General features: G+C 44.7%; 3 protein-coding genes across 4 annotated transcripts; 1 reads left to right on the top strand and 2 right to left on the bottom strand.

Moving 5' to 3' along the window:
• Nucleotides 1-37,832: 37,832 nt before the first annotated feature.
• Nucleotides 37,833-42,783, bottom strand: efhb (EF-hand domain family, member B). Its single transcript, XM_056444691.1, has 9 exons — nt 42,775-42,783; nt 42,246-42,389; nt 40,679-40,790; nt 40,484-40,602; nt 39,611-39,836; nt 39,326-39,468; nt 38,692-38,866; nt 38,407-38,549; nt 37,833-37,952 (listed from the first exon to the last, which is right to left on the bottom strand). Exons 1-9 carry the CDS (start codon nt 42,781-42,783, stop codon nt 37,833-37,835), a joined length of 1,191 nt encoding a protein of 396 aa, XP_056300666.1.
• Nucleotides 42,784-43,277: 494 nt separating this feature from the next.
• LOC130212924 (ras-related protein Rab-5A-like) lies at nt 43,278-51,539 on the top strand. 2 transcript variants are annotated; one of them, XM_056444230.1, is made up of 7 exons: nt 43,278-43,462; nt 44,655-44,872; nt 46,797-46,948; nt 47,686-47,808; nt 48,211-48,304; nt 48,906-49,013; nt 51,298-51,539. In XM_056444230.1, the coding sequence occupies exons 2-7, from the start codon at nt 44,707-44,709 to the stop codon at nt 51,396-51,398; spliced, it is 744 nt and encodes a 247-aa protein (XP_056300205.1). In that variant the 5' UTR covers nt 43,278-43,462; nt 44,655-44,706; the 3' UTR covers nt 51,399-51,539. The 2 variants fall into 2 exon arrangements, with proteins under 2 accessions (XP_056300205.1, XP_056300206.1); XM_056444231.1 differs by lacking the exon at nt 51,298-51,539 and having other exon boundaries at nt 43,281-43,462; nt 48,906-50,424.
• Nucleotides 51,540-63,286: 11,747 nt separating this feature from the next.
• Nucleotides 63,287-134,853, bottom strand: znf385d (zinc finger protein 385D). The gene is made up of 8 exons (XM_056444215.1): nt 134,638-134,853; nt 128,066-128,211; nt 100,473-100,586; nt 90,123-90,291; nt 75,061-75,405; nt 73,673-73,857; nt 68,454-68,555; nt 63,287-64,530 (listed from the first exon to the last, which is right to left on the bottom strand). Exons 1-8 carry the CDS (start codon nt 134,645-134,647, stop codon nt 64,186-64,188), a joined length of 1,416 nt encoding a protein of 471 aa, XP_056300190.1. The 5' UTR covers nt 134,648-134,853; the 3' UTR covers nt 63,287-64,185.
• Nucleotides 134,854-144,179: the final 9,326 nt, after the last annotated feature.

The following is a 144,179-nucleotide window of genomic DNA, read 5'->3' as shown; positions in this document are numbered from 1 at the left end:
AAATGTGCTTTCTGCATCATTATAAATTCATGCTAAGTTTTTTTGGGGGATGTTTTCATCATTACGGACAACAGCTGGTGATTTCAGTGCAGCCTGTGTTTTATTCAACATTTCATGTTGCTGCCTCCGAGAGCCCCCCCCCCCTTTTGCATGCACGTGCTGCAGTTGTCGCCTCGACCACAAGGGGGACCGGTGAGTCTCATCTTAAAAAGAGCTGAGGAGTGAGAGGAGAGGAGAGGGCAGCTAATGATGATCCCGCCACCTCTCTCTCTATGCATAACACACCTTTCACACGTTTGGGTTCTTACAAGCTGCTCGTGACGATATTTAAAAATCATCTCGACTTTAAAAAAAAGGCGAACTCTGATCCCCCGCATTCAAAACGAAGAGATGATTATTAGCGTGTTTGGGAGCTGTGGACGCGTTCCAAAACGCTAATGCAAAATTGATAATGTGCATCTATGTCGCTGTGGCAGAGAGGGCACACACACACACACACACACAGATAAAATGTGTGTGTGAAGCGAAAACAAATCAAAGCAGACCTTGAGCGGAGACGTTTCAAATCGTCGACACTTTTTTCCTTTTTCTCTGAAAACAATAAACAGCACTTGGAAAATTACAAGGGTTGTACACCCCAGAATTAATCTTTCCAACCCATAACTAAATAGAGAGACACTGTTGCCTCTCCATCAAGTGGGTATATTTTAATTACAGGCTATTGACTACTGAAAGTAATTTGTCTCAGAAAGATGCCCGAGAGCTAAAAGACAGACGTCTCGTCTAAATCTGGAATGCTCAGCCACTTTTCTTTAATTCTCCCCCCCCCCCCCCCTTCCCCTGCTCTGGTTTTGCGGTTAGCCTTTGCAACTTTCTTCAGTAGCTCTTTTATATAATTGCTAACCTTTTAAAGATTAACAAGGATTCCCGAGGAGACTAACACTCGTCTCCTGGCTTTATCCGGGGCTAACTACGGCCCCCCCCACCCCCCCTCTCTGATCACCTCAGCAAAGAAATAAAAATTAAAAGAGTGGATTTCTCGGTCATTTCCCTCCTCGCTACTCTACCCTTTGAGTACAGACGTACTCAAAACGCTATTAATCCTCGTTTGCTCCGAGGAGAGACGAGAGCCAATCGGAAACGATGCGAGCTGACCCGCGGTGGCGCCTCCAGATGTTAATGGGGTGTCAGTCAGCTCGGGCGAAAGAGAAGAATAATTTTTTTTTAAACGCCCAGGAGCGTAATTACTGTCTGGTGTGAACTCTCCCGTCAGCGGAGGCAGCTTCAGAGTCACTTAGCACACTACGGCATGTGGAGCGCATCCACCACCCAGATGTGACGGAGGACTCCGGGAGAGGAAAGGCTGCCGGTTTCCTTCTTCAGGTGTTTCCTGAAAGCTCCCAGAGATCAACCTGTCAATCAGATCCGTACATTGGGACTATAAAGCTCAGGCGGGATCATCCCTGAAGCGTACCGGAGTTTGGTCGAATATAAAAAAAGTTATGTATCGACGGCAGTCCCTCAAATTAAATTGGAAGGGACTGGTCTCCATTGGCTCATTCTGCGGGACGTCTCAGATGAATAATGATATCAAGGATTACTCCGACGCCTCAGCTGACGTCACGCGTCTGAAGTTTATTTCCGAACCAAACTGCTTCGGCTAAAACATAAAAGGGGAGCGACCAGACAACAGGTGTTGAGAACCACTAAGCTGAAGGGGTTCGTGAAGTGACAATATGTCCAACCGTTAAAAGCAGACGTTTCCTTTTATGCGCACAGATTATTTACTTTAAACGCGATGCTCCCTGCATGCGAGAGACGTTTCGAGTCTCGGATGCTCTGTAGCGTCCACGAGGCGGGAAGAGTGTTCGCGAGGGGGGAAGAGCGTCCACGAGGCGGGAAGAGGGTCCACGAGGCGGGAAGAGCTTCCACGAGGTAGGAAGAGCGTCCACGAGGCAGGAAGAGCGTCCACGAGGCGGGAAGAGCTTCCACGAGGTAGGAAGAGTGTCCACGAGGCGGGAAGAGCGTCCACGAGGCGGGAAGAGGGTCCACGAGGCGGGAAGAGCTTCCACGAGGCGGGAAGAGCGTCCACGAGGCGGGAAGAGCGTTCGCGAGGGGGGAAGAGCGTCCACGAGGGGGGAAGAGTGTTCGCGAGGCGGGAAGAGCGTCCACGAGGCGAGAAGAGCGTCCACGAGGCGGGAAGAGCGTCCACGAGGCGGGAAGAGCTTCCACGAGGCGGGAAGAGCGTCCACGAGGCGGGAAGAGCGTCCACGAGGTGGGAAGAACTTCCACGAGGTAGGAAGAGCGTCCACGAGGCAGGAAGAGCGTCCAGGAGGCGGGAAGAGCGTCCACGAGGCGGGAAGAGCTTCCACGAGGCGGGAAGAGCGTCCACGAGGCGGGAAGAGCGTCCACGAGGTGGGAAGAACTTCCACGAGGTAGGAAGAGCGTCCACGAGGCAGGAAGAGCGTCCAGGAGGCGGGAAGAGCGTCCACGAGGCAGGAAGAGCGTCCACGAGGCGGGATGAGCGTCCACGAGGCGGGAAGAGCGTCCACGAGGCGGGAAGAACGTCCACGAGGCGGGAAGAGTGTTCGCGAGGCAGGAAGAGCGTCCACGAGGCAGGAAGAGCGTCCACGAGGTAGGAAGAGCGTCCACGAGGCGGGATGAGCGTCCACGAGGCGGGAAGAACGTCCACGAGGCGGGAAGAACGTCCACGAGGCGGGAAGAGGGTCCACGAGGCGGGAAGAGCGTCCACGAGGCGGGAAGAACGTCCACGAGGCGGGAAGAGTGTTCGCGAGGGGGGAAGAGCGTCCACGAGGCGGGATGAGCGTCCACGAGGCGGGAAGAGCGTCCACAAGGCGGGAAGAGCATCCACGAGGCGGGAAGAGCGTCCACGAGGCGGGAAGAGCGTCCATAAGTTAGGAAGAGCGTCCACGAGGTAGGAAGAGCGTCCACGAGGCGGGAAGAGCGTCCACGAGGCGGGAAGAGCGTGCATAAGTTAGGAAGAGCGTCCACGAGGCGGGAGGAGCGTCCACAAGGTAGGAAGAGCGTCCACGAGGTAGGAAGAGTGTCCACGAGGCGGGAAGAACGTCCACGAGGTGGGGAGAGCGTCCATAAGTTAGGAAGAGCGTCCACGAGGCGGGAAGAGTGTCCACGAGGTAGGAAGAGCGTCCACGAGGTAGGAAGAGTGTCCACGAGGCGGGAAGAGTGTCCACGAGGCGGGAAGAGCGTCCATAAGTTAGGAAGAGCGTCCACGAGGCGGGAAGAGTGTCCACGAGGCGGGAAGAGCGTCCACGAGGTAGGAAGAGCGTCCACGAGGCGGGAAGAGTATTCGCGAGGCGGGAAGAGCGGCCACGAGGCGGGAAGAGCGTCCACGAGGCGGGAAGAGCTTCCACGAGGTAGGAAGAGCGTCCACGAGGCGGGAAGAGTGTTCGCGAGGGGGGAAGAGCGTCCACGAGGCGGGAAGAGGGTCCACGAGGCGGGAAGAGCGTCCACGAGGCGGGAAGAGTGTTCGCGAGGGGGGAAGAGCGTCCACGAGGCGGGAAGAGGGTCCACGAGGCGGGAAGAGCGTCCACGAGGCGGGAAGAGTGTTCACGAGGGGGGAAGAGCATCCACGAGGCGGGAAGAACGTCCACGAGGTGGGAAGAGCGTCCACGAGGCGGGATGAGCGTCCACGAGGCGGGATGAGCGTCCACGAGGCGGGAAGAACGTCCACGAGGCGGGAAGAACGTCCACGAGGCGGGAAGAACGTCCACGAGGCGGGAAGAGTGTTCGCGAGGGGGGAAGAGCGTCCACGAGGCGGGAAGAGGGTCCACGAGGCGGGAAGAGCGTCCACGAGGCGGGAAGAGTGTTCACGAGGGGGGAAGAGCATCCACGAGGCGGGAAGAGCGTCCACGAGGCGGGATGAGCGTCCACGAGGCGGGATGAGCGTCCACGAGGCGGGAAGAACGTCCACGAGGCGGGAAGAACGTCCACGAGGTAGGAAGAGCGTCCACGAGGCGGGAAGAGCGTCCACGAGGCGGGAAGAGCGTCCACGAGGTGGGAAGAGCGTCCACGAGGTAGGAAGAGCGTCCGCCCGGCGGGAAGAGCGTCCGCGAGGCAGTAAAAGCGTCCGTGAGGCCGCGAGGCGCCGCAAGAATCTAATGCACGTCACTGCAACGGAAAATCACCCGACCTTTCCAGCCTCTGCAACCTTCCGCGGTTAACCTCCAGCGTGTTCGTGTCAGGCTGGATGTCGCGGGTGGTCACGTCGTCAACCGCCGCGCACAGAGCCGTGGGAGCGCTGCCGGGCCTCCCTCCCGTGTTCGACATGCATCTCTGGTGCAGCGGCGCTGTCACAGCGAGACACCCTATCTCCTGGAAGAGTCTATTAGCCGTGCTTAATTAAACAAATGTGATGAGACTGATCCCAACTCACACAACTGAATCCCCGGTTAAGGAGTCAGCCGTGAGAGGAAGTCGAGTCACGCATGGCTCGGCTTTATTAATAGCGCCTATTACACACTAAACGTACACCTCGGCGAGCGGCGGAGTTTAATGCGTGAGTAATGTGTGCGGGGCAGCGGCGTTTTCAGGTCCACTCCAGTAGTTTGTCAATCACAGTTTAGTGCCGACCGCCGGAGCTCGTGAGGATCGGGATGAAGGCGATAACAAATAACAGATTGATTACTGGTAATTTAGTGCGAGATGTGTGTGGGCGGGATTTAGCCACGGCTGTCAGTTGTAACCAGGTGGAAAGCAACAGGGACATTTTCACTAACTTGTAAAAGATGAATCAGACAGAGAGAGAGAGAGAGAGAGAGAGGGAGAGAGAGAGAGACCAAAGAAACTAATATTTCAGGGGGATTTTGAACTCAGTCATTTCAATTTACCATCACGTATGAACCATTTCTGTCAGAAAAATATACCTCGCTGCTCAGAAGTACTTAGTCGAGGGGAGAAGTTGTAGAAATGCGCCGAATCTCGGACATTCGGTTATAGTTTAAACTTCCCGTGACCCTCTCGGCGTTCCCCTGAATTTGATTGCGCGCTCATTACTCAGTGACGGTCGAGCGGCGGACGTCCAAGGCGAGCGGCGCTCCAAACAACGGCCCGTCTGTGTCTGAGGGCAGCGAGGGGTCGCGATCAACCACCGCAGGTAATATGGCTCTTGATTTGTCACTGGGGTCGATGCCAAGTCGATCTAATGAGGCCTTCCATGGTTTAAAAAAAACCCAAAACAGCCATTTAAAAATACAGACAATCTTTGTATCACCGCATTTAATTTGTTCTTTTTGGCAGGTCGGTAACGCTTTAGATTCCTCCACAAGAAAAACAACAACAAAAGAAGTGAAAGTAGAAGGCTTGGCTAAAACGTTAGCATGCCCAGCTAACTAGCGTACTGCATACACAGGCAGGGTTCGTAGGGTCATGGAAAACCTGGAAAAGTCATGGAATTTTAAAATGGTTTCCAAGTCTTGAAAAAAAAAAATCCCTACAATTTTGGAAAACTCATGGAAATTTGTTATATTCATTTGTTTATTCACACTGAGTTTTAAATAATGAATATGCTTTTAAAAGAATGACGCTCAAAATATAAGCCGGCAAACGCTCTCATACTTTTTCAGAATTTTTCGCGCTGCAAGTGAACGCACCTTAACTGATTAGACATAAATGTTTATTCTTTTAATCAAACTATTGTCTCTCTTGTACACTTGTATATGTCTCTAAGGTTTACTGTATGCTTTGGAAATCTCATTGTTAGTTTAAATACGACATGTTCTCACTTTTTCATGTATACACCGAAAAAAATCAGCCTCAAAGTTGCGTTGCCAATAAAAGAGTTCAGCTCAACGCGCTTTATTAACCGGCCATATCCCCTGTCTGAATGTACAACCTGCTGTATCTGACTCCAGGATGGGGATACAGTCGGGTTTAACAGGTACATGTTTGCAGGTTACAAATGCTGTTTCAGAGGCTTTCGCACCCTGATGAAAATAAATCTGTCAAAGGTAACGCAGACGTCTGGGAGCATTTCGCCAATATTATTAATATCAGCCGCACGCATCAGCCTTCTCGTCCTGGAGATGAGTCAGCAGCTGCACTTCCGGTTGCCTCGTCTCAAAGTCAATGTTGTTTTTTTGTTCCATGCGCCAAAACGACGTCTACAGTTAACACAGGCTCAAGAGACTTCATCGTTTTGTTCTACGACATGAAATACGTCAGAAAATATCCGACATTTTAAAACTTCTCGGAAAAAACAATAAAGTTGCTAACAATCGGGAACACTGGTCCGCCTCTAGTTTCAGGGTGGTGACGTGATGTCATGCATTCATAGCCTAACTTGTGCTTTAAAAAAAATCATTAATTGATACAACCATGTCGCGGTATCGCACGTGATCAATACAGGCCAGGTAGGCATGACGTAACCATGGCAACCTATGTAGACGCTAGGGCACACCTGGGTCGGCGTGAAAGGAATAGTGTTGTTTTTTTAGAGATAGCGTGAGTAGTCAAACACTGAAGCGTAGTATTAAGACTTTTAGTCTATAAAATGCTGTTATTGGGTGTACACCTAATAACAGGTTGCTGAGGGCAAACCAATCTCTTCTAATGTGTGTCGACAATCAAGGACAGAAGAAACTCATATAGTGGTTTTAAGCAGCTAAATGTCGTTGAAGAAATACCAAGGTTTTGATCACATTGATGTTTTCTCCTACTATATATTATTAGATATAAAGACATGTCTCTTAACCTTGACTTCATAGAGCACCATTAACTCCATAGAAGAACATTTTAAGGGTTTGCATCGCCCACTCCCCCGTTAGCAAAAAGAAGTGTACAAATACATTTTGACACGACGATAAATGAACCGAGAGCAAAGCGTGAACGTTTGGATTCAAATGCGCAAGGAACGCCACGAGGAAGCTGTAGACACGAACACACGCACACACAAAGATAAAATAATGAACCCGCCCTTTCCAAAGAACACTGACAGCATCTCTTGATGAACAAATGCATTCCAAACTCCGGTTGTTTTCCTTTCCATGGATCTTTTAACAAGGCTATATCTGTACTGAACCATTTATCCAGGCCCGCAATGCCATTTTGTACTGGTGCGCCCATCACATCACCATTAAGAATTGGAATGCCTTTAAGCCTCTTATGCACATTTCCCTTTTAGCCACCATGTCTTTTTTATACCGCTGCAACCAGAGGGATTTCTAATTCTGCATACATTCTTTCGCAAAACCTGGCTAATTGTGTTCTTAATGTCTGCTGCTGTGCAAGTACAAGACGCAAGCAGGTGAGGCGAGTTTAATTCATTGTTCGAGGATGTGAGTTAAGGTGGCACCTGTGCGAGAATCGGGAGAACAATTTAATGCACGCCGGTACAAAACGAGATGTAGCACTCTGGACCAATCACGAGGTCCGAAGACAACAATGCACGTCGATGCATCGCGGCGCTGACCCTGAATGCATCGCGAGCGTTGAGTTTCAGGGTCAGTTTACCCCAATTTACAGAGACGATTCCTCTCTCAAACGTTAAGCCGTCACAGCAATACAATTTAGGTGAATGGGATTTTATTTGTGGTGCGCACAGCATTGGAACAAATCTAAATAAAAAACTAAATGCAACAGCGGCATATCTGTCCCGAAACCGTATCCTCGGTAGTCTGCAGAACGCCACGGATCTCAAGAACACGCTTCACTCAAACTACTTTCGACTGAAGAAAAGAGTCCGTTAACCTCCATTGCAAGAAAAAAACAAAGCCGTATGCTTGGCTACCACCAGAGTTAAAGGGATCCTCCAGCAGTTTATTATTGCACTTCTATGCATTTTGGAGGATTTACAAGATTATAAAATGGTCAAAATCAATGCAGTAAAAGGCGGTGACATCCCAATTGTTCGTCTGTAATTTAGGTTAAGCTCTTGATCCATAATTTCCCATGATGCAACAGAGTAGAGGCTTTCAATAGACCCTTCCTGTCTGTTCCTATGTCTCAAACTCCGTGTCCCGTTAGCAACGCAGGCTTTCACCGTCTCAAAGCTAATCTGAAAAACACAAAACAGCCCAGCTCATTGTGTTTTACTTTTTTTTTCTTAGACTTTAGAAAGAAGCCAGAAGACGTACTGTGTTCACAGGGCGAGCGGTAGCGCCCACGATGTGTAAAACACGTGTAGAAGTCCAACATAACCGCGCCTCGACTCCAACGCGCTGCCCTTTAAACGTTTAACCCTCCTGTTACCTTTAGGGACAATTTGAACCCATTCAATGTTTAATGTCGGTGTTCTTTCGGGTCAATTTGACCCCAGGCTGTTTTTCACTGTGTCAAATATATAAGAAATATCAACTTTTTTATATATTTAAAGGGCTATGTAGGTAGTCAACAAACAAACATAAAGTACCTCACACTTAAACTTGGGAAACAATATTAATTCTAATACATTTCTGGAGGTTTTAATTGCTGGGGTCAAATTGACCCCGAGGGTAAAATATGTGAGTAAATGTAAAGGTACAGGAAACGAGAGAATAAAAATAATCTCTGAAAAGTCTTGCGTTTTTTTTTTACTAACACACGGAAGCGGCGCTTCATTTGCGAGGGCGCACGGCGGCGTCACCGGATCGCGTCCGTGGACCCCGGAGACGTCTCCCCGGCGACGCATCGCTTCGTTCCTCGGCGCTCGTACGGCATCGCTCGAAACGGCGAAACCTCTAATCCAGCTCGACGCTCTCCGGTTGCCTTCTTGTCGACATCTTAGCCGCCATCCAGCGCGACACGCAGCGGGCGAGGACAAGTCCTCAGGGGTGAGATATCCCCCCCGCTCCCCCGCTCTCACCTCCTCCCCGATTGCCCCCGGTGACAGTGACAGAAGTCAGTAATTGCCGCCTCGTCAGACGGCTTCATTAAGACGAGCATTGTCTCCGCAGCTGACGGCGAAGAAGAGGGAGCGCGAGAGCCCGCGATGCAATTACCGCGTGGCGGTGACAGGTGGGGGGCCTCCGATGCTCCGCGTCGGTCGGGGGGGCCCTGATGCATGTTGGGCTCGCATTATTTGTCATGTTCCCCCCTCCGTGTCATTAGTTGGTAATGATTGGATTATTTTGCAGATGAATCGCAGTATATGTCTCGCTCACAAACGTTTCCCGGCCAAATTAATCAAAAGCATCAAACTGCAGTCGGAGCGAATGAAAAAAATAAAAACACGTCGAGATTTTAAATTACCGTAATCCTTCATCGTTGAACCTTTAACCCTTTAAGTGGAGGGCGTCTTTAGAGATGTATTCGTTTTTATGATGGCCTTAATGAAATGTTGGAAACAATAAAAAAATACAGATTATTGATACTATTTAAGGTTCACAACACTGATAATGAGCGGAGACATTGATACAGCAATTAGGCGAAAGCATTTACACAAATTCTGTTAATTCTGCAGCAAATAATTTAATTTTAATAATATCTGAGTGGCGTTCTCGAGCCGAGCAGCTAGCGGCTAACCGGGTAGCACGAATTAAAAAAAACACCGTTGGCTGTTTGAGTTGTGATTTTAGTTCATGAGTTTTCTTCTTATTTTAAAATAATGTTACAATAAAGATATTTTAGTAGGAATTGATTGTTCAATATTAATTGTCATCTTTTCTTTCTTTTTTTTATGCAATGGAATTAATTAAGCTGTCAATACTTTTAAAGCTGTTTTAAGAAATCTTATGTATAAATGTATCTTGCGGGTTGATGACTCATCATGTTTTATTAAATATAAAGTTCAGTACTACGGGCTACCAGAACCCAGCTGTGGAGGCATTGGTACAGCTGTCTAGTTATAACACATCTATGTATTTAACTTGTATGTATTTTATTCTATTTTAATGTTTTGTATTATCTGGACCTTGAGTCTGAAATAACAGATTGATTGATTGATTAATTAATGTATTGGTTCTCTGATACGTCTGAGCTGCTGGAACCAACAGAGTATATCCACTTTGTCTTCCAGCACAGGGGACCGTATTGACTGTAACACCCGGCAGTCACCTTGAATGCCCCTCGTGAACAGGTACGCTGAACCACACGGATGTCGGTTGGCTTTATCCGCGCGACTTTAAATAAATGTTGCTGTAAAACACTCAAAGCGATGCGGAATAAAAACTTATTCATACACGGTATCCTATATTATAATAACTTTGTGTAACAGACGTGAACGACCCCGCAGTAGAGAGGAGCTCAACACGAGAGAGATGAAAGGCCTTCAGTGGCTTTGATGTGAAGTTTTTAGCCCTGAATTGAATGTAGCTTAAACACACGCTCTTAAAGCAGCAGCTCCCGCTCGGCCGACCCCGTCGGGAAAGAAAAGCGACATTCCTTTCATTCATCTACAAAATAATTCCACTACGATTGAAAATGGCCCTCGGTGGAAACGTATCATGGCCATCCACGGCTCCCGGATGGCTCCCGTCGGGCCCCCACCGGGCGGTTCGGCCCATGCCAAAGCGTCTGGGGTTGGCCGAGAGCCTCCAGGGAGGCCGGGGCTTATGTCTCCATGGGCCAGGAAGCCTCAGGTCCCCACCCCCCCGCAGCCCCGGGGAAACGTGGCAAATCAGGGGAGCACCTTGGCGGTGGCACCCCACCCCCACACCTCCCCTTAGCCTTAGGACTGCGCCGTAGCTAAAAGACGGCTAACGGCGGCCAACTGTGCAGCGGCAGGCGGTCCGGGGGCGTCGGGGGAGCGTGTCTGTAGGTTCATCTGGATTGGCGTCGATAAGGATGCGGCGCTCTTCGTCCTCTGCCTATCACCGCCGTGCACAGGGTGGGAGCCGAGTGTGACGCGATTGTGTGCGTGTGTGTGTGTGTGTGTGTGTTGTTGTGCAGCGGTGGCACAATGATGAGGGGGCTGGCAGGCCGTCTCCAGAATGCCAGCAGTGACTGATGCCACACCAGACATTCCTTTCAGAGGAGAAACGGCGGCGTGGTCAGCGCCATGCCAGCTTCCTCGGGCCCTCAGGACCCCCCCCCCCCCACACACACACACACACACACACACACTCCCCCCTCCTTTATGCAAAGGCAGTGATGGCACGAGCTTCCAACCGATGTGTGCAACCGGGGAAACAAACAAAGTAGGAAGATGTGCTCGGTCTCAACTTTTGTGATTTCTCTGCTGCAGTCGGTTCCTCGTTTGATTTTCGGGGAGCAGATTGTTCAACATGCCGACGACAGACGGCAGGCAGCACTTGAAACGGGGCTTGGAGGAGGAAGCCTCAATTATAAGATATTCATCCACTCCACTCCTGGCTCATTGTTTTTGAAAATATCTTCTCCCACTCGTGTGTGTGTGATCAGAGCTGACACTGATTTCACTCGGATCGCTGCTTCAAGTCCCGTCGACACACAGATGAGACCCGAGACGATCACCTGGAACACTGGGCGGTGTCCGGGTTTTTAGTGACCTGTCAATCACCTAGTAGCCCCGCCCCTAAAGCGTCCCCTGCTTTATGGTCTGTTTGACTCTAAATGACTATAATGTACTAAATGATGACATCATCAGAATCAGAATCAGAAACAGGTTTATTGCCAAAGAATGAATGTTTTCACAAACAAACGAGGAATTTTTTTTGGTGGAAGGTGCAACATTTGGACATGACAAACAACAATCAACGCAAGGAGGGAGGAGGAGTGGGAGGAAGAGGGAGGAGGAGGAAGAGGAAGGAGCGGGAAGAAGGAGGAGAGAGGAAGGTGGAAGAAGAGGTGGTAGTCCTGGGGGTGACAGTCAGTCAGTCCCGGGGTCCATTGATGAGCCCGACCGCCGTCGGGAAAAAGCTATTGGTGTGGCGGGAGGTCGTGGTCATGATGGACCGCAGCCTCCTTCGCGAGGGGAGGGACTCGAACAGGAGTGTCCAGGGTGGGAGGGTCGGCGACAATCTTTCTGGCCCGCTTCAGTGACCTGGAAGTGAACAGGACCTGGAGGAAGGCAGATTGCAGCCGATAACCCTCTCGGCCGAGCGGATGATGCTCTGCAGCCTGCGCTTGTCTTTGGCTGTGGCTGCAGGGTGCCAGACGGTGATGGAGGAGCAGATGATGGACTCAACGATGGCCGTGTAGAACTGTACCATCATCTTCCCTGGCAGGTTGAATTTCCTCAGCTGCCTCAGGAAGAACATCCTCTGCTGGGCCTTCTTGGAGATGGAGCCGATGTTCAGCTCCCACTTGAGGTCCTGGGAGATGATGGAGCCCAGGAAGCGGTAGGACTCCACAGCGTCGACGGGGGAGTCACACAGGATGAGAGGGCGGGTGGGGCTGCATTCCTCCTGAAATCCACAACCATCTCCACTGTCTTCAGAGCGTTGAGCTCCAGGTTGTTCTGGCTGCACCAGGTCACCAGGTGGTCAGTCTCCCACCTGTAGGCGGTCTCGTCCCCGCCAGAGATGAGTCCAATGAGGGTGGTGTCATCCGCGAACTTTAGGAGCTTGACGGACTGGTGACTGGAGGTGCAGCTGTTGGTGTACAGGGAGAACAGCAGAGGGAGAGAACACAGCCTTGGGGAACCCGTGCTGGTGGTCCGGGAGCCTGAGACGTGTTTCCCCAGCCTCACGTGCTGCTTCCTGTCGGTCAGGAAGTCTGTGATCCACCTGCAGGTGGAGTCGGGCACGTGCAGCTGGGAGAGCTTGTCCTGCAACAGGGACGGGATGATGGAATTGAAGGCAGAGCTGAAGTCCACAAACAGGATCCTGGCGAGGTTCCTCGGGAGTCCAGATGCTGGAGGATGTAGTGAAGGGCCATGTTGACTGCATCGTCTACAGACCTGTTGGCTCTGTAGGCGAACTGCAGGGGTCCAGGAGTGGGTCGGTGATGGTCTTGAGGTGTGACAGGACCAAGCGTTCAAAGGACTTCATGACCACAGAGGTCAGGGCGATGGGCCTGTAGTCATTGAGTCCTGTGATCTTGGGTTTTTTGGGGACGGGATGATGGTGGAGGCCTTGAAGCAGGCTGGAACGTGGCATGTCTCCAGGGAGGTGTTGAAGATGTCGGTGAACACCGGAGACAGCTGGTCCGCACAGTGCTTCAGGGTGGAGGGGGAGACGGAGTCCGGGCCCGCTGCTTTGCGGGTTCTGCTTTTTAAACAGCCTATTGACTGCTCTCTCCAGGATGACGAGGGGCGTCGCTGAGTTGATGGAGGGTGCTCCAGAGGTGTGAGCCCCTGATGGGCTGGGGGAGGGTGGGCTGATGGTCTGTGGCTTGTTGGTGGGGCTGTGGGGATGGTCTCAGGACTGCTCCATTGTCTTTCAAAGCGGCAGTAGAACTCATTTAGCTCGTCTGCCAGAAGCACATTGTTCATGGAGTGGGGTGATTTGGGCTTGTAGTTGGTGATCTGCCTGAGCCCTCTCCAGACAGAAGCAGAGTCGTTTGCTGAGAGCTGCTGTTGCAGTTTCTCAGAGTACAGTCGTTTAGCATCTCTCACCGCCTTGCTAAACCTGTATTTGGACTCTGTGTACAGGTCCTTGTCCCCACTCCTGAATGCCTGGTCCTTCTGCAGTCTTAGCTTCCTGAGCTCCGCTGTGAACCAGGGTTTGTCGTTGTTATAACTCACCCTGGAGCTGGATGGAATACAGCTGTCCTCACAGAAGCTGATGTAGGAAGTTACAGCCTCTGTGTACTCATCCAGGCTGTTGGTAGCAGTCCTGAAGACATCCCAGTCAGTACAGTCAAAGCACGCCCGTAGATCCTCCAGAGCCTCACTGGTCCACTTCTTGAACTTCCTCACCACAGGTTTGCAGAGCTTTAGTCTCTGCCTGTATGAGGGAATCAGATGAACCATGACGTGGTCAGAGTTTCCCAGTGCAGCTCGAGGGACGGCGTGATAGGCCCTGCTGATTGTTGTGTAGCAGTGGTCCAGAATGCTCTTCTCTCTGGTAGGGCATTTAATTAACTGTCTATATTTAGGGAGTTCGTGGCTGAGGTTTCCTTTGTTAAAATCCCCGAGTACAATAACTAAAGAGTCCGGGAAGGTCCGCTCCACACGCCGTATCTGTTCAGCGAGTGTCTGTTGTGCCTCGTTCACGTTCCCCTGCGCGGCCTTGAAAACTCCGGCCGGGATGAATGGAGCGAACTCACGTGGGAGTAGAAGGGTTTGCAGTGGATGATAAAAGATTCCAGGTCCGGCGAACAGTGCTGTAGAATCACCGTTACGTCGTTGCACCAGCCGTTGTTGAGGTAAAAGCAGATTCCTCCACCCTTTTTTTTACCGGAGAGCTCCGAGACCCGGTCCGCTCGGAACAGCTGGAAGCCAGCGAGCTGGAGCGCAGAGTCTGGTATCGAGCCACTAAGCCATGATTCCGTGAAACACAGAACGGAGGATGAGGAGAAGTCTCTGTCTCTCCCCACCAGCAGCTGGAGTTCGTCCAGTTTGTTGCACAGTGAGCGGACGTTGAGAGAAATATGCCCGCAGCGCTGTACGAGATCCCGCTTCCGTAGCCGCATAAGCGCCCCGAACGTTTCCTCTCCGCCGGCGTTTCACCACGGGCGAAGGTGAGCACACCTTTTACAAAAATGTCCAGTAACTCCACAGAAGTTAAAAACGTTGGAAGTAAATCCGCTGGAGTTGTTCCCCTGATATTCAAGAGCTCTTCTCTGGTGAAAGAGCTCTGGGAATCCCAGCAGAAAACAGTATTTAAAACGAAAACAATAAAAAACATCGCGCACCAACACACCGAGGCGACCTTTCGCGGCGCCATCAGATATTAATCTGATGGCGTATAGAAGAAGACTTGAAACTAGAGACTGAGACATAAACTCATGTTTACAATGTTTACTGAGGGAATACATTGAGAGAGAAGTAGAGTCATTATATAGACTTCTATACAACCAGAGGAGTCCCCTGGTGGTCAGGAGTGAGAATGCAGCTTTAAAACATGAAGCATATACTTCTATACAACCAGAGTCGCCGCCCCCTGGTGGTCAGTCGAGAGAATGCAGCTTTAAAACATGAAGCATAGACGTCTACACAACCAGAGGAGCCCCCTGGTGGTCAGGAGAGAGAATGCAGCTTTAAAACATGAAGCATATACTTCTATACAACCAGAGTCGCCGCCCCCTGGTGGTCAGTCGAGAGAATGCAGCTTTAACACATGAAGCACATACTTCTATACAACCAGAGGAGTCGCCCCCTGGTGGTCAGGAGAGAGAATGCAGCTTTAACACATGAAGCACAGACTTCTATACAACCAGAGGAGTCGCCCCCTGGTGGTCAGGAGAGAGAACGCAGCTTTAACACATGAAGCATAGACTTCTATGCAACCAGAGGAGTCGCCCCCTGGTGGTCAGGAGATAGAATGCAGCTTTAACACATAAAGCATAGACTTCTATACAATTAGAGGGGTCACGCCCTGGTGGTCAGTAGAGAGAATGCAGCTTTAACACATGAAGAATAGACTTCAATACAACCAGGTGATGTGATAATACACAAAACCATCAATGAAACATTTGAACGGGGCGGGTTTTTCCCTCTCAGATGTTTGCTGGAAAAGTAAAATACCTTTAAAACCGAGAAGAAGAAGATATCCCAAGCTCTTCCTGTATATCTCAAATTATTCCAGAGGTTAGGGGGGGGGGGGGGGGGGATTCAATCGTCCACGGCCCCTCGTGCTCCACCAGGGCTTAAGTGATGACACAGAATGATTATAGCGCAGTTAAATACCTGGTCTAATGAGCCAATTAGCCCTATTGACATCCGTGGCTGTCTCCGAGGTGGAGCGGGTACCACGTACATGCTCCTTAATCAGAACCGATAACACCATTTAGCCTTCAAACGCTAATCCTGACTCCCGGGCTCTCCCTCTCTCTCTCCCTCTCTCTCTCCCTCCCTCTCTCTCTCCCTCCTTCTCTCTCTGGAATCCACTGTGATTTCTCTGAGAAAAACTTCACGCCCGATTCATTTTCAATTCCACTCATTTCCTGCACAGTCGTGCGTCTTCGCTATGGGTTTTACAGCCATTACGACTGGAGAGTTTTGATATGATTTATACAGAATTAAATTTTTGTGTCGCGTTTGTTCGCACAGGATGTTTCCACCCTCCACAATCTTTTGAAAGAAAAGAAGAAAATTCCCTTTTGCTCCAACAGCAATATATATTAGTGCTGTGAAAAATAACGCGTTAACTCAGTTAATTCAATTACAGGTTTAACTAGTTTTTTTTTTTTTAACGCATTTAACGCATGCGTAGAATGAGCTTCCAATCCGTCTGTTGTTGGTCGTCGGGACGAAAAAAAAGTCACTTGCAAAATGAGCTTCCAATCCACCACTTCAATCTGAACTCTGTCCGCTCTCATGCAGACGGTCTGTTCATCGGTAATGATCCTTCCGCAGGTTCACCTCCGGAAACCTTGTGACGACTTTTACTTCCTGTAGATCAGGGTCTCAACACGTCGATCGCGACCTGCCAGTCGATCGCGGCGTAGTGTCGGTAGATCGCATGACATTAAAGAGATTGGCCCGCCCCCTGACATGTTCTCTAGAGCACGTCTTTGTTCTTTTATTAAACTAAACGTCTGTTGTTGATCGTATCTCCACAGCAGCATGTCATTTCTGTCTCTTCGCGTTGCGTTAACACTTATCGATCTCTGTCCCGCGCGCCACAGAGCTCCGTGCGCGCGCATCGGGACCGAGCAAAAAAAAAGTCACTTGTCCACCTGTCCCCGTGTCCGGGCCGGTGAGGTTTCAGCTTTGCAGCGGTGTCCCCGCCGTCCCTTTCATCACGGCCCAGTTCATGAAGAAAACCCTCACAGTCAGTTTGCCTCAGCAGCTGATAGAGGAAGACTAGAGGCCTTTAGATTGTATCATGGTGGAGTTCATGGTTGACAAACAAGAGAAAAATGTTCTGTTTAACCCTCCTGTTACCTTTACATTTACTAACATATTTTACCCTCGGGGTCAATTTGACCCCAGCAATTAAAACCTCCAGAAAATTATTAGAATTAATATTGCTTCCCAAGTTTAAGTGTGAGGTACTTTATGTTTGTTTGTTGACTACCTAAATAGCCCTTTAAATAAATAAAAAAGTTGATATTTCTTATGTTTGACACAGTGAAAAACAGCCTGGGGTCAAATTGACCCCAAAGAACACCGACATTAAACATTGAATGGGGTCAAATTGACCCGAAAGGTAACAGGAGGGTTAAACATTCTGTTTAGGATGAAGATGTATTAATGTTCCATATGGAAGAAAACTGCTAAATAACTGCTGAGTTGCAGCACCATTGTATAGAAGAATGTATAAATGTATATATCCGTCTTTTGTCATAAATCTCTATGTTCTCACAAAATATACCGAGAATATCGGTAATATGTGATTAATCATGATTAATCCACAAAAACCTGTGATTAACCCGATTAAAAATTTTAATCGTTTCACAGCCCTAATATATATATATATATATATATATATTCATGTATATATAATATATATATTAATACATATATATATATTCATATATATATATATATATATATATATATATTCAAGCCCCGATAAAACACCCTTTTAATAAATATATTTTATTAGTATGATCCAAGATGTTTTTGGAGGCGTAAAAGCCTTTCAGTGTCGGTTGATTTCCGTTTTAAAGGTCTCTAAAAAACGAAAGTGAAAGAGTGGTGACAAGAGCTTCAGGTAAATTTGGGGCATTTCATTAAAACCTGAGCCACAACCAAAGGGCTGAAAGACTGAAAAGTGCTTGTTGAATCACATGATATAATTTAAATAAACTGTAAACAGTTATACATCTCATGTGTCTTATTCGTCTTCCTTTCTGCACCGTGAGAATACCTCAATGCGTGCTTGTGAAACCCTTTTTTTTTTCCTTTTCCTTTTCTCGTGTTGTCTTTATTGCTCAAATTCATCCGAAAATAATCCGTTGGACCAGAAGCAGGAATAAAAAAATAAAAGATCTCGCAAAGAGTTTTTACCTGAAGAGATTTAAATGTCATATTCGAGGAAACGGGCAGGAAGTGAACTTCAGTTTGATTTGATGGGGAATAAACATCGTCTGTGTGGTTGAAGAGAGGTGAGAAAAGAAGAAGAGCATGCAGAGGTGAAAGTCTGCAGACTTCAAGGTCACACACACACACACACCTGCTGCTGTCCTATCACTCATGGGCCGGCAAGCACACACAAATGTAATACACACTTTGCATTCGCCACGTGTGCACGCACAACTGACAGGCGCACACACACATACATACACACATACACACACACACACACACACACTTCTGTCACTTCCTATAAATGCAAAAACACCTTTAAATAAACAAACTTCAGCTCACTAGCAAAACACACACACACACACAAAGTGAAACCACAACTGCAACTCCCTCTTAATGAAACCACACACCTACACACACACACACACACCCTTTAAATCATCCCATATACTCCCACACTTTCTCACTATGTCTCTCTTTCTCTATTCTTCTCTCTTTTACACACACACGCACACGTTTTGTTGACTTGTGAGGACCTCCTTTGAAGTAACACATTCTCTCGCCCCCAAAACTTTTATTCTCACTTTTTGAACATTCCTGCACTCACATTCAGTAAACGTCTTTAAAAAAAGTGTTCTCACTTAAAAATGAAAAAAATCATCCCTTTTAAAAAATGTCCTCCACTACCAAAATGAGATCATGTCTTCCGTCTTTTAAAATGTCCCACTTTTCAAAAATATCTTAGCCTTTTCAATAAAATCCTGAATAATCCAAGAGACGTCCTCACAGAACATCGTGCGTTTCCCAACACGTCCTCTCGGCTTCCAGAAACTCTTTAACACAGTAGCCGGTCCTCACAAAGACTGAAATACAAGAACACACACACACAGGCCTGAACACACACAGGTGCTACGTCCCTGTCGAGTCTCTCAGGTCTCCGTCGGTTCGCCGGTGAATCTGGTGTCCAGATGGCGAAGGAGGGACGGCATCAGACCGCCGGCCCCTCAGAAGCGGCGGAGTCGCCGGGAATCCCTCCCACCCCCCCCCCCCCCCCCCCCCCCAGCGGACCGGCAGGAGAGTCTACCGGGCCCCGTCTGCCTGCTCCTGCCGAGTGGCCACGGGGGACGGCCAATTAGCGGTTCCCATGGAGAGGCGCCGCGGCCTTAATAAGAGACGCAGGGAGGAGGAGAATCAATTAAACCTGCGCTGACCCCCCCAGAAACAACACGGGAGGGTCCGCCTCCGCAGGGGCCCCCCGAAATGAGCCGCCAGCCGCCGTGCTGCCGTCTCATTGGCCCCTCCGAAATGAGACGACAACACGGCGGCCGGGTTTCAACTCGTGTCCCGCCGAGTTTGACGACCGTCGGTTTCGCTTGCAGTATTTTACAAACATGCCGGCACTTCCTTAAAAGTCCTCATTTCTTTTTAAATGTCCCCATTTTTCATTTAAAATTTCGACATTTTGCAATAATATCTCACATATTTTGTATTTGTCGTCACGACTTGAAAATGACGTCACTTTTTAAAATGTATCTTACAAAAATCTCTCCCATTACAATAATAATTCCAATATTGAAATCCTTTGATAAAACGTCCTCACTTCTTGAAGTGTTCTCATTTTCCCAAAAACGGGAACTCTTCTAAAATAAAATAAATGTACTTTAGAGACTTTATTGTTTTCTACCAGAACGTTATTAACAGTCTGAATTATCTCAGCGTCACACTTTACAGACTAAAAGCAACACGCTCGTCTCTGTCCGGCAGGAGGAAGTAGTATACGCGTGTGGAGAAGCAGTGCATTGTGGGTGACGACAGAGAGCCGGCGGCGGCGCCTCGGGGGGGGGGGGGATAATGAAAAGTTTGATTATCCCGAGTTGCACTCTTTGTTTTCCGACAATAATTCAAACCAGAAATTAAATTCCGCAGAGCAGTTCTCTTAATTTGACTTTAATTAAACAATACTTTATAAATGGTACTTCCAGTGACCGAATGTCCCCGTGTAGCCGGGCGGCGGGTCCCCAGCCGTTTAAGAACCGATATAAAGCCGGTCCCATGGGGGGGGGGGGGGGGTCAGATCTGCAGGAATGACAGCTGATGACTTCAAAAACTTAATTAACTTTTCAATTAGGGCCCGGATCTGATAATAATGCAGGTTGTGTCTGCTGGCGATGCGTTCAGGGACACACCGAGGGATGAGCACTTGAATCGGGGTTCGTAACGCGAGTGTTGTTTATGTATTTGTTGTTGTTGTGTTTCAGGAGTTTGTATCGGATGTCAGATGTTTATGTGGCTTATATTTAAGGGACGTTGATGTATTGTTGTTGTTGTTTTTTTGCACAATTTGTGCCGATTTTATTTGTTAATAATATTTTCACTCTGACGGCAACGTCGCGTTCAAAGTGCATCAAGTCACAAAATATTGGGAAATAATCTACACAATTATCACATCACACAAATTAAAAATAACCAAAAGCACACCTGCTAAATTTTTTTTACAATTATTTAAATATCCCAAAATAATAGCAAAAAAAAACATAGCAGAGACGTAAAAACTTTTAACACATTATTTGATCTTTTTACACGTTATTTGAATTGTTTACATGTTATTTGAACTTTTTACATGTTATTTGAACTTTTTACATGTTATTTGAACTGTTTACACGTTATTTGAACTTTTTACACGTTATTTGAACTTTTTACACGTTATTTGAATTTTTTGCACGTTATTTTTATTTTAACACTTTAACCTCCCTTTTTAGCCGTTATATGCGGTATTTAAACACAAACGTCTGCGAGCGAACATTCGGACGTTCTTCGTTGCCGTTTCAGGTGTGCGGGTACCGCTCGGCCCGCATGCCGGCGCCGCCCGCTCCGCCTGGCCTCAGAACCCTTTGTTCCTCCTCCAGGCGTCACATCGATGTTCGCCATTCGCTCTCTTCCTTGAATGCAATGTTTTCAATTAGCGCTCGAATTCCTCCATTTTGGGCTAATATTAAAGGCGCGGCGGCGTGCCAGCGGCTAATTGAAGTGTGCGGGGACGGCGTGCTCGCGCGGCGCCGCTCATTAGCCCCGGCGGCGCCCTACACCTGGGGTTCATATCAGCGCTCGGGGTCAGAGGGCACAGGAATTTGGTGCGATAATTATTGACAAGCAGATGTTATAAAATCATTTATGGTAATGCAATCATAATAAATGGGCTTTGTGTCGCCGGGCAGATGAGCGGAGGGGGGAGGGGGGGGGGGGGATAAAGTTTAATGGGAGAAGGGGAGAAAGGAGGGGAAACACACACCGAGCTGCTGGATTGATTGCATTAAAGCTCGTGATGGAGGACAACACATGTATGGAGTGAAGAGCACCTGCACACACACACACACACACATATTTAAATGAGAAGACATTTGAAGAAGGGGAGGAGGGGGATGGGGGGGGGGGAAGACGATGCTTCCATGTTGTCTTAGTTAATTTAGTAAAAAGACTCTTTAGTGCAGACACGCTTACGTCTGTATTTATTGTGTTTAGGACGAATGTTGTGTCGCAAAAACATTTTACAAATCACACTTTTGAATTTTTTTTGGCTTTAAATGTTCATCCCGGTATTCCGATGCCGCTATTTAATTATAAAAATAGCCTCCATCCCCTTACGAGACAGGAGGCTCCTCGCAGACAAAATATTAGGAAGTAAAAGGGGCGAGGGGGGGAGGGGGGTGGGCTAGGTGTCTTTACATATATTGTCACCACGCTATAAGACACCCCTATCTGCCTCTCAAAATGTGTCAGGAATTACCGTCAATTCCAAAAACATGCATTAGCCCCCACCTCGGCGCGTGTGTGCGCCGAGGTTTCTTTTTTCACGGCGCGGGGTGCAAACACGTCGCAGCGGGAAGAAGAAGAAGAAGAAGAAGAAAAACACAACACGGCGGAGCGAGGCGGCTAACCTGGCAGCCGGCAGGAGAATCACCCCGAACGGGGAAGAAAGCAAACCACGTTATCATGCACACACATGTGGCCCGGGTAAAAAAGATTAAGCCGTATTCATCCCCGGCTGCTTTTCCGTCTCTCTCTCTCTCTCTCTCTCCTGCCTCCAGTCCATCACGAGATATGGCAGCCGTTCAGCCAGGAGAAGAGGTGCCACGGATTTCACGGCGTCCCCCAAAAAATCGGGGCCTGTCTGGAGACTCGGGCGAGAGAGAGAGAGGGAGAGAGAGAGGTGCTCCGCCGCACCGCGACTCGCCTCGGCTTTCCCACGGATCATAAGCTCCGCGCTGATGCCGGGGGTTTGGAATTTTGTTGGATGGGAACGTGACGGTGGGCTAACGGAGGCCTCTCCCCACCCACCCACCCTAACACACACACACACACACGTACACACACACGTACACACATACACACACACACACGTACACACATACATACACACACACACACGTCGCCTCAATACAATCCCCCTGTTGTGCGCATGGAATTGTGAATCATCGGCTGATTCATGCTCTCCGAGGACTAATGTTCGGCAGCTTGTTAATATTTTCTGGGAGTTTTCTTCTTTTTTTGTTTTGTTGTGGATTTTCTTGAATGAAAGACAGAAGTGTAAGAAAAGAAAACGATCGTTTAGCGCGGGGAAGTGAGGGATCGCTGCACGTCCCCGCTGACGGGTACGTTATCACTGAATGTGGGGGGGGGGGGGGGGGGCTCAGAGTGCGGCTGGCCTCGACTCGGGAGAGCGGCTTACACCCCGAGAGCTACTTAGGGGCCTCTCGGCGCTAAGCCGCTAATAATTCCTGCAGTTCCCTTTTTAAATTTTTTTTTAAAGAGAAGAAAAACACACAAAGGGCGAAACAAAGTGATGAGCGTCCAGGAGGAACGGAGGTGGACGCGCCGGGCGCCGCACGGCGAGCGCCGTCAGCCTCGATATCCATGACGACCGGGTTCAGGGGATGAGATTTTAAAAAGCCAGACTCCGGCAAGTCAGGATTATTGTCGGAAATTAAATCGGTTAAATTAAAAGACAAAGAAAAGCAGCATCTTCCTACAATTAGTTGATAGGCGGGAACCTCCCCGAGAATATTCCGCTTCTTTGTTCGTGAAATATTTATTTTATTGTAAAAAAAAATAGATATTTGATTAATAAACTAAATATTAAACAGCAGAGCCTGTATTGACTGTGTTGAATGTAAGTTCACAAGGGGGAGGAGCTACAACAAGGTCAAGAGAAAAACAGCCAGACTGATGATGTGTGGGTTTTTTTGGCGGGTATTTTTTCCGTGACATAGTAACATGCACACAGTGACAGTGCTGGAGTAAAAAGACGTTGTTTATTCTTTCAGGTGGTAACATTGTCTCTCGTCATTGGAGACACACACACACACACACACTGTTGAAAAAAATTATAAAATAAACAAAGAACAAACTTTATCGGTCCAGATTCGCCGGGCGAGAACTTCTCCGAGTCCCGCCGCGCGGCCTCGCCTCTTTAATGGACGCCGGGCGGCGCTCCGGGGTCACCTCGAGGTGGAGGAGCAGCCGGCTAATCACGCCGGTGTAGCCGGGCAGAAGCCATTAGCTCCCCGTCTGAACACCGAGGCGACGCCCGAGCCCGAGTGCTGCGCTTCCCGACATCCTCGCTTCAGCGCACACGGATGAGGGGAGGAGGAGGAGGAGGAGGAGGAGGAGGAGTGGGGGGGATCCAAAGTGGTTTCCCTGTGTCAGTAATTTTTATTTTTTGTATTCTCCGAAAAGCCAGCGGTGCAGTGTATTAGTCGTAATTTATGTTTATCATCGCTTGTACCGCGGTCGACTTCAACAAACCGTTTAACGCCCCGAGCATATGTGCACGCGCCGGCTTTAATGGCTATTCTGCATGGAGGAGCACTTTAAAAGACTCTTAAATCATTTCTTTGGACAAACACTAATGAATTATGTCACCGCGAGTGCGATTCAAAAGTGCAGGGGGAACCGGCGGTAATTATTGGGAGCTTTGGAGGCTTTAATTATGAGGAGTGGGCTCTCTTTTTCCTTTTTTTTAAAGTGCGGAACGGGGCGACGACGAGGACCTCGGACGGGGAGGAAGACGACGGAACGATGTGGACGGTGTGAGATAAGGGACATTTATAAAAGAGACGTTACGCCAACAATACCATAGATTATTGACCTGAACTGCCTTGAAAGGCGCCTTATAAAATAAATGTATTATAAATAAATGAATGTATTATTATTTATTTATTCAAAAATATCCAAAGTGATGACATTTACTAAATGTTGCGCAACATTTTTGTAATTTAACTCTTGAAATGATTTTTGGATTTTCTCTCTTCATTCAGGTAAAACAAATTCAAACACGATTCCCCCAAAAAATAAAAAAATTTAAAAATACAAAAAAATACATTATTTCTTTTTATTAAAAAAATAAACGTATAATTTATTTTGTATTACAAGAATTGAGGGCAATTAATTTTTTTCTTCTCATGAATTAATAAAAAGTTTAGTTTGTTTCTTGCATGCGTCGAGGCCTCCTGTCGCTGGGCAGACAATAGTTAAAGCATCCTATTGTATGTAGTCTTGTACCCATAAAAAATACACATTTTACATTTAGTTCTAAAACGTGAGAGACAAACCCGTGTTAATATATTAATGAGAAGTGATCTCGGACACATTTATGCTGATTTCAAAGCGCCGTCTAAACGTCAACGTGTCACGAGCGTCTCGAACGCCGCGCCACATTTTCATCCCCTCGTTTATTTCTGAACCATAATCCCAGACGTCTTTATAAAGTTGGTTTTGCGGTCACGGCTCCTCTCGCCCGGCGCGGTCCCCATTCAGACACGACCGCGATGAATGTCCCGAAATCTGATTTATTCCGGCAAAAATACCCTCATCAAAAAAATTTAAATAAATAGCAACAAGCTGTGTGTGTGTGTGCGTGTTATTTTTTTTTTTCTTCTTTCTTCAACACAAAAAAAAAAAGCATAAATATGGCGTGTGAGGAAATGTGCAAGGTGGCCGTCTTTACAGAAGGTGTAGAGGTGGGATAAATTTAATTACAGCTTCAAATATTCATTTGGCAAATATATCAAGGTTGGAAACACAGGCCCAGAAATGGCAAGCCGGTCTGGCAGCGCTCACAATAACGGATGGCGAATGACAGTAATCCATGAAAGGAGACCAGACATTTATAGAATTTATAGAAGAAGGACTCGCCATCCCCGATCTCTGATGTTTGTGGGATTTGCTCACTGGCACGTTAGAAGAAGGGAAACGTACAGTTAGAATGATCCAAACCGCCTTTTCTCTCCTTTTACTTTTTTAGTTGCTAAATTTCCACCCTAAAAAAAAAAATGTATTTAATTATTGCGCCACGTGTGAGAACTTAACTGATATTTATTTAAATTATTTCTCCCCCTCATTCACACGTTGTTCCTGTGAGGTGTGTATTTTTATTTTTTTTACGTGAGTTTTTTAATTTTTTTACAGACTCTCCTTCGCACAGAAATCTTCTCTCGCGTCTCTTTTTTTCGACTCCCGAGGCCTCGAGGACGGTCACTCGACACGGAAGCGCGACACGTGAGCCTCGCTCGCCTCCAGCTGTGCGACGGGGGGGGGGGGGGGGGTCGCGTTGCGGGGGCGAGGCACAGGTGAAGGTACACCGGGGCGCACTTCCTCTTCCTGTGACAGCGGGTGAAGGCGGCCTACTTTGACTCTGTTATCTCTGCCATGCCCTGCATAGGGCTGATTTAATCAGTGTGTGTGTGTGTGTGTGAAGGGGGGGGGGCTGCCTCACCTTTCAGAGCTTGGAACCGGAGGAGAGCTCGTGGGCGGGTAAGTGGTTCTCCGAAGACCACCGCAGTCGCACAGAGTCCCGGTACCGGGTGCCAAACAGCCTCCCACCGACAACCAGATCGGAGCAGATCCATCCTCACCCACCTCCTCTTCCTCCTCCTCCTCCTCCGGCCTCCAGGGGGCGCCCCTCTCCGAGACAGCCGGGCGTCAGCTGGCTTCAACGAGGCGCCGTTAAGCTAACGGGGACATGCAAAAAGTCGGAAAAAGGTGGAAACCGACACTGACCTAGATTGCCAAAGCCACAAGCTGCATCTGCAGCTCGCGTCTCGCCTCCACGCACATCGTCACGTCGCGCCTCGGGCACACGGCGGGTTCAGTGTTGGTGAAGTCTGTTCTAACTGGAGGATGTTTGATTTTAAATGAATAAATAACATAACGGTTGGTTTTGTCGCTTCCTGCAGGAAGTGATGCGTTCATGTCATTAGCAACTTTAATTTGAGACAAAAAGAAGAAAGACAGAAGTATTAGGTTATCATGAGACGGTCAGAACTGCCCCGAAGCAACTTGTGTTTACGTTGCCCTCTAGTGGTCGCGGCAGGTATGACTGGCGGTAAAAAAACAATGTTGTTTGTTCTCCATGGGGGGAGGAGTTTAGCGTGGACGGACGGGTCTGTGAGGTCATACGGGTTTCTCTTTAAAGCTTCCCTGACCTCATTACTTTATTATTATCAACATAATGAAGACGAAGAGTAGCAAAGAGGAGTTATTCTGACGTCGTCAACAAGCAACTCTCATCAGAAACAGGAAATGTTGGCCAAAAAAATAATAATTGACAATCATACAGATTTTTAATTGCCGGTTGTCAAACTGCGTCTTCACTGGCGAGCATCTGACCCAGGTTTTTTTTTTAAACCTTTTTTGAACTTCGGCACATTTTTTACAATAAAAAAAAATCCTGTGGCACCCCAACCCCAAAACAATGACACAATGTCAGTTCAGTCTGCTTTTTTCTTTTTAAATATTCCTCCATCGCCGCCCTCCACCACAGCGTCTCCAGTGCATCGTTTACTTCTTCTATATTAAAGGTTCAGGTCAGAACTGTGCTCCCTACCGCCACCTACTGGCACGGAAGAGTATTTGATTCCTGGGCCAGCCGCTATATTACAGCCTCAGACGCTCAACAATGGCAAATTATTAATAAATAAGATATTTTTTGGACCGATTAAGTGAAATCCGACATGTTCCCACGGCTCACCTGGCACAGCGGTGGAAAACCACTGATCTGACCTGAGCACCTGAGAACTGACACAATATTTTTCGATTTTTAAAAGGTCCGCCAACAGGAGCGAAATTCATCAAACGGCCTTCCACCCTCCTGCAAGCGAGCGGTCCGTGTGGAAGTATGGGAGGCGCTGGCGGGTAGGAGCGGTGGCGGGGTGGAGGTGGTGGTGGTGGGGTACTAATCGGGAAGGGAAGGAGGGATGGATGGATGTAGGAGGAGGAGGAAGGGAGGGCTGATAAAGCCTGATCTGTGCCACGGGGCATTTGTGGCTGATGGGGAGGCAGGGAGGAGGGTGGGGGTGGGTGGGTGGGGGGTGGGAGGAGGCATTGTCTGCTGTGTCCACGCGTTTATAGGATTGAGCTCAAGTTTCCTTTGTGTTTCCATTTTGTTGAGGGATTATGTTCTTTGAGAGAGTTGTGCAAGCAGGCAGGCACACAGTGGAGGCGGAGGGAGAGAGAGAGAGGGAGGTAGAGAGAGGGAGAGGTAGAGAGGGGGGGCACGAGGAGGGAGGGAGGGAGGATGTCTTTGTTCTGAACGTTGATCAGGAACAAGACAGATAGCAGAGGGTGTGTGTCTGCATGAGTATGTGTGTATCTGTGTGTGTGTGTGTGTGTGTGTGTGTGTGTGTGTGTGTAAGTCGGAGAGCAAAGCAAGATGTCAGGACATGTAACCAGCCATGTAACAATTTAAAATCAATTTGCCTCCCAAGAAGGAATCGCTCTGCGAGACATTTTTCTTTCTCCCCCTGCGAGCCGTTTACAGGACTTTCATCTGAATAGATTTCAATTACATAATCGCTCCGCTCCTCTCCGCCGGCCGCGGACTGGAAAGTTTGTCACGCCGATCTGAAGCGTAATTGTCCCCCCCCCCCCCACACACACACACTGGCCCCGTGCATAATGTTGTGACATTTGCAGCGTCATTGATCAAACAGGGCAGAGTTGTAATGAAGACGCCAAACGCTGAGACTGGAGGGGGGGGGGGGGGGGGGCGGAGGAGGGAGGCCTGAGGTCTGAAGCTGGAGGTTGGAGGCCCGAGGTTGGAGGTCCGAGGTTGGAGGCCTGAGGTTTGAAGCTGGAGGTTGGAGGCCTGAGGTTGGAGGCCTGAGGTTTGAAGCTGGAGGTTGGAGGCCTGAGGTTGGAGGCCTGAGGTTGGAGGCCTGAGGTTTGAAGCTGGAGGTTGGAGGCCTGAGGTTGGAGGCCTGAGGTTGGAGGTCTGAGGTTTGAAGCTGGAGGTTGGAGGCCTGAGGTTGGAGGCCTGGGGTTGGAGGCCTGAGGTTTGAGTCTGGAGGTTGGAGGCCTGAGGTTGGAGGCCTGAGGTTTGAAGCTGGAGGTTGGAGGTCTGAGGTTTGAAGCTGGAGGTTGGAGGCCTGAGGTTGGAGGTCTGAGGTTTGAAGCTGGAGGTTGGAGGCCTGAGGTTGGAGGCCTGGGGTTGGAGGCCTGAGGTTGGAGGCCTGAGGTTTGAAGCTGGAGGTTGGAGGCCTGAGGTTGGAGGCTGGAGTTTTGAGTCTGGAAGCTGGCGTCGTACTTCCTGCTATATCTGAAGCCACACGCTCCTTTTCCCTCTTTCAAAAGGAGGAGAGTCTGTTCTCGCCTCCCCGCCAACATTCGAACACAAAGAGAGTAACCGGTGATCATCGGAGCGCTGAAAGTTTTCCAACTCCTCTCGTTTAGAAAGAGATAGAAACAGAAAACACACCCTGGTGTCTTTACATTGCCCCCCCCCCAACTTGTTAAAGCGCCACATGGTATATTTGCATAGGATAACCAACATATAGCGAATCATTTGCATGCCTGAAAGTGCACTTGAGTAACCGTAATTACACGTGACACCAATTACTCTGTTACTTTGTATTAAATTATAATGGAAATTCCACTAGAGAATTGGAGCCTAATTGCATCTTAATTTGCATAATTTTGCATATTAATCACATCTACGATGAATAATAAATTTCGGCAGTTGAACAAATAATTTGTGAGTGATAACCCCGCCCCCCCCCAAAAAACAGGACTTATCACTTTGAGCCTTTGTGCTAATGTATCTCATCCCCCCCCCCCCTCCCCTCCAGTCAAAGATATCTGTTTTCTTGATCAATAAGCATCACGCGTGTTGAAATGGTGAGAAAAGAAAAGAAAAGGAGGAACATGAATTAATTTTTTGAGGAAATATCGACGCATCAATTTTACATAAAACTTTGTAAAGCCAAAATGTATTCCACAATGATAATTCTAATCACTTTATGCTTTTTTTTCTCTCCCTCTGTCTTTTATTTTTTACATTTTTTGGTCAACACCTGTGCCTGTGTGTGTGTGTGGCTCCCTGCCAGCAGACACCGAAATCCAATACCTGGAGCCCTAATTAAATTCAAATTTACATTTTTTTATAGATATTTTCCAGCGGAAAGTTGAGCAAGTTATTCTTAATACAACAACAAAAAATAATCTTCTCTTTTGAGTCCATTACGGCTTCACTGTGGAACATTTTGATCAACACGTTGAGGTGGAATCAGAACAGAGAAAACACAAAGTACACAAAGTTACGTGTCACGGAAATGTTTCCACTAAACCGAATCTCTTTCCGACGCTTCAAACGAAGAACGGGCCCTCAGAGACACGATTAATGTCCAATTTTCGTGGACGTTTACTCTGAAGATGTAACCGGAAAAAATAAAATAAAAAACAAAGATTAGGAGGAAAAATGTGAGAATAAAATCAAATAAAATCGAGCGAAACACTCGATAGTTTTATTTTACTCTCGCCAGTTAATTGAGATTTATTTTTGCAGCTTGCAAATGAGGAGATGTTTCAGATTATTTTAATTTGAGAGCTTCAGTCAGTTCGCGGCCCCCTCTCCGAGGGTCCAGAGCCGCCATCGCTTCCTCCCGACGTCTCCAAAAAAAGTTGCATCGTCATCATTTGTATTTTCATTTCCATGCGTCAGGATTTCTTGCTCAACTGTTTTTAACGTGTACCCAGAGGGCAGCAGCGTGTGTTATTGATGAGGCGGCCTCATGACGACTGATGGGCAGCGGGCCTCGGGGGGTTAACCGTGTGTACGCTCCACCGGCGCTCCACCCCGGAGGATTCCTGCACACACGGCGTCTTCACCGGCGTTCCCGAGCCGCTCCGGCCGCGTGGACAACAGCTCCTTTCGGTGGCGGAGGAACGCCTCGTGGCCGGAAGCAGCTCGGGAAGAAGAGAGTCAAACACCCGGGTCACGAACTTTTTAATCCATCCCGATAAGACCCTCCTAAAGGTTGTAAATGTCATTTCAGCGTTTTTATTTCTAATAGTTTTATTTTTAAATGAACTTTTACTTCAAAATACTGAAGGCCTTCATTCAATTATTTTTAAAATATCTTTTTATTATTTTTTATAAATAAAGCCACATTAAGATATATCAACATAATAATAATAATAATAATAATAATAGTTTTTTTTTTAATGGTTATTTCCAGAGCTGGAACAGACCTTGACAAATTAAATCCCAAAAGTTTTGGAAAAGTCATGGAAATGTTGTTATGTTCACATGTTCATTTACGCAGTTTGATGAGAAGAATACACATTTATATCAATATTTTTACTTTTAATCAAACTATTGTCTCTCATTCATTTGTATTATTTACACACCGAGATTTCACCAAATGTTTGGTCATGGAAATTTGGTGTAATGTCCTGGAAGGGTCATGGAAAGGTCATGGAAATCCATTGGTCAACATGTGTATGAACCCTGAATAACAATAATAGGATCTACAGGTGTATGCAATTCCCAGGACGTGACCTCTGTGACCTTAAAGCTACGGGCAGTGAAGGACCAGCCATGCTGGTTATCAACTGGCCCTTTAACTGGTCCTCAACTGGCTCTTTAACTGGTCCTCAACTGGCCCTTTAACTGGTCCTCAACTGGCCCTTTAACTGGTCCTCAACTGGCTCTTTAACTGGTCCTCAACTGGCCCTTGAACTGGTCCTCAACCGGCCCTTTAACTGGTTCTCAACTGGTCCTTTAACTGGTTCTCAACTGGCCCTTTAACTGGTTCTCCACTGGCCCTTTAACTGGTTCTCTACTGGCCCTTTAACTGGTTCTCTACTGGCCCTTTAACTGGTCCTCAACTGGCCCTTTAACTGGTCCTCAATTGGCCCTTTAACTGGTTCTCTACTGGCCCTTTAACTGGTCCTCAACTGGCCCTTTAACTGGTTCTCAACTGGCCCTTTAACTGGTCCTCAACTGGCCCTTTAACTGGTCCACAACTGGCCCTTTAACTGGTCCTCAACTGGCAAATTAATTGGTCCTCAACTGACCCTTTAACCCTGTCTCAACTGGCCCTTTAACTGGTTCTCTACTGGCCCTTTAACTGGTCCTCAACTGTCCCTTTAACTGGTTCTCTACTGGCCCTTTAACTGGTCCTCAATTGGCCCTTTAACTGGTTCTCTACTGGCCCTTTAACTGGTCCTCAACTGTCCCTTTAACTGGTTCTCTACTGTCCCTTTAACTGGTCCTCAATTGGCCCTTTAACTGGTTCTCTACTGGCCCTTTAACTGGTCCACAACTGGCCCTTTAACTGGTCCACAACTGGCCCTTTAACTGGTCCACAACTGGCCCTTTAACTAGTCCACAACTGGCCCTTTAACTGGTCCACAACTGGCCCTTTAACTGGTCCACAAATGGCCCTTTAACTGGTCCACAACTGGCCCTTTAACTGGTGTTTGTGGTGATTTATTTTGAAGTTTGATAGCAGATTGAAAACTTAATTAATTAACCTGACAAAAATAAATCAATCAAACACTCTTCATCTATTTTCTTCCTCCTCCTTCTGGACCGCGAAGACGATGAATGCAGAGGCGTCCTCGTATTGTGACAGTCGACAGAGCGAGTGTTAATTATTCAAGGAGGGAAACAAACGTGTAAAGCGGCTTCGTGTGGTCCGACTACATGGAAGTATGTTTCCTCTCCTCTCGTTGTCTTTTTCTCCCTCCATCTTCTGTTGTCTTCCCTCCTACCTTCACTCCTGTAATTATTCCCCTTCTTCCTCCTCCTCCTCACTCTATTCTGGTCTTATTATTGTGCTATAAACAGCAGCCTGGACTCTTCTTCTTCCTCGCTGGTGTTTTTATCTGTAGATTCCTCATTCATCTTCAGATGTAGAAAGAAAGATTTTAAATAACTCATTATTGATAAATGCAATTTAGTTCAGGTGGGCGGGGCCGCGCGCAGATGTCCGCCCGCGCGCGCGCGAGAGAGACATAGAGAGAGAAAAAGAGAGAGAGAAAGAGAGAGAGGGGAAGCGGCGCTGACCCGTAATCACCGCGCGCAGCGGGGACTTAATGATGTTTTGGTCCGCTGATCAAATTTCATATTTTACGCACAAATCATTTTGGGGCACCTGCGCAGAAATAAATAAATAAAACAAAAGACTGGGCGGAAAGTGTTGGCCCGAAAGAACAACTGGCTCTGTGTGTGTGTGTGTGTGTGTGTGTGTGTGTGTGTGTGTGTGTGCGCGCGTGCAGACATCACTGGATTGTAGTGACAACACATGCACGTACACACACAAAGTTTGTTTTCTAGTTGCCCCTCTACTTTATGACACACACAAATACGCACATGTACACACACAGATACACACATAGATATATATACACACACACACACAGATACACAAGCGACGTGAGGCGGATAAATGGATATTTATCTCCCTCTACTGGGAATAGTGTGTAAAGCAACGTTGCTGCCTTTAAGTGCTGCATGTAAATGTTAAATTTACTATATTATATTACTTAGAAATAACAAATATGGTCCTATGAAACCTTTTCTTTGGTTACATTTTTAACTGTATGTAGCAGCAGAATTAATGGAAGACAACGGGATTCAAAACAACTTCGGAAATGTCGTTATTAAAATAGATATACATATATATTTTATGACTTGCTGAATTATATGTTGTCGTATTGTTAGAAGTGACAGCCCTACATAGTACATACTATACATAATCTGTTTGTACTTCATTACACATAATGTCACGTGTACATGTACAACAATGTGTTAATTTAACACGATAATATTTCATAAAACCCAAATATTAAAAAGATACTTTTTTTTGTGAGAAAGGCCTTTTTTTGTGAATGTTCCTGCATTTCCAACCGCACATGAAGGCAGCAGTCATGTGTGTTTACGTCGGCAGTCCCGATAAGGATTGTGGGTACAGCGTGGGGTGCGTTGCGTAAGAGTTACCAAAGACAGCCGTGAGGAAGGAGGCTTCAAGCCCGGGTTCGGGCTTCAGGCGCCGCAGGTTGCTCAAGCGGAGGCTCGTGGTCGCCGGTCAGAAACACGGACGGGGGAGGTCCGCGGGGCGGCCCGCCTCTCCCGGACCCGGTCACGTGGATCCGGGTCAAAGTTTATTTTAACTAATATAAATATTTACTTTTTAAAATATATTTATATATTTACTATATATATATATATGGTTAAATAAAAAGTATTTTTTTTCCCACCGTTTATTTCACCTGTTGTAATATTAAAACTTTTAAAATGTAATAGTGGATTAATTTATACATATATATATATATATATATATGGTTAAATAAAAAGTAAATATTTTCTCCACTGTTTATTTCACCTGTTAGTAATATAACTTTTTTTTTAAATTTGATAGTGGATTAATTTTATATATATATATATGATTAAATAAAAAGTTAATGTTTTTTCACCGTTTATTTCACCTGTAATATTGAAACTGTTTTAATTTAATAGTTGATTAATTTTATATATATTGTGAAATAAAAAGTAATTGGAAATAAAAAGGAAACAAAAAAGCAGAGCGAGAGACTCTTATAACGCCAGTGGAGTCGCCAGTGGGGTCGCCAGTGGGGTCGCCAGTGGGGTCGCCAGTGGGGTCGCCAGTGGGGTCGCCAGTGGGGTCACCAGTGGCACCAATGTTGTTTGTTTCCGACTAAAAAGGGAACTTCTGATTGCTTGTTTAAAAAAAAATAAGTCAAAGTAAAATTCTGCCCCTGCATCACTTCAGCGATTCTGATTCGGGCTCTAAAAAGAAACGTAATTCAACTCCCAGAGCATGTCACCGTCAAAGCCTCTTTCCATTCCCCACCAGTAATCTGGTTAGTTGCTGGACCACACGGCCCGGCTGTGCTACCTAATGCCACCTATAGTTAGCCAGATTCTCTTTCCTATTGTCTCCGGTCTCAGAAAGCCCCGATACACTTTAAATGTTATCCCTGAAGGCTGAACAGTTTGGGCCGGATGATGAAGCTATTTCCAGAAACCCGCCACATTGTTTTCAAGGTGAGACGAGAAGCACAACTTCAGTTTTGAGTTTTTTTTTCCTTTAACCACCAGTTTTCTTCTGGCTCCGCCTCCGTTTCAGGGACTAATTTGCCCGACGATTGTCGCATTTGTACCTCGTTTTTTGTTGTTTTTTACGTTGTTCCCAAAGGCAACATGCGGGCTAGCTGTTATCTCTTTGGTCTGAAATGTTCCCGGGTAGCTTTGCCTCAAAGCACTTACCTTTTATTTTAGTTTTTTCGAGACTGCGGCCAGAAAACAACGTCCGGATAAGTTCTGGTACGTGGCTTTATTACTATCCCAAAAAGTTCATAAAATAAAAACACTGAATGGATCCACAACACAGTCTCATACCATTTGAAAAAAAATTGTTTTATTCCATCGCTGCGAGCCAAGAGCGACAAATTCTACCAGAAAATAAATTCCCTGAGCGCCGCGTGTCATCTCATTCTGTAAGAAAAGCGCGCCGCGATATTATTAACGTTGACAACGTATCGGACAGACAGAGGGTTATGTCATTAGCGGCCTCTAATTCGTGCTTAATGGACACGAAGGAGGATTATTCTAATTTTTCCTGCAACAGCAATATGTGGTTTGTGGAAGTTTGCGTGGGTTCTTTTTTAATGAGATAAAATGAGAGAGGTTAGCTTAGCACGAGTCAATATGCTGGTGGATATTGGGGGCGAAGAGAGCACATTAAACAATTTGCCACGCCGGTGCATCACCCAGTTTAATGGAAATTAACAAGGAGACAAAAAACCAGCGGTGAATGTACAAAAAAAGGCTACTGTTTTGTTTTTATGAGTTATTTCTCCCGTTTTGTCGTCTGCAGACACGCCAACGCCGCTCCATTAATCTGGTTAGCCAAACAATTCCTCCTGTTTGTTTTTCAATGCCACAGATTATTTGTTTTGCCGCCTCTGACAGACTTCCCCATTTCAAGGTCGATTAATAAGAATCACGAGATAAATGTGCTTGGAAATCAAAACATTGGACGAGGCAGCGGGACCAGAAGCTCGGGGTTTTTTCACCGTGACGCCGTCTTGCAGGCTTCATACGGTCACAGGAGAAAAACTGGAAAAATCCTGGAATTAAAAAAATTAAATTAAATCCCCAAAGGTTTTTGGAAAAGTCATGGAAATGTGTTAAATTGATTTGTTTGGTTAAGCTGAGTTTGAAATAATTAATATGCTTTTTAAAAGAAAGACGCTCAAAATATACGCCGGCATATACGCTCTCATACGAGTGAAATGAGTTAACTGAAAAGTGTGGTCGTCATAGCAACAGTATTTCAGGGAAGCGGGTTAATCCACTATGCCAGAGAAATGGTCAGGTTAATCCACTATGCCAGGGAAGCGGTCGGGTTAATCCACTATGCCAGGGAAGCGGTCGGGTTAATCCACTATGCCAGGGAAGCGGTCGGGTTAATCCACTATGCCAGGGAAGCGGTCGGGTTAATCCACTATTCCAGGGAAGCGGTCGGGTTAATCCACTATGCCAGGGAAGCGGTCGGGTTAATCCACTATGTCAGGGAAGTGTAGATTCAACCACGCTTGGCTACATAGAGAAAAGTAGTTTTTTTTAACTCATTGTTAGTTTCTCACTTTTTCATGTATAAACCGAGATTTCACAAAATGTTTGGTCATAGAAATTTGGTTTAAAGTCCTGGAAAAGCCCTTGAAACCCATTGGTCAAGGTGTGTACGAACCCTGTCTTGTCAAGGCCAAAGCAATCGATGGCAGATGTAACTCTCCCGGCTCTCAGCAGCTGAGGCGGACCAGGAAGAGATGATGACGCGTCGCCTCCGCCAAAAGACAGACGGAGGTGTTGACACGACAAATGAGCCGTCGCTGCGCATGAAATTAATATTTTCTTCATTTTAATAGACACTCGTACTCTACATAAACAGACACGGAATTGGAACGCCTCTTTTGTTTTGCCGGCACATTTTTTTCTCTGAATCGGCGGCGTTGTTAATATCTTGTTTTTGAATATTTGAATGAATATTTAAGTTTATTGTGCGGGGAGATCAAATCAAATCTAAAGGACTCTGAAAACTACTTTTCATTTGAATTTGTCCTCTCATCTTCAGCCCGTTTTCAGACCGAAGCTTTTTGTTTAAACGCAACCTGCGATTTCCAAACCAGAGCACACCTGCTCTTAAATCAACTCACATGTGAGAAGATGATGAACACATTCTGCTTTGTTGCAGCGAGTTATTGATGTGAAAAGGTATGAGGAGAATATGACCCTGGTTGCTTTGTGTCTCTCTCCATGACCCTCCTTTTGGCCTTTGACCCTCTTTTTGACCTCATACTGCAAACGGATGCTTATATGATCATTAATCTGACGTTAGCTATTCATTATTATGTATTCTTCTTCTGCCTTTATTGATTTATAACCAGGATCATGATGAAGTAAGAGGGTGAAGTCAGTCGAAGGGAATAGCGGCGAAATGTTTGGCAAACAAACGATGTGCAGAGACCACGTTGTTCTTCGTATTATGGTCACATGACGGATGGAATGAACTCGACTGGCCGGCAAAGATTTATATTGAGCTTGTTTCTCTAGAGTTGTATTAATGCATCACTTCGAAGAATAATGTGTTCACTAAATCCTCAGTAGCTGGAGTTCATAAACAACAACGACCAGCGTCGGAAACACACCAGGGCAAAACTAACCCTAAGAAATATAATGTTGCCCCTGATATCACAAGAAGGGCAACAAATGCCCCCATAATTATGATAATTTAATAAAGTTTTGTTTTTATTCTTTTTTGTGTGTGTCCTATCTGGATTGCCTGTAGGTACACAAAAAAATATAGACATTTTTTAATGATAAAAAAACTTGTTTACATTTTTTATTAAGAAATAACCACAAAGAAATAAGAATAAAATTGAATATGATCGTCTGATTTATGTTTTCTGTTTGTTTTTTGTTACAAAAATCTAAAAAAGGACTGTGAATGTTTAGACTACTGCCTAATAGTCTTATTATTGTCTAATAGTCTTATTATTGTCTAATAGTCTTATTATTGTCTAATAGTCTTAATATTGCCTCATAGTCTTATTATTGTCGAATAGTCTTATTATTGCCCAATAGTCTTATTATTGTCTAATAGTCTTATTATTGTCTAATAGTCTTAATATTGCCTCATAGTCTTATTACTGCCTAATAGTCTTATTATTACCCAATCGTTTTATTACTATCTAATAGTCTTATTATTGTCTAATAGTCTTATTATTGCCTCATAGTCTTATTATTGTCTAATAGTCTTATTATTGCCCAATAGTTTTATTATAATATCGAATAGTCTTATTACTGCCTAAGTCTTATTATTGCCCAATAGTCTTATTATTGCCTAATAATAATTTCAAAAGTTTCAAAAAGTGTCCCAATTTAATTTTAAATGCTCCTGGATTTCAGTCAGAGCGGAAAAAATTAGCCCCTAAAAGATTTGTAAATTTCCTCCCCTGATAACGATGTAATGACCGAACGCGTTCTGCTCAATCAAATGCTTTTATGTCCACGAGTGCGTCAAACAAATCTATTGACGGACATCTCGCCGGTCGGATGCTCCGCGACCGCCAGACTCAAGGCTTCCTCGAACATCTCCTCGTGAAGATGAAGAAACACAGCGCGGAAACCATGTAGAATCTGTGAAGGGAGAGATGGAAAAACGTCAACACTAAACTAAAAGAAGCTATTTTACCGGCTCTAGAAAAAGTAAATCTCCAAGATAACATATAGTTTCTTTCATAAGCATCCAACTGTTAGGTTGAAGTGGATTTGAAGTCTTATGTCTTAAATCAATGCATATAGAAAGATAATTTACATAGAGGATATTATGAGGAATGTATTCAAAAAGTATAGAACAATATGATCACTGCATTTATAACTGTAGTGTTATTTGTGTGATGTTTTATTGTTATCACAACGAATGTTGATTGTATGAATGAAACCAGGGAAAGTATATTTGTTATGTTGAAATAAATACTCATAAGCAGCATCCCCGGCTTCCAGACTTCCTCCCCAAACACTCCATCCAGACTCTGTACACAACTGGATAGAGTGTCGACTTCAGGTGCATCCCACTGTGTCCGGTACGCACCAGCTCCTTGCTGCGAGGGCATTCTAAAGGTCCAAGCTCCGCCACCGTGGGCCGGTCCACGGAGTCGTTGGTGTCGTCGACTCTCCTGATGCCCAGCGCCGAAAGGTCGGAGCCCACGGACGGGACCCCGAAGGCACGGGAGGCTTTTTTTTAGGAGATTGGGAGCGAATAGAATATATAGAAATGAACCGAGTGCTCCGGAAGACATTCGTGGCGATGACATCATTCTCGTCTGGTCTCTCGTGCTCGCGCACAATGAGATTCCCTGCATGTGCACTTCAGTACCTGAGGCCCGCGCGGGCGAAAGCTGCCAAGTCGCTTTTATTATTTCCTCGAGTGCCTCATCGAATCTATTGACGGACACCTCGCCGGCCGGATGCTTCGCCACCGCCAGACTCCAGGCTTCCTCGAACATCTCCTCGGGAAGATGAGGAAGCCAACAGTGGATACCAAGTTGAATCTGTGAAGGGAGAGATGGAAAAACGTCAACACTAAACTAAAAGAAGCTATTTTACCGGCTCTAGAAAAAGTAAATCTCCAAGATATACATATAGTTTCTTTCATAAGCGTCCAACTGTTAGGTTGAAGTGGATTTGAAGTCTTATGTCTTAAATCAATGCATATAGAAAGATAATTTACATAGAGGATATTATGAGGAATGTATTCAAAAAGTATAGAACAATATGATCACTGCATTTGTAACTGTACTGTTAATTGTGTGATGTTTTATTGTTATCACAACTATAGGATGTTGATTGTATGAATGAAACCAGGGAAAGTATATTTGTTATGTTGAAATAAATACTCATCAGCAGCATCCCCGGCTTCCAGACTTCCTCCCCAAACACTCCATCCAGACTCTGTACACAACTGGATAGAGTGTCGACTTCAGGTGCATCCCACTGTGTCTGGTACGCACCTCCTCCTTGCTGCGAGGGCATTCTAAAGGTCCAAGCTCCGCCACCGTGGACCGGTCCCTGGAGTCGTTGGTGTAGTCGACTCTCCTGATGCCCGGCGCCAGAAGGTCGGAGCCCACGGACGGGACCCCGAAGGCACGGGAGGCTTTTTTTTAGGAGATTGGGAGCGAATAGAATATATAGAAATGAACCGAGTGCTCCGGAAGACATTCGTGACGATGACATCATTCTCGTCTGGTCTCTCGTGCTCGCGCACAATGAGATTCCCTGCATGTGCACTTCAGTACCTGAGGCCCGCGCGGGCGAAAGCTGCCGAGTCGTCGTCGGGCTTTGGTCTCGCCCGTCGTCGGGCTTCTCGTCCTTCCAGTTGAGCAAGTAGACGACCTGCCGGATGTCGACGAGTCCGTCGTGGTCCGTCTCCATGAGCTTGCCCAGAGCCGGCGTGATCACGTCCAGCCGGAACTGGCGACACACGGCGAGCAGGTCCTCTTTGGGGATCCGGCCCGTGCCCGCCTCGTGGGTTCACAGAGACAGACGCTCTCGTTAGAAAACACATATCCTTGAGTTCTTCTTGTGAGACTGAGATAGGAGAATGACAGCAGCGTTGTTACTGCATCACTTACATTTAGTGGGTTTAGCCCAAAATGGCATTACATACATTACCGTTCAAAAGTTTGGGGTCCCCCAGGCAATGTTGTGTTTCCATGAAAACTCACTTTTATTTATTAAATAATTTGCAACATGAATATAAAATCTAGTCAAGACATTGACGAGGTTATAAATAATGATTTGTATTGTAAATATTAATGTTGTTCTTCTTGTGGCTCAAAGGAAGGCCAGTTTTATAGATTCTCTCACCAGCATAACTGTTTTCAGCTGCGCTCACATAAAAAGGGTTTTCAAGGGTTTTCTACCCCTCCGCTAGTCTTCTAAAGCGATAACACAATGTACCACTAGAACACTGGAGATGGGCCTCTACACACCTCTGTAGAGACTTCATTACACACCAGAGAATAGTCATCTACACATTAACTATGTAGAGAGTGGATTTATGATTCATTTAATTATCTTCATTGATAAAAACAGAGCTTTCCTTAAGTGACCCCAAACTTTTGAACGGTGGTGTATATTTGTAAAATAAAGATGTGTTGCTGTTTCACCTCGTCATAGTTCCTGAACGCTCTCAGCAAGCTGGGGAAGAGCTGGAAGTCGTCTATCCTCAGGCGGTGTCGCACTGTGTTGATCAGGCAGCGCCTGGAGCGGAACAACTCTCCAACAACTGAACAGAAAGCTGATGATGATGAACAACAACAAAAACTTTTGAACGGTCGTGTATGTTTTCCCGGTCGTCTTACCAACAAATTCGGCGTTGTGGCTGGGAAGGTCATCCTCGTGTCCCTCCTGAGCTTCCCTCTCCACCTCGGCCACGGTCTTTGAAGGGTGAAAATATATCATCAAATAAATGTACTTTCTTAAAATATATAAAAAGTGCACTAAAGTCACACTTTCACCGATTTAAAAAAATCTACTTTTAACAAACTTTAAAATAATTGCACTGGAGAATACTTTCAAGAAATATATTATAAGAAAAATATACTTAAATATATTTAAAATATACTTAAAATGTCAATAGTACATTACAAATATACGACCAAATAAATGTCCTTTCTTAAAATATATAAAAAGTACACTAAGTTCACACATTCACCTATTCAAAAAAATCTACTTTTAACAAACCTTAAAATAATTGCACTAGAATACTTTCAAGAAATATATTCTCAGAAAAATATACTTTAATATATTTAAAATATACTTAAAATGTCAATAGTACATTTCAAATATACTATCAAATAAATGTACTTTATTAAAATATATGATAAGTACACTAAAGTCAGACTTTCACCTATTTAAAAAAAATCAACTTTTAACACACTTTAAAATAATTGTACTGTAGTATACTTTCAAGAAATATATTATAAGAAAGATATACTTTAATATATTTAAAATATACTTAAAATGTCAATCGTACATTTCAAATAAATCTTCAAATAAATGTACTTTCTTAAAATATATAAAAAGTGCACTAAAGTCACACTTTCACCTATTTAAAAAAAAAATCAACATTTAACACACTTTAAAATAATTATACTGTAGTATACTTTCAAGAAATATATTATAAGAAAAATATACTTTAATATATTTAAAATATACTTAAAATGTCAATAGTACATTGAAAATATACCATCAAATAAATGTACTTTCTTAAAATATATAAAAAGTGCACTAAGTTCACACATTCACCTATTTTAAAAAATCTACTTTTAACAAACTTTAAAATAATTGCACTGTAGAATACTTTCAAGAAATATATTCTAAGAAAAATATACTTTAATATATTTAAAATATACTTAAAATGTCAATAGTACATTTCAAATATACTATCAAATAAATGTACTTTATTAAAATATATGAAAAGTACACTAAAGTCAGACTTTCACCTATTTAAAAAAATCTACTTTTAACACACTTTAAAATAATTGTACGTCTAGTATACTTTCAAGAAATATATTCTGAGAAAATTATACTTTAAGTGTAAATTCTGTGCAATAACTTAAATGTACTTCTTTAAACTTTGTTTTCAAACATATTTGTTGTACATTTCAAAATGTATATGCTCTAAGTTATCATTAAAACAATGTATTTAAAGCACATTTGATTAATACCGAGTTTAAATATACCACATTTTTTGTAATTAGTAACTTATTCATGCTATTATTTTTATATATTAATTGTATAAGAAAAGTATATCAGTATATTAGTATATTACTCAGTAATACATGACATATTATAATAGACAAAACATACCAGTTTGGGGTCGTGACCCCTCAACGAGACGTGTGTGTGCTTCTGCGTGGTACTCACGGTGTCCCCGTCTTGGATGCTGTTTCCGTGGACGAGAGTGCTGGCAACATCTGGATCACTGGCCCTCCCGTTGGGCACCCTGGTGGCTCCTGGGTTCGGATGGACGCTGTTGCGGAATCTCCTCGCCCGCGGCGGGGTGAGGTCCTGCAGAGGAAACATGTGTTGATGTGTAAGAGGTAGCATGATCACGCACCTGACACTTTAAATGATACACAAACTGACCAACTTAACAACAAGAATCAAGAAAGTACAATTTCTTCAAGAAAGTCACACAAAAAAAGGATATAATCGGTATTTAAGTGCCACTGAACTGCTCATCTATTTAATTATTATTTATTTTGTATTCAAGGTATAGTCGGAAAAAAGTTTTTAATACAACTTTGACACTAACTGCAAAAACATCCCACTGTTAACACACACATATAGACATGCAGGAACCCGTGTCCCGGCCTGGAGTGAGGAACATACGTATAGCTTTCCGTGTAAAAAAAGGTTAATTTAAAACAGAGTAAAGTAGAATGGAGCTTACCACCGGCATGTTTGTCATGTTAGTCATTTTCAACTTTAACTGAACAGTTGCAAATTTACCGCTCGTCCTCTCGCCCGTTTCACTAAATTCTTGAGCTGGACGCCGAGCGGCGCACCTGTTTTTTTTCTCGTTGCCTAGCAACGTGAGACCGTTGAAATTTAAAACATTTACTTATTTTTTTTATGGATAACCTTTTTATAAATAAATTCTAAAATGAGATGTTATTGGTGTGAATTGAATTGAATAGTTAATGATACATTTGTTTACTTTAATATTGAGGCACGAGACAAACAGTCTTTTTTTTTCATTCTATTTTTTTAATTTATTTTTTACCCAAGAGTACTTCTTCTTTCCGGCCTGGTATCTCGCCGAAAGTCCTTGAGCATTTTTACTTTTTATTAAAATAGATAAAATAATAAAAATAAACCCTGCCCTGTGATTGGTCCGTAGCACCAGGGGGAAAATGACGTAATGGGGGATTGTCAATTCCAGCCATTCGATCTGTCATCATCCTTCCTACGATGCGAAAAGAGAAGTTGAAATAAGTGGGAGAGAGGGACATCGCGCAGCCTTATGAACTCTAACGTCACGGTCGCCTTCTGGGTCATCGACACTCCGAACGAACACTGAAGTGCCACACAGACCCGGAAGACACTATTCACAACAACTCTCTCTCTCTCTCTGGGAGGTGAGTAGCGATTAGCATCGTTAGCTCGCTGGCTAGCGACTCCTCCCGATGCGGCTAAACAGCGTTAGCTCTCCGAGGGCCGAGCTAGGTAACCTCGCACGGCTTGTGAATCCGTGACCGGTCGTCATGTTGGAGATTGTCCACGTTGTAACCCACGTTTGTAAACTCATATTAACGAAGAGGAATTCACAAAATGATCGTCATGCAGCTAATGGTAGCTAGCTGTCATTAGCTTTGCACACACCCCAAAAAAAATGCAACATCTGTGTGTTTGGCGTTCACAAAACGTGACGGTGAGGTAAAAGGCCGTGCGCGCGCGCGTTAACGCCCAGATAAGACCGGTGTTTGCTCTTCTCGGTCACATTAGAGATTGGTTTGAACTTAACCAGGTGGCTGTTTTGCTAACGCTAGCGGTCGTTAGCTTGCTGCTTCGAGCAGACAACAACATGACAGGTTGTTTGTGGTTGACTCGGTGTCGTAATGCGATTTGGACAATACGTTGGCAGTAGTTATTTTTGGACTGATGCTCTGTGTTTTCCTATTCGGTGGCGATGCTAAATGTCTAAGTCAGAGAGCGATTCTGTTGTTGTCTGGTTGCTGTTGTTATTCACCGTAACTCTATAGCCTGGTGTGTGCATATATAATGAAAACTATCATTTCCCTGGATCCACAGCGTGCTAATCCCCCTTTCTGAAGCTCTGCCTCACATAACGTGAAGCTACAAGCAGAAGTTGCCAGAGGTTGTTGTTACAGTTACACCAGTTGGGCAACTTTGACATTTCTAGATGTAGTGAAATCAGCCCAGGTGAGACACTTTTGGAAGCAGAAGTTTAGATGGACAACATGTTGGGGGATACGGGTGGAAACGAAATGACTCAGACAAGCCCGTAGATTGTTTTTTCGCCCTGCCTGTTTGCTTGTTATGGCAAGCAACCAACTGTTGTGTGACGGTTGGCAGGAGAGAGAAGTGTGGCTGGTAATGTGAAACTCTTGTTGACTTTCTGTGTGTGTGTAGTTACCTACAGTAAAGATCCCTCCGTGGTCACCGGATCATCCGTTACATGTGTTTTGGAGCGCTTGTTTTAAAATGAATATTGTTCGAACAACAGTGTAAAACTGTGAGATGAAATGTTTTGAATATTCCGTGAAAAAGAAAAGTATTTGACACTTTGCTTTACTCTCTCCCGCTCAGATATTTTCTCACAGTAAGTCAGCCTCCAGGAGACGACACCGGGCAGTGTGACATGGCAAGTAGAGGCGGAGCTACACGACCCAATGGGCCAAACGCAGGCAACAAGATCTGCCAGTTCAAACTTGTGCTTTTAGGAGAGTCGGCTGTGGGGAAGTCGAGTCTTGTACTTCGTTTCGTCAAGGGCCAGTTTCACGAATTCCAAGAGAGCACAATCGGAGGTACGTGTCTTTTTGTTTTTACCCTCTGTGAACCGGCGTGAGAAGTTTAATGCTTGGACTGACATGCTATTATTTACTTTATTGTCACAGGGAAAGAGCTTTGAGCATGTAGATCAATTCAATTCAGTTTATTTGTATAGCCCAATTTCACAAATTACAAATTTGTCTCAGAGTGCTTTACAATCTGTACACATAGACATCCCTGACCTTTGACCTCACATTGGATCAGGAAAAACTCCCAAATAACCCTTCAGGGGGAAAAAAAGGGAAGAAACCTTCAGGAGAGCAACAGAGGAGGATCCCTCTCCAGGATGGACAGATGCAATAGATGTCATGTGACCAGAAGGACAGATTTAGAGTTAAAATACATTCAATGAATATGACAGAGTGTATGAATAGTTCATAGTAGGCATATTCCACGATGGAGACCTCCACGATCCATCAGGCAGATGGCGGTAGAGAGGAGGAGTGGGCGGAGTCTCAACAGTGGGCGGAGTCTCACAGGTGTCAAACACAAGGCCCGCGGGCCGAATGCGGCCCACCACATCATTTTATGCGGCCCCTGACGGCTTGAAAGACATATTATCGCCTTTATATCCTGTGCTTTTATTTTGAAGGTTATACAAATTAAATGGATTTGCGTTATTATATTAGAGAAATGTTCTTGTGTACAATATTTCTACTCTCGAATAAACAAGAATCAAATGCAAAGAGAGTTATTTAACAATATATTGGAGTAGTTCATACGGCGTTTCAGATACACCGGCCCTTTAAGAGGCGGCCATGATGCTGATGTGGCCCACGGTGAAAATGAGTTTGACACCCCTGCTGTAGATCATCTTCTTAAGGGTACGAACGGATAGCCGTCACTAGAGTGCTATTTCCCGTTCCGTAAATAGTTTACGAAATATGACAAAAGATCATCAGGTGTGGTGTCAGAATATAGGAAATAAGAGCGGTGCAAATTGGTATAAAAGTTGTTTAACATCCCTAAAAAGAGCGTGGCGGCAAACGATATAGAATCCGCACGAGAAGAAGGGGAGATTGAGAACTGTGAGTGTGAACACGGCTAAAAGGAACTGCAGGAGTTATTAGGTGAATTCCTGCTCGTCCTTATCTAGTTTATGGTTCGACCAGCAGATAACGTGATATTAAAGCATTCAGTTATCATCTACTTGCCTTTCACCTTATCGGCTGCTTACTGGTTCAGGGAAGTCTCCAGTGGAAATGTGTGTATGTGACTAATTTGACAGCGAAACTCCCCGTTTACATTCAATCTACCTGAATAACTAGACTCCCCGTTTACATTCAATCTACCTGAATAACTAGAATGGGCACTCGGTAGAGCGCATATCTTCGCAATTGAATTATGAACATTTTGGCATTAGTTGCATGCCAATTGGATAAAAATGGACCGTGCTATGGTAAAAAGAAGATGTTGACCTTTTCATGAACTTGACCTTTGACCCGATCGATCCCAAAATCTAATCAAATGCTCCCCAGATAATAACCAATCATCCCACCAAATTTCATGTGATTCGGTTTAATACTTTTTGAGTTATGCGAGTAACACGCATACAAATAAATAAATAAATACACGGCGATCAAAACATAACCTTCCGCATTTTCAATGCAAAGGTAATAAGACATTTATAAGAGATGTGTGAGTGGATCCCAGCCGACTTAATGCTTCAGCTCCTATACAGATTATCAGTATTACACATGTTTGACACCACTAGGGCCCCGGTTCTCCCACATGTGGACTAAATCAACCAGATAATCCTTATATGTGTGTGTGTGTGTGTGTGTGTGTGTGTGTGTTCCTGCAGCACTGCCCTTAAATGATCACCTTTCACAGAAAGGCACTTTGCGGCCCTCCAGTAAACACACGAGTCATCGGCTCCTCCTCTTTGTGCTCCTGCAGCGGCCTTCCTGACTCAGACGGTATGTTTGGACGACACGACGGTCAAGTTTGAAATCTGGGACACGGCCGGTCAGGAGCGCTACCACAGTCTGGCGCCCATGTACTACAGAGGCGCCCAGGCGGCCATCGTGGTGTACGACGTCACAAATGAGGTGAGTCGGGGCGCCGGTCCCGGGGCTGCCTTCAGCTCAAAATGTTCAGGGGCGCCGATCAAGCGGAAATGTGAAATTAACGAATGAAGAGACGAGTCGTGACTCAACAACTCTGTTTATTAGACGGTGTGGAATCAATAGGCAAGTCACTTGTCCACTCAACGGTTTGTATAATTACGCTACACGCTGATGGATTATTTTTTTTATTGCAAAGAAAATATTTTTGACTCTGAATAATTAACCTCCACGTAGTTAATATATTCAAAAATCGAGTGTCTTTTAGTAAAAAAACAAAAACAAATGTCAAGTGCCCTGGAAAACAGCTGCCACCAAAAAAAAGAAAAGGCAGCGGGTGATTTTTGTTTAGTTTTATTCCGTGTGAAATGTGGACTTGAAAGATAAAAAGTGTCCCACGTAGACAAAGTGTTTCTGTTTTTTCCGTTCTTCCTCGTTTTGCGCTGCATAACTTCCTAATGGCGGCGTCGCTCTGCCTCCCACTCTGCACACAACGCTCCCAAATCTAAAGCATCATATAATTGTCCCCCCCCCCCCCATGTTGTGATTTGATGAAAAAGATTAGCAAAAGCTCGGCCGGCCATCCTGGGAAGCCTCCTGTCGTCGTCCCACCTTTCCATCACATGGGTCTTATTGTTGTTTTCACTAACGCCCTCTCTCTCTCTCTCTCTCTCTCTCTCTCTCTCTCTCTCTCTCTCTGTCCCCCCGTTTCTGCTTGCCAGGAGTCATTTGTGCGGGCGAAGAACTGGGTTAAAGAGCTTCAGAGACAAGCCAGCCCCAACATTGTAATAGCTCTGGCCGGGAACAAGGCTGACCTCGCCAACAAGAGGGCGCTGGACTTCCAGGTTGGTGTCATAATACACACACATGTCTGTTGAAGTCCCCTGATCCTCTCGACAGGGTTCATACGGTCATGGAAAACCTGGAAAAGTCATGGAATTTAATAAAAACTTGTGATTTCCAGGACTGGAAAAGTTCTAAAAGTTCAGGAAAAGTCATGGAAACATGTTATATTCACATGTTCATGTACACAGATTGATTAAAAGAATACACATGTATATCAATAGTTCTTCTTTTAATCAATCTATTGTCTCTCATTCATTTGTATCATTTATACACTGAGATTTCGCCAAATGTTTGGTCATGGCAATGTGGTTCAAAGTCCTGGACACCCATTGGTCAACATGTGGACGAACCTTGTCTCTCCCTAAAAGTCATTTTAACGATTTCCTGATGTCACGTTCTAGGACGCACAGTCGTACGCAGACGACAACAGCTTGCTCTTCATGGAGACGTCAGCCAAGACCTCCATGAACGTCAACGAGATATTCATGGCCATCGGTGAGCTCCCTCGTATCTTTTCGCTCTTTTATTTTCTGGTGTTAAATAATTCCCACGCAGAGATTCTCACCGGCGTCCCGGGCCGGCCGCGGAGCCGCGGTGCATTCAGGCTCACCGAGTTGGGAACACGTACGCGTATTTGCATTTGTGTTCTCACTGTCATGAGGCAGTCGCGACAAAGGCCCGTCAGCCCCAGGTGTGACGCCCACGCCCCGCCCTCACAGGCTTTCTCAAGAACAGGATCATTTTCGGTGGAAACTCTTTATTCTGAATAATCCCTTTTGAGATGTACCATCTCTTTTTCTTTTTTTTTTAGGGCGTCTGTGACGACAATAATACAATAGAAGTCAAATTTGACAAAAGAATGAATAAAGTAAATAAATTAAATAAAATAAATAAATTAAATAAAATAAAATAAATAAATAAATTAAATAATAGCGGGGTGTCCCAAAGAATGTCGTAGAAAATATTTAAATAACCTCTACGATATGTATAAAAGAAGCGACTACACTGGAACACCGAGTACTGAGGGCGTGGAGCGATTCTTAGGAATAGCTTTCGGGCGACGTCACCGCTGAACCTCGTTGCCGTGTCATTGCAGCAAAGAAGCTTCCCAAGAACGAGCCTCAGGCGTCCGCGGCCAGCAGCGGGCGGAACCGGGGGGTGGACCTGACGGAGACGGCTCAGCCCACCGGCCGCTCCTGCTGCAGTAACTAACTCTTCCTGCTCATCTTCCCCCCCCCCCCCCCCTCTCTCTCTCTCTCTCTCTCTCTCTCTCTCTCACACACCCCTCCCTCCCAACTGCACATCTGGAATCGGGCGTCTTGACATCAGCCCTGATCGTCAACCTCCCTCCCTCCCCCTGGAATAGCTAAAAGACTCTGTATAGTTGCATTTCTAATACCTTTTTTTTTTATGTTCTTTTTCTTTCAAAAAAATCTGTATAATGGATGCATGTATCACTACAACGCATAAAAAAACACACACACGTAATCTCTTATTCAGTTGGACGACTAGCCCACGTTTAGAAAGACGAGCGAGCGTGTGAGTTGTGCGCAGAGAGGCTCCGCCTCCTCCGGCGACTGGTGGTGCCGTGATGCTCCCAAACTGTTCCTCATTATAAGATGCCTGTCGTCAAGGCGACGGGGAAAGGACTGGTCCCTCCCTCCTTCCCATCTGTTACACAGGAAGATGTCTTCATCCGAGGATCCTAACGCGCAGGGCGGGAAGTCGATTTTTGGTACCGTCCATTTATTTTTTTGTGATTGTGAAAAAAAAAGAAAAGTTGTACAATTTAAAAGAAAAGAAAAAAAAATCTTTGAGATTATTGAAAAGGAGGGGAAAAAAATCCTTGTTACACATCCAGCTGGAGATGGAGATTTGTAAAAGTGCGGGAACATTCAGGTCAACAGGACAAAGGGTTTGTTTTCTTCGCCATTTTAACAATCGAGTCTCATTTTGACACCGATTTGGGCTTCATGTGGGGGGGAGGGGAGGGGGGTAGAAGACCAGGAGCCTCGAGGACTGCTGAGCGTCTCATTCAAACCTTCAGACCGCACACTAACAGAATATTGGACTGCCGCCCCGTCGTCTGTGGAAACAAAAACATATAAATATATATATACTCAAATGTAGTTATAGGGTGCAACGTCGTCTTCTTCCTCCTTTAGCGCAGCTCACGAGGAAAAAGTCTAGAGATTCTGAACAATTGTCCAGTTCAATAGGTCTTTTTCTTTTTTTGGGGGCTTTATCATCGACCGCGTCACCAACCGGTGGAACGTTAAGCGGCGGCGGTCTCTCCTCGGTATATGCGTCGTGGTCTTAACGAACGCCCTGTCCAGGTGTCCTGTTACTTCTCTCATGGTCACGTTTTGAAAGGAACTTTTATTGCATTGCACAGTGTTGATCATGTTTTTAATTAATGACTTGCCCTTTGGATTTTATACGGCGGACTGTATTGGACTCGCTGACCTGCATATGTGAGCGGGGGGCATACTTAACCCGACTGGTGGTCTATCTTACGGCTTCATGAATTTTAATGATGTAAAACAGCATTACTAGTGATGGGCTGATCAGTTTTGAGTGTCTGAATACAAACTTAATAAATTCAATAAAGAGGTCTCCTGTATGCCTTTTTGCTCTGGGGGAGGGGGGGGTGAACATTCTGCTTTTATTGAACCCAAATTTCATGTTACCTGACAACGTATACTACCTTTTAAAGTTTGAGGTCACTTAGAAATGACCTTATTGGTCAAAGTAAAGCTCTGTTTTTATCAATGAAGATAATTAAATGCATCATAAACACTCTCTCTACATAGTTAATGTGTAGATGACTATTCTCTGGTGTTTAATGAAGTCTCTTCATAGGTGTGTAGAGGCCCATCTCCAGTCTTCTAGTGGTACATTGTGTTATCGCCTTAGAAGACTAGCGGAGGGGTATAAAACCTTTGAAAACCCTTTTTATGTGAGCGCAGCTGAAAACAGTTATGCTGGCGAGAGAAGCTATAAAACTGGCCTTCCTTTGAGCCACAAGAAGAAACACATTAATATTTACAATAAAAATCCTTATTTATAACCTCGTCAACAAACTGAACTTCAACAAACTGAACTTCAACAAACTGAAATGCACTCACTACCCCCCCCCCCCCCCCCCATCCCACGCCTTCGCCTGCTTTGCCCCCCCAGGGTGACAGGACGGGGTCTGCGTCCGGCGCCGTGACGGCGAAGGACCGGGCTGGCTGCTTGTCGGTGCTGGTTACCTTCTGCCCCCAATGACGGGGCTATCGCCCAGTCTTTGGATTACCTCCCCTCCCCCCCCTTCCTACTCGTTGCAAGTCATGTCTAAGATGTATGTGCTTATGTGCAATGGTGTTTTTTGTTTCTCCTGCTCCCACACTGTACCCCTCTAGGGGCATAGTCGGGGGGTGGCTTTTTCTTTTTCTCGCCTCTCTTCCCTCATGTTATGCTGTCATCTTTCATCCACCTTTTCCTAGATGGCGCCGCGGACGGCGCCTCGGTGTCTTGGTGCGCGATTCTTGCACCTTCCGCCAAAAAAAGTTCCTTGTTTGTTTGTGAAAACATTCTTTGGCAATAAACCTGTTTCTGATTCTGATTCTGATTCTTCTGAATGTCTTGAGTAGATTTTATATTCATGTTGTAATTGATTTGATGAATAAAAGTGAGTTTTCATGGAAAACACCAAATTGTCTGGGTGACCCCAGACTTTTGAACAGTGCTGTGTGTTAAAGAGTCTATTCAATTTGTTGATGGTTTTCATTTTCTAGTCAGTAAAGTCAGTCATCTTTATTGTCAATTTTCCAAATGTGGAACATACAGAAGATCGAAAGTATGTTTAAAATAAAATATAATCTATAAATTAGGAACTATAAAAAAAAATGGTGGTGATTGAGATTAGGAGATGATTCCACAAGGAACTTCTCCTTCCTCAAACAGTGCGAATGACACATCGCTAAGCCCCTCCCCCTTTTGGCGCGCCGGGATATTGCTCACGCGCTTGGTCCATACCCTGGATAAACATGTATTATAACCTGAAAGTGGTCTACACAGTGATTATTTTAACAGGAACACTTACCCCCCCCCCCCCCCCACAAAAACATCTTTCATTTCTTTTTTTAAATTTATTTAAAATGTCAAAACTTCCCACGCCTTCATTTACATATCTTTTGCAGACGGAGTCATTTATGAAATAATACTTCTCCATTGGATTAAAAAAACAAAGTAATAGTATTATCACAAAGATAACAAATACATGTGATTAATGACTTTTAAGAGGTATTTTCCCCACATTTTTTGTCACCGCTTTCCCACAATGAGCCTGTTTTACTCTGTTGAGAAATCACATTTCTCTTTTTAACATCGCCCCCGTGGGAGATAGCGACCCCGGGTCTTTCCCCCCGCCAACGAGGCTCTGCAGCTTCACGCCTTGGCGACTCGGCCCACCGCCGCCTTCACGCCAATGAAGCATTTGTAATTCAGACTGAACGAGGTCCGTCGGACAGACGGCGGTTCCATCGCGAGTTTAACTTCATCTCATAACTGTCTGCGATAATAAAAGCAGCGTTCCCACGAGTTAACGGTACACAACTGCTTCCTGTTCACAGTGTGATACTGTTTATTGGGTTTTATAGCGCGATGCAAAATGCTTCAACATTCACTAGGGGGCTTTTTTCTTTATTTTTTACCAATGATTATTTTATACAGTCGAGGAAAATACTGCAAAAACGTTGACAGGCGCCTGAAAATAACACTCACTCTGTGTATAAACGTTTCCCTCAGCAGTGTATTAGAAGGCGACAACAGCGTGTTTATTCAAAATGCCAAACGGTGGATGTCTCGTTGGGTTTCAGTGTTTTTTGGCGTTGGGCGCATGGAAACCAGCGAGGCGCTCTGTGAGGACGTGTTGCGCAATCTTTCACCAGATCAATCATGGCTGTAAAAAAAGTTTTTTTTAAATCCTCATGCCAGATCTCTGTTTATTGTCACTGGATGGGCTCCAGGTTACACTTGAGACTGTGTGTGTGTGTCAAAGAATCAGCGTGTTGGGTGGAAACTGATCAGAAGGAGCTCGTTTCTTCAATCGCAAATTCCCAAATTTAGCATTTTTAAAAGGTTTTCTTGCACAGCTTCATTAACTGTTTATTTTTGTTTATTTCACGGAGTTCAATTCCCACAGGAATCTTTTAAAAGCTATATTGAGGACGTTTGTATTTTCCGTTGATTCTGGCGCCCCCTGTGGACAAACGCCGTAGTGTTTCCGAGCACCAGGGTCCCTTTTAGAAAACCTCTCATTTTACTGCAGCCGGGTCTGCCAGTCCGCTCAGTCCTGGTTCAGGTTCTCACGAGCCTATCGAGGTAGATTTGTATATTTATTACGCAAACAAACCAAAAAAGGTTTCGAGAGAAAAATTCTCGTTTTTGAGTAAATTATTGTAAGTTTTGCTCATGAAATCAAAAATCTTTGCTCTCAAATTAAAAACCGTTGCTACTAAAATAATAGGCCAACTTACCTCTGTGTCCTCCTCACCGTGACCTTACGTTACCCACCAATAGAAACTCCTCGCTCATTCAGTAGCGTAAGCCCCGCCCACTACGTCCAAACTCAACTCGTAGATGTTCATCTTGAGAGCAAAGGGTTTTATTTTGAGAGCCTCACACCTGCCTTCCCTCCGGCCTGTTATTCTCTTGCTCATGTAGAGGCACAAGTATTAAAACAGGGAATGTTTGTTAACCAGTTCAAAGTTTCTCATCGTGACTTTAAAGGAAGACATTTTTTCGATGTGTAAGAAAAGCACAGGTGTACGTATTAAATGATAATTGATCCCCTTCAGTTTCAGGGCCCTGGTCATACAGGCGGGCTCATAATCACGTTCTCATGGTTTACGGGGACACTTGTGAAGAACACACACACACACACACACACACACACACACACACACACACACACACACACACACACACACACACACACACACACACACACACACACACAAACGCATGCCTGGGGATTAATAAAGTATATTTCTATATGCCTGGGGATTAATAAAGTATATTTCTATTCTATTCTCTTTCTATTAATTAAGTGAGACATTTGAGACACAAGATCTTGATGTTGGCCTGCCCCCCCCCTTATGAGGCCTGACTCCTACTCCCTAAAGAAAACCTATTGAAACTCAGGATTTAATACATGCAAATGCAGTTCCCTCTGGTTGCCACAAGGGGGCAGCAGTGCACCGTGCTGACACGGTGTTCCCATCAATCCAATCATCTCTGGGGGGGAATAAAAATAAATAAATGTTTTGCAAAAACAGCCCAGAAAATAACATCCATCATACAAACTGTTAAAAAATAAATAAAAAGTTGCATTTGCACTGAACCTGTTGACTGGATTGAAAACCACTTTTCACAGCCGGCTACATTATGTAAACATCTTGAGCGAGTTGTGAGAGGGATGATGCAGAACTATTCCCCCCCCACCCTAAAGTAGTCCAATTGAAGTGAAACAAATATCTATTTGGTGATAAAGAAATCAAAGAACACGTTTTGTCTTGGGACCTTGCGCACTGACAGGAAGAGAGGAGGATAAGTCCACCAGGGGAATCACACACTCACACCGGCGATAACACCTTGTGTGTTTTCTTCATGTTTCGGGTCCCTGCCCTCATCACATATCATGTTGTTGACACTAAAGGCTGCTGGAGCTGCCAGAAATATATAAATATATATATATATATATATAATCCGTTGTGACCTGCTGAATCAGTATCAGTTAATACTCTCATTTAAAAAAAGGTAGAAAAACAAGCTTTCCACTCAACAGGAATGCCAGGTGACATCAGGAGTGCAGGTTGGCTGCTTGCATTTCACAAGGTTTTAAATGAAAGTCAACCCCCTCCTCCCCCCACCTGTCCTGGCTGTCACCCGGTAACCCCGGTGACAGCCTCATTATAGTGATAACTCGTCCGGCTGCTCAGCTCTGTTTTTGTCCTCGTGATGTTTTGATGTGCAGTTTTTTTTTGCCCGAGTTTCAGATGCATTTCATCCACGTCCGACCTGGGCAGAGGGAGCGGTTACCACGGCGACGCCTTTGTGGCTGATGGCGACCTCGTGCACCTTGACAGGTGACAGGTCACGTGGCGTTTTATATGTACATATATAAAAGCGCATATATGAGAATAACATCTTCATGCAATTAAATTATCCTTTAAGATATTTGATTCGTTGATATTACTTATTTTATTATTATTGTCTCTACCTTGCACATATTCTTCATATGTTGAACTTCTCCACGCTCCTCGCACATTTTTCCATCGCTGCAGCTCTTTTCATTTTAAATATATAGATACATGTTCATGTATTGTTTTAACATGTACTGTAATGTTTTGTTTATTGTCATGCACCGACATATCGAGGCACATTGGAAGGGTTTTCCAACATTGTGCAGTTTTGTTTTTGAGTATTTTGTGACGTTTTCTTTGTGATTTTTATATGACATTTTTATTTTGCCATCTTGGCCCCTTGGAGAAGAGGGTTTTATCTCAATAGGACCTATAAAACCTAACATTTGGTGTTTTCCAACCACACGCTGAATTGTGTATTATTATTTAATATCCAATGACACATGCAGGTAACTCATTGCCTCGTTGCCTGCAGGTGGAGCCAGTGTTGTAAACTGCAGCAAGTGTACATACACGTCTTGCCTGTAGGGGGCGACGTCAGCGCCCCCTACAGGCCACATCCGCAGTTCATCTCCTGAAGGTGGTGCTTGTTGTCAGGTGGTTGTTAGGTTGTAATAGTTTATTTTGATAACATCTGCAGAGGTCTTATGTTTTAAATTAATACATATAGAAAGATATTATAAGAGAACATATTAGGGAGAATATTGATATTATTACCTTCGCATTGAAAATGCGGAAGGTTATGTTTTGATCGCCGTGTATTTATTTATTTATTTATCATAACTCAAAAGTATTGAACCGAATCACATGAAATTTGGTGGGATGATTGGTTATTATCCGGGGACCAGTTGATTAGATTTTGGGATCGATCGGGTCAAAGTTCAAGGTCAAAGGTCATGAACAGGTCAACATCTTCTTGAATCGCATGAAATTTGGTGGGATGATTGGTTATTATCCGGGGACCATTTGATTAGATTTGGGGATCAATCGGGTCAAAGGTCAAGGTCAAGGTCATGGAAAGGTCAACATCTTTTTTTTACCATAGCACGATACATGTTTGTCCAATTGGCATGCAACTAATGCCAAAATGTTCATAATTCAATGGCCAATCTTGTGATATGCGAAGGTATGCACTCTACCGAGTGCCCGTTCTAGTTATTAATGTATTATGAAGCATAGGGGTAATGTTTACTCTATGCAAATGTAAATGGCAAGAATTAATGTATATTGCATGAGAGTGACTGTACGTTAGTATTATAGATTGACGAGGCCGGTTGAATTCCGTGAAGTGACTTACAATAACAAGGGACTTTTATTGTGAAAGTGACTTTAATGCGGAAGACAAGACGGGACTCTTATTGTGAAAATACTTGTTTAACGACTTGACCGGAAGTGACATTTTTGACCGGGGCCAGTGATTTGGAGTCTAAAACTCAGTGGATTAGAGAAATCGGGTCTCTTCTACAGGTATCCTCGAGGCCGCAAGAGAGGGAGCGAATGTTTGTGTTTGTTTTCCACTTCCTAATGTTAAATGTTTAAATCACAATCTGTTGAGCCTGCCCTGTTTTCCATCATCTGCGAAGTGCCCAGTTTCAGAACTACTTTACATGGTACAACTCAACAGTCGCCTGAGGTGATCTTGCGAGGCAGGTTTCCACCCACCTCTAGAAGCCACTGTATCTCAGAATTGGAGTTGATGTTGCGGAAAAAAACAAGCCGAAATCACTTCAACTCGTCCTATTTTATTTATTCAATGAGATGTTTCAGCGTTATAATTATATTAACAAAATATGGAAACTGAATATCTGAACACGCCAGGACCTGAATGACCGAATGTCTTCACAGACAATATGAAGAACTATTTTGAAGGAGAAACACTGAACATTTATATTTAATTTGTAAACGAGTTGTTTTTGAGAACGAGAATGATGGAAATCTTCTTGAAATGAAACCCGAATGCAAAGCTTCTCTAAATCTGTCTTTTGATTCTCAGAAGAGGATCAACGATCTCAAAATGATGTACTTAGTTCTGAGCCCTTTTAATTTGACTTCTCTTTCTTTTACTCATCCTCGTATCTTTTACTCACCGTAGGAATCCAGAATGTAATCAGGACTGCCGTTCACACCCCGGCTCTGTGAGTGAGAGAGAGAGAGAGAGAGAGAGAGTTGGCAATTATTCCAGCAGCAGGGAGTTGTGTATTTTTGCGGAACTATTTTTAGCCCGTTGGACTCGATTCACATTTTGGATTCTCGTGAGTGTTTCCTGGCAGCCGGACGGCGTGTGTGTTGGATTGGACTCAAAATAAACCGCCGTCGAGGTAACGGACAAACACGTCACTAATGTGTTTCTAATAGCTTTTTTTGTTGATGCTTTCACTTGAAATATTGGATTGGTTGAAATTGAGAAAGTAAGAGGATATCACACGGCATCGCCGAGGAAAAGGATCCGACGTCGTAAACGTGACGTTCCTTCATTTAGGGAAACCCTCCCTCGAGGGCTGCAACGGCGAATTGATACAAATCGCTAAAAATCGGTTATTAAAATAGTTTGTGTCACTGCGATTATTACGCCACTCAATAAGACGCGGAGGTGTTTGCGTAAGACTTTCCGACGTTTGTGGGATGTCCACAATTTAAAAAATCAGTGAAGACATCATTTTATTTTGAAAGGACTGTATGCACAAACTTTTGTAGTTGTGTTGTCTTCTTTTTGTAAAGACATCATTTTATTTTGAAAAGACTGTATGCACAAACTTTTGTAGTTGTGTTGCCTTCTTTCTGTGAAGGCATCATTTTATTTTGAAAAGACTGTATGCACAAACTTTTGTCGTTGTGTTGCCTTCTTTCTGTGAAGAACTCATTTTATTTTGAAAAGACTATGCACAAACTTTTGTAGTTTTGTTGCCTTCTTTCTGTGAAGACATCATTTTATTTTGAAAAGACTGTATGCACAAACTTTTGTAGTTGTGTTGCCTTCTTTCTGTGAAGGCATCATTTTATTTTGAAAAGACTGTATGCACAAACTTTTGTAGTTTTGTTGCCTTCTTTCTGTGAAGACATCATTTTATTTTGAAAAGACTGTATGCACAAAGTTTTGTAGTTGTGTTGCCTTCTTTCTGTGAAGGCATCATTTTATTTTGAAAAGACTATGCACAAACTTTTGTAGTTTTGTTGCCTTCTTTCTGTGAAGACATCATTTTATTTTGAAAAGACTGTATGCACAAACTTTTGTAGTTGTGTTGCCTTCTTTCTGTGAATACATCATTTTATTTTGAAAAAACTATGCACAAACTTTTGTAGTTTTGTTGCCTTCTTTCTGTGAAGACATCATTTTATTTTGAAAAGACTATGCACAAACTTTTGTAGTTTTGTTGCCTTCTTTCTGTGAAGGCATCATTTTATTTTGAATAGACTGTATGCACAATTGTTCATAGTTTTGTCAATCATGTTATTTTGAAAAGTTGTACCGTGGTGGACGAAGGAAATGATAACTGTTTCCACGGAGATAAGCCACGCCCCTAGTCGATGCGATTAATCCACAAATAGTGGGGCGAGTAGAGTTCTGTTTTTTAAACTAAGGGATTGGAAATTAATGTTTTAAATTTTTTTCTTATCTGATTCATCGATTAATCGAGTATCAAAATAATCGTTAGTTGCAGCTCTACCTCCCTCGCTCGGTCGACGTCTTCACCCTCAGCATCTAAATGACCATCGGTGCCCCCTAGAGGGAGTGAAGGCGTGAAGGCGTGAGCTCCAGAGAGCTTTAGAGCGAGCTCTCGTCTCACCGACTGGAATCAGCTCAATCCGTCTGAGGAGGCCGATAGCATCGCGCCCTGAGCCCAGCGCTCGCTCCGAAGGGCTCCGGGAAGGTTGCATTAGGAGATTGAGATCTTCCAGCCAACCAGTGAATCTCAAACTCTCTGCACGGGAACTTTCTGTATATTGTTGACGCTTATCTGGCTTCCTCGAAAAATGAAAAAGCATCTTGGCACCAGCGTTGTTGTCGTTGGAAGCCCCGCCTTAAAGCGCCTCGCGAATGTGTAAAAAATGCACACGTGGTGCATCGTGGGGGTTCAAAAAATTATTAATATTTGGCAAAAAATAGCTTATTTTGGCTTCAATTAGCCTGTTTTGCACTGCTTATGTTTTCAAGATAATAACAGCTCAGTGCAACCTGTGAAGAACGAAACAAAACAAGTTTAAATATGATGCAAAAAAGAGTTTTACACTGCATATCGTTTCAAAACAATGTGCAACCTTTGCAAAACAAAACGAGTGCAGATATGTGCGAGTCATCACGTGTTATCATTATTAAACGCTGCAATGAGCTTTCCTCTACACTTCTTTTTAAAACGGTGGTTGCAGGCTTGATAGGCCTCTCTTAATTAAAGCTCGATGTTGAGCTCTTGTTTTGAAAGGCAAAAGCAGGAACGGCAAACTCAAATCGCCAAGAATCTCGTAACTTGTTAACGCCGTCACGTTAACATTTACACTAAAGTACAGGCATTTTGCGCTTTATTTATTCATTAATAACTTAATTTTATGTCCGTGTACTTTGTAATATGTGAAGTTCTCAATTAAAGTCTTGAAATTAAAAATGTCCCATTTCCCCTGTAATGCCTTGGCGGCCCACTAGAGGGTCACCTGAGGCATTACAGGGGAAATGCAGATTTTTTTATAAGACCTTTATGTGAAGTTTTCAATAAAAGTCTTGAAATAAAAAGATGAAGGGATGGATGCGTGTCTCACTGCGAGTCCTTTTAGTTTCAGATGTCGGCCTGCTGGTTATTGTTACCGTCGGGCTCATCGATAAAAGAGTCATCAATAACTTAGTCAGACTTTTGTTTTGTGCTATAATGTCATACAAGTTGACAATGTGCTGCTTTCATTAATTAAGATCCAGGATCCTGACTGAACGGGAACAAGAATCCTCCTTTTATATTTAACGATCATAACGAGCTTCATCGGGCCAGATGATGATGATGATGATGATGATGAGCAGACTTTACCCATTAAAAGTAAATTGAAGTTTTCCCCTAAATATATTCTCGTAAAGAGGTTTTTTCCTCTCCTTCTTCTGTTTGCTTACCAGCTCCTCGAAATGATAATAAACTCCACTTTGAAAACTGATAATCAGATTGTTGACGTTAGCCGCGTTGCATTCTGGGAGAGTTGCGTTTGTTTTTTGCTGATATTGGGGTGGTTTTCCGGGCGACGTGGATGCTGCAGCGTCGAGGAACAGTTAACGCTCTTTTTTACAAGTTTAATCGAAGAAATGTGACACATTTGAGAATCTTGCTTTTTAGATTTTTCAAATGCATCTTTTTCTGCCGCCGTTGTTGTCGTGGTTCTGGCTGAAGAACACAGGAAGTCCGTGAGACCAACAACAACAACATCAACCAGTCATGTGTGGCTCTTCCGCCACTCGAGTAGCATTTACATTCTTACTTCTGTTGGTTATTTTTTTTAACTGATTTTAAGCAACAGAATTTATTTTTGGAGTCAGTGATTTTTTATTTTTTTACTGTTTACTGTGTTTCTCCAACACCATGTCCCCCCAGCAATGCATTAGGACCTTCGTTTTAGGAAATAAAATTTCACGTGTTAAATTAGAGTTACATTTGTTGTTTTATTTGTTCAATGAAAACCCAAGTATAGATAAGCAAATCACAAATACGTTTCATATCTTTGTCACGACCCGGAGTTTGTGTCTTATTTTGAAGTCCTTGTGTCGTCTGTCTCCCTGTGATTGGCTGCTCTGGTCCTGATTGTTTCCTCCTGTTTGATTGCTGGCTCCGCCCTCATTGTGTCCACCTGTGTCTCGTTCCCCGTCGTCCAATCACCTCTCACCTTGCCTGTGTATGTAAACCCTGTCCGTCTCATTTCCAGCGTGGCTTCGTACCGTTTGGTCTGCTTTTTGTCGTCCTGTCGAGTTTGTGGAATTTTTTGCAGTTATGTTGGCATTTCTGTCCTCTCTCGCTGCGACGTCCGTGACTTATCATGACAATCTTTGTGTTGACGTCGCACAAAACGTGACGCAGGAAGCATAAAGTCACTTTGGTTTTATCACAGACACACGCGCTTCTGATTCTTACTTTATTTCTTCAGCCTTCTAACAATCTGTTAATTAAGCCAATTTTATAAAATTTTCTTTCTTGTCACTTTATCAGCTTTGAGTCATTCATTAATGTCTCATTAGGAAATAAATAAAAACTACATTATTTGTGAATTATTAACTAAAACACATCAACTGTTGCAGCCTGATTATCATGAATAGGTTAAATACAATTTTTATTTAATAATTTTTTTTTCTCGAGGTACACACATTCCATATTTATTCAGTTTTTTTTCTCCGTCTGTGTTTCCCATCATCATGTTATGCACCATCTGGGTCCGCTCTTCGAGCACCGAGACGTTCCCGTCTCCGAGTCGCCCTCGTCTGCATTCCACTGCTCGCCCGGTTGGACGTCCGGCCGTGGACGGGTCGGTCAGGCTCTCTGCTGATAAGCTTCTCCTGAACAGCAAATAGAGAGAGAAAGAGGCTCCGCCCCCCACTTACAGATGGTTGCCATCATTGCTCCAGTGAGATTAAGTGGACGCGAGATGGGGGCCAGAGAGACGTCGCTGTCTTGGTTTTGGAGAGCGAGCAGGGAGGGAAAGAAAAGACACCCCTCCCCCCATCTGGCTGCACGGACATCTTTCGTGCCTCGGGGAGTTGGGGGAGGGGTAGATGCGCTCCGAAAAGAAAGGATGGATGAACGAGCTTAAGGGTTCATGGAAAAGTTCACAGGCTGAACACGGAGTTTAATGTGTGCCACATGATCGATGGTGTTGCGGTCCCTCCAGAAAACGTCCGTTTCGGGAGCTCGGTCCTGCCATGGAAAAAAAGCCCTGGGCTTTGAGATGTCAGTATTGATGGCGTCTGTGACCTGCTTACACGTGGGATGATGTTTGTCTGCCACGTGAATATCTTTCATTAAATCCCCTGTGTGTAATTACCACGGTCTACTGCACATCGGACACATTTGTTTTTGATAGAAACAAGTTAAAGGCTGCAGACGGAAATGTTTCCATCAATCAGCTTTTAATGCGACGTTTACTGCGCTTGGGCCGCCGGTATCAAAGACCGGCCGACGGGACGATCGTAGAGACGTCTGCGGGAGAAAATACACAAACAAAGTACAACAGACGCGTGACGTAGCTGACACTGAGTATTGTTATGCACTCGTGACAAAAACGTAATTCCACAGACCCGGATCATTGAAGGATAATAAAAGGTTAAAGGTTATCGTCAACAGAGAAGTTCAGAACCAAAAAGTGAGTTTTTTCATGCTCGCAAGTAATGTCTGTGTCGCCCAATATGGATAGGTGTTATTCTTCTGTGCCTCAGAATTCTATTTTTCCAAAAATCTATTTAAAAAACAAACAAATGAGTCACCCTGTTGCTCCTGTGGTTGTTCCTTCATCCCCATGAACTCACACATTGGGGTTGATTGTGAGTCAATCTGCTGTAAATACTCAGGCAGAGCACCAGATGTGTAATAATTCAATTTACACCTGTTTGTGTCTTGTTGATTAAAAGTTACAGCGCTCGGCTCTTTTGAGGAATTTATTTTAAACGTTTCTTAGATGAAACAAATATATATATATATATATATTATTTAATTTTGTTTCATTTCTGAAAAAAATATATAAATATATATACTGTATATATTTTTTTCATTCAAGAAACGTTTAAAATAAATTCAGAAGAGCTGAACACTGTTACTTTTAGTCATATATATAATTTGAATATATATATATATATATATTTGGCCTTAAGTGTGGTTTTAGTTATCTATAATCTTCTTTTTTAAGCGCCTTTTTTAAAATACACCGTACTATAACAGTATTAGCGTGAATCCTAAAGAATTGAGCGATGTCCTAACACGTTGATTTATTTGGTATTTTCATGAGGTGGCGCCGACAGTTACTACACAGAGCAATCTGCTGCATTATTATTCCAATAGGGCATCTGTCATTCAGCAACGCAGCGTGAATATTATTCACCCAAATGTCGTACATTTAACATCACTTTGCCGGCTTTGTTGGAGTTATGAACAACACGACGCTGTAAATTACTTTACGTATGACGAGCGCACGTTGTGATACAAAGAATCAGAGCGCACGTCCTCCTCCAGCACATTCTGTCAGCGCTGGAAATGTTGTGTCTGGAATTTGAATGAAGTCCTCTGAGTGTGTTTGTGCGTCGGGGAAACACAACGCTGTGGGAAAGAAATGTATACAGTATAGTAGAAGCATAAGCATTATATTATAAATAGAAGCATTTTGGGATTTCCATTTCCGTTTATACATATAACAAAAATATAATTTGAACCGAACTACTAAACATCACCAGCATTAACAAATTATGACTCTTTTATTTTGAAATTGTTCACCTTTTACACACTTGACAGTTAATATACACAAGCCTTTGTGGTCCCTCTGGCCAGAGACATGGTCAGTGACGATGTGTGCTGGGTATCAACTTGGATGGCCTACGGTGGATGGGAAGCTCACGCACACGCACACACACACACACACACACACACACACACACACACACACACACACACACACACACACACACACACACACACACACACACACACTCACTCACACACACGTACAGAATTGCGAAGGACGGATAACAAAAACTAAAAAACACACGTCACGACACGTACTCTAACAATCTAACACAGTCTAGAAGCTACTGTGGACGTCAACAGGGGCGGGGCTTAAAGTGCATACGTGAACAGAGGAGGCCCTCGCTCGCCTCTGAGATCAGCAACAGCCTTTTTAAATAACGAGCGACAGTAATCCTCCGGCAGCGATGATCTTAGTGCCACGCTGCATAGTTCACAGGGGGTTAGTCTTCTATCGTATTGCGGTACAACGTGGGTCCAGGTCCGGGGTCCGGCTGCGAGCCGAGGGCTGCAGAACGGCACAGAAAGCATGTGTGTTGGAGGTTTTTTTCGGAGAAGCTGCAGTTGCTTTAAATGTGGGGTAATCCATGTGAGCGGGGGAGGTGTTTTCCCGGATGCATAGAAGGAGTGCAGATGCTGACGCGACTCCTGGGCCCGGTCTGGGTGGAGCACGCGGTCTGGTCCCATGGCGGGGGGGGGGCAGAACCGGGCCTGACCCGGGTCAATAAGGGGCAAATAGGACTTGTGGGTGGGAGGTCCTGACAGGCCCGGGGGCCGGGCGGAGCAGTGCAGCGGGGAGGGTCTGTGTCTGGAAGAGGGCGGGGGTCGGGCCGCGGTTACCGATGTGGCCGTGGTTACCGATGTGGCCGTGGTTACCGATGTGGCCGTGGTTACCGATGTGGCCGTGGTTGGCGATGTGGTTGTGGTTGGCGATGTGGTTGGCGATGTGGTTGGTGCGGTGCCCGAATGCGTTGCCGAGGGCGGCGGCCACGGCCGCCAGGTGAGCGGGTAGGATCTGCGTGGTGAGAGGCGGACACAGGCGCTCCTTACCCAGGGACAAGTTTATCTGGGGGAGGGGGAGAGAGAGAAAAGACGGTCAGTACACACTGCACGTTCACAGGGAGGAGAAACACAACATAATGCTAGAGATGTAGAAGAAACAGAAACTCACTGCGTGAAATACAAATAAAAGCAATTATTTGTTCTCCATTTAACAAGAGAATAATATTAAACGTCTTCAAAACATAACCTGTTGCAGGAAAAAGCTAAATAATAACGAGATAAGGAGAGAAGAAAGATTGTAAATCTGACAGGAGATTTGTCAGTGGGTAAATTATATTCACAGAAGGTTCATCAGTTAATATCTTGGGAGTCAACACTTCCCGTTTCCAGCACCTCAGATACTTCTTGCTTTAAATGTCAATTGAATATGAAAAGATACAATCTGAACACGTCACATTTTCGAGTCAATTTTCATTTAAATTGCCTAATTTAAATACATTTGCCTCAGATTGCTTTACAGTTTGTGCAGCGAACGACCTTCAAGACTGTTCGCCCTTACAGACATGGATGAACAGACGCTACATGGTCCCTCTAAACAACATGGTATGGTCCCTCTAAACAACATGGTGGGGTCCCTCTAAACAACATGGTGGGGTCCCTCTAAACAACATGGTATGGTCCCTCTAAACAACATGGTATGGTCCCTCTAAACAACATGGTATGGTCCCTCTAAACAACATGGTGGGGTCCCTCTAAACAACATGGTATGGTCCCTCTAAACAACATGGTGGGGTCCCTCTAAACAACATGGTGGGGTCCCTCTAAACAACATGGTATGGTCCATCTAAACAACATGGTATGGTCCCTCTAAACAACATGGTGGGGTCCCTCTAAACAACATGGTGGGGTCCCTCTAAACAACATGGTGGGGTCCCTCTAAACAACATGGTATGGTCCATCTAAACAACATGGTGGGGTCCCTCTAAACAACATGGTGGGGTCCCTTTAAACAACATGGTGGGGTCCCTCTAAACAACATGGTATGGTCCCTCTAAACAACATGGTGGGGTCCCTCTAAACAACATGGTATGGTCCCTTTAAACAACATGGTGGGGTCCCTCTAAACAACATGGTGGGGTCCCTCTAAACAACATGGTATGGTCCATCTAAACAACATGGTGGGGTCCCTCTAAACAACATGGTATGGTCCCTCTTAACAACATGGTGGGGTCCCTCTAAACAACATGGTATGGTCCATCTAAACAACATGGTGGGGTCCCTCTAAACAACATGGTGGGGTCCCTCTAAACAACATGATATGGTCCCTCTAAACAACATGGTATGGTCCCTCTAAACAACATGGTATGGTCCCTCTAAACAACATGGTGGGGTCCCTCTAAACAACATGGTGGGGTCCCTCTAAACAACATGGTATGGTCCCTCTAAACCAGGGGTGTCCAAAGTCCGGCCCGCGGGCCAATGGCGGCCCGCGGTCAGATTTCATACGGCCCGCGACATCGGTCATATAATGTGTTATTTGTGGCCCGCCAGATCTGTCAGAATAAATAAATCATAAACACTTGAAAGACGTAATTCCTCCTTTCTAATGTATCTGGCTCTGCATCCGTGGCGTGAACCCTTCTCGAAACCTATTTGCCATGGCGACGGCAAAAAAAAGGAGAAAAGTTGACAGTGAGGGCCGCCGCTTTCAGGAGCGGTGGGAATTACTAGTGTTTCCCCTCCCATGAGAACAGGGTGGGGGTCCGCCCCACTGACATCTTCTCTATAGCGCCAGATTACAACATAATTAATGTCAGGTTGTTTTATTCAACTAAACGGTCGTATATTATTGATCGTATCGACACAGCGGCATGTCATTTCTGTCTCTACGTGGTGGCATTCACACTTCTCCTGGCTCTCGGTATCCCGGCGGAGCTCCGCCCCCATGCGCACAGACAGGTGCGCACATACAGGTGAGCGCGCTCCAACCAGCCGGCAGAGAGCGTCCAATATGTCGCGGGAACAGCAAACCGACACCTCTGCGTTCCCACGGTGGTGAAGACGGACACGTCGTCTCAGAGTAGCTCTCTGCTCCGGGTTCAAGAGCAGAGACGAGGTGGGGCGCGAGGGGAAATGCAGATTCTTTTATTTCAAGACCTTGTTTGAGAACTTCACATATTACAAACTACACGGACATAAAACTAAGTCATTAATAAATAAAGAGCGAAATGCCTGTCGCCGACTTTCGTGTAAATGTGTACGTTACGACGTTAACCGGTTACGCTGCGCGACAGACGAGATTCTTGGAGACTTGCCAGGTGTTACCTCTCAGCGTTCCAGCTGTTGCCCTTCAAAACAAGAGCTCAACATTGAGCTTTATGGAGAGTGGCCGTATCAAGCCTGCAACCCCGTTTTAAAAAGAGGTGTAGTGGAAAGCCCATTTTATCACACATAGAAAAAAACTTAATGACTCACACATATCTGCAATTGTTTTGTTTTTCAAAGGTTGCGCGTTATTGTTATTTTGAAAAGATATGCAGTGTCACTAACACTCAGTAAACTCTTTATGCCCAAATATTTGATCTTATTTTGTTTCATTTTTCACAGGTTGCACTTTATTGATATTATCTTGAAAAGGTATTCAGTGCAAAACAGGTTAATTGCAACGTTATGTAACTCATAGAAATGTAAGGTATTCTATATACAGCTTTTTCATTGTTATCTGACTGAATGAAAGGCAGACCTGGTTATATTATATGTGGTTACATTGTCATTTAAAAAATAAAAGTAATTGTGACAGTAAAAATAAATTGTTTTATAACAGTGTATTTTCATGTAACTTTTGTGGTTTAAAAAATGTCTAAAGGAACTATTGGCCCCCGGGCATCTTTACTTTATCACAATTGGCCCTAGTTGAAAAAAGTTTGGACACCCCTGCTCTAAACAACATGGTGGGGTCCCTCTAAACAACATGGTATGGTCCCTTTAAACAACATGGTATGGTCCCTCTAAACAACATGGTGGCGTCCCTCTCATTATAAACTGAAGAATTGAGAGTATGGAGGTAAGTGTTTCTCACCGAGGGAGAACAAGAAAGAGTGAATTCGACAGACGGACCCAACCTCCAAAAAAACAACCTAATCGGGTGAAAAGGTCGCCGAAGTTATCCGGCTTAATCTTCTGTATCAGTAATGGAAGATCTACGGTCTCAGAGCACCGGGACGGCAGCCGGTCGTCACGGGTCATCGATCACCGACTCGGGCGCCGCCACCCGACGGGGGGCACTCTTTACTCTGCGCTCATCAAAGAAGCTCCTCTCCGTTAACTCAGTCAATGATGGGTTTCAGGGGAAAAAAAGTTGTTTCTCCCACACTGGCAACCGGCGCGTTGCCTCGGCGCACAGTGGGCGTGATGGATGCCGTCTTTTCCCAGAGCTTCTGCGGCACGGGAAAGCGAGACGCTCCGTTATCTTCCCTCCATTCGAATCCACGTGGCTCCTTCACGCATCTGCGTCATGCAGCAGCCGCCGGGGAGCGCCACAGCGAGGATCAGGAAAGTGAAACAATCCGCGTCAGCAAAGTTATTTTCGTATTCTGCGGTTTTTGCAAAACGGCTCTGACGCTGAGCCACTCCGAATAACTCAAATGTGACATTTACAATTCCTCGTGAGTGGCGTTGGACTCCGGGAGCCGCGATACGATGCGTTTTCGTCAATAAAGTATCAAATTAAATCCCGCTGTTCCCTGCCAGTGATCTTTAATAATAATTAAAAAAAGTCAGGTAACATATGATCCGCTTACGAAAGTTGGCATTTCATTGAATTTGGCGAAGACACTTTTGAACGCTGTGGAGTTTTTTTTTTTTTTTCAAAAACAAATGCTGCTTAATTTTTGAGCGAGACTTAATATACTCATAACATTTTCTCGTGGCTCGATGCCGCAGCCACCGCGATGCTCGTGAAGGACACGCGAGATGTCGGGGACTCACCGGCTGCTTGGTCGGGCCCTTCTGCGGTTTGCTGTAGGGGCTGAATTTAGGTTTGGCTGGTTTCCCCGCCACTCGGTCTTTATGGCGCCGGCTGCTGATATGCTGAAAATGAGACAATGAAATACGTTTTTATTGTTGCAGACAGGTCCGGAGTCACAATACATTTTTTTAAGCATGTTATTCTTCTGCGGTTTTAAGATGTAAAGGGGTTCTCCTATTCACATATTAACGAAAACATGTATAAACAGAATAGAAAAGATGAATATCTTTGTGTCTCCCCTTATGTACATGGATACAATCCACATTAGCTTGGATGAAAAACAACACGGGTCAAAGGTCACGACGGATAACCAGGAAAGTAGGGTAGGGATAAAAGGCTTCCGGCTCTTATGATTGCTAAAATAACAAAAAGTTATAGAAAATACCCGCAGCGCTCTGATTTGCAATCACTGAGACCAACAACGAGGAAAACAACTTGAACCTCTTCACGAGCAGTGAACAAATGGATCAATCAGGAGAAGAAACGGCCTCGGAGTGACATCACAATGGCTGTAATCATCGAAACATTATATTTATATACAGCCACACTTCCTTTGACATTTTACAACCCACTGTTTTTTTGCTACGCCGCGAGTTGCATGTAGCCACACGTTCAAAATACAGGATAAGGACAACAGCAGCGATTACTAATTTGCAATGAATCGATTAAAAAAACGGGATTCTTTTAATGTAAATAATGTTCCAGAGGCAGAATAGAAATGAGAGTTACCGACTCGCGGTCGTATGCCTCGGCAAACCAATCAAGATGCAAATGACATCCGACGTCAGTCTGAAATGTCATCGCGTCGTCATTTTATCTGGTTCGACCTTCTTTGTCATAATGAGCAGAGGCATGGATTGAGTTACGGCCAAACGTGTGATTTGTGAGGTCACAGTGACCTTTGACCAACAACCATCTCATCCATTCATCCTCGAGTCCAACTGGATGTTTGTGCTGAAGTCAGAAAACATTCCATCAAGGTGTTCCTGAAATATCGCATTCATCCCAAACACCTAAATACATGCAGAAAAAGCATCAGAATAGACAAATAGAACTTTACTATATTGATATATACACTAACGTTCAAATGTTTGGGGTCACCCAGACAATTTCGTATTTTCCATGAAAACTCACACTAATATTTATCAAATTAATTTCAGAATGGATATAAAATATAGTCAAGACATTGATAAGGTTATAAATAATGATTTTTATTGTAAATATTAATGTTGTTCTTCTTGTGGCTCAAAGGAAGGCCAGTTTTATAGCTTCTCTCACCAGCATAACTGTTTTCAGCTGCGCTCACATAAAAAGGGTCTAAAGGGTTTTCTACCCCTCTGCTAGTCTTCTAAGGGAATAACACAATGTACCACTAGTACACTGGAGACGGGCCTCTACACACCTCTGGAGAGACTTCATTAAACACCAGAGAATAGTCATCTACACATTACCTATGTAGAGAGTGTATTTATGATTAATTTAATGTTATCTTCATTAATAAAAACAGTGTTTTACTTTGAAAAAAAAGGAGATTTCTAAGTGACCCCAAACTTTTGAATGGTAGTGTATATAGAAAATAAATAATCTGTTGGCTATAACTCCTACTATATAATAATAATAGAGCCAATTACATTATGAGAGAGTGACCCCGAACTTTTGAATGGGAGTATATATATATATATATATATTAGTGCTGTGAAAAATAACGCGTTAACTCAGTTAATTAAATTACAGGTTTAACGAGTTATTTATTTTTAACGCATTTAACGCATGCGCAGAATGAGCTTCCAATCCGTCTGTTGTTGGTCGTCGGGACGAAAAAAAAGTCACTTGCAAAATGAGCTTCCAATACACCACTTCAATCTGAACTCTGTCCGCTCTCATGCAGACGGTCTGTTCATCGGTAATGATCCTTCCGCAGGTTCACCTCCGGAAACCTTGTTACGACTTTTACTTCCTGTAGATCAGGGTCTCAACACGTCGATCGCGACCTGCCAGTCGATCGCGCGTAGTGTTGGTAGATCGCATGACATTAAAGAGATTGGCCCGCCCCTGACATGTTCTCTATAGCACGTCTTTGTTCTTTTATTAAACTAAACGTCTGTTGTTGATCGTATCTCCACAGCAGCATGTCATCTCTGTCTCTTCGTGCTGCGTTAACACTTATCGATCTCCGTCGCGCGCCACATAGCTCCGTGCGCGCATCGGGACCGAGCAAAACAAAAGTCACTTGTCAATCTGTCCACCTGTCCGGGCCGGTGAGGTTTCAGCTTTGCAGCGGTGTCCCCGCCGTCCCTTTCATCACGGCCCAGTTCATGAAGAAAACCCACACAGTCAGTTTGCCTCAGCAGCTGCTAGAGGAAGACTAGAGGCCTTTAGATTGTATCATGGTGGAGTTAATGGTTGACAAACAAGAGAAAAATGTTCTGTTTAACCCTCCTGTTACCTTGACATTTACTAACATATTTTACCCTCGGGGTCAATTTGACCCCAGCAATTAAAACCTCCAGAAAAGAAGATGAAGATGTATTAATGTTCCATATGGAAGAAAACTGCTAAATAACTGCTGAGTTGCAGCACCATTGTAGAGAAGAATGTATAAATGTATATATCCGTCTCTATGTTCTCACAAAATATACCGAGAATATCGGTAATATGTGATTAATCGTGATTAATCCACAAAAACCTGTGATTAACCCGATTAAAAATTGTAATCGTTTCACAGCCCTAATATATATATATATATTTGAAGTGTCAGACGACCCTTGGATGTCCTCCAATCCTAGAAACTAGTCTCTGTCCTTGTGCCAAGTTAATTTAGCTAAAAGGTAAAGGACATTTGTTTTGCTGCGTCTCTCTGCGGGACAGGAAGTGGCTCGAAGGTCCTTCAAATCCACAGTTTCTCCTGGGGGGAGCTTCTTCGGATATTTCTTTTGTGCAAGTGGCCTGACATTGGGGCTCGAAGGAAAGATCCGTGGAGGTCACCAAAGCCACGAGATCCATCTCCAGGGGATCATAAACATCCACAGCGATCCGACCGTCTGATTTATGGATCGCTTGTCGGACACATCAGCTGGTAAACAGGAAACTTTGACCAGTTTCACGGCCATCTGCTGACACAGCACTCTTTAAAAAAAAAATTTATACTGCAACTTTCTCTGGATATTCCATCGAAATAAAGTGTGAAAATTGTCATTATCTTTTATGACAGCTCGCCCGGTACCTCAGCCTCGGGCTGGAAGCCATTTCAAGGGGAGATAGCTTATCGTGCGTTGAGGTGGGAACCGGACCGACAGAGAAGGAGAGGGCGAGCACTAAAATACACCTGCTCTCTCAAGGCCGAGATTATTCCAGCTTTATTGCGACTGGAGACACTCGTGGTGAAGCACAATGCAGAGAAGCATTCGCCAAATTATTAAACAGAAGACCACAGACCAGAATAAACAAAGAAACTACAGGAATCTGGAAGGAAATGGAGCGAAACCCTCTGCAACCCTCACGCCGATGAATGAGTCACTCGGCGTGAGGGGACACGATGACAACCAAAGGCTGATTTCCTTGTCCTTGCAGTGGATTTAACAATCACACCTGTTTTCGTTCCTCTAGTTTCAACTGATATTTGATCATTTTCACAGGTATAAATCGCTGCTGTGTTCGAAAGCACTCGCTGAAAGACCCCCGCAGGAAGAATTCATACAAAGCTCGTCTCTTTTTTCCGGGAGAAATCTCAAGGTTAGTACAGACAAAAAACGAGGGGGGGGGGAGTTTCAAGTATGGTGGATGAAACCTCCCCCCCCACACACACACACACACCGTTCCACCCTCCAGTGACAGAATGATCAGCAGCTACCAGAGAAGACGGCGTGTGTGGTGCCCTGAAGCAGCCACTGAGGTACACATCCCTGCCGAGCCTGAGGAGTGTATCACAGGTGTCAGACCGTTCGCTGCATTTCCTGAACATCACGTATCAACTAGAAACCCTTTGGCTTTGTTTGAGGATTTGAGGGATGAGCCGAAACTTGGTTTGCGTCCCTTCTGCAGCATAACACCTCATTTCCGTTTGCGTTAGCAAGAGACTTGTGACTTTGAAACCAGTCTATGTTACTCCTGGCGCTGCATCTTTTAATCTGTTCTAAATCCAAAGACAAAAGTTCAAATCTGACACAGAAACATTCAGACCTGTGCACGCGGTGAATTTGGTACTGGATGACACATTAAAGGCTAGACACACGGAACAATGGAGGTCCATCTGGAACCGAAAAAGGTTCTTCAAGGTGATGCCAATGAAGAAACATTTTTGGTTTCACAAAGAACCTTTCAAACCAGGGTTCTTTAGTTTAAAGAACCTATAAAGGTGTCTCAAAGAACCTTTAAGAAATGGTTATTCAAGGCACCATTTCTGGTTCCACAAAGAACATTTCAAACCAGGGTTCTTTAAAGAACCATTTCCTTAAAGAGTTCTTGAAAGGACCTATAAAGGTGTTCCAAAGAACCTTCATAAATGGTTCTTCAAGGCACCATTTCTGGTTCCACAAGAACCTTTCAATCGGGGATCTTTAAAGAACCATTTTTTAAAGAGTTCTTTAAAGAACCTATAAAGGTGTTCCAAAGAACCTTCATAAATGATTCTTCAAGGCACCATTTCTGGTTCCACAAAGAACCTTTCAAACCAGGGTTCTTTAAACAACCATTTCCTGAAAGACTTCTTCAAATAATCTAAAATAGTGCCTCAAACAAAAGAATGGTTCTTCAGGAGAAGCACAAAGCCTTTTAAAGATCCATTATTTCTCTGTGTGTGCAGCAAGACAAATAGGTGCATCAAAAGAAAGAAAGAATGAGCTGGAGGTCAACGCTGTGACCTTGTAGTTAGGAGTTTGAGTAGAACACAGTCCACTCTGTTTCCAGGTCTTTCCTTCATTCACTCTCTCTGTTGCTTGAACGTATTTTTTCTTTTACAGCGTCATCCTGCAGGAAAGCTGAAGGTCGTTAGCGTGTCGTGAAAGTCCCAATGGGACGACTATGGGTCAGTGGGTAGCAGGTCCGTCTTTCAATCAGGGGGTTGGAGGTACAATCCCCCGCCCTAGTCGACGTGTCCTTGAGCAAGGCACTTAACCCTGAATTGCTCCCTGTAGCTGCATCTACAGTGTATCAATCACATGCAATATAATGTCCCTCTCACCTGTTTCAGCTGAGTCTCTGAGTTGACGTGCACGTCACACGTCTCACAGAAGAAGGTTTTGTCCTGCAGGCCCGTCGTGGATTTGACGGTTGCGGTGGCCGGTTTGCTTTTGACCGCCGACCGAGGGAACGACTTGATGGAGCCCCCGCCGGTCCGGGCCTCCAGCATCGTCTTGTGCTTTGTACCTGCGGGGGGTTCAAACAGCCGGTACGTTAACCTCCACCAGAAGGGAATCGGTGAGATCAGGAGGTGCGCGGCTGTTATGTTTTCTCGGGGGTCATGTGAAGGTCAGCGTGAAAGGGTCAACTCCTAAATTAGACGACAACGTCTCAGATCAAAGCGGAGGACCCCGTTGAACTCATTCACTCAGAATGTCATGGTTCCCATAAATCTCTCTTTTTTGGGGGTGTGCCTGCGGGGCGGCGTGAACATTGATGTTCAGGTCGACCTTTAGGTGGCTGGGCTTTTATGTGCTAACACCACTTTGTGTCCAGTTTCAATGTGCGCTCTTAAAAACATCAGCGGCGCCATTCAACACAGTTTAACTGCCATAAATATTATTTATGTCATTATTTAGTAGGTTTGTTTACATATTATTATTTGTACAACTTGCATATTGATTTGGAGGAGCTAGCTTCTTTTTTCAACACTAAAAATTAGAATTTCACAACAATAAGGTTTTTTTTCTTCCTCTCTCATAATCTAATTGGCTCTATTATTATTATATAGTAGGAGTGATAGCCAACAGATTATTCATTTTCTATATACACTACCGTTCAAAAGTTTGAGGTCAGTTAGAAATGTCTTTATTTTTCAAAGTAAAACACTGTTTTTATCAATAAGGATAACATTAAATGAATCATAAATACTCTCTCTACATAGTTAATGTGTAGATGACTATTCTCTGGTGTGGAATTAAGTCTCTACAGAGGTGTGTAGAGGCCCATCTCCAGTGTTCTAATGGTACATTGTGTTATCGCCTTAGAAGACTAACGGAGGGATAGAAAACTCTTGAAAACCCTTGAAGACGCTTTTTATGTGAGCGCAGCTGAAAACAGTTATGCTGGTGAGAGAAGCTATAAAACTGGCCTTCCTTTGAGTCACAAATTTAACTATTTTATATATTGTCTATTCATCTTGCAATTCATTTGATAAATAAAGGATCAGGGACGGGGCAGACGATCACAGGGACAGGAAGTGCAGGGAAACAGAGGAAACGAGAGACGGGGACTTCAAAATAAGACAAGACACAAGACACAAAAACTCCAGATCCTAACAAAACCACCATCTTTTCCTAAACCTGGTTTGCCTAGATCTGAAGTCTTTTGTCTTCTGTCCGAATATCTCATAATCATGACGAATGGAACCGGATGACAGTCGCCTCTCACCGGTGTTGTGAGCCTCCAGCTGCAACGCGGAGTTGACGGCCACTTTGCACAGCGAGCAGTACATGAGGCGTTTGGCTTTCTCCTCCTCCGACTCCCCGTCCGCCTCCGCCTCGCCGTCCGGTTCGGCCTCGGGGTCCAGGTCCGGTTCGGAGGGCGAGTCGAGAATCGAGTCCCCTCCTCCGGTGGCTGAGGTAGTCTCCGGGGCGGCGGCTGCCGGGGTGCTCTGGACTATCGGCGAGGCCACGGGCGGCGGCGACCACGGTGGGAGGATCGTCAAGGAGGCCAACGGTAGCGCCGGTGTGAGCACGGGGGATAGCGGGAAGGCCGCCGCTCCGAGAACGCCATCTGCAGCGAGGGAATAGATCATTTTAAATGACATGGCTACTCAGGGGGGGAATATATCTTTATTCATGGTATGTTTAACCAACAAGTGTTGTTTAAAGACCGAGATGTGCTGCGACAAGAGGGCTTTCGTTAGCATAACGCGAGCGACGCAGATATTCGGTTAATTAGCACAACATGCTGGCGCGTGAACATTTGAGTTTAGGATGCTGCCAAAACCAGATTCAAAGAGTGTTTTGAAGAGGAGCCGGACGCCGGGCTGGGAAGTGCAAAAAAATAAATGAGAAGCGAAATGAAGGAAACATCTCCCACCTGTGCAACATTTAGGAAATATGCTACGTACCAAATGTAGAAACGCCGCGAGACAGAACACGACGGAGATAAGTTTAAACGACACACAAACGAGTTTAACTGTCTCAAGCACCAGAGATTAGACGGGTCCCCAACAAGCAGAACGGCTCTCAGAGAGAAGCAATATTGTGGAATTTCATTTCAAAATTTGAAGTTCAGAAATGTAAAGTGCTTTGCATTTATTTATCGAAAAAAATATGTTTTTATTCTCGCAGCTTCCAAAATGTTTGGTCCTTTTCCAGATTTTCCTGAATAAGTGAATATTTACGTTCACCAGAAAGTGACTTTTAATTTACATTGTGATGAATTAAAATGGAAAAACTTCCCGTGACTGTTGGACTGAGCTCCTTCTACAGCCAAGCGTAACTTGTTGTACCCACATCTAGACAAAGAGACTGTTTGTTTGTTTGTTTGTTTGTATTGTTTTGTAGACGCCATCCAGTCACATGATGGGTATCGAGTGTACTCTCTTGGTATCGGTATCACTCCCAGGCGTCTGGTATTGATACTTTTTATTTAAACAGAACCCAGCCCGATAAAGAGCCGACATTTTCAAAATGGCAAAGCATATTAATGATGAGTTGATCATTGATCATGCCCAACAAACACAATCGATGTTATTGAAAGCGACAGCTCTGACAGATACGCTGACCTTTCAAGTCACGGTTATTCCGTCAACGCTGTGTTACGAGTCGCTGCTGTGAGCTCAAAGAAACGTCTGGTGTCTTTTCTTAGGCACCAAAGACAGCCGCCGATCGATATGTGTGACTCATAAGAACAAACACCACAGCGTATGGAATACAGAGCGCTTGCCCGTGAGCACCCACCGGCTGATCGATGCCGATGCCTCTTTAAGTTCTGTCACCTGATGAACATCAGCCAGCCAGGAGAGCAAATCAATAGTGAATTATGTCACGCTATTTTTGTGAGCCATCACAGACATACAGGACTGTCTCAGAAAATTAGAATATTGTGATAAAGTTCTTTATTTTCTGTAATGCAATTAAAAAAACAAAAATGTCATGCATTCTGGATTCATTACAAATCAACTGAAATATTGCAAGCCTTTTATTCTTTTAATATTGCTGATTATGGCTTACAGCTTAAGAAAACTCTAAAATCCTATCTCATAAAATTTTAATATTTCCTCAGACCAAGTAAAAAAAGATTTATAACAGCTGAGTGTTTGTCAAGGCTCAGGAAACCCTTGCAGGTGTTTCGAGTTAATTAGACAATTCAAGTGATTTGTTTAATACCCTACTAGTATACTTTTTCATGATATTCTAATATTTAGAGATAGGATATTTGAGTTTTCTTAAGCTGTAAGCCATAATCAGCAATATTAAAAGAATAAAAGGCTTGCAATATTTCAGTTGATTTGTAATGAATCCAGAATGCATGACATTTTTGTTTTTTTAATTGCATTACAGAAAATTAAGAACTTCATCACAATATTCTAATTTTCTGAGACAGTCCTGTATATATATTATACTGTATATATATAGATATAAGATATATAAAGTATTGCTTTAAAAAAATTGAAATAGTTTATATATATACATATATAAATATATATGTATATATATATAAACCGTCAACACCTCCGCTCGGATAAATGAGAGAGCCATATATATATATATTTATATATTATATATATTATATATATTGCTTTAAAAAAAAATGGGTTATATATATATATATATATAAATATATATATATCTATAAACCATCAACACCTCCCACCTCCACTGGGATAAATGAGAGAGCCATATACAGGACTGTCTCAGAAAATTAGAATATTGTGATGAAGTTCTTTATTTTCTGTAATGCAATTAAAAAAACAAAAATGTCATGCATTCTGGATTCATTACAAATCAACTGAAATATTGCAAGCCTTTTATTCTTTTAATATTGCTGATTATGGCTTACAGCTTAAGAAAACTCAAATATCCTACCTCTAAATATTAGAATATCATGAAAAAGTATACTAGTAGGGTATTAAACAAATCACTTGAATTGTCTAATTAACTCGAAACACCTGCAAGGGTTTCCTGAGCCTTGACAAACACTCAGCTGTTATAAATCTTTTTTTTTACTTGGTCTGAGGAAATATTAAAATTTTATGAGATAGGATTTTAGAGTCTTCTTAAGCTGTAAGCCATAATCAGCAATATTAAAAGAATAAAAGGCTTGCAATATTTCAGTTGATTTGTAATGAATCCAGAATGCATGACATTTTTGTTTTTTTAATTACATTACAGAAAATAAAGAACTTTATCACAATATTCTAATTTTCTGAGACAGTCCTGTATATATATTTATATATAATATATATTATATATATATATATATTGCTTTAAAAAAATAAAAAATAGTTTATATATATAAACCGTCAACACCTCCGCTGGGATAAATGAGAGAGCCATATAAATATATATGGCTCGGGTTCACTTCAAGCAAAGGGGTAAAACATGCTTGTATTTTTTCAAAGCAAGCAGGAATGTTTCTGTGCATCCTTCACACAAGAGGAAGCAGAACGAGCGTTGAACGCATCGAATGGCGTCCGAGGATTTTCATCTTCTTCACCGACACGCCGGATAAAGACTTCAGCTAAACGCCTTTTCAATGCACTTTGTTTCTCCTTCTTCTTTCCATCCATTAACCTTTTGAAACGGGCACATTTATACGGTGTGGTAACACTCTCCTCTTTCAGTCGACCGACTCCCAATGTGAAATTCACTGCACTTTCATAAAAAAAGAATACAAATAGTAATGAACAGAAGCAGGCGGTAAGGGAATGTACAAAAACAAAAGGACGTCTGCATTGAAGGGGGAAAAAAGCTGCGGGAGGGTTTTATAAAATGTTTTTTTGGGGGGTGGCTAAATGCCGGTGATGATGGTATTTGAGAGGTTCTTCCCTACAGCATCGGTCAACGCGCCACACTCATTTCACCGGGGTGTTGGCTCTGTTGGCTCAGCGGGCCGGCCTGCTCCGAATCAGCAACACAAACACAACAAACAGCCAAAAACAGACATGAATCTCCTTCTCATCGGGAGTTGAAGTGGAAAAAAGAAACCGGTGCCAACGCAACACGGCCCCGTCGGCACGGCGACAGCAATCATTCCTCCAGTCAGAACGTCTCTTCAGTGATTGAGGGATTCGAGACGCTATTTGGGGTTTGTGGGGCCTTATTCTAAAAATAAAAACTATGCAATTCCACATCATTCTGAACTCATGTCATTAATATTAATAATTGTGTTATTTACAACGAGCATAACGTTGGACGTTTCATTAATCTGGACATTTTTGCCCTGTAAAAAACATTATGTGAAAGTAGATGGAGAAGATTCAGGAAAAAAAGCATATTAATGAAATTCTGAATTCAATTTGTTAACTGATTATTGTAGAGAGGATACAGAACATTTTTTAATATGTTTTCAGGGTTCATACACATGTTGACCAATGGGTTTCCAGGGCTTTAAACCAAATTTCCATGACTAAACATGTTGTGAAATCTCGGTTTATACACAAGTATAACCTTAAATGACACAAATAAATACAATAGTTTGATTAAAAGAATACATATTGATATCCTCCTCTCCTCCTCCTCTCCTGCTCCTCTCATCCTCCTCCTCCTCTCCTCCTCCTCCTCTCCTCCTCCTCTCCTGCTCCTCTCCTCCTCCTCTCCTGCTCCTCTCATCCTCCTCCTCCTCCTCCTCCTCCTCCTCCTCCTCGAGGAGGCGTGAGCTCCCCAACGTTACCCCGGAACAGGGATTTTTTTTTTTTGCAACTGAAGTGCAAAAGTAAGGCTATTGTTTCCAATAATAAGGATCCACTACACGGATAAAAAAAAATAAAAGAGGAAAAGAAAAGGTCACAAAAAAGTCAAATAAATACTCTCGACCTCAACAAATTGTGTCCGGTGGGATTTTCGCCTTTTTTAGTCGTGAGGAGAAAGTTACGATGGCGACAAATACCCCCCAAAAAAGAGGAAGGATGGTGGAAAAGTTCAATTTAGTTTATTGAAACCTCCTGGGAATAATGTGTATGCATTAAGTTACATTACGAACTTGATTGACATGGCGGCTCGAACAAGCTTTTCTTTTTTTATGGTTGCTGCAGAAATTCTATTAAACCAATTTAACAAGATCTTTCCATCACGCGCCCTTCGTCAAGGTCGCTGGCAGCAGAGGATTGAGCAGTGATGCAATGCGGTGCAGCGATGACTAATTGACTTCTACCTGTACATCTGTGTGTGTGTGTGTGTGTGTGTAGTTCCTGCCCGCGGACCGATGCAAAGAAGAACATCTGTAGTTTGATTAAAAGAATACATATTGATATCCTCCTCTCCTCCTCCTCTCCTGCTCCTCTCATCCTCCTCCTCCTCTCCTCCTCCTCTCCTGCTCCTCTCCTCCTCCTCTCCTGCTCCTCTCATCCTCCTCCTCTCCTCCTCCTCCTCTCCTCCAGCTTCCAATTTCAGTCCGGGAGGCAGACACAGTCACCTCGTTTAAGAGTAGACTTAAGACCTTCCTCTTTGACAGAGCTTATAGTTAGGGCTGAATCAGGTTTGCCCTGGTCCAGCCCCTTGATATGCTGCTATAGGCTTATAGCTGCCGGGGGACGTTTTAGGATGCACTGAGTACCTATCTCTTCTTTTTTCTCTCCTTAAGGATGAATTTTCATCTCTCAATCACACGTTACTAACTCTGCTTTCTCCCCGGAAGTCCTTTTGACTTTACGTCTCATGGGGTCATCGGACCCTATGAGACGGCATAGATCCTATCTGCCTGATGGATCGTCTGGGTCGTGGAATTCCTGCTCATGACTACGCCACTGTCCTGTTGAGACTCCGCCCACTCCTCCTCCCCACCGCCATCTGCCTGATGGATCGTGGAGGTCTCCATCGTGGAATATGCCTACTATGAACTATTCATACACTCTGTCATATTCATTGAATGTATTTTAACTCTAAATCTGTCCTTCTGTACACATTACATCTATTGCATCTGTCCATCCTAGGAGAGGGATCCTCCTCTGTTGCTCTCCTCCAGGTTTCTTCCCTTTTTTTCCCCCTGAAGGGTTATTTGGGAGTTTTTCCTGGTCCGATGTGAGGTTTTGGGGCAGGGATGTCTATGTGTACAGATTGTAAAGCACTCCGAGACAAATTTGTAATTTGTGAAATTGGGCTATACAAATAAACTGAATTGAATTGAAAACTGAATTGAAAAGCAGGAGGGAGGAGGGGGAGGGGTGGGGGGTTGAAGGGGGGGCAATGGCCTCCAGAAAAAAAGCTTTTAATTTTAAGCGTGAACGCTCAATTCTTCGACGTGGAAACAACTTCCTTTAAGTGGGTTTTGCTTCGCCGGAGATTTTGTTCACGCGCCATTCAACGTAATTGTTGAACATTTCGGGGGAAATAGAGATTTATTGACATTCTTGCCTGAAAGTACACGACCGTTCAGAAGTTTGGTGTCGAAAAAGAAAAACAAAGTTAGAAATGTCCTTATTTTTCAAAGTAAAGCTGTTTTTATCAATGAAGTTAACATTAAATGAATCATAAATACTCTCTACATAGTGAATGTGTTAATGAAGTCTCTCCAGAGGTGTGTAGAGGCCCATCTCCAGTGTTCTAGTGGTACATTGTGTTATCGCCTTAGAAGACTAACAGAGGGGTAGAAAACCCTCGAAAATCCCTTTTTATGTGAGCGCAGCTGAAAACAGTTTTGCTAGTGAGAGAAGCTCTAAAACTGGCCTTCCTTTGAGCCACAAGAAAACTACATTAATATTTACTATAAAAATCATTATTTATAACCTCATCAATGTCTTTACTAGATTTTATATACATTTTTCAATTCATTTAATAAATAAAAGTGTAAGTTTTCATGGAAAACACCAAATTATCTAGGTGACTCTAGGAAACTTTTGATCGGTCATGTTGGGAAAATGTGAACGATTCTCATGCGACATGCTGGAGCCAGGAGGATATTAGTTTAGCTTAGCATAAACGACCGTGTAAAACTCCAATCTGTACTTTTTGTGTGCATTATTTATGATTGTTTACACATCAAATAAATAAGATACAACTATCCAGCTACGCACATGTTGTCGGCCTGCTACCGGCCTTTATGCTAAGCTAGGCTAACAGCCCCCTGGCTCTTGCACGGATCACTATATTTCCCACAATGCAACTCATTCCTTCGAGTTGAAACGCGGCGTTGCAGCAGTTGTTGCAAAGCTAGGCTGAACATGTCGCTGACCTCCTGTAATGAAACTCAGACAGCGATCGCTTTCGTAAGGGCGTGCGGCTCGACGCGCCTCCGTGCGCATGAGGCACGTCTTATCGACATTACTTTGAATCCGCTGACATGAAGGGCCGAGTCGGCGGCTAATGGCGGTTTAATCTCTTCGCGATGGAGCCAGGAAAATAACTATTAATCAGCAGAGTGAGGGCGGCTCTGCCTTCGCCCTCGTGGGCCGGCGAGGACGCCGCGCGTTGAGACGCGTCTCTGCCCTTGTGTCGGGGGCGGACCCGTCTTCCACGCCGTCATTAAAGAGCCATTTGCTGACGGCGGGTGATTGAAGCGGGCGCCGGCCGAGGACGCCGTGCACTCTGGGAAGCCTCCGGAAAATCCAGATTCCCCCCGTCGCCGTGCGACCTGACTGGCTCCGCGAGGCCCGGCGAAGAACTCAATCCCCTCTCATTACGGAGGTAATGACCGCGATCGATCTAGAGTATGGTCTGGGCGAAGCCCCCCCCCCCCCCTCCCCCCTCCGACAGCAAAGGTGGAAGGAGAATGGAAAGAGAGAGAGACCAGGTGGATGAAAGGAGAGGGTGAGAAACAAGAACAAAAGGAGGATAGATTTGGAGGGCAGATGGAAAGAGAAGGAAAAAAGAGACGCTAAATTGGAAGTGAAACTGGAAACAGTAAGCAAGCCAAACAACCAGTGGAAGGGGGGGGGAGGGGTGAAGGTGAGAGGAGAGAGATAACATTGAAGGGGAGTAATGGAGTGTGGGACACAAAGGGAGAGAGAGATGGAGAGGGAGACAAAGACAGAGAGTCGAGAGGAAAGGAGGACGTGTGAGACGCCGCCGCCTTCTCTTTCTCCTCCCTCCTTCTCTTTCTCCTCCGTCCTTCTCTTTCTCCTCCGCCTTCTCTTTCTCCTCCGTCCTTCTCTTTCTCCTCCGCCTTCTCTTTCTCCTCCCTCCTTCTCTTTCTCCTCCGCCTTCTCTTTCTCCTCCCTCCTTCTCTTTCTCCTCCCGCCTTCTCTTTCTCCTCCCTCCTTCTCTTTCTCCTCCCTCCTTCTCTTTCTCCTCCATCCTTCTCTTTCTCCTCCCGCCTTCTCTTTCTCCTCCGCCTTCTCTTTCTCCTCCCTCCTTCTCTTTCTCCTCCCTCCTTCTCTTTCTCCTCCCTCCTTCTCTTTCTCCTCCCACCTTCTCTTTCTCCTCCTCCTTCTCTTTCTCCTCCCTCCTTCTCTTTCTCCTCCTCCTTCTCTTTCTCCTCCCGCCTTCTCTTTCTCCTCCTCTTTCTCCTCCTCCTTCTCTTTCTCCTCCCTCCTTCTCTTTCTCCTCCTCCTTCTCTTTCTCCTCCCGCCTTCTCTTTCTCCTCCTCCTTCTCTTTCTCCTCCGCCTTCTCTTTCTCCTCCCTCCTTCTCTTTCTCCTCCTCCTTCTCTTTCTCCTCCCCCTTCTCTTCTCCTCCCTCCTTCTCTTTCTCCTCCGCCTTCTCTTTCTCCTCCTCCTTCTCTTTCTCCTCCGCCTTCTCTTTCTCCTCCGCCTTCTCTTTCTCCTCCCTCCTTCTCTTTCTCCTCCGCCTTCTCTTTCTCCTCCTCCTTCTCTTTCTCCTCCGCCTTCTCTTTCTCCTCATCTCTTCTCCTCCTCCTTCTCTTTCTCCTCCGCCTTCTCTTTCTCCTCCCTCCTTCTCTTTCTCCTCCTTCTCTTTCTCCTCCTTCTTTCTCCTCCCGCCTTCTCTTTCTCCTCCGCCTTCTCTTTCTCCTCCCTCCTTCTCTTTCTCCTCCCGCCTTCTCTTTCTCCTCCGTCCTTCTCTTTCTCCTCCGTCCTTCGCGCTCGCCCCCCGACATTTGCCTCTCCGAAAAAAAATACTTCCACTCCACTTAGGCTTTCAGGCAATCACAAGACCCCCCCCCCCTCTCTCCCCTCCCCCCCCCCCCCCAGAGATGTGATTACCTTTCTCAATGAAGCCTGATTAAGCTCGTTAATTGAAGCGATCGGGGCCTTTATCATCTCCCGTCACAACTTAAAGGACGGGACTCCCTCACGACTCCTCCGGTGAATATCATCCGACGTCTTTACTTTTCAGCCGGTATTCAAAGTGAGAAGATGAGAAAAGAGTCACGGTTCAATATCCCCCCCCCCCCCCCCGCCGATGAAAGAGTGATAAGGAGAACAAATTAGCATTCTCCAGCGAGCGCGCATCGACGCTCGCTATCGTCTTTTTCGGGTTGAGGGGGCGGGGCTAAAGCGGCATTATCCACCTCTTGAGTTGAGATCACTCTGATTTATCTCCTTCCGATTTTCATCCGGAAAGCAAACGATCCGCGCCAGATCTTGTTGTTGTTGTGAAGTCCCCCCCCCCCACCATACATCTACAGGTGCGTCGCCAATCCAATCACACACTCATCAGGTCGCCTGGCGTCCGTCTCTGAGCGCAGACGGAGACACAAAGGCCTTTTGTTGTGCTGTTCTTCCCTGGGCGGAGGGCGCCCGGCAGCCGATGGAGGTGATGGAGAAGGGCGTGGAGGGTTAGGGTGAGGGGGGAGAGGGGGGGGGGAGCTTCCTGCCTCCCTGCAGCCGGCTCCGCGGTGCAGCTGCTGTCGGTGCTCACCCTGACAATCTGCTCCTTAATAGCTAATATCAGGGTACATTTCCTCAGGCACTGGGCTGGAACTGAGAGATGTCGGCACTGCTCTCTCTCTCTCTCTCTCTCTCTCTCTCTCTCTCTCTCTCTCTCTCTCTCTCCCTCTCCCTCACTCACTCACTGCTCGACGTGCGAGTCGCCCTCCCACTGTCCGTCGTCCTCGGAGCCGACTTTAAATCCCGAGTTAAATATCAACGTCGTCATCTTTCAGACCATCTCAGGAGCGACTTCTTTTCTTCTGACTCGAGGTGATGGGTCGAAGAAAAGAAAAGGTGGAACTCCACCGTTTATTTATTCATGAATATAAAACAGATCTGTCAGTTTCTCCCATTAGCGGCGCCTTGAAACTCGATATCTTCGGTTTCCCGTCGCTTAACTGAGTCTTTAAATCAGAGTTTGAAACTCATTGAACCAGCTTTAGATGTTTTACCAAAAAAATAACAGCTGCTACACACAAAATAAAGCAATACTATAGACCTTGAGGAAGAAAACCATTTAAATTGTGCTTATTACTTTTTAAAAAGCATGTTCCCGAATGATTCCGATTCTGCATATTTGCATTTGAGGGGAAGTGGCTAAAAACTTTATTACAAATATAATCCTCTCGTTAAAAAGAAGCAGGAGGAAACCTTACACTGTTGGATATGTTGTGCTTTGGAATAAAATAGTTACAGAGCAGTTTTTTTGTAGTTTTATACCAAAGCAAACCCGTCGATAGCCCGCTCTGCCAAAGCCCCCAGAGCTCCGCCTCCTTTATCCCCCCCCCCCCCCACCCCTTCCCGAACTCTGCTTTTCATTAGCGCGGTAACGCAGATAACGCAGCGTTTACCCACGTCCACAATTCATTCTCGTGACATCCGAGCGGCATTGATATTAATATTCATCACCCGGAGCCGACGCCCCCGTGCCTCGGAGACACGATACGCAGGTGATGCAGTGGTTTCTTTTTTAGGGGGGGGGGGGCACTGAAATGATTGATGGCCGTCTGTCTGCGTGGTTATGAAGGCGGGTTCTCTGCCCGCGTAGATGTGTGTAAAATGTACTTGGTGGGTTTTGAAAGTGACCAGAGAGGGAGCTTCTTTAAAGGAGGCGTTGAATGTACCAGTGTTCACCCCATAGGGAGGCAAGCACCAAATATATATATATAATAGAAACTACTTTTTTTTTAAAGGAGCTTTCCTCCCCCTGACAGTATCACATGTAATATTCTTTACCAGCATCTTCCGTAAAGGCAATATGAAGCTCATCGCTCAATATTACATTTTAAAAAACTCAATTAAATTTGCCTTTTGAGATCTTCTCTATAATTTACACTTTTAAACAATATATGAGTCTGTATTGAATGCGATGGAGTCGAGATGCTACACGACAAGTTTGTGTCACCACTAAACTACTTTAAGAAAACAAACCACATTTTACATCTAAACCTCTCGAATAAATGTCTGCAAAAAAAATACAAAAATAAAAGTTGCTTTTAGCTGAGACTGTGATGACGAGTGGGATGAACAAATAAACAGCCTTACGGAGCATTTTGTCGCCATATAAAAACAGAGAGGCCTCCAACAATCTGAAAAGAGGCAGGAGGAAATAAAATGTTCATAATAATGACCTGTTTTAAACATTAATGTGATTGTTTCACAATTTTGCGTGAATATTTATTTTATAATGTTAATTTTTAATCCTCTCCATACCTATCTTTAGGTCCAAAACCCCAAAGTTTTCTAAGATTTACATCAGATTAAACCAGGCAACGACCTCCGGTTCTAAAGCGTCTTTAAACGTGCATTCTCTCTCCTGACCAGCAGGGGGCGACACCTCCGGATACAAAAAGAAGGCGAAAATGACCTCAACTCCCACTTGATTTATCACCATCAGTAATACACATTGTAAGCATCAGTTTATGGTCTCACAATAGACCATAAAGCAGAGTGTGCTTCAGGGCGGGGCTACTTTGATCGACAGGTCGCTCGCTGCCGCCACCAGAGCCCTCGCCGCTCACCGAAGTGCCTTTTCATTGAAAATCTGCACGAAATGCGATCTTTTTGAAAGTTGTACATTTCATTTATACTTTTAGGACCGTCCTCGGATCCCCCGTTGCTCGAGACATCCAAGATGGCAGCCGACAGGGTTCGTTACGTCACCCTGGAGCTCATTTTAGGGTAAAAAGCGTGGATCAGCTGAAGGGTTGCTCGAGTGCAAATTGCTCCACTTAACGGTCTGACGTCTGTGGAGCAGCTTAGTGACTCTGAGGCAGAATGCGACGCTCCTAAAACGACATAAAGATTATCGTGTGACCCGCGTGAGGCTAAAAATTGAGAATTAAGAACTGTTTTCAAACTCAACAGGAAATATTATGAATAGTTGCGGCGGATTGGAACATCCCATCTCTGAGGCGCGTGATAGGAATACCTTTACATGTAGTCGTTACAATCTCACCTGTAACCTTTAAAACCCGCGGGCACGAATAGGTCAGACTTGACAAATAGGTCACGGTGCACCACGAGCTCCAGAAATGTGCTCCTAATTTAAATACTTGTGGAACATTGGAAGAAGTGCACGGGGCAGGAGGTAAAACAATAAATAAATCGCAGAGCGTGACGGCTCAATGTGTTTCCAATTACTTCAAAAAAAACGTCTATTGTGACAGTTTAAAGGGGGGAAGACTTTCATTGGGCCAGTTTCATGACATAATAACAGGCCGCTTAAGGAATATGACATCGAGAGAGAAGCAGATGAACGCTATCCTCCGCGGGGCCGAGGCATAACTCGGCAGATAGAAAGCGTTTATGATCATCTGCGTCTGGCTCCCTTTAGGTGCTGAAAGCGTTCCTTTTTAAAACATGCGAGTTCCACCCCAGAATGAGAATGTTTTTTTTGGGCCCGGCGAGATTAGCGGCTTCACGCAGCCACCTGGCCGCAGCGTGATGAATGTTAAGTTGCAGACGCAGTCAGCAGGAAACAATGTGCGCCGGCCGGAATGTAATTAAATAACACGAGATAACAGGGAAATGGAAAAGGTACAAATCCAATATGGGAGGTTGTTCAAGAATTCCTGCAACGTACAACAACTACAGCTTCTGCATGGACAGTTTACCCCATTATAAAAAAATACATCATTTTCCTCTTACATGTTGTTACCTTCGCATTGAAAATGCGGAAGGTAATGTTTTGATCGCCGTGTATTTGTATGCGTGTTACTCGCATAAGTCAAAAAGTATTAAACCGAATCGCATGAAATTTGGTGGGATGATTGGTTATTATCCGGGGACCATTTGATTAGATTTTGGGATCGATCGGGTCAAAGGTCAAGGTCATGAAAAGGTCAAAATCTTCTTTTTACCATAGCGCGGTCAATTTATATCCAATTGGCATGCAACTAATGCCAAAATGTTCATAATTCAATACCCATTCTTGTGATATGTGAAGGTATGTGCTCTACCGAGTGCCCGTTCTAGTTTTTTATTTATTCATCTAGATTGGTTTAGTTTGAGCTGCTATATTTGAGAGATATGAATGATATAGATGCCTGACAATATAGAGCTGGTGCACCAAAAAAAAGAAATCTGTATAATGACATGTATTTCAAAAATTAATAGGATTCTTTCACAATTTTATATTTTCTTATTTTGCCTGAGTATTTGTTTAATAATGTTATTTTTAATCATCTCCATACCAAGCTTTAAGTCGAAAACACAACTGTTTTCTAAGATTTACATCACATTTAATGGACAGTTTACCCCTTTATTAAAAAATAAATATATACTTTTCCTCTTACATGTTGTTTGCTGTTTTAGTTTGAGCTGCTAGATTTGAGAGATATGAATCATAGAGATGCCTGACTTCTCTCCAATATAATGAGACAATATAGAACTCTGATTCTGCTGATTTCATAATTTTAAAAAATCAGAATAATGACCTGTATTTTAAAAATTAATCTGATTATTTCACAATTTTATATTTTCATATTTTGCCTGAATATTGATATTATATTGTTTTTAATCATCTCCCTTACTTAGCTTTATGTCCAAAACACAAACGTTTTCAAAGATTTACATCACATTGAATGGACAATTTTAACAGACATACTTTTCCTCTAACATGTTGTTTGCGGTTTTAGTTTGAGCTGCTAGATTTGAGAGATATGAATCATTTGGCCGACTTTTCCAATATAATGGGACAATATGGAAGAAAATCTGCAGGCCTCGTTGTGTGAGCCGTTTCATGTAGGAACTAATAATTCAGGCTTATTCTATTTGGGAGAGGCAACGATGGCTAACAATCTAGAACAGCTCTATACCGGTAAGAGGAAGATGGGTTAGCGTTTTCTTTACTTTCTTTACACCGTGATCCCTCTCCAACAACTCTGTTCTGTGTATCACGCGGTGATGATGACACATCATGACACACTCACACACACACACCTCAAAGGCATTTGTGCTGTTGCACCCAGAAAGTGTCAAAAGTAGTTGTGATGAAAAGGATGGAAAAAAAGATAAGCTTGAGAGAGAAAAAAAACCCACAGCAGCAGCGACATTGTCTTTTAGGACAAAGAACGTCTCGTAGGACGACCGCGGTGAACACAACAGATGTTCACCGCGTTGTTTGCGCCTCTTTATATCGATTCATATGTCACGTAAATGCCACAACACTTCCATAATAACTTTAACCCAAACCACAAACGTTTGTAGTTTTGTTGCCTTCTTTCCGTGAATACATCATTTTATTTTGAAAAGACTGTATGCGCAAACCTTCGTAGTTTATTTTCCTTCTTTCTGTCAAGACATCATTTTATTTTGAAAAGACTGTATGCACAAACCTTCGTAGTTTTGTTGCCTTCTTTCTGTGAAGAACTCATTTTATTTTGAAAAGACTGTATGCACAAACCTTCGTAGTATTTTTGCCTTCTTTCTGTGAAGACATCATTTTATTTTGAAAAGACTGTATGCACAAACTTTCGTAGTTTTTTGCCTTCTTTCTGTCAAGACATCATTTTATTTTGAAAAGACTGTATGCACAAACTTTCGTAGTTTTGTTGCCTTCTTTCTGTGAAGAACTCATTCTATTTTGAAAAGACTATGCACAAACTTTCGTAGTTTATTTGCCTTCTTTCTGTCAAGACATCATTTTATTTTGAAAAGACTGTATGCACAAACCTTCGTAGTTTTGTTGCCTTCTTTCTGTGAAGAACTCATTTTATTTTGAAAAGACTGTCAGCACAAACGTTCGTAGTTTTGTTGCCTCCTTTGTGTGGAGACATCATTTTATTTTGAAAAGACTGTATGCACAAACTTTCGTAGTTGTGTTGCTTTCTATCTGTGAAGACATGATTTTATTTTGAAAAGACAATGCACAACCTTTCGTAGTTTTGTTGCCTTCTTTCTGTGAAGAACTCATTTTATTTTGAAAAGACTGTATGCACAAACCAAAAAAGGTCGGCAGCTACAGAAACAAAACCCGTGTTATGTGGATGTTCAGCGAGTAGGAAGACACCAACCTTTCCCGTCGGCGCCGTCGTGGACCTGCGGGGTGTTGGCGCCCTTGCCGGCGTCCTGGTTGGCGGTTTCCTTGGTGACCGCTGAGCCTTTGATCTTACTCTTCGGAGCGTCCAGGGCTTTTAGCTTCTTGGCGTGTTTGGTGCCCTTGTAGTGGGCCAGGGCCTGGTTCTGTGAGGAGAACAACAACAACAACAAGCCGGCTCAGCTCACATAGCGCCGGGGGAAGCAGCAGAACACACGGCGCCGGGATGAAATGGAATATGAACACGAGAGGAACGCCGTCAACGAAGCACAATAAACATAATTACAACGTGATTAGCAGGGGGACGGTTGATGTTGGCAAAAAAGTGTCAACATTTGAGGAAAAACACATTTTTCTTCTTACAGAAATGATTAACACAGCCATGTAATTGGTTTTCTGTCATCTAAGTGTTTTATTTTACGGGATGTGTTGAATAATTTAGGAGCGGGCTATATATTAGTAAATGCGGATTAAAAGAAAATCACAAATGGTGAATTATTTCTTGATGTCTTTTCGTCCCTCGCGTCCGTCATTCGACGCGAGCGCGATACAAATTCTTGATTAACTTATTTCTCGTGCCGATGATGGAGGAGTGTGTGTGAGCCGTGAGAAATTGTCGTTGGATTGGCCGTTTGCTTCAAAGTCGGAACACGTAGCACCGGTAAGATTCACCTTCACCAAACGGAGGTGGGACATATGCAAAGACTTTGAGTTGTCCTTGTTTACTTCTACACCCCCTGCATGCTTTGCCTGGGGCAGGAAGGACGAGAAACAATTGCCTTTTGGAATAAATACGTTACCACGTATTCCCAAAAGGGAATCTGTTAGCGTCTTCATTGATGGGCCACAGCGGGGGGGGGGGGGGGGATGTGTTCACTAAAGACGGCTGGGACCAAGAGACCGCTCCAAAATATTAGCCCTGTTTCCTTTTGTTCTTCTTCGGCCATTATCGTCGATTGTTTTAGAAGAACTCGGATCAAAAGGGGAGGGGGTTGACTCCGCACGGCTCTCAACATGGCGACGCCGGTACACGGCGCGAAAAAAGGCAAACGGTGCAAACACAACAGCGCTAACAGAGCTGACTGTGTTTACCTGAGAGGGAACTTAGCGTCATCACCTGTAACCGACGTCATGAGGAAATAATATAATATTCTGTTTTATCGCTAATAAATTATTTTAATGTCGGAGCATTGGGGAATCATTGCATACTACTTTGTAGATTAAAAATGTGCCATATCATATAAGCATATATAACATATATATAAAAAACTAACTATAAGTGTCATATAAATGTAGTGGAGTAATATAAAATGAGAATATTTAAGTAAAGTACAAGTTTGCCAACATTGTGCCGAAGTACAAACACTTGAGAAAATGAAGCAGTTACGTTCCACCGCTGGTTCCATCCGGTTGTTTCCGCCTCATTCACTTAATATTGATTGCGACGGGTTCAAAGAAACGAGTAAAATTGTTTCCGTGTGTGAGGGGAGTGGGTTGTGAAACGAGGCGCCTCAAACGTTCTCCCTTCATCCGATAAACTATCTTTCGATAGGTTGTCATTTCCTTCTGCACATCTTGTTCTGGCATGAAACTCTTCATTCTGACCCCACATCCATCACTTTCCCACATACCACAAGCATAACGTATTCATTTTTTTTCCTTTTTTTTCAGGAGGCTCCGGTGATGTGGACGGGTGCTTTAATGCGACGACGCTAATAATTCATCTTTCATTAGAGCAATGAAGTGGAGGAAATTCCAAGTCCGACACACGCATGATTAAAACTTGGAGGGACGCCATTTGTTTTCCTTGCAGGTGCTCCGTGAGACGGAAAAGACATGAAACAAATCATAGTCGGGGGGGATTTTTTTTCTAGGTCTTTGAAAAAGCAGCCTGGAAGCCAAAAGGTCATAGTTTAAATCCCAATGCATCCATCAACGGACATACGCCCATGAGCAAGATTACCCGTTCTGACATGTATATAAAGCTGAATGTGAGTGGAGCTGGAGCGCCGTCCTTCCATGGATGAGCGATGAGGCCCACGTGACCCGACCCGGTCGGCAGAACCTATGTAGCCATGAAGGTACGCCGCTTCTCCACCGAAATATGTTGGATGAATAAGTTTCATAAATGTCTTTGCAGAAACAAAGAATGCCACGTTCTTAACGCGGTGAAACGATTGTCTTGATGAAGGCAACCCGCTAAAAAAAGATCGTGGTTTGTGTTACAATAACAATGTAACGATGCAGCACAAAAGCATTTGGCAACAACGTAACAATGTAATAACACAACAATACAATAACACAACAGTGCAACAACGTAACAATGTACTAACCCAACAACGTAATAACGCAACAACGTAACAATGTAACAACGTAACAATGCAATGATGTACAAATGCAACAACGTAACAATGCCACAACGTAAAATGCAACAACGTAAAAATGTAACAATGCTACAACTCAACAACAATGTAACACTAAAACAACGTAACAATGCAACAACGTAATAATGCTTTAACTAAACAATGCAACAATGTAACTATGTTACAATGTAATAACGTAACAATGCAACAACATAACAATGTAACAATGCAACAACAATGTAACAATGCAACAACAACGTAACAATGCAACAACGTAACAACGTTGCAAATATATTTGTTTGCTGCTCTAAGATCAGTTTGTTAGCAATATTATAGCTTTTGAGTGATAATGAATAGATAAATAAGGAACTCCAGCATCTCTCACCAACTTCTTTTTGGACTGGTTGCCAATGACAATACTCGAAAAAGACCCTTTTACAGCTGAGATCGTCAAAAATGTGCGTTTCAAATAACGTAGTTATTACAGCACCCACAGCACACGGATCTGAAAGAGCATCGAAAGTTCACGTTTACATCCCAGTGGCTCAATCATCGGATCTTTGCCACGGTGTAGCTCAAATGTCCATCATCTGCATTAGTGAGAAAGGAGGTTGTCATTTGCGTTTGAGTATTTGATTCATCAAACATCTCTCTTTTGTCTTGAAGTAATTATATTGTCTAAAAGACATTGGAGTGACGCTACCTCACAGACTATAACTCATCCGTGAGTCACCGCAATCACCCAAGGTTCTGACAAAGCAACTTCAAATGTTCAGCGCAGATGAATGAACGCTTTGTCCCGAAGTCTGAGGGGAAAAAAACACAACTTGTTTTGCTGGAGGAAAAAAAGGGGAAATTTGAGGTATCGAGACATGAGAGGGGTTCCCAGAACATGTTCTGGTTTCATAATTGAATCAACTCGACATGATTTACACAACATTGTGATCAATATCTACCACAAACAGACAGGTTTCTAAGGACACAACGTAGGAAAAGCTTACAAATGTTACAGCTGTGTGAGTTTTCAGTTGCTCAGACTGCTTCTCACGAGGCATCCATCGAGTACTCACCGGAGTAACGTCCGAATAGATGAGGATCTACGAAGCCCCGCATTGATGTAATGGAAGGTAGTAACCCATCGTAAGTCATTTTTTATACACATGGATCAGTCTAGTCCATTTTTCATTCATTTATAATGTCGGGAGTTGGCTCCTTATTTTCATTTGTGGAGTTCACGCACCGTTTTTTAGTCCGTCGTAAATCTTCACGACCTAGATTCACACGCATTGCCGAAGGACAGTGTTCTTAAGGCCAGCGGGCAAAAAATGTAAGTGAAACCTCGGTGATGCAGATCTGAGTTTGTTTTTATCTTCTCTTGGTCGTCCTCCTGTTTTTTAAATTATTTTATCACAAAACCTCGCCCGCCTCAATTCCCGTGGATAACTTAAGACCCCGCCATTAGCAAACAAACAAAGACGCAGCGCACATTGTTTTAACCTGTAGCAGCCGCTATGGGAGCCTCAGTGTCTGTGGGAGCCTCAGTGTCTGTGGGGGGGGGGGGGGGTTAGATCAGGGGGCCTCTGATTTATTGTATGGGTCAAACGTGGTACCAAGGAAATAACCACATCCTCTATCAAAGGGCTGCAGCTGACACCTGGTTACTGCCGAATATAATTTATATTTCCCCCTTAATAAAGTTCAAGACCCGCCTCCGTCCGCGTGTACTGATGTTGGGACGTGAATAAAATCCCCTGTCACTGTGACTTCAGGAAGGCCCACGCATGGCCAAAAGAGTTGTAAAATGTACTGAAAGTGCACCTGCTGCTGTAATCCTGCAATTTCCCGACTGAGGGACTAATACAGGATTATCTTGTATCTTGTATTTTATCTTATTGCGGTTTTGCATTTTTTTCATCAGAGTTCTTTTGTTGACTTTATTTGTTGTCATTTTAAAAATAACAAGTGAAAAGTCCTTGAGAGGAGACACTTACCTGGCAACAAGATAAACAAACTTCTAATCCGACAGCCGTGTCAAATATGAGACGTGGAACAAGCCGGAGCCCGTTGAGGTCATGAGTTACAGCCCTCGGCACGTTGAAGCGCTAAGGAAACATAAACTACCACGACTCCTTTTGTTATCATACTAAATACTGAAATGCAAATATTGAATGTGTTATACTCTATATATTCTTTTTTTTGCAGTAAATCACGGACAAATAAATACATCTAAACTCCTTGCTCGGCATTTATTAATAAACTTCTGTTAAAACTCCAGTAACCCCAAAAAATCCACAACTTTTCATGTTTATCACCAACATTGTGTTAAATAATGTTAAACTCTGGCCTGGAGCTTTGAAAGGAACCGCACAGGGAACCATGACCGAGTCATCGCGTTCTTTGTGTTTATTAACAACAAAACGACAAAGAAGCAGACAGAAAGTTTTATTATCAGTCTTATCGGGTTTTTCTGTGTGATTAAATTCATGATGAGCATTTATTTTCAAAGTTATGCATCCGTCCCTAAGTTAAGTTACTTTTCAAACCGTCCTTTAGTCGATGTCTCATTTAAGCGAGGCCCCTCTCCGTGGTTTAGATCGTAATCACGCTTTTGTCTCTTTTCATTCTCTGCCCTCCATTTCTGTTTTTAATCTCGCTCTCTTTGGATTTCTATTGAAGTCCATGTGACTGTGTTTCGCCTCCTCGTCTGAGGGTTGATGAGCCCCCCCCCCCCCATCCCCCCTTCCCCTCAGCTCATGTTTCTCCAGTCTTGAAACAATATTTGTCAGTTTCTCCGCACACAAGAGAACATTGTGTCATTATTCCCTCTTTTCTTTTTGCCCGTCTCAGGAGGGGGATCCCTCCCGAGATCCCCTGAAGCTGTGTTCCTAAGTATCCCCATGACATTGTGCTTCTCTTTCTTTTCCTTTGCTGGACACATTCGTAAAGCCATCCGAGGCTAATTAGTTTGGCTCAAGAAACAACATTTGAATTGAACATTTAACCGCTAATCGTCTTTCCAGTGTGACGACGACGCCTCGTATCTTCTGCTTCTGTGAAGGGTTGAGGTCTGAGGCCCGACAGTTTCCTGGACAGCAGAAAAAACACCTTCTTCTTCTTTTTTTTCTTTTTCTTCTTCTCATTCGAGCCTTCATCTTCTTCTAGCCTTCTTCTTCTTCTCCTTCTTTTTCTTCTTCTTCTTCTTCTTCTTCTTCTTCTTCTTCTTCTAGCCTTCGTCTTCTAGCCTTCCTCTTCTACTAGCCTTCGTCTTCTAGCCTTCCTCTTCTACTAGCCTTTGTCTTCTAGCCATCTTCTTCTTCTTCTAGCCTTCTTCTTCTTCTAGCCTTCGTCTTCTAGGCTTGTTTTTCTTCTAGCCTTCTTCTTCCTCTTCTACTAGCCTTCGTCTTCTAGCCATCTTCTTCGTCTTCTAGCCTTCTTCTTCTACTAGCCTTCGTCTTCTAGCCTTCTTCTTCTAGCCTTCCTCTTCTACTAGCCTTCGTCTTCTAGCCTTCCTCTTCTACTATCCTTCGTCTTCTAGACTTCCTCTTCTACTAGCCTTCGTCTTCTAGCCTTGTTTTTCTTCTAGCCTTCTTCTTCTTCTAGCCTTCTTCTTCTACTAGCCTTCGTCTTCTAGCCTTCCTCTTCTACCAGCCTTCGTCTTCTAGCCTTGTTTTTCTTCTAGCCTTCTTCTTCTTCTTCTTCTTCTTCTAGCCTTCTTCTTCTATCCTTCCTCTTCTACTAGCCTTCGTCTTCTAGCCTTCCTCTTCTACTAGCCTTTGTCTTCTAGCCATCTTCTTCTTCTTCTTCTTCTTCTTCTTCTTCTAGCCTTCTTCTTCTACTAGCCTTCGTCTTCTAGGCTTGTTTTTCTTCTAGCCTTCTTCTTCCTCTTCTACGAGCCTTTGTCTTCTAGCCATCTTCTTCGTCTTCTAGCCTTCTTCTTCTACTAGCCTTCGTCTTCTAGCCTTCTTCTTCTAGCCTTCCTCTTCTACTAGCCTTCGTCTTCTAGCCTTCCTCTTCTACTAGCCTTAGTCTTCTAGCCTTCCTCTTCTACTAGCCTTCGTCTTCTAGACTTCCTCTTCTACTAGCCTTCGTCTTCTAGCCTTGTTTTTCTTCTAGCCTTCTTCTTCCTCTTCTACTAGCCTTCGTCTTCTAGCCTTCTTCTTCTAGCTTTCTTCTTCTACTAGCCTTCCCTCTCTTCTTCTGTTACTTATTTTTCTCTAAAAAATAGCGGACTCTATTTCAGAGTTGCACAAAGTGACGATATTCCCTTTCGAGCGATACGTGTCCTGCATTGTTTAACTCTACTACAAAGAAAAAAGCAGCAGGTACAACACTAAAAAATAACTAATGTGTTGTAATGACGCGTGACAGACTGAACGCTTGCTGTGACTACGACGTGTTTGGCCCTTTAAATAAGGAGGAGTTGATCTTTTGGTTCCTCCCGTAGAGAGGGGCGATGTTCCTGATGCCTTACATACTCAGGCCTCCTGGAAAAGATTCCTTCATAGGGAATCAGACTAAAAAGAGGCGATACGTACACTACCGTTCAAAAGTTTGGAGTCACCCAGACAATTTCATGTTTTCCATGTAAACTCTCACTTTTATATCAAATTAATTGCTAAATGAATATAAAAGTCAAAACATTGACATGTTTAGAAATAATGATTTTTATTGTAAATATTAATGTAGTTCTTCTTGTGGCTCAAAGGAAGGCCAGTTTTATAGCTTCTCTCACCAGCATAACTGTTTTCAGCTGCGCTCACATAAAAAGGGTTTTCAAGGGTTTTCTACCCCTCCGCTAGTCTTCTAAGGCGATAACACAATGTACCATTAGAACACTGGAGATGGGCCTCTACACACCTCTGGAGAGACTTCATTACACACCAGAGAATAGTCATTTACCACTTTAACTGTGTAGAGAGAGTATTTATGATTCATTTAATGTTATCTTCATTGATAAAAAACGCTTTACTTTAAAAAATAAGGATATTTCTGACACTTTACTTTTGAACGGTAGTGTATATTCCTCCACGTCTCTTTCCAAAACATGTCCAAAAGAGGGAAATCCCTCTTTTCCGAGTACCAGTTTGTTAAAAGCTGCAGGTATGTCACAATCTACAAAAAAAGCTCCGCAGGCAAAGAGATAACGTTAAGTGCTCTAAATGCATCCAATGTAAACGGACTCCAAAGCGTGGTCTTCAGGTCATAAACTGGTTCATAAACAGACTCTCTACCCCTCCCCCCCCCCCAAAACCTGATCCGCTTTTAGCAGAAAACCTGCCCGGCATCATCTCTCGGTCCACGGTATGATGGACGGCCACTGGCGGACATTGGGAGACTCTTCTCCTGGCTTCAGGGTGTGAGAGACCTCCCGGCTGTTGACTGACAGGTTCGAAGCTGTCTCTCTCTAATGGAGCCCTAAAATAAACAGCTGATGAACAGTAAACACACCGAGATAGATTTCCGCCTGTAACAAACATAATAACCTCATCCTGAGTAATCACCGGCACAGTCGGCGTGCGAAATAGATTGATTACCCCTTTAATGAAAGAGCGACGGCGTTGCTATTAAGGGACGCTTCTGAGTCAACAACACGTGGCGGCGCCGCCGATTTCCCCTTTCAAATATTTTGATTACTTTCAAAATGGTATGGAAATTGAGCGCCGGGCGAGCTTGTGTAAGTGCAATGCATTTTATTATTGTATCGCAGGTTGGGATGAAGGCAACGCGGTGAGAAGAGGAAGACGCTTTCACAATAAGAGCTCAGAATGAAGATTTCCTATATACCTTCTGTTGGAATATGTTAAAGCTAAAGGGGCGGCGGGTTTCTCTGCAGGCGGTTCACTGATGCTGGAGCTCCATTGACGTGAAAACACCAGTTTAAGGTGGAGGCCAAAAGAATTCTGCAGTCATGGTGTATTTCTGTTTTTAGAAAACAATGCAATGGGATTATTCTGTAGGATTTTGGGAATATTGCAGAAACATAATTTAAAATGTTCTTTTTTTTTGGGCAAGATAACGTTTCTCTTTTGCGTGTCCCGATATGTCGCTCTGATCTGTTTAAAACGCGCCACCGCTGTCATTTCCAGTGGCTTTTTAGCTCCGCCCCCTTTTCCAAGTTGGCTCATGAATTCAAAGTATTTTGCCAATTGCTTTGTTTATTAACTAATTTGCGATTAATTCCTCAATATTCCCCAAATTGCTTTATTATAATTTACAATTATTTATATATTTTCTTAGTTTTGATATCTTTTCTCTATAAAATCATGTTTGACTTGACATATAAGATTCAGCTAATTCAAACAGTCACTGTTACATAGTTTGTCCACTAGAGGGCGCTGAATATATGGAGCCGGCATTTCTTATTTTTGGACAGATAGCTATCGCTCGTTAGCCGATAATTTACCGTTAGCCGACTAGATTAGTGTCTGACATGCAGGGGAGCTGCCTACGATAACCTGGTTCAATGGTTAATCATCTCCAAAAACTCAGAGCACAGCCCACTGACTAATAGTGTTTAAAGAAAGAGAAGAGGTGAGCGAGAGGCCAAACATGAGAAATGAATACAGATTAAAAACAAGAAGAAAAACATTCCCACATCTGCAGCTCGGGGCTTAAATGTAAAACCTCTCCACGGCTCTTTACTCATCTTCAATGTCGACGCCAGAGGTCTGAGAGACGTATCTGATGCAACCCAACGGCGGCGAGAGATGATGTTCAGAGGCGAGTAAATACGGCTGCTTTTCCTTCACCTTCTGTACGTAAGACACAAACTCAGAGACTCGGATTTCTTCTCGGAAAAGAAAAAAAAACTCACAGCGAAACAGAAGTTAACGAGGTGAGATTTTCTATAAACGTCTTCGCCTGATTCACTCTCGACACCTTCAGAAGACTGAACACAAGGGTTTTATTTTTAAAGCTTTCATTTGGAGTTCAATCTTCCGCTGACTCAACTATTTTCCCTCTCATTTAAGCTGCAGAACAAAATCCGAGTCGTCATTAATCTCTATATCGTTTATTTGCTTATTATTCATATACAGCACAGGTGTCAAACACAAGGCCCGTGGGCTTTATGTGGCCCCTGGCGGCTTTAAAGACACGTGATCACCTTTTCTTAAAGAAATTGAAAAACATATCCTGTGCTTTTATTTTGAAGGTTTAGGATTAAATGGATTTAAGTTGTAATATTAGAGACATTTTCTTATATACAATATTTCTACACTCAAATAAACAATAATCAAATGCAAAGAGTTATTTAACACTATATTTGAGGAGTTTATAAAGTGTTTCCGGCCCTTTAAGAGGGCCGGCCATGATGCTGATTTGGCCCACGGTGAACATGAGTTTGACACCTTGATATACAGTATGTCACACAGTGCTCACAGTGTGTAACTCGTTCACAGAAGCTTATTTTATCATCTCATTTGTGCATTTTCGTTGGTCTTCAGTGATTCGCGTAGCTGGCCGATGCTGCGAGGTGATTGGCCTAGTCGGCATCAGATGGGCGGGACTTAGCAAAGGGAGGATTCGGTGTCATGTTTCCGTCGTCCCCTGCTTGGTAAGACGGCCGCGTGCTGCCTACAAATCAGTTTCACCGCTACAGTACCGTTGACCTCCTTTAACAATGTATAGGTCACACTAAAAAGGTTATTTAAATGCTGTTTAAATGTAAATGCTCCGCTTGAGCTCTCAAATCCCACGACACACAAAGTAGAGCAAAGAGCTGAAGCGGGGGGGAATGTCGTTAGCATTTTTCCAAATTCAACGGAATGAGATATTTTCGCCTAGTCCAAAGCGACAAAAAGACACAAAGCCAAATAAATAAATATGGCCATGGTAAGCGTGTGAAGGACAACACGACTGAGACCACAGACTTTGGCGTCCGAGGGTATAATTTCCCGTTTTCCCCATTTCACTTATTTTTTTGTTAAACTTTCGCTCCTCTTCAGGAGAAGATCTTTGCTCACCTGCGAGTTGAACCTCAGCCGGCAGACGCTGCAGGACACGTGCCTCCTCTTTGCGGTGGTGGTGGGAGGGAGGCCGAGGGTGTGATGGAGGACGGCCTTCTGCACGGGGTCCATCTGGAGACAGAAGGGGGGACACGGGGAGAGGGCTAATTAAAACAGTCGCTCAAGCCGACCTGCGGATCACCTTCAGTCCTCCATCACTCGCCGGGCTGCGACGCCGTGACATCGGGGCGGCCTGCAGCTGCATTTTGTATTTTGTATTTTTTAGATCTCTCGCGGCTCAGATATTTTACACTGGAGACCCAGTATCAATGTTTGAGTGCGTGGACTTTAACTGTAATGAAGCGTCGGGCCAAATCCCTCAAATGAGCGCTCGGGGCTCGGGGGACGCCGCCGGCATCGCTGCGTCTCCTCATCATCACCGTTTCTCTCAAAGAGACAACAGTGAATTGAATCTTCTAACAACCGAGCCTTCCGTGTAGTCACAGGCTGCGTTAATGTCACGGTGTCTGATTGCTCCCCCCCCCCCAAAAAGAAACCACATTTAAAGAGCCATACTTTTCGAATTCGGTGAAGTATTCCTTTACGGTTTTTCGGTGCGTTTATTTGCTCACAGCTCATTAAAGAATCAAAGCCGTGTAAAAGAAATAACATGAACCGCACGCGCCGAAGCTTTTTCTCAGAGGCGCCGAACAAATGAGGTGCGAGTCGATCCGAGGAGGAGCCGTTCGGCGGGAACAAGTGCCTCGACACTCGAGGTCACGGCCGAGCGCCGAGCGAAACGACCGTCTTTGAGAGAGAGAGAGAGAGAGAGTTCTGGCGGCGAGCTGCAGCCGCCGGGTTGCTCTCTGACTAAATGAATCCATTGTTTGGATCGCAGTGAGGAGACCTCGCTGTATCTCAACCGATGCTGGTTCTGGAAGCCCGCCGAGTTCCGCAGAGGCACAATATCCAGCTGTGGCTTCACGGATCAAACCCGCTGGCAGGAGAACATTCATTTTTATTTTTACGGGATTCAGATCAACATTTTTCATGTATCGTCTCATGAATATTCTGCTCATAATAGGGTATTTATCATGGCGTGTCAATTTCACTGAGAGGCTTTATATATATATATATATATTGCACATTAAATGAATTTTTCGGCATATTTTGGCAATTTATAGTTTATGACCAAGGTCATAGTGTCTTCCCAAAGACCGGGTCTAGACCTCCAGGTGGGTCGCGGGAGATTTTATTAGGATTGCTTAACAAATAAAAATGCATAATTACTCCCATTGGTTTTTATTTACCATTTAAATGTGAAGTACACCCTTGGGTGTTACTCTGAGTGGAGGAAATGTAAAAATGGTCAGCAGCAATTCACTCTTCTCACAATTTTTACGAATACGTTGCAATGGTTTGTTTCTAATAATATGGATGTTATAATTTACATGTTAATGTCATGAACTGCTTATATTTAGAAAATATTTATTTTTATATCAGTTAGAATACTGCACTGATGACAAATAGTTTTCAAATGTATTAATTATTGCTTTCTGGTCTCCTATTACCACTTCTGACTCAAGTCGTTATGTTTCGGTCGTCTGATTTGCGACAGCATCACTCCACACTGTGAAATTCAGTTTTTAATCATTTATACAACTTAAAACGTTTCCACTAAATGATAAAAAAACGCTAAATTTACCATCGCGCAGTCGAGAAAAACTAAAAACCCAGAGGCACATGTTTTTTCTGAGAAAAAAACATGGACGCATAAACGGGAAAAAAATAACCAGCACATACGTTTTCATCTTTTAGAATATAACCGGTCGGCGCCTGTTCCCTCTGAGGGCTTTGAGGAATGAGCAAACCCATCCGCCTCGCAGGGAAAGTGTCTGAAAAGGCACCAGCAGCAGGAGGAGGTGTGGGAGGATTAATCCACCTTGACAACTCTGCCGCAGAAGCTATCTCACAGCGATGATACGCTCTCGTTTTCTGCGTTACCAAACATTTTTTGGGCCGTTTACATTATTTTTTTGCTAAGTTTTTATTTTGTGTGCGTGTGTGTGCAGAGGTTTAGAAAAAAAAAGTTTCCAGAGATATTCACCTCTGGAACAAAAGTGGAAAACTACTAGCAGAAATCATCACCGTCACCCGCTCTGGCAACGCGACCAGCCAAGCGATCCCTCGGGGAGCGAGGCGGGACGGCGAATAATCAGGCGCAGGTGACACCGACTTCTGGAGTAGCTTGGAATCGCACGCGATCGGCCAAAAGAATGCCTGAGACCGGGGTCTCTGTATACATACACACACACACTGTGACGGGTTGAATGAGGAGCAGCTGGTTTGGCAGGTGACGGGGGTCAGGTGATCTCTGAAAGGAGGTAGAAACACCGCCGGGGGGCTGACGAGTGACGCAAATACTCGTCGGAATGGAAATTTCCAGACAAGACAACAGTTGGAGAAGGAAAGAAGAAAGAGAAGAAAGAGGGCACAGACGTCTTCCCTCGCTTCTCTTCTCCTGCACTGATTGGCTGAGGCTCAAGAAGGACTTCTGTCATCGGCGGGCTCTGTTGGCGAAATTCGTCATTTCGCTCAATCGTCACCAAGAGACAACGATATAGATTTCTCGCACTGTGTTCATTTGTCTTATTTGTCTTATCGTCCGATGTTATGCGCCATCCAGCAAGACACATTCCTCGTCCGCCCGACCCACTTCCTTGTATGTCCGACGGATCGATGCTCAGGGAACACGAGATGGGAATGAACCGGTTTGCGGACTCGGACGGGTTCCCGGCGTGTCGGCGGCTATCGGCTCGGACCGAGGAGAACAAAGAGGCGCCGAATGAAAGAGCCACAGCTGGTTCTGACTGAGGAGACGCATTCAAGTTCAGACTGACAGTCCGTCGGAGACCGCTTGAGAAGCAGAAATCGAGACGAGAGACGAGAAGAGGCTTGACAGAGACTCGGATGGAGAGGTGGCTGTAGCTAAGTGGGGTAAGGGGGTCGTCCTGCAACACCAAGGTCGTCGGTTCGATCCCCGCACTCCCCATTAGTTACAAGTCTAAGTGTCCATGAGCAAGGCACTGAACCCCTAGTTGCTCCCTGGGCGCATCACTGCAGCCCACTGCTCCATAATATCTAAGGATGGGTTAAATGCAGAGAATACATATCGTTGCCTGTGTACCCGTACTCTGTGCAATGACGATAGATTGAATCCAATCCAATGAACACCGAGAGGGACGTGGTGTAATGACGGGTTAAACAAGCGGACACCGACAGAAACACCTTCAGGTAGTCAAGGGAAACATTCACAGAAAAGGATTCGTCTCTCAACACAGCGGAGCGACGCCAACGACGCGTGACGAGAGAGCGATGAGGCAACGCGTCGACACCGGCTTTTAGCTTCGCACGGGACGTGAACGGCGGTTTCCTGGACGAAATGAAGCATACCGATGCATTCGGAGACAGAAACAGGTGCATCCTGGGAAAGAGGGACGGTTGTGATTTATAGAAGGGTTTATTGCAGGGTTGTAATGGCTTGCTGGAGTTATGAGCTCTCAATATGGTTCTGACTGAGCATAAAACCAATGAAATAGTCGCTCATTACTGATTTTTGACTGAGCGAGAGAAGTCGACATCTGTAAGTCGGCTACTGCACGCTGAAGTATATATTCCTTTTTTCAATCACTCGCGTCTTTCTCTTTTAATGTACCGCGTCTCAAAGAAGGGTGAGATGTAACCGTAATATGTATCGAATGGTTCCACTTTCACAGATTGGATCCAGTCCATTTCTGTCCAAATGAATATGCACTTGGTTTGTATACATGTTATCAAAAAATCATGCCATGACAAGGAAATGTTCCCCTCGCTGCAAACAAACAATTACAGCAATTGAGCTGTCGGCTGGAAGCGAGGGAGTCTCCCACGAATCGCTCACAGACGATACTCGGTGTCACATGGGAGTCCTTTTGGGTGTTTTCGTACCGCGGCATTCGGCATAAAAGTTTTTTTCTGACGAGTTGCTTTGGGTTTTCTGCTCCGCTGAAAATTTGTATTTTCTGATTGAAAGAAAAGGATTGAGACGGCACGGAAGATCTCAATTCGCCGGTTCGGGACCCTCAAAGTCACTTTCCGGGAAGTCAGACTGGTCAAACTGCGTCTAATACGTTGCATTTGGGAGAAAAGAAAGAAAGAAAAGGGTTCAAGGAAAAAGAGATCATGGTCTGGGTTTAAAATACGTTTGTCAAGTAGAAGGTCCCTGAAGGAAAGTCCTGTGCTTATTGGTCCCATCCGTCCTTCGCCTTCGTGCGGTTGGTTTTTCGGTCTTTATTCCATGTCATCACGGCGTCTTATGAATGTACACTGTAATCACTTGAAGGTCTGATGGTGTCTTGTGTGTCGCGACAGAAAACGTAGTTATTTGACGCCCCGGTAATGAGACTGGACCGGAATAACAAGGTGCTGGTCCGTAAGGAGACTATTTGTGGTTTTAAGGGTCAACTGGGTGAATGACACAGGGGTCAAAATCACAAATTGCTTTCAGCCGATTCATTCGCTCAATGTTTACAGCCAAAAAGTGTAATTCCCTTGGTGGTGGAGACCAAAAACCGAGCTGAAAGCTGTACATATATTGGGGCTTAACATTCATCAGGTCACTGGAAACATGAATCCAAATGAATGCCGACGTCGCGCCACTATAAGGTTATAATAAGTTGAGTTTACAGCATGTTCCACTTGGCAGAAACAGGTCCTCTCGAGAAACATTAAGATATTTAGACGGCAAGGTCAAAACCCTGTTAAGTTAAAAAAATAAATGTTTACACTTAAGTGGAAAATGGCAGTTATTCTGAATTGTATAGCTCATAAATGTCCAGAGACAGTAAAAGCTTTTTTATTCAGCTTGAGCAGCACTCAAAACGAGGCAGAATTATTTAACACACATCTACTTAACAGTTGGAGAAAAAAAATTTGCGATGCATTGTCGGCTTTTAATGGAAAATGAATTTTGCTGAAAATGTCCCTGGAAAATGAAACATTTATATTATACAGCCGAGCGTTTAGCTACGAAACCGGGTGACACCTGAGTTTACGTCACTTACATAATCTATTCGTTGCCATGCACACGAGGCAAAGTCAACAAGGTAGAAGCAAATAACTCCCACCTTCTCACGTGCAACGCCTTTCACCCTGAACACACTGCAGCCTGCTGGGAAACTGGGGCCGGAGCTCTGGGAGAGCTCACGACAGTTAAAAAACATCTGGGCCACGAGAGAGAGAGAGAGAGAGAGCCGGATGACCTCTTACTAGAAACACGCACCGAGCTAGAAACATGTTATCCCTCCGTCACCCCCGGGGCAGATGCTGTGAAATGAATCTGCGGCGATGAGGCCGCGGGACATGGCACGATGCTGCGGGATCATCAAGAGAGATTTAAGTACGCGGCGTTGCCATTAATCACCGGGGTATGCAGTGGATTGAAAGCTCCCGGGGGCCTGTGTTCATCCCGCTGTGCTATTCTTGGCGACGCATTTACCCAGAATTCCGCAGTCGAAATTCCACCTCTTCTTTTCCGTGAGAGTTATCACCGAAACGCGATGTGTTCGAGCCTCGCCGGCAGAGAGTAGCTGGGGCGCCTGGGAGATGTTATATCATCCCCCCATGCCCCCATCAGCCACCCACTGAGCCACACACACACTCCACACGGGCCACGCCTGCCGGGTGACGGGAATGTCGCCGGAGCAAATGTACCGCGACGCCGCGCATGTTTACCGCGCACGCCGACAGCCGCCCACGCACGGCCAAGCGCATCACGCACGCCATCCCTCCCGCCCCCGCTTTCTTTCTTTTTAACGACATCTTTCAAAATCACTTCCTTAACACGGCAAACTGCTATTTTTGTTCCTGTGGCTGGTCGAGTTCGAGCAGCGCTAACACCTGTCAATCATCCTGATGAGCCGCCTGCTTCTCGCCCGAGGTAACCGCAACGCCGACGATCACGGAGCAGATGGCAAACGCAGCCAATCTGCACTTCAAAGAAAATAGATATTTGTAGTGTCTTTGAACAGGTCTTGAAAATCCTTAACATCGAAAAAGCAATTGTAGGTAAACGGGGATGGTTTAGGATCTAAAAAGGTTTCGCTTCTAAATTTCCATTTTTAACCAGCCGGCAACCTCCGAGTCTGCCGGGTGACACCAATGCACGTCTTTTGACCTACATTCTCTCTCCTGACCACCAGGGGGCGACTCCTCTGGTTGTATAGAAGTCTATGCTTCATGTGTTAAAGCTGCATTCTCTCTCCTGACCACCAGGGGGCGACTCCTCTGGTTGTATAGAAGTCTATATAATGACTCTACTTATCTCTTGATGTATTCCCTCAGTAAACATTGTAAACGTGAGTTTATGTCTCAGTCTCTAGTTTCAAGTATACTTCTTTACAGCATGATGTCATCATTTAGTACATTATGGTCATTTAGAGTCAAACAGACCATTAAGCAGGGGACGCTTTAGGGGCGGGGCTACAAGGTGATTGACAGGTTGCAGAGCCAAATACAGGATCTCTACGTCACTCAAATATTGTAACTTTATTTTATCGGTTGCAAAAAAACAAACATTTACTTGGTTACCACTGTATTCTGAGACAGCAAAATGTGTCAAGTCGAGGGTTCATAACAGACGTCCACAAGCCCATGTATCTATTCCCTCAACCTCCTTTACTGTTTCCTCTCTCCTTGGTTTGATGGCTTCATGTACGTTTTGTGTTGTTGCCGACAAATAAAAACAGACATTTTAATTTGCGCCCTTCTGAGAGCGAAAGCGTAACGCCGCGAGCAAACCCTTCGCTCTGATCTCTCTATCTGTCGCCCGCTGATGCGTCTGTCAGCGGAGACGGCGGCGGCGGCGAGGGGGAGTAAGCAGGTCGTTTGCCGGATACCATCTGACAGCCCGCAGAAGGCCTGTCCGTCTCAAAAGTTCACCCCCTCCCCCGCTCGCCGCTGCCAGACAGTGATGAGCCGAGGCGGCGGCCGAGACGACGCACACGACTGACGCCTGATAACAAAAATAATCACTCAGCGGGTTCGTCCCCCGATATTGTTTTTTTTTCAATCTGGCATTAAAATACAACAACAAAAGGAATCAAATAATCAATTACGTGACATTTTGGTTTAATCCGGCCGCCTGAGCTCTTTCCTGAGGAGATTAAAGTGTCTTTGTCACATTTACCGCACGGTGGACACGTGTTTATTGTTCATTTTTTTCCGTGGCACGAGTTTGCAAGAACAAATATAAACACCCCAAAAAGCGACATGCGACATAACCTGCTTTTCACGAAGGAATGCCGATCTCTGAAGTGGTTCATTATTGATGCCGTCGTCAGTGCATATTTGGTTAATCATCAAGCCCAGTTGGTTTACAGTGGCCTGTAATTCTAGCTGTTTTCATTACGCATGTGAATGTGCGTACATAATTCATGTGGTCAAACCAATTACATATCAGAATATCTTGCAGGCGTACATCTCCTTTCTAGGAACACGACTGAAACTCGTTTTTTGGATTGGACGCTCTCAACACACTTAAAAAGGTTTGTATTATTACAAATTATTCAAAATAATCGATCCATCACATCTACGGCGCTATCTCTACGGACCGGGATAAGCCAGGTTTATATTATCGTATATAGATAGATAGATAGATATATACTTTATTAATCCCCAAGGGGAAATTTGTCGAGCCAGTAGCAGCAACACACAAGAATAAAAATAAAAATAAAAAACACAAATATAAGAAGGGTTAGGGTGATCTGGCAAGAGGTGAACTGTTGTAGAGCCTCATAGCCGTCGGCAGGAATGTTCTCCTGTATCTGTCCTTGTGGCAGCGGAGCGTGAGGAGACGTTTGGAGAAAGTACTCCTCTGTCCCTGTAGGAGGTGGTGGAGAGGGTGGTCCGGGTTGTCCAATATGGACACCAGTTTCTTCAACGTCCTCCTCTCCACCACCTGTTCCAGGTGCTCCAGCTGGCAGCCGATGATGGAGCCAGCCTTCCTAACCAGTTTGTTAAGACGGCTGGTGTCACCGGCTCGATGCTGCTCCCCAGCAGACAATGGCAAAGTGCAGCACACTGGCCACAACCGACTGGTAGAATAACTCCAGCATCTTGCTGCACACGTTGAAGGATCGAAGCTTCCTCAGGAAAAAGAGTCGACTCATCCCCTTCTTGTACACAGCGTTGATGTTGGCCTTCCAGTTCAGTCGGCTGTCGATGGAGACGCCCAGGTACTTGTACTCCTCCACCATGTCCACGTCCACTCCCAGGACACTCAGAGGTGTAGGAGCTGTCGCCTTCCTCCTGAAGTCCACCACCATCTCTCTGGTCTTGGCCACGTTCAGCCGCAGGTGGTTCTCATCGGCCCACTTTACAAAGTCACTCACCACTGCCCTGTACTCCTCCTCCCGTCCATCCCTAATACACCCGACCACTGCAGAATCACCACTATCATCGGTTGATTCGCATTGCCAAAAATACTAACAATGTTCACGATCAGTTATTTATTTGTGGGCTCTTTGTGACACCAAAAACAACTAAATATACAACTGTGAAGCACTTGAACGCACCATTTCAAAATGTATCCTACCTTTCAACGCCACCAACAGAAGACGAAATAATCCCCAATGATCGCATTTCCACCGTTTTCGACGGAGGAGAAATCCCTTTGGAAAAGACCGACTTCCTCTTCCTCGTGACAGCTAACCTTAGCGTAGTGACAGAAAGAGCCGAGGCGTCATGGCAACAGCTTTCACAAATTGCTTGATTGTCGGGCGAGCGGGCGAATCGGCGATGGAGTCGGACACGTGGGTGCATGTTGACGTTGGGTCGATGAACGTATCAGAACGTGGTAAAAGCCAATCAAATTGATAAAAAACAAGTTACTATTACTTCGTGAAAACAGCCACAAGTTAGTGGTGACTGTTGAGTGTTGTCCACATATTTATTTCCGGGCTTCCTGACCCCCAAACTTGAAACCGGGACTTCCGGTCACCGTAACTACTGACCGAGCAAAAAGAAGTCAGATTGTATGGAACTCGTCTTCTCTCTGGATTTATTCCCTCAGTAAACATTGTAAACATAAGTTTAAGGTCTCAATCTCTAGTTCCAAGACTCCTTCAAGACGAGCGATGGTCCGAATGCCAAATTTGAGGTTCTCACAAACCAATGGGTGAAGTCACAACGACATCCACCTGTTGGACACAGTCTATGAGACGACTTCATGTCCTTTACTTTTTTTATTCTTTTTTTTAAAGAGTCGGTGTGAACATAAACTAAAAGGACACAATCTATAATTTGTTCTTCTTCTCTGGGTCTTGACCAAGTGAACCAAACGGCAGCCTAAAATGAAAGCAAGATGGCCGACATGTTTCAAAAGAGACCTCGGGTGTCACATCCTTACACTTCAACTCCTCTCAAAACCATTTTCTTTTTGGGGGTTTTACGGGAACAGGTCTCATTTTTAGGAGCAACGACACGCGACAACTCTACAGCTCAGTTTATTGACAGATACTTCAGCTGTTAACTGCTCGATTCTACCGGTTCAAATTCTACATTTTATGTCCAACATGCTCCCCAAACTATTTTGTGTTCTCGCTGCAAAAAGGCAGAGCAAATGATGTCATATAAAACAATCAAATCAGCGGCTTATTTAACATCCAAAACATTTTTTTAAATAACACAATACATAATGGGCCCAGAAAAAAGCCAAATTGGCCACGCATACATTTGAAATAATAGGGAATTCATTTTATTTGCAGCGCTGGCAGTTTTTGAAGCTTTGCAATGAGTTCTTTCCAAAAAAAAGGTGCAGTGGAGAGCACATACCTGTCCGAACGACGCCTGTGTTTTGATCCATTATATACAACGTGTGCCGCATGTGATGTATGTACAGGACTGTCTCAGAAAATTAGAATATTGTGATGAAGTTCTTTATTTTCTGTCATGCAATTAAAAGAACAAAAATGTCATGCATTCTGGATTCATTACAAATCAACTGAAATATTGCAAGCCTTTTATTCTTTAATATTGCTGATTATGGCTTACAGCTTAAGAAAACTCAAATATCCTATCTCTAAATATTAGAATATCATGAAAAAGTATACTAGTAGGGTATTAAACAAATCACTTGAATTGTCTAATTAACTCGAAACACCTGCAAGGGTTTCCTGAGCCTTGACAAACACTCAGCTGTTATAAATCTTTTTTTTTACTTGGTCTGAGGAAATATTAAAATGTTATGAGATAGGATTTTAGAGTTTTCTTAAGCTGTAAGCCATAATCAGCAATATTAAAAGAATAAAAGGCTTGCAATATTTCAGTTGATTTGTAATGAATCCAGAATGCATGACATTTTTGTTTTTTTAATTGCATTACAGAAAATAAAGAACTTTATCACAATATTCTAATTTTCTGAGACAGTCCTGTATATGACTGAGCCGGGCAGTGTTTATACTGCGGGGTTCTCTTCTCATGCTCCGGAGGGACTGAGGAATCTTCTCCATTAGCAACGTGTACATTCATATCTACTACAGTACATGTAGGAGGATGACCGGTCACCGAGGGCGGCGCCGCTGAGGTCTAAATGCTCCATTCACAGCCGCCAGCCTCGCTTACTATTAACCAAAGTGGGATGAATGACCTGTCAGATGCAATCCTCCCTTCTATGTGTCTCCCAATTACCTCCGCCCGCCTGGCCCAGTCCGTTAGTTCATCATCAGCTGGCGTCGTTGTGGAAGAACTTCGGGAATTAGCAAGTCAAATCCGAAAGGGGGGGGGGGGGGGGTTATTGGCTTATAAAGAGCGGGATCAGGCTTTCAGGTGTTCGTACGAAACATGGAGAACTTTATGAGACGGGAGGAAGTGATCCCCAGAATATTGAGAATCCAGCTGTGAGGTTTTGAAAGTCAGGTTGTAATGTTCTCAGATATTAGATTACCAATGATTAGAGTGATTACACTGTATTAGACTTTATTGTATATTTGTCTTTGGTTTGTACAACAAGGTACATACACAGGACACTCTCCGCCTCCAATCAGCGCTCTGGACACGCTCATTATATATGCAAAACTTTAAACGTGGATAAGGAAAGTCAATGACGCAAGAGGGAAAATATACGAATGAATGAATCTGTGCCGAGGCTTGAGAGAAATGTGCCGCCCGTTTGAAAAGATGGACGAACTGATGTCGAACGTCTGAACCGAAATGAAGAATTATCTTGCGGCGCTTAAACTCATCCGGAAATTGTATTCTGAAGTGTGCAATTCTGTGCAGCTTGCGGTGTAATGAGTCTAACAGACACCCGAACGCAGCAGAAGGAAGAGACGGACGATAGATAGGAAGGATAAAAGGTGAGAGATTTCGCTGTCGAGCGCTTCACTAGATTGGAAAATTCACACCGCCGTCTGCGGTGTGAATGAAGTTCAAGTAATCTGCTTTCTGATTAACTAAGTTATTAAAGATCTATTCCAGTTACCGAAAAAAGCCTTGTGGGAAAAGTCTGTTTCCGCTTGAACACATTAAACTCAAACGGGTCAGTGTTGAGAGCCGTTGGCTCAAATGGAGAGTGTAACTTGTAAATTTGGCATTATTGGCTTTTTAAAGTGTGTTTTTTAAAAGTTTTTTAAAAAATGTTATTAAATGAACCTCTTGTTTCTCCAAAGGACGCGTTATTTATAACGCTAACATGCGACATATATGTTTGTGCGTTCTGGTTTGTATGTTTTCTCCCCCTTCAAATTACAACCCAATAGCCTGTCATCATACATAACGATAAAATCCCCGGGCACTAGGACCTTGGGGAGGCTGCTGCGCTAGGCTTTCTCTGTTCTTTGCATTAATATATATTATTAAAATATTTCTTTCCATTAAATGGTATATTTGACACTGAATTAGTTCATCTTTATCTCAGTGATAGAGTCCAAATAAACAAAATATATCACTACGACCCTGAAAGTCTAATTTGTTATTATATACTGAATGCAGCAAAACTACAGAGCAACATCACTTTCTTATCAAACCATGGATATCCGGGGCCCCCCCTAAAGAAATTACAGACGTATACTCCCTTGCCACTCCCCATGGGGCTTGGCCCCCCTGATCTGTGAATCCGACCCACGCCCCTGGTCTGGCTCATTATTTGAGTCCCATTAGTGACACCCTCTTTCCCGCTCCAGCAACCAAACATGTTCGCATACAACTAAACCCAGACGAGGGTTTTTAAACACGACTGAGTGAAGTGAAACAGAACGACTGAGTTGAATTGGCTTAAAATATATGTACGTTTCTTACATTATTTCAACATATCGCCTATTATGGAACAAATATAATCCGGGGGGAAATGTTTCCCTGGAAACATAATCGACAACGTAGCGTCATCGTATTGGAACGTGATTTTAAGAGACCGGGGCCGGCTCCAGACGCCACTTCTTGTTCGTCTCCTCTTTCTTTTATTTGTATTTCTTCTCCCCCATTTCTCTGTAACTCTTGACTTCTTCTTTTTGCTTGTGTGTGTGTGTGTGTGTGTGTGCAGTCCCATTTCTTCCCTTTCCTCTGCTCTCTTTGCACTTGTCTCACACGGATGCATTGTTTTTATGAATGTTTTCCCATCACACCACCGGGCCCCATCGGTAGGAACATAAGGAACTGGGAGAGCTCCCTCGAGGTCCCCAGTCCAGCTGAGATGAGAGATACCCACGTAACAGCGATGTACCCCTCCTCCTGCACCGGGTCCTCCCGTGACCTCAAAGCGTCAGCGGCCTGTGAGGATTCCACGGAGCAAACCAATCATCCATTATTATAGTTTGGGCTATTCTCTGTCTTGTGCCTGTCCAGCAAATCAAAGCTAAATCACCGAGGATAAATAAATACAAAGTTCTTGAAGTAAACATTTTGGATGTAGTGTCACAAACTGTTTGACTTGATTTTTAATGCATGTTTCCCCTCACGTAGAAGTGAATGTTGTTTCCCACTGCAGCTGCTCCTGACCACCAACAGACGGGTATGGGGGGTAACAGAATACATGGAACGGCGTCACGTAACACAAAATATACATTCCATTAGAGTTAAAGAGAAAAAAGGACGTAATCAGATAACTGACGCATGATTACATTTTAAAATAAAGCATGATATACCTCCATGCATGTTTATTCACACTACAGGACTCTCAAACAATGGCCTCATGTGAAATATGCCTTCGCTGCATCGACATGTTGCCGTTATTTAGTATGTTAAGTAAAAAGGGGGGAGTGACATCACTGTGTGCATAGCTAACAAAGTTGTTTCTCACAATTAAATAGGTAGAACATTGATTATGTTGCAGCCCGGCGGACACATGCACGAGTATTGATTCATCTAGTTGACTTAAAGTAATGCAAAGTAACCAGTGAAATGTAATTTAAAGAACCTGGTTTGAAAGGTTCTTTGTGGAACCAGAAATGGTGCCTTCAAGAACTATTTGTTGAAGGTTCTTTGAGACACCTTTCGAGGTTCTTTGAAGAATTATTTCAGGAAATGGTTCTTTAGAAACCCTCGTTTGAAAGGTTCGATTTGGAACCAGATATGGTGCCTTCAAGAACTATTTGTTGAAGGTTCTTTGAAGAACTATTTAAGGAAATGGTTCTTTAACGATCTCTGGTTTGAAAGGTTCTTTGTGGAACCAGAAATGGTGCCTTCAAGAACCATTTGTTGAAGGTTCTTTGAGAGACCTTTATAGGTACTTTGAAGAACTCTTTAAGGAAATGATTCTTTAAAGTTGCTTTAATATTGTTCGACTTGGATTAGCTGAATTGCAAAACTAGGTAAATTATTACAGTAATTGTAATTTAAAAGTAATTCCCACAACTCCTGGAACGGCCTTTTGCAAAGAAACACAACGATGTCATCGGTAAACAAGTTGATGGTGACGACATTGTATCTGCATACAATTTTATTTTATAGGAACCCAAACATGAACAAAAAAACCATTAAAAAGTAGTTTAAGCCCCGCCCACATTGTTTGATTGACATGTGACCTCTCAAAGAATGCAAAACGAAGGACATTGAGAAACCATCTTCATGAAGACCAAATATAGTTACCTGCATGTAATATTTATTTTTTGACAAAAAACACGTGCTTCAAATAATAATGCGTTTGTCTTTCCACCTCCACCTTTAATATGTTCTGGAATAGTGCAGCGTCAGCAGATTGGAAGTCTTTTTGCATATGAATCACCGCGCAGTGAAACTGGAGAGGGATGGAGTTCGATCGTGTTTTATTTATTTTTCTAAATTCCCTCGCTGGCTAATTCCTACTCCATCATTCTATCAGAGTGCTTCAGCCGCAGCCACAGGATGGAGGAGAGCGTCTCGCTCGTGACAGGGTTCAATAAAAACGAAGATTAAACGATTTATCTTCTCGTAATATTCCACCGTGAATATCAAACCGGGCCGATGCCGTGTTAACGAGAGAGAGGGGCCCGAGGAGTGTGTGGCCGTCTATTGGATTTCCCCAAAAAAATCAATGAGCTCGGATAGAAAAATGCACGAGCCGCCTGGAAACCCCGAACAACGCAACGCGAGCGTCCAGCTTCACGCTTCGGATCCGGCTCTGAAGTTGTTCATCTTTAGCTTTACTTCGAGGAAACTTCCTTTACGGGGTTGTTGCGCTCCTCAAACTACAAACTCAGCGACGGCACTTGCATTTTGGGCCAAACAAATAATTCCCATCCTTGACTCTCAGCCCAGTTTCCTCACTACCAACGCAGCTGCCTCCTCCTCATGGGAAATGACCTCCATTCATTTTCATTTTTTTATGATTTCATGGTTTTGACGGACATATTAGGGGGTTTCCTGTTTCCTGGAATTCTGTTGTACCCTTCTTTCTTTTTAGCATTGGTTGATGTGTCTGGCTTCCTGTGTAGCGACCATGTTGTACATAATCCTGTGTGTGTAACGATTATTATAGTAGGTTACATATGTAGAATGGATGATGATTTATGTTTGATTTCTGTCTGTGTTTTTCTGTCATTGTCTGATTGTTCGTATAGTTGGTTCTTATGCTGTTGTGTAATTTTTTTTAATTTGTTGTTGTTTTTTGTTGTTTTCTGGTCATGTGTAACTTGTAAAAGCGTAAAATTAAAATGATTGAAAGAAAGGAAATGACCTCTAGTTGACCGTTGTTTGAGTTTCCTGGAAGCTCACGCAGAGAGAAATATACGAGAAAGCCTTTACAGGAGGGGAAGTGTCACTGAAGACAACAGGAAGTGTCACTGAAGACAAAAGGAAGTGTCACTGAAGACAAACAGGAAGTATCAATGAAGACAAACAGGAAGTGACAATGAAGACAAACAGGAATAATCACTGAAGAAGAACAGGAAGTGTCAATAAAGATAAACAGGAAGTGTCAATGAAGACAAACAGGAAGTGTCAATAAAGACAAAAAGGAAGTGCCAATAAAGACAAACAGGAATTATCAGTGAAAACCAACAGGAATTATTACTGAAGACAAACAGGAAGTGTCACTGAAGAAGAACAGGAAGTGTCAATAAAGACAAACAGGAAGTGTCACTGAAGACAAACAGGAAGTGTCAATAAAGACAAACAGGAATTATCAGTGAAGACAAACAGGAAGTGTCACTGAAGACAAACAGGAAGGGTCACTAAAGACAAACAGGAAGTATCAATAATGACAAACAGGAAGTGTCACTAAAGACAAACAGGAAGTATCAATAATGACAAACAGGAAGGGTCACTAAAGACAAACAGGAATTATCAGTGAAGACAAACAGGAAGTGTCACTGAAGACAAACAGGAAGTGTCAATAAAGACAAACAGGAATTATCAGTGAAGACAAACAGGAAGTGTCACTGAAGACAAACAGGAAGGGTCACTAAAGACAAACAGGAAGTATCAATAATGACAAACAGGAAGTGTCACTGAAGACCTTGTACCCCCCCCACCCCCCAGGTCGTCTCTTCAAAACATCGATTCATTCCACAGACTCCGTCACTCTTGTAAAATCCCCATCAACTTCGTCTCCGTAGCAACAACAAGACCCCGGGGTCGTCTCCCCCCGGGCCTTGTGTGCTTTTTATTACGAGGGGAAGAAGAAACGGCGTTGCAGGTGCAGACGTCTCGTCTCCGCGCTCCAGCTGGTCGCCCAGTGGAGGCCAACGCTAACGCTAACGCTAACGCACTTACAGGGGATGAGACTACCGAGGGACGTATGTCAGAGCATGCTGGGAAACTCACACACAGCTGTCTTTAGGAGGCAATAGAAACGGATTTCTTGAGTGAAACGTCAATGGGAAAAACACAAACCGCAGATTTTCTGGCAAAGGACAGAATCAGACTGGAGGCAGAAGAAGAGGATTATAAAATAGAGCCAATGCTCTTCTTATAAACTTGTGAAATGTATGATCCAAATTCATCCCAGTCGTATATCTCATTGTCATCTATGACAATAAGTCGCTATACCTTTTTAGTTTAGGGAACCAAAGCGACTTTTTTAATGATGTGTATCAACAAGGGAGCTAGAACTATCCGGTGTGTCATACAGAAAAATATGGGAAAGTGGGAAATTAAATAAAAAATATGGTTTTTTTGTGAATTACTTGATGCCGTACTAAGCTCCGCCCCCTTGTGGCTCCATAGTCAAGGTGTCAGAGCTCCGTGAGGAGTTCTGTATCTACAGTCTACCTTCAGTAGCTAACGCTAGTCAATGCTAACAAACTCGGCTACACAAACTTAACGTAGAAACATCTTCCCTCCAACCCCTCGGGAAATGAGTTTAACGATGACGCAATATTGAATACGACTCTATCCAAAATCCACAAAACCAGCCTAAAAAAAGAGAGGATTGGATGAGAGTCAATGGGGCGGAGCAGACCAGTGCTACGCTACGATTGGCCAGTCTGTGCTCAAGGGGCGGGACTTAGCAAAGTGCCAATGGGTTCAGGTTATCATGAAAAACGTGAGGAATTTCACCTGTGGAGCCGTTCCGGATGGTTCTCTCTTCCTTTCTCTCATGTTTGGTACGAAATTCCAGATATTTTGTCGGAAACTTTTGTTTTTCACGCTTGTTTTCTCTTTTTTGGTAAAACATAGCAAATTATCAACAGCAACATGCCACATCTGATGTCATGGTGTGTGTTTTTCTGGGTGGGGGTGGACTAGAGCCTCTAATGACGGCTACATACCTTCTTGAACTTCTCAAATTGAGCACTATTCCCTCCTTTAACGGGCGACCAGCTGGCCATTTAAAAGCTGACATATTCTTTTCGTATCGCTTCAAAAGAACATCGAATAAGAGAAAACAGACATCCGAAGACTCTGATGTGCGGAGAGAGAGAGAGAGAGAGAGAGAGAGAATCCTGAAACGAGGAAACAATCACACATGGACACCCCCGGCGTCCGGCGGTTATCGCACGCCACGGCCGACGCTCTGACAGGATTCAAACCCCCGGAGGAGCTTCTGGGTTGTTGCCGTGACGCCCGGGTCACTTAGACGAGGAGGCGGGGCGGCGGACTGCAGCCTCAGCGCCGCCATAAAGAATCATCTAGAGTCCCCCGGTATTATCTCTGCACTCCACCAGAGAGAGGACGAGAGAGAGAGAGAGAGGGTGAGGGGAAAAGAGAGAGAGAGAGGAGAAAGAAAGAGAGTGGTGAGCTGGCAGCTATCCGGTGAGAGTGAAATATTATCGTGGGAGACGCATCGAGACGAGCTCCGCCAACATGAAGCTTCCACTCGGTGTGTGTGTGTGTGTGTGTGTGTGTGTGTGTGTGTGTGAGTGTGAGTGTGTGTGTCTGTGTGTGTGTGTGTCTGTGTGTGTGTGTGTGGGGGGGGTGAGCTCAGTGATACGGCTGCTTTCCACAGAGATGCGCTCCACTCAGCAGGTGCGCTGGCTGCCGGGCGGCTCGGCTTCTGATCTTCATCCTCTCGCCGCTGCTGCTTTTATTTGGCTTTGCACATTTTCCAGGCCGTGGAAATAGAATGTATTGAGTCCATTAGATGTTTATGGGACACGTGTAAATCAAATGAGTGTTTGCGAGAGAAAAAACAACCTTTGTTCTTTTCATTTCTATCTCGATCATACGTCATGTGAAAGTCAACTTTGGAAGAAGCGAAGAGGATGAAGTCAAGAGGGGGGGGGGGAGGGGAGTAGTTCTTAATATCCTGAATCCCCTTGGTGAACTGGAGGTGTTTCGACTAACACACTATTTACACATCCGGCACCAGCCTCCATTCAGAGAAGCGATATCTCGCTGTTTGAGGAAGAATAAATAAAAGTAAACGACCATAAAACCAAAACGACGAGCCTGAAGCTGCTAAAGTTCTCCGAGGGGCTGAGAGGTACGACACGTCACCATAGCAACAGGTATGCACAAAGTCAGTTCATGTCATGTCTTGACACGGGATGCGATGGTTCTCCTCAGTGTGTCGTTAGCGAGCCGCCGCGCACCGGCTAACGTTATTAAAATGAATAATGACACCTGCGTTTACCCTTCAATGACATTTCAAAATGGCCGCCGTGTAAAAGGACTCTTGGCCCCTCGCTCGCTCTGGCTTACGATGAGTCATCGCCCCCCCCCCCCCCCGTTCATTTACTCATGATTGAATGTTTGGAGGCTCTGATCATGAAAACTGACGTCCGTTAATAAGCTTTTAAAAGACGGGAGTAATCAGCTCATGATTGGAGAGACTCCGCCTCCCCCCTTGAGACGAGGCTGTCAGGGGGGGGGGGGGGTGCAGTGTGCAAAATCGTATTTTGCACACTGCCCGTGAGTGAAGTGACCTCAGTAACTCGCAAAGACCCTGCGATTTTTATTTCTTTTTATATTTAAAATTAGCATACATTTAAAAAAATCCTTTACAAATTGTCATTTAATAAATATAAATGAATTATAATATGTGCGAGTTATTAAATGGTCACTTTTTCCATAATAAATCGGACTTTTTTAAACGTGTAAATATATAAATCAGAAGCACACAATGCGTTGCTAAGCGACGACAATAAGAACAAAAGCTTTGTCAAAGCGCACGTTGCAGCCGCCGATGTTAACGTTGTCGCAGGGTAGGGTGGGGGGGTGCAGGTGAGGTTGGGGGGACTGGGGTGCAGGGGGGGGGGGGGAGGGTGCTGCCGGACTACAAAGCAATTTTCCCGCCGCGCAGAATTGATGAATCCGGATCCTGATTACTCTGCGGGGGGAAACAGACTTTGTTTTGTTTCTCCCAGACAAATGTCGCCCCGGGAGAGAGAGAGGTCTTATTTTCCGGGGCCCACGAAAGACAACGCAAACACACACACACACACACACACACACACTTTTCTCTTCCATTACACGTTCCTGTTGTTCCGGTCCACGTCGGTGTCAAAGGGATTCAGGTTCGAAGGTCAGGGGAAAGGATTTGATTGGTTGAGAGAATTCTTCCATTCCTTCCCCCGGCGTAACGACGCTCATCTTTATTAATTTTATCTGCCCTGAAATTAAAAATCCCCAATTTAAATTAAATTCTACACAATTAATTCTTCTTCTTCTAGACCAAACCATATTGAATCTGTGCAGAAGTTCAGTAGATACGACTTTAAATAGATTTAATTATGAAGGTGGGAATATCTTTGTTCCAGAGTCGCCACGGCAACCAATTACTAAGTAATGAAGGCGGTTTAATCGGCGCTGAAGGTCTAATGATGTAATGATGCTGCATTCAGGGTGTTTGTGTTCTGCAGATATCATTTGCATTTCACCCCCGTTGAACAACTCTGTGTTACCCTGTCAGATCACACTCTTTATATGACACCCTTAACTATGACACTCTGTCACATCACACTCTTTATATGACACCCTTTACTATGACACTCTGTCACATCACACTCTTTATATGACACCCTTTACTCCCTTTCCTAAGACACTCTTTACTCCCTTTCCTATGACACCCTTTTCTATAACATCCTTTCCAATGTTACACTCTTTCCTATCGCACCTTTTCCTATGACACTCTTTCAAATGACACCCTTTCATGACACTCTTTCCTAAGACACTCTTTACACCCTCACCCTTTTAAAAAAATATGTTGTACTTCTTGTTTTTTGTTTTTGTTTTTTAAAGCAAGATTTGGGCTTTTGGCGCCATGACCCCATGACTCCATGACTCCATCTCCATTAACCCTGACCTCCTGGCTTCCAGGTGGCGGTCCACGAGCTGCAGACCAGTCGATGTAAGGGCTCCACACCTGCTAATAAACCCCCGACCGTCTTCTTTTCCACTCTGAACTTCAACATGTCCGTGAGCTCCTTCAGACTCGAGCCTCCCGAAAGACCTTTTTTTTTATACCGCCGTGCGTCTCGTGACACTTACACGCACGAGGTCGGGTTTTTCTTATGCACTCAAAGCCACATTCTTCTGTTACATTTCCGTGAATTAAGGAGGCCCACGAGGGAGGAAGAACCCCCCCCCCCCCGACTATACACTCCCTCATCGTCTCAGTCACTCAGCCCAGAACAAGAGACTTTGGAATGAGTCCCATTTCATGCAGGTGTGGACATGCACACACTCTTTTTTTCCCCACTATATTTTCTTCTTGTAGCGCAGATGGAACACAAATCCAATAATGTGTGTGTGTGTGTGTGTGTGTGTGTGTTTTCCCGGTGAGAGGCTGTTTCAAGTTTCAAGTTTCAAGTTTTTATTGTCACATCCCCTTTTATACAAGTATAATCGGTTCGTGAAATTCTTATGTGCAAAACACCCGACAGCAGTAGCAGACTAAAAAAAAGAATAAGAATGAGAATAAACTATACAATATCCACACACAAAAAAGAAGAAAGTATTAACAATATATATATAAAACAGTGTAATAGAATATACATCATGACAATATATATATATAAAACAATGTAATAAAATATACACTTTTTGAGACTATATATATATATATGTATATACATACAATATATATATACAATATATATATATATAAACAATGTAATAAAATATACACCATGGCCATAGATATTCACAGAATATGTTCTGGTGTGTAGTGTTAATGAGGGTCTCAGTCCTTGTTCAGCAGCCTGATGGCCTGACTGAAGAAGCTGTCCCTCAGTCTGTTTGTGCGGCACTTGATACTGCGGTATCGCCTGCCTGACGGTAGAAGGTGAACAGTTTGTGGCGGGGTGGTTATTGTCTTTCAGCATCCGTTTGGCCCTGGCCACGCACCGCTTGGTGTATATGTCCAGGATGGAGGAAGCTCACCTCCAACGATGTACTGTGCCGACCGCACCACCCTCTGTAGTGCCCTACGCTCCAGGGCGGTGCAGTTCCCGTACCAGACGGTGATGCAACCTGTCAGAACACTCTCGATGGTACTGGTGTAGAATGTTCTGAGGATGCGGGGGCCATGTTGAATTTCCTCAGTCGCCTAAGGAAATACAGGCGTTGTTGGGCCCTTTTCACCACGTGAGTGGTGTGCGTGGTCCATGTGAGGTCCTCGGAGATGTGCACGCCGAGGAACTTGAAGCTGCTGACCTCTCTACTGCAACTCCGTCTATGGAGATGGGGTGTGCTCTCCTCTCCGCTTCCTGTAGTCCACGATCAGCTCCTTGGTCTTCTTGACGTTGAGGACGAGGCTGTTCTCCTGGCCCCACTGTACCAGTGATCCAACCTCCTCCCTGTAGGCTGTCTCGTCGTGCGCCGGTGATCAGCCCCAACACTGTTGTGTCGTCAGCAAACTTGATGATGACGTTGGAGCTGTGCATGGCCGTGCAGTCGTGGGTGTACAGGGAGTAGAGAGAGGGCTCAACACGCATCCTGAGGGGCTCCGTGTTGAGGGTCAGCGGCTCTGAGGTGGTACCGCCCATCCTCACCACCTGGCGGCGGCCCGACAGGAAGTCCAGTATCCAGCTGCACATGGTAGAGTGCAGGCCTAGACCTCTGAGCTTGGTGTCGAGCTTGGCGGGAACAATAGTGTTGAGCGCTGAGCTGTAGTCCACAACCAGCATTCGCACACAACAGTTCCTCCTCCAGGTGGGAAAGGGCGGTGTGAAGTGCCATGGCAATTGCGTCGTCGGTGGATCTGTTTTGACGATATGCAAATTGCCATGGGTCCAGCGTGGCAGGCAACATGGAACAAATGAAGTCCTTGACCAACCTCTCAAGCATTTACTGACAATCGAGGTGAGGGCTACGGGTCTCCAGTCATTCAGGCAGGTTACCTTGGGGTGTTTGGGGACAGGCACAATGGTGGACATCTTGAAGCTCTCAGGAACAACAGCCTGGGACAGGGAGAGGTTGAAGATGTCTGCGAAGACTCCTGCCAACTGGTCTGCACATGCTCTGAGGCGCCCCGGGATGTGGTCGGGACCTGCTGCCTTCCGGATGTCCACCCGCTTGAAGGCTCTGCGCACGTCAGCCTCTGAGATGATCAGCAGGCTGGTCTCCTCGGCGGCGCTGCCTTGGCGGGCTGCCGTTCACGTCGAACCGAGCGAAGAATGTATTTAGCTCGCCTGGGAGGGAGGTAGAGGAGTTCTCTTCACCGCTGGTTCTCCCTCTGAAGTCCGTGATTGTCTGTAGCCCTTCCACACACCTCTCACGTCATGGCTCTTGAGCTTCTCCTCCACCTTGTTCCTGAACTCCCGCTTGGCAGAGCCGATGGTCTTCTGGAGGTCGTGGCGGGCTCTTTGTATTCCGCCATATTCCCGAGTCAAAGGCGGTGTTACGCGAGTGCAGCGAACATCGCCATTTATCCACGGTTTCTGGTTGGGATAAATCCGAACCGACTTGGTAGGAACAACGTCATCTATGCATTTCTTGATGAACCCGGTGACTGAGGACGCGTACTCACTGACGTTGTTGTCCGACGCGACCCTGAACATATCCCAGTCCGCACGTTCAAAACAGTCCTGTAGCATAGACTCCGATTGGTCCGACCAGCGTTGCACTTCCTTCACAGCGATTGGTTGCTGCTTAAGCCTCTGCCTGTAGGCAGGGAGTAGTTGGATGGAGCGGTGGTCCGATTTGCCGAACGGTGGGCGGAGGAGGGCTTTGTATCCATCCGGAAGGGAGTGTAGCAGTGGTCAGAATCCGCTCCCCTCGTGTTGCTTTTATGTGTTGGTAAAACTTGGAGAACTTTCTTCAGGTTCGCTTTGTTGAAGTCCCCGCCACAACAAAAGCAGCCTCGGGTGTGCCGACTCCTGCTCGCTGATCGCCCGTAGAGTTCCTTCAGCGCTATGTCCGTGTTAGCTTGAGGCGGAATGTACACAGCAGTTACGGTGACTGCCAGAATGGTCGACACATGAGCATTAGGTACTCCAGGTCCGGGGAACAGAACGACTTGAGAGTATGTACATGACTTTGGTTGCACCAAGATCTGTTTATCATGAGACATACCCCCCCTCCACGATCTTTACCAGAGAGAGTCTTTGTTCTGTCCGCCCGGTGGACGGAAAATCCTGCCGGTTCGATGGCTGAGTCGGCAACATCCTCCGACATCCATGTCTCCGTAAGGCAGATGATGCAGTTGTCCTTAGTTTCCCGGTGGAATTGAATACGAGCCTGTAGCTCGCATAGCTTATTGTCCAAAGACTGTACATTTGCCAGTAAAATGGTGGGTAGTGGGGGTCGATTGGCTCGACGTCTCAGCCTAACCAGCACGCCAGCTCGCTTCCCCCTCCGTCGGCGACGTTTGCGTGAGATCGCGCCTAAAATGGACGGAGATAGTTCCGCTACTGTTCCTGGCGGGACGTCCGAGTAAGAGTTGAAAAACTCTGGTAGGCGGCGAGCAACTGCCGATCCAATCTCCAGAAGTGTGCATCTGTCGTACGTTAACCGGCTGCTAACGTTTTGTGCAAAAATAGTCGCAATAAGAAGAATAAATATAAAAAAACTGCTACAAAATCCGGGAGCTCGCAACACAGCGGCCATCACGTACGGCGCCATATCTCTCAATCTGTCATCATCGATAGGATTATTTTCGGCATTTTCTTTTCTGTTAAGGGCGTTAATCTTTATTGCGCCCCGGGGGGCCGCATGAGCCGTCACGACCTCATCCCAGACAGATGTAGCAGAGACCTCCGTCAGCGGGAGTTGAGACGGAAACAAACTCCGCCTTTAATCACTAACTCTGCGGCGCTCGATCCAAACAGCTGCTCGGTGTCGGTGCTCGCTTTACCGTCGGAGATCCACATCTTCTCATGAACTGCTTGGCTGGAGCCATATCGGCCGTGTGGCTGATAACGCAGAAGAAGTTATTTAAGAACACATATGAGTATTTACAGTTATTCTGCGACGTCTCGCAGCTCAGCCCGCGTTCACTCCGTGGTTTATGTTTAATATCTGTCATATCTGTTTTTCTTATTTTTTCATCTGGTGTTTTCTTTCCTATTTCTTCTATTTTCTCGCTCTTCTCCTTCAACTTGTCCTCCATTTTTGTTCAATTACTTTTGCAACATATGAATGTGTTTCATTGTGTTTGATTGTGTGTCATTGTGCTGCACACTGTGTTATTATCGTGTTTCGCTGATATTAGGTCACTACTTTCTCTCTATTATTATCATTATTATTATTATTATTATTGTAAGGTACGTTTTACTGGCTTTTTCTTTCTTCTTCTTCGACTACTTATTCTTGTTCTTCTTTTTCTTGTTCTACTTCTTCTTTTTCTTCTTCTTTTTAGTTTTCTTGTTCTTCTCCTCCTTCATTTTCTTCTTCTTTTCTTCTTCTTTTCTTCTTAATCTTCCTTTTCTTCTTCTTCTCCTTCTTTTTCTTCTTCTTCCTCTTCTTCCTTTTCTTCTCCGTCTTCTTCTTTTTCCTCTTCTTCTTCTTCTACTTCTTCTTCTTCTTCTCAAGTCATTTAAATACAGATCAGACGACGTTGTCGTATCCTAAACTGTGTTCTTGTGACTCCCTCTGTGTTGTCTTTTCTCCGTGATGTCCCCCACTTCCTCTCTCTCTTTTCTCTCGGCCCTTCAACATGTTTCTCCATCTCTCTCCATGCAGCGGTGTGTCATTGAACGCCTCTTTCCTCTTTCCAGAACCATTTTTAAAATTGAGCCGTCCACATCGTTCAAAAAAGACAAAACTGGAAGAAGAAAAATACAAAATGAGAAGAAAAGAAAACCCGGAGACGTTTATCCCCGCGGGGGGTTTCTGTAGTCATCATATTTTTTTGATGACCTCGCCGATTTTGAGCTCTGCCCAACGACTTCCTGATTACCTTCTCCTTTAAAAAAAACGCAACAACAACTGAAGATCGATAGATCCAATACGGATGTGCACAAGAGTCCCGCTACAGTATAAGTGCACGTTGGGGTGAGTGCTACATTTTTTTTTTTTTAATCCAATACCGCCGCCGCCGCCTGCGTCTGGAGGCCGGCTGCATCAGGAGGAAGCTGTTAACCAACGGGTCGATGGAGGAGCCGCTCTCTGAAACGTGACGCCGCTGTTTAAAGACACGCGAAGAGCTCGCCGAGAGTAATTTTACATTTACACGTCAACGCAGGAGATAAATAGTAAAGCTATAGAGTGATAATGTATTTACTAAGCCGACGCCCATCACATAGAAACAACGGGGGAGTGGCCGCCATTGGGTTTAAAGCCTAAACTAATGGTTATTGTTATTTTTATTATCGAGTAATCTGCTGATCTTTTCTTTTTCAATTCGTCAATTAATGCAAAGGTCTTCAAAATGTCAAGAAAACAGTGAGAAAATGTTAAATCCTAAAGATAATTGGTTTAAACCCACAGGAAACAAAGACATGTCGCCAATCTGAGAATTTGAGTTGCCCTAATTTTGTTGATATTGTTGATATTTTGGGAAAACAAATACAGTATATTGTCCGTAAACATTTTATATGTTGGTACCTGACAGATATGTTGATTAGTAGCATTTCCCCAACATGTTTTTTTTATAATTTGCTTCATATAAATGTAATTTCTTGAAAACAGAAATAAGAGTTGAGATCTTGCCCAGAAAAACAACCACGGGTTATATCACATGACCAAATGTTTATGAATAAAAGCCAGTAAGTGGACCTTTTGTCCAATACTAATATTACCACATGAGTAATATTGTTGTTGTTGTGGTTGTTGTGTATTTTATTCAGTCAATCATTGCAATACAATATTATTTTATATAATGTACAAAACAAAAAGACTGAAAAGGTATAGGTAGAAGCAAAAACATGCTTATATATTCCTATCCTCAGTTTATTAGTATGAAATAAATCAGAAAATTAATATAAAAGAATTAAAAGAAATAATACAAAATAAAGAAAAATAATAAAAAGAAAAATAATAATAAAGAAAAATAATGCTTAATTAACCCATAAGGAGACAGACAGAAAACACGTTGGTGATTCTGTGGTGATAAAAGAACTCAGATTAACGTTTCTGTAAAATAACCATGTGACGTGGCGCTAATTGTAAAGACAATAGGAGCGTCGTGAAAGAAGAAAAGCTGGATCCAAACCCAAATTGTTCACTTGTTTTCCTGTGAACAGTTCCACATTTCGGCCTCGATCAGCTCACCTGCCGTTTGAGTCTTTTATTCATCGAAGGGTAACATCGCCTCCATTTTCCACTTAATCTAATCCTTCTCCCAGAGACAAATCTAGAAAATCAGTCATAAATCATTTTAGGAAAAAACGGCTGACGGCTCGACTAAGTTCCTCTCGACATTTCTGCTGTGGAAAAAAATTTAGAAAATGTTCTCCAGACTGCTCACGACATATTGCAACCCCGGGCGGAGGTGACGCCCAATCGAGACGATCTCACGGTGACACGAGACGCGCAGAAGATGCATACAAAAAAAAAGGGGAACAGCGTTGACTCCCCGAAGGTTTTGCAGAGAGACGTTTAAAAAGCATCGGCTGACGTTTAAAAAGCATCGGCTGCACATTTCAAATACACACGTCTGTAATGTTTCTGGACGGGTGGAAAGGCCAGCTGGCTCTCAGCCCTTTTCCACGGTAAAATATGTCTTTATATATCTTTATTTCTGTGTCGGGGTAAAACTGAAACAGATGTGAATGCTAAGCGAAGAAGTCAGGTGGAGCTCCGGAGCCAAAATTCCTCAAAGGGAAAAAGAACCGTCTCTCGCTTAATGAGTTCTGATGCGAGAGCCTAAAGACACAGCTGTCAATGAGTCTTTCTGCGATGGAGTCGAAAATGCAAACTGGCTGCGGCAGATGAGAATAACCACGGCGTTTCCACGGCGATACGTTTCAAATCGACGAAGAGAGATGATACGAAGGAGGCTCGCGCGATGAATTATTGATTCAAAGGAACCCCCCAGGAGGATGTTCAACAGAGGCCCCGCAGTTTGTCGAGGCTTCAGGAGCTTCGTGAATGAGATGTTTCAAGGGCAACTAGAAGAAAGAGCATTTTTTGAGATAAGAATTCTGCTGGAATCCGGCCCTCGAGTGACGACGGCTTCCAACCAAAGGATATAAATATCCATATGTCAGCGGCGGATGTTAGAAGCGAAGACGTGGAACCCTGAACGACAGAATCCGTCTCGTCTCCTAGCATCGTAACATCCGATCAAGGGTGGAACGCAACAACAACAACAACAACAACAGAAGGACGTGACTCACCGCGTTGAAGCCCGGGAAGAGGCGCACGGCCGCCGCCGTGGCGTCCAATGGGAACGGGAGGAACTGCTTCATGCCCAGCGAGGTGTGGATGGCGGGCAGGGCGGGCCGCATCAAGGTGGGCATGAGGCCATTTTGACATGTGTTACCTGCGGGGGAGGGAGGGGGGGGGGGAGCAAATGCAACATGTTGAACAGCAGGTCGGCCACGGGGGGGCCGGGGGGCCACCGCCCAAAACCTTCAAGAGTCGGTTCTGCATCGTAAAATATGATGTCAATATTTAACACAGTGAGACATTCTTAGTTTTGGATACAGAGTTTATTTGATTTAAATTAATGCCAACATTTTATAATTTTTTCTGTTGGTCAACATAGCATAAAAATCCCAAAAATCTCCAATTTTATTTTTAATTAATGAATTTTTTTTTATCATTCATGTTTATTCAAAAATTTCCTATCTCACATTTTCGGGATATCCAGATTTTTAACATCTGATATACACGATAATCAAAATTGAAGGTCCATTTTCACGCTTTTATAAGCTAAAAAAGCTGTTGAGACTTTAATTGTAGGTCCCGCGATCAAGAATGTATTTTTATGCTGAAATAAATTAATCTGATATTTAAAAATTATCATATCGGAAGCGGACAAATTTTATGCCAAATGCACTCGTCGAAGGCCGCGAGACATCGATGCCGAGGTCAGGAATGGAATTTCATGCTCAGATTAAAGAATTATATACAAAATAACTGACTTTTCTGAGATTATTCCTTCACAAAGTTGTAACTCTTTAACTTCACGCTCGTCAGAGTCCCCCGTCGTGTCTCCATCGCCACGCCGACAAGTTCCCGTTTCTTCACAAGTGCTTTTGACGTACAAGTACACACTGTGTGCGTTTATTTACTTCTAACTTCTAACTCGTGTTCTTCCCCGAGAATCCAAACCGCCGCCGCCACGAAGAGGAGAAGGCTCTCCTCTTGGCGCCGAGTCGCGGCTGCAGGCTCACGAATTCTCTTCTCGTAATCACAATCAGACCCAAACGGCGCCAAGTGTGTGTGTGTGTGTGTGGGGGGGATCCAAACCCATTACCCCCCCCAAAAAAACCTGCTTTCATTTTGATGCTAACCACACACCTGCGAGGTCCCACGCCTCGCTTCCCGCTCGGTGTTTTTCGGCGGCGCCTCGTCGCGATGACGTAAGATCCGCGTTCAGAAATATAAACACCCGGCGACGTGTTCCTTCAAAAACAATTTTCCTCTTTTTTTCGCGGTATTGGCACGACGACTCGCACGCAGACGCGTTGGAAAACAACGCTTACGCGCCGAGAACAAGTGTCACACTCGGCTGAGTGGCGGCGATGCGGGAACAGATGTTCTCGCTACCGCCGCCGTCCCCTCGGACCCGAGCGAGGGCGATTTGCGATGAGTCAGCGGGCGCGACGAGGAGCCGGCCCTCGCATCTCCAGGACAAACACAGAGTAAATACTTCTCCTTTTATTGTCGAGCCGACGCCAGCGGGCCGCTGCATAAACCACCAATTGAAAACAGCACAGGGCTGATTTTTAACCCCCCCCCCCCCCCAATGAAAACTGTAAGAAACGTCGCAGCCCTCCAAAAAAACACTGGGAATTAAAGAAGCCGTTTGGTGGAGCTGTAATGAGAACCAGAGGGCTGTGTGTGTGGGGGGGGGGGGGGTTCTGGATTTTTTTTTATCGCTCCACATTTGAACAAAGCGCCGGCAGCTACAGCATCGCAGCGGCGTCTCGAGACGATTAAAAAAAAAACAGGGTTCGTCACGTGTATCGGTCCCCTAGGCCGAGGTGGTGGTGGTGGGGGGGGGGGGAGGGGTTGGAGGTAACTGATAAAGCAAAAAAAAGTCATAAAGACTAGAGGAGAAGAGAAGAAGAGAGGGGGGGGGGTAACCACAGACTGTCCCCCCCCCCACTCTCTTCCCTCCCAGTCGCCGGAGCGCTGCCATCTGTTGGACGGAGAACACACGGCGGCCTCCTCTCCGACCCGATTTTTTTGTTTTGCAAAGCGTGTCCTCCTGCGGGCGGATCATCCAAACCGACATGCCGGCCTGACGTCAGCCCCCGCAGGCCCAAAGACAACAGTCAGGAACAGACCCGCCCGCCCCCCCCCTGGCCCGATGTGTGCGATCGTTCTGCGGCGAGATGAGGAGTGTCACACGGGCTCGTGGATGTGTCTGATAGGCTCTTGTTTGGTTTGCTGATGAAATGTGACGCGGCGCCCACAGCTGCGGTCGGAGAGCTTTTTAAAAAAAAGTGTTTTTCTTTTTAGGTTTCACGATACGTTTTTTCGGGATGGTGCGTTCAGGGCCTAAAACACGTACGTCTCGTCGTTACTGTCGCGTGACGGTTTAATGAACAAATAAGAAGCTACGGCTACTACTAACCGCTTCGTTTAAACTTACAACAAAACGTGAAATCTGACCGTCTGCTTTTCATGAAGCACCTCTGAGGGCTCTGCTTCCATTTTACGTGTAACAACATTTTTTAATATTATATTATTTGGGGGGGGCGTATGATGACGATGGATCCCCAGTTAAGGGGATTACTCTCGTTACGCTGCGGTTCATCCTCAGGGGAGAAAAAAAATGTCCCAACATGATTTCAGGGTTGAAAAAAGCTTCTTCTTCTTTTTTCTGTAAAACAGGTTTTCTGGATCAGAATCGGCTTAAATGAAGATAAAAACCGAAGCTGAACAAACAGACGACGACGATACGTCCATTTGTATTTAATACATATTTTATTTGTAAGTTTACTGCACAAAAGGCTAAAAAAGGGATTAAAAGAAGATGTATTTCTATTGTAGGAGTTCAATTATGGAACAACCTTCAAATGGATATAAGAATAAGAATTCATTTATGGTTTTCAAAAGGATTATTTATAAAACAATGTTTTTTGGGTTAGGGTTAGATGTATATGGAAGATGAATGTGGATATATATATAATATTATTTTTCTATTTATTTATTTATTATTTTCTTTTCTTTATTTTTTATTATTATTTTTTCTTTATTTTGTATTATTATTTTTCTTTATTTAAAATAAATTGTTTCGGATTTATTTAATTAGAATAATTTAGGATAGGAATACAAAAGCATGTTTTTCTTCTACCTATACCTCTTCACTCTTTCAATTTTGTGTATTATATAAAATAATATTGTATTGCAATGATTGACTGAATAAAATAGACAACAACAACAACAACAACATCATCTGTTGATCATGAGGCGACAGGGAGCTGGATTAATAAACACGATTCATCCCGAGGATGTGAACATGAGGATCGACGAGCACATCGAGGGTCTGATGGCATCCAAGAAAATCCCTCCGCCCAACAAGTAGATCCGGCTACAAAGTAGTCCCGTGGAGTACACAGTGCTGCAGTGTGCAGTAGTGCAGCACAGCTGTGTGGGGGGTGCATGAGCCGGACGGACGCCGATGGGGCGGAGCCTCTCGTGACCCTCGCGTACCGTCCTGCAGCTCCACCCGTCTGAGGTCAAACGAGGAGGCGCAATGTGAGAGAGCGACGTGCGGCGACTACACAATCCCCCTAAAAAATAAACGTGCCGAAACACAACGACGCGCATTCCAGCCGCCGCGGAAAGAGAGAGAGAGAGAGAGCGTCTGCACTCGCTTCAGAAAGAAAAGAGGTTAAACATATGTATTTATATATAAATATAAAGGCAGAGCTGGAAAACAGAAGACGTCTGGCTGCTGATGTGACCTTTGACCCCTGACCTCTGAGCGCCACACCCACCCACACACACACACACACCCACACACACACACACGCACAGGCACACCCACTTCAAGATGTTCCAGCAGGAAAAACTGGAAGAAGTCACAGATGGCGGTCATAAGTATCACTTAGGTTTATTTTTCGGTTTTTTTCCCCGGAGGTGTCAATATTCGATTTAAAAAAAGAAGAAAGTTAATATTTGAGTTCCGTATTTTGACTGCAGAGTGCAGGGCCCAGGCGGGCCGAGTGTCCCCGGCTGACGCTGTCATCGACTCACGGAGAGTCTTTAAAAATAACGAGCGGAAGAAAATAAGAAAAAAAGAAAATTAAAAAAAACAAGACGATTGTAGTGGAGGAAAAAACAAAAAGGTGAATTCACACTTTCAGGAGCATTTATTAAGACGATTAATACAAAAGGTAATAAGTAGTTACACCTAACACGTCAAGTGAATGAAAAGCCCCCCCCCCCCTCTCCCGGGAGAAGGAGAGCAGACCGCCCTCAAAAACATGACGCCAAACTCATTGTTTAATACTTAAATGTGTGTGTGTGTGTGTGTGTGTGTGTGTGTGGCTCAAACAGCTCCAGTGAATGCAGCTGTGAAGCCCTTATCGAGTGTGTGTGGTGCTCCAGGGGCTCGTCTCCTTAAACACCTTCTAATTCAATCACCACAGTCCGCTCTCACCGAACCTGCGGCTCTCGGAGATGTTTTGGGGTTTAGTTTTTCGGGGCAGGGGCCGAACACAGAGCTGGAACCACGCGGAACCACGAGACGGCGTCCGACTTTTTTTCGAAAAACGTCGATCAGGTTTGATGAGAAAGTTCACAGCCGCCGCCGTCGCCGGCCTTTTGTTTACTCGCTCCTCCGCCGGGCCCGTGGGTAATGACGCGGGCGCGAGGCGTTGAGGAGCGAGCTCATTGGACCAGACCGCCGAAGCGTTCCTCCTCCCGCGGCAGCACGCCGAGAGAGAGAGAGAGAGAGAGAGAGAGAGAGAGAGTCACAACGGCGGCTGGAGGGGCGGCGTTAATAATGGATCACCCTGCGCCGGCTCGCCTCCCGGACCCGGACGCTCCCCCGATGACATCGGGCCGGAGAGGCCTCGGCGAGAGAGACCTTCCCTTCCCTTCCTTTCCTTTCCTTTCCCTTCCTTTCCTTTCCTTCTCTCGGCGAAAAAAAACAAAACATAAATCCAATTATAAAGATGAATCTGAATATGGCTGGAAGTCGTTTGTCTGCCCGGCGACGGGATTAAACGCCGGCGTGTGTTTCTTGGGAGCCGGGTTGTATTCTTTGGTCCTTAACGCTCTCCCAGATCAGGAGAAATCATTTCACCCCGAATACATCAAACAAAGGGTTGAATTCAAGCATTCTCTCTCTCTCTCTCTCTCTCTCTCTCTCTCTCTCTCTCTCTCTCTCTAACAAACCAAAACAAAAAGCCACACTTTCACTTTCACTTCCACAGATTTTCCAATTAACCTTTCCCACCATAAAAAAACTCCTCAGAGATTCCCATAAATCTCACCGAAGCGTTTTTATGTTGTCGTTGTGGCCGCGAGGTGCACAACGCGCAGATTAGCGTAGCGCTAATAAACAAAGCTGCCTCCAACTGAGATCCAACAACCGCTGCCCCCCCCCCCCCAACTCTGTAATCTGAGGTTAACCAAAAGGACGTTTAACACGCCGCTCGGACTTCCTGTCCGCTGACCTTTAGTCCGAGTGCAGCGGGCGACGTGTTGACCCCCAAGAATAAAGAAAAAAAACGTAGAAACTTAGAGATATCTTGAGCCCCTCCACATTTTTTTTGGAGTGGGGGGGATCCAAACCCATCCACTCAACCTGAAACCCATCATCATCATCATCATCATCATCACCTCTCATGCTCTTCAGAACCTGACCCGGGCTTCTGCGGCGTGGAAGCACCTGACATCCTATTCATTCATACCCCCCCCCGCTCTGTGTATATAGCATAACAAGAGAAAATCCTTCTCGCTCTGTAACTACAGATCTCTTTAATCCCCGGGAATGAGAAGAAAAGAGGGAAAAAAGATAAAGAGTCTTTTCATTTAACAAATCCCCCACCCTCACACACACACACACACACTCAGAACTCCGGATCCCCGTGTAATTATTCCTCCTTTGTGACTGTAAGCCAGCTGTGAGAAGAGCACTTGACGAGGCATTAAGTCTTCTTAAGCCTCCTCCATGAAAAGCTAATGGTGGGGTCCTTTGCTCTGAAGGCTCCTGACACACACACACACACACACACACACCCATCACTGGGGGGCCGCGCTGCGACCCGGAGCTCGTGTTCAATAAAGCGACGGGTTACCTGGTGGGCAGGTTCATTCAACAGTTTTAGGAGCGCTTCACGCTTCCCTTCCCTTCCTTCCTCCCTTCCTTCCTTCCTTCCTTCCTTCCTTACTTTTCTTCTTCTTCGTTATGTTATGCCGTAGCAGCAGCCGGCTCTCCTCTCCATCTTTTCTTTTTTTTTACTTTGCAGAACAGCTAGAACCCAGATTTAAGGAGACGGGGAGTGTGTGTGTGTGTGTGTGTGTGTGCAGTTGCATTCACTGTATTTTGACAGTGATAAAGCACATTTAGTGAACACACACACACACACACACACACAGAACCCAGGTGTGTGACTTCACTCTTTTTTTTTTTTTCCTCTAATGGAAACCAGCGCTTCTTCTCTCCAGACCGAGCGAGAACACACATTTAGATGAAGGAATCTGTGCGCGCACACACACACACACAGACACACACACACACACACACACACACATGAAATTACAACGCATGCAAACTCACCAAAAAACATGCTGCTCTCCAACGGTCCTCAGGCTCGGGGGTCTGCTGTATTTCCTCTCTGGTGCCCTGCCAGTGTGTGTGTGTCCATGGAGGGCAGCCTGGGCATGTCTCATACACTCCTCAGGGGTGTGTGTGTGTGTGTGTGTGTTCAAATCCAACTGCAGCGTCAACAGCGAGCCTGCATGCTGCACTCTGCACGCCGCTGCTGTCTGTGGACCTCCGTATCTGCTTCTCTCTCTCTCTCTCTCTCTCTCTCTCTCTCTCTCTCTCTCTTTCTCCTCTTACCGGTCCTCCCTCGCCCGTCTCGTCCCCTCCACTCCTCTTTAGCTCCCCCTCCTCCTCCTCCCCCTCCCCCTCCTCCTCCTCCTCCTCCTCTTCTCCGGCCCCATGCGCACACTGGATCCCGCTTCTGTCTTTTCTCTTTTTTTCTCCGAGGTGTCTATCTACATTTTTATTTTTATTTATTTTTCCAGCAACAGCCTCCTCTCTCTCTCTCTCTCTCTCCCTTCTCTCTCTCTCTCTCTCTCCTCTCCCTCTCCTATCCAGGTGTCTCATCTTTGTTTTATGTGTCATCTGAGCTTCTCTCTCACTCCCTCTCCGTCTCTCCTTCATTTGATCCTATTCCCCTCTCCCTGCTTCCATCTCCGACTTGCTCCTTTTTCTTTATTCTGACTGTTCCCTCGCTCTCCTCTTCCTTATCTCTCTCTCTCTCTCTGTCTCTTTCTCTCTCTCCCTGTTGCTAAATATATTTGCACTGTTGGTTTTCTTTACTCTCTTATTGTTTTCCGCCTTACACTCAGCACAAAACACACAAAACACACAAAACACAAAGCAAGTTGTCGGGAGAAATCAGGTCATGACGGAAAATGGGAAGAGAACCGTCGCCCGACTCCAGGAGCGTTTCATCTACTTTCAGCTCGGTGGTTGTTGTTTTTTTGGGGGGGGGGGTCACACCTTTACCTCTTCTGGCTCTCAGCCTCATTCGACCTCCGACCCGACTCCAGAACTCCTCCAGCCGGTGAAGTGCTGAGCGGCGAGAGCCGAGTTCACACGGCGAGGCGTTCAAAGACCTCCGATCGCACGATCTACCGTCTAGTATAGGGGGTCTTGACTGAGGGGGTCTTGAGTGAAGAGGTCTTGAGTGAGGAGGTCTTGACTGAGGGGGTCTTGACTGAGGAGGTCTTGACTGAGGGGGTCTTGACTGATGGGGTCTTGACTGAGGGGGTCTTGACTAAGGTGGTCTTGACTAGGGGGTCTTGACTGATGGGGTCAGACTGAAGAGGTCTTGACTGAGGGGGTCTTGACTGAGGGGGTCTTGACTGAGGGGTCTTGACTAAGGGGTCTTGACTGAGGGGGTCTTGATGCAGACCCAAGTCCAGGCCTTCCTTCATTGGTTACTCGCGTCCTCATTGGCAGAATCCCCGGTACCGCTTCACATGCTAACGCTGCCCCGTGACCAAGTGGCCAAGACGAGGTACTGCGCCCAGGATCAACAAGTATTCTGCATTCAGACCCAGAAGAATAGAACCTTGTTGGATCGATTCATCTCGGATGTGACATGTTTATGGAGGTTTTATTTTCTTCTTTCTAGTTACTGCGTGTTTATATTTGCAGTTTGTTTTCTCTCACAGCGCCGGACGAGTTTTGGACAAGTTTTGGACGAATTTTGGACAAGCTTTGCCGACGTAAGATGTTATTTTATGATGTTTTATTCATCATTTAGACGCAGAGAGAAAACTCTGCAGCGAGAAAGCACACTGGAGTTCTTGTCGAACCGGATTTATTTATATATATATAAATATATATATATTTATATATATATTTAGTTATTTATATATTTAGTTATTTATATATATATACTTTTGGGTTTATATTAAAGTCAGACTTTGAATAGAATGACATTTTAAACACTTTTAGAACTGCAGCGAGCTGATGAGGTTTCTCGAATCGCCCCAATTATGGAAACCCAGATTTCTGGTTTAAGTGACATTTAAGTAATCAGATGACTAAAGAACGCCCACAGGAACCTAAGAGCATGAAGTCCACGGATTGTTTGTCTCTCCTTCTATTCCTCCTCTTTCACACCTCCATTTCACTCTTTGTTCATGAGACTCTCATGTATTTCCACTCTTCTCTCTCTCTCTCTCTATCTATCTATATATATCTCCTCCTCTCTCTCTCTCTCTATCTTCATCTATCCTCCTCTCTCTCTCTCCATCTCTCTCTATCTTCCTCTACCCTCCTCTCTTTCTCTCTCTCTCTCTCCCTCTCTCACACACACTCTGATTCGTTGTGTTCCCCCTCTCTGGCTGGTTGTAATCAGACTCAACAGGAGCTGATATCAGGCTGCTCCTCTGCTCCTGGAGACATGAGGCCGAGCTGCTGCTCCCCTCTATCTCTGCTGTTTACACACTCACACACACACACACACACACACACACACACACACACACACACACACACACACAGGATTTTTAGAAACCTAACACAGAAACAAAGCATGTCCCAAACCTGCATCTACCACACACAATCACAGGTACACGTGCACACGAGAAGAGCTCAGCAAGAGATCTGAAGCATGTACAGGCCACACACACACACACACACACACACACACACACACAACAACACTCTTGCATACTAAATTATTTGCGCAAAGCACACATCGACCCAAAAACATTTTTTTACACACACACCTTTATGTACAGAATACAGATTTGACTAAACATTAACACCCACATGCACATATTCTATAATCATGTCACTCGTATTTTCCTCGTGTTTTAAGTCTGAATAAAGATTACACATCCTTTATGAATAAATGATGAAACACGGGAATCGATCGTCCGTTTCCAGGCATAATCTGTTTCCTGTTAATAGAATAAACGTCTCAAACCTCCTCTTCGTGCTCTTCCTTCCCTCCTGCTGTCGGCGGCGCGTTGAGGAGTCTTTAAGATGAGGAATGTCCCGCCGGAGCCAGGTTGTTCCTTCTGCTTTTTCTTGGCCTCGTATTTATCTCGCGGCTTATGTTGCCACTCAACACGTAATCCTCGATGCAAAAACGATGATTACATAACAGTCACGAGCCCGGGGCGACGCGCCGCCACCCGAAAACCGTGTTTACTGTACGTGATTGTGAGGAATCAATTTGTCCGCTTTGTCCACACAAATTGTCTTAGGGCGTTTTTGCCAGCAGCATTTTGTCTCAGTGTTATTAATATTATTTGTATTATTATAATATATTTTATTATTATTTGTATAATTATTATTATTATTATTTATTCATTTTAATTATTATTAGAATTTGTATTATTATTATAATAATAATCATCATAATTATTATTTTTCTTATCATTATTATAATAATTTTTCTTAGAATTTTTTTCTTATTATTAGAATCATTATTATTAGAATTTTTATAATTTGAAAAATAATAATCATAATTATTATTTTTCTTATCATTATTATTATTATTTTTCTGATTTTTTTTCTTATTCTTCTTTTTATTATTATTATTATTATTATTTTAACAGCTGCAGACCTCAATAAGCAAATCACCCCGAGGTCAATCTTCAATTTTATTTTTTAATTATTTTTTGTGCAGCACGAGGAAGCTAAGTTAAGAGACCTTTCAACTTTCTCTGGCCTGTGGTCACGTGACCTCACACCGGGTGTCGCCATTGGCTGTTCCCCCTCTTCCAAATTCCACGGCTTGTTCATGTTCCTGTTCGTTGTCCTCGTGGATTGTCAATGTGGCCGTATCGCAAAAAATAATATCACTCGTCCGTATATATAATAATATAATCAGGTCATTATCCATAAATATTTGTTTTCATCTGCTTCCACTTTCCTTCATTGGTTCTGCTGTGAGACGCTCATGAGGCCGGGTTTGTGTATTTTTTAGAAACACGTGTTGAAACGGGAACGACGTGCAGATGTGTTTGTACAGCGATGATAGCAGAAGCTCAGACTGTCCCGAGGGTCTCGGCAGGAATGTGTGTGTGTGTGTGTGTGTGTGTGTGTGTGTGTGTGTGTGTGTGCGTGTGTGTGTGTTTTAGATGCAATTCCTGGATTTACATGTTTAACCCCCACCTGGGTTTTGCCACGCACACCCACACACACAGACACACACACACTCTGTCTGGGTATTGACACACACACACACACACTCTGTCTGATTGGCCCACTGTAAAGCTGCCACTGAAGGTCAGACGGAATTGACCGCTCTCGAGCTCGGGCCGCCGGTATCGACTGCGAATGAGGCGCTTTTTTTGATCAAAGCGATGTCCACACACACACACACACACGCACACAATAAATCAAGAAATAAGCCGCAGAATGAAATATCATAAATGTTCTCGAGTGCTGGTTGCCATTCCTCTCTGCTATCGTCCCCTTCAGGCTCCTCGGCTGCAGCCATTTTGCAGCACAGATGTTTTCAATTAATCCTGAATCCCCCCTGCCTCCCCCTCCCCCCCCCCTCTCCCCCACCACCGCCTCCCCCTCCACTGCGTCCAGCTCCAGTAAATAAGTGTATTCTCTCCTTTTCTCTCTCCTCCTCCCTCATTGTCCTCCCTCTCCCTTTCTTCCTCCTCCAGTTCTTTTATCTCCCCCACCCCCCCCCTGCGCCGTGCTCTCCGGCGGTGGCGAATATGTTTTTTGACCTTGACTCGCGGATGTCAGCGGCAGAATGGAGCATTATTTGTCACCATAAATAGCCGTTGAGGAGCGGCGGCCGCGGTGCGCCTCCATTAATCTGTCTGTCACTCCACGACGCCTTTCATTAGTTATGGATCTATCTGATCAACAGACTGCCGACTCCTCAAGAGAGGAGAGGGGAGGGAGGAGAGGAGAGAAGAGGAGGGGAGGGGAGGAAGGAGGAGAGAGGGGAGAGGAAAGAGGAGAGGGGAGAAGAGAGAGGAGAGTGGAGAAAGCAGAGAGGAAGGAGAGAGGATGGAGGAGAAAGGGGAGAGGAGAGAGGAGAGGGGAGAGAGGAGAGGGGAGAGGGGAGAGAGAGGAGAGGAAAGAAGAGAGAGGAGAGAGGGTGGAGGGAGGAGAGGGGAGAAGAGAGAGGAGAGAGGGGGAGGGAGGAGAGTGGAGAGAGCAGAGAGGAAGGAGAGAGGATGGAGGAGAAAGGGGAGAGGAGGGAGGAGAGGAAAGAGGAGAGAGGGGGAGGGAGGAGAGGGGAGAAGAGAGAGGAGAGGAAAGAGGAGAGGGGAGAAGAGAGAGGAGAGTGGAGAAAGCAGAGAGGAAGGAGGAGAAAGGGGAGAGGAGGGAGGAGAGGAAAGAGGAGAGAGGGGGGAGGGAGGAGAAGAGAGAGGAGAGAGGGGGAGGGAAGAGAGTGGAGAGAGCAGAGAGGAAGGAGAGAGGATGGAGGAGAAAGGGGAGAGGAGATAGGGGAGAGGAGAGGAAAGAGGAGAGAGGGGGAGGGAGGAGAGGGGAGAAGAGAGAGGAGAGTGGAGAAAGCAGAGAGGAAGGAGAGAGGATGGAGGAGAAAGGGGAGAGGAGAGAGGAGAGGGGAGAGAGGAGAGGGGAGAGGGGAGAGAGAGGAGAGGAAAGAAGAGAGAGGAGAGAGGGTGGAGGGAGGAGAGGGGAGAAGAGAGAGGAGAGAGGGGGAGGGAGGAGAGTGGAGAGAGCAGAGAGGAAGGAGAGAGGATGGAGGAGAAAGGGGAGAGGAGGAGGAGAGGAAGAGGGGATGGGAGGAGAGGGAGAGGAGAGGAGAGGAGAGGAGGAGAGGGAGAGAGAGGAGAGGAGAAAGCAGAGAGGAAGGAGGAGAAAGGGAGGAGGAGGAGGAGGAAAGAGGAGAGAGGGGAGGAGGAGAAGAGAGGAGAGGGAGGGAAGAGAGTGGAGAGAGGAGAGAGGAAGGAGAGAGAGGAGAGGAGATAGGGGAGAGGAGAGGAGAAGAGAGAGAGGAGAGGGAGGAGGAGAGAGGGAGAAGAGGGGAGAGAGGAGAGGAGAGAAAAGAGGAGGAAGGAGAGGAGAGGAGAGAGAGGAGAGAGGAGGAGGGAGAGAGAGGAGAGAGGGAGGGAGAGTGGAGAGAGCAGAGGAAGGAGAGAGGATGGAGGAGAAAGGGGAGAGGAGATAGGGGAGAGGAGAGGAAAGAGGAGAGAGGGGGAGGGAGGAGAGGGGAGAAGAGAGAGGAGAGAGCAGGGAGTCGGGGGGAGGGAGGAGAGAGGATTGAGGAGAGTGAGCAGAGAGAGGAGAGAGGGGGAGGGAGGAGAGAGGAGGGAGGCGGAAGGGGAGAGGAGAGAGGGGAGAAGAGAGTGGACGGAGGAGAGTGGAAAGTGGAGAGAAGAGAGAAGAGAGGAGAGGTGGGAGGAGAGAGGGGAGAGGAGGAGCAGGAGGAGGAGAGAGGGAGGAGGGAGGGAGGATGGAGGAGAGAGGAGCAGGAGGTTGGTGAAGGCTCCTGCTTGAGGTCCGTGTCCCGCGTGGGCCGGCCAGAGGTCGTTGACCCTTTGAGAGAAACACCATGTGACCGTCTGATCTCATGAACGTGTTCCTCCTCCGTTGTAACTCCTCCCCCCAGATCTCTCTTTCTGCTCGTCTCCTCCTGGTGTCACCGAGTTGGTCCTCTGGTGTCACCTCCTCCCTGTGGAGTCCTGAAGCCCGGCCCGGTTCCAGCTGCCCTCCCACGACTCAGCAAACAACAAACACGTGTTCGCAATCCGCCGTTGACGCTTGTAATCTCCTCTCGTTGATTTCAGCTCCGCCGCCGGGTTTCAACAATAACAACAATAACAACAATAACAACAAGTGCTCGCAGGACCCCAAAATCTTAAAGAATTGCAACTTCACGCTCGTCTTCACCTCCTGACTAACAATGAACCGGCCTGGATTAGTTCATTCAGATCCTGGAGGAGGAGACGGCTCACTTCCTGCCGAATATTCAAGTCTGACCAGCCGGCGTTACGCAAGATGTTGTAACACCCTGCAACACAACAGTCAAATAATATATATATATATATATATTAATAAGTGTTTCATTTTTATTTGTGTATTCGAGGAGTCATTCACAGAGAGAAATGCATCATAACTACATCAGATGAGAGACAGCGTTGCCCCGGCGACCGCGGTGGAGGGTTTCCGTGATCTGCTCGGCGACGTTCAAACGGCGCCCGCTTCAAATGCGGCTAACGTGTGACTCGCCTACACGACACGTGGTCGCCGCCCTACCACAAAGCCTTCTGGGTATTGAATCTGGTTTCCCACCATTTTCCTCCCAGTGTGTTTCACATCAGCGGGAGGCGGGGGCGAACGTGGGCTGAGCGGAGTCTTCGGGGGGGGCTTTTATTTTGAAATTCAAGATTCGAGTGGCGGCATCTCGAAACAAAAACAACGGCGGCATGCGGGTTACGCTCGTAACGGTTTTCCAGCGCCGGCGGCGAGTTCTCCGGAGGCCTCGTGTTTAGAGGAGTGAACATCTCGTCGGGGTTTCGGCATATTTACTAAATCTAAGAAAATAAAATGGAATAGAAACGAGGTCTCCAGGTACGTTTTATTTGTCTTCTTCTTTCCTTCCTTTCATATTTTTTTTGCCTCCGAGTTTCTCAGCAGAGGATCAAAGTGTCTTTTCTACATCCACCCCCGCCCCCCCCCACACACACACACACACACACACACACACACCCCCCTCGACTTTTGCCCCGATGGGGTAATTGGAAGCAGATAGCGAGCGAGCGCCGTGGATGGAGCTGTGGTCGTTAGCCGGGAAGGTTTAGGGAGCTGGAACAAGGAACCAAAGAAGAAGAAAAAAAGAATCATGATTGCAAAGCAGTTTAAAAAGAGTTTGTCTGTGATAACAGCCTGAACATCCTGGAAGAGAAAGTAATAAGTATGTTATACTCGAAATATGAAACAACGGCTACTTTATCTTATTAGCATTTAGGGATTTAAGACTTTTCCTCCATCGCTTTTTAAGAGGAACAATTTTTCAAACAGCGGAAAAGTTTATAACTTCAAATATGAGTTAAATATCAGTGTCTGATTAAAAATAGCATAACTCCAAGATAACCTTTCATTAACTATGGAACCTTAGATGTCTTATCTTTCCTTTTCTTTCTCTTTATACTGCCTTGTTTCCATCCTCCCTTCCTTCCTTCATTTTTTGCATCCCTTGCTTTGTCAAAAGTTTACAGATAACGAGAACATCCTCCACCCTATATTTCTAATAAATGAGCGACTCCTCTGGTTGTATAGAAGTCTATGCTTCATCTGTTAAAGCTTCATTCTCTCTCCTGACCACCAGGGGGTGACTCCTCTGGTTGTATAGAAGTCTATATAATGACTCTACTTCTCTCTTGATGTATTCCCTCAGTAAACATTGTAAACATGAGTTTATGTCTCAGTCTCTAGTTTCAAGTCTTCTTCTATCCAGCATGATGTCATCATTTAGTATATTATGATCCATTTAGAGCCAAACAGACCATACAGCGGGGAATGCTTTAGGGGGCGGGGCTACAAGGGGATTGACATTTGTACGTCGCTCCTCCACTAATATTCGAAGTTACGTTCATCGGTTGCGAAAAAGCGAAGATGGTGACGTCAAAAATCGTCAATATTGAGGCATATACCTAAAAAAATAAAAAATGAGGGGAGGAGGAAACGGTGGAGGAGATGCTCTGGATGCGTCGACGAGGCTCCATCAGACTGAGGGAGACTTCAATTAGACTGAATGCGTTGCAAGTGAATCCTTTAATTGAGTCTCTTTACCCCACAATGTATATACGGGTCGCCACCGCCCGCTTATTCAATTAGTCAGAGTTTCAAAGAAGAGCGTTTTGTTTTCTCACGCTGAATAGTTCCAGTGTTTCAGCGTGAAAGTGGCGAGCTTCAAAGACGAAGCTCCAGAAAGCAGTCCCAAACATTTATTTTTATTGAATAAAAGGAGCGCAAAAAGGCTAGACACATCCCATTGGCCGAGCAGAAAACAGGGTGTGTGTGTGTGGGGGGGTCATGCTCGAGCAATAAAACCAATTCCAGATTTACTCCGTTGTCATTCCCTCCACCTCGACTTCCCTCTCTCTCGTTTTCAATCTCGCTCTCCTTCTTTTTTTCCACTTTTATCCGTCTTTACAGCTCGTGTAAGCCTGAAAGGGGCAGAAAGAGCCGAGTCGGGGTATTGATTTACAGGGGGGGGGGGGGGTCTGACGAACGCAAAATTGGTGTCAAAAGCTCATCGCTCGACTAAAAGAGAAGTCTGGCCCTCAGATAAATGTTTACGGCCGCTCCGAGAGGTCTGGAGAACTGAAGAAGAGGAGAAGGGGAGATTAACCAGAGCGCTCAGACGAAAGAGGCATCAACGATTAAAGGTTATTAAAAAGGGGAAATGTCAGCCATGCTGGTTTTCTATTTTTCTTTTTTAAAAATCTAATCTTGGACCTTTTCACTGCCAAAGCGTTCAGCCATCATACGAGTGGAGGCCTTCGGCGATGAAGTCACTGCGTTGCAATAAAAGTCAAAACAAGAGTTCTGCATGTTCTAATAAAAACACTGGGGGGGGGCAGGGGGAGGAGGGGTGGAGGAGGGGGAGGGGGGTCTGGTTC

The sequence above is a fragment of the Pseudoliparis swirei genome, chromosome 22, assembly GCF_029220125.1.
Source record: "Pseudoliparis swirei isolate HS2019 ecotype Mariana Trench chromosome 22, NWPU_hadal_v1, whole genome shotgun sequence".
Taxonomy (NCBI): domain Eukaryota; kingdom Metazoa; phylum Chordata; class Actinopteri; order Perciformes; family Liparidae; genus Pseudoliparis; species Pseudoliparis swirei.
This window is presented reverse-complemented; position numbering and strand designations above follow the sequence as displayed.

Excerpts from the sequence above, each read along its gene's own strand:
- efhb (XM_056444691.1), bottom strand. Across the intron at positions 39,837-40,483 it reads CGTTCAGGAACTATGACGAG|GCGGGCACGGGCCGGATCCC; the intron begins GTGAAACAGCAA and ends TGAACCCACGAG. Across the intron at positions 39,469-39,610 it reads TTCGCCCGCGCGGGCCTCAG|CCTCCCGTGCCTTCGGGGTC; the intron begins GTACTGAAGTGC and ends CCTAAAAAAAAG.
- LOC130212924 (XM_056444230.1), top strand. The coding sequence starts at position 44,707 with ATGGCAAGTAGAGGCGGAGCTACACGACCCAATGGGCCAAACGCAGGC. Across the intron at positions 44,873-46,796 it reads CCAAGAGAGCACAATCGGAG|CGGCCTTCCTGACTCAGACG; the intron begins GTACGTGTCTTT and ends GTGCTCCTGCAG. Across the intron at positions 48,305-48,905 it reads CGAGATATTCATGGCCATCG|CAAAGAAGCTTCCCAAGAAC; the intron begins GTGAGCTCCCTC and ends GTGTCATTGCAG.
- znf385d (XM_056444215.1), bottom strand. Across the intron at positions 75,406-90,122 it reads CGACGGCGCCGACGGGAAAG|ATGGCGTTCTCGGAGCGGCG; the intron begins GTTGGTGTCTTC and ends CCCTCGCTGCAG. Across the intron at positions 73,858-75,060 it reads GCTGGAGGCTCACAACACCG|GTACAAAGCACAAGACGATG; the intron begins GTGAGAGGCGAC and ends AACCCCCCGCAG.